Source organism: Diadema antillarum, unplaced genomic scaffold (genome assembly GCF_040938485.1).
Source record: "Diadema antillarum isolate AM-2024a unplaced genomic scaffold, OU_Dant_1.0 scf00000014, whole genome shotgun sequence".
NCBI lineage: Eukaryota > Metazoa > Echinodermata > Echinoidea > Diadematoida > Diadematidae > Diadema > Diadema antillarum.
In genome coordinates, this window is record NW_027270903.1 from 3,526,437 (window position 1) to 3,670,615 (window position 144,179).

The 144,179-nt window shown below is 38.3% G+C and overlaps 6 protein-coding genes across 6 annotated transcripts; 3 read left to right on the forward strand and 3 right to left on the reverse strand.

Annotated features, from left to right (window-relative positions):
• Positions 1 to 24,860: 24,860 nt before the first annotated feature.
• On the reverse strand, positions 24,861 to 47,360 carry LOC139722940 (PDZ domain-containing protein 8-like). Its single transcript, XM_071634226.1, has 17 exons — positions 47,242 to 47,360; positions 45,612 to 45,794; positions 44,488 to 44,679; positions 43,384 to 43,476; positions 42,123 to 42,299; positions 39,557 to 39,637; positions 38,072 to 38,291; positions 37,374 to 37,558; positions 36,817 to 36,899; positions 34,417 to 35,071; positions 33,742 to 33,968; positions 32,554 to 32,796; positions 30,058 to 30,148; positions 28,286 to 28,380; positions 26,896 to 27,199; positions 25,824 to 25,886; positions 24,861 to 25,240 (listed from the first exon to the last, which is right to left on the reverse strand). Exons 2-17 carry the CDS (start codon positions 45,756 to 45,758, stop codon positions 25,040 to 25,042), a joined length of 3,057 nt encoding a protein of 1,018 aa, XP_071490327.1. The 5' UTR covers positions 45,759 to 45,794; positions 47,242 to 47,360; the 3' UTR covers positions 24,861 to 25,039.
• A 694-nt stretch (positions 47,361 to 48,054) lies between these two features.
• LOC139722950 (methionine adenosyltransferase 2 subunit beta-like) lies at positions 48,055 to 57,883 on the forward strand. The gene is made up of 6 exons (XM_071634236.1): positions 48,055 to 48,098; positions 49,917 to 50,108; positions 53,473 to 53,587; positions 54,408 to 54,560; positions 55,192 to 55,385; positions 57,451 to 57,883. Exons 2-6 carry the CDS (start codon positions 49,932 to 49,934, stop codon positions 57,709 to 57,711), a joined length of 900 nt encoding a protein of 299 aa, XP_071490337.1. The 5' UTR covers positions 48,055 to 48,098; positions 49,917 to 49,931; the 3' UTR covers positions 57,712 to 57,883.
• Positions 57,884 to 67,244: 9,361 nt separating this feature from the next.
• LOC139722962 (aminoacyl tRNA synthase complex-interacting multifunctional protein 1-like) lies at positions 67,245 to 77,007 on the forward strand. Its single transcript, XM_071634245.1, has 7 exons — positions 67,245 to 67,390; positions 70,381 to 70,523; positions 71,632 to 71,733; positions 72,216 to 72,383; positions 74,184 to 74,398; positions 75,651 to 75,819; positions 76,838 to 77,007. Coding segments are annotated over exons 1-7 (969 nt in total). The 5' UTR covers positions 67,245 to 67,388.
• Positions 77,008 to 82,314: 5,307 nt separating this feature from the next.
• LOC139722971 (ubiquitin-fold modifier 1-like) lies at positions 82,315 to 90,665 on the reverse strand. Its single transcript, XM_071634254.1, has 5 exons — positions 90,645 to 90,665; positions 90,494 to 90,553; positions 87,214 to 87,271; positions 84,979 to 85,018; positions 82,315 to 82,736 (listed from the first exon to the last, which is right to left on the reverse strand). Exons 1-5 carry the CDS (start codon positions 90,647 to 90,649, stop codon positions 82,633 to 82,635), a joined length of 267 nt encoding a protein of 88 aa, XP_071490355.1. The 5' UTR covers positions 90,650 to 90,665; the 3' UTR covers positions 82,315 to 82,632.
• Positions 90,666 to 93,359: 2,694 nt separating this feature from the next.
• LOC139722982 (nucleoside diphosphate kinase B-like) lies at positions 93,360 to 99,870 on the forward strand. Its single transcript, XM_071634264.1, has 4 exons — positions 93,360 to 93,561; positions 96,636 to 96,737; positions 97,778 to 97,837; positions 99,353 to 99,870. Exons 1-4 carry the CDS (start codon positions 93,382 to 93,384, stop codon positions 99,521 to 99,523), a joined length of 513 nt encoding a protein of 170 aa, XP_071490365.1. The 5' UTR covers positions 93,360 to 93,381; the 3' UTR covers positions 99,524 to 99,870.
• Positions 99,871 to 107,296: 7,426 nt separating this feature from the next.
• On the reverse strand, positions 107,297 to 120,899 carry LOC139721976 (kelch-like protein 12). The gene is made up of 11 exons (XM_071633300.1): positions 120,423 to 120,899; positions 119,559 to 119,909; positions 116,752 to 116,910; positions 115,774 to 115,902; positions 114,939 to 115,134; positions 114,097 to 114,332; positions 113,652 to 113,813; positions 112,567 to 112,773; positions 111,375 to 111,511; positions 110,261 to 110,400; positions 107,297 to 107,522 (listed from the first exon to the last, which is right to left on the reverse strand). Exons 2-11 carry the CDS (start codon positions 119,728 to 119,730, stop codon positions 107,297 to 107,299), a joined length of 1,764 nt encoding a protein of 587 aa, XP_071489401.1. The 5' UTR covers positions 119,731 to 119,909; positions 120,423 to 120,899.
• Between the last annotated feature and the right edge of the window lie 23,280 nt (positions 120,900 to 144,179).

Sequence of the window (144,179 nt, forward strand, 5' to 3'; positions counted from 1 at the left end):
TGTTATTCAGTCCATCCTATAACTTCGAGCCCTTGATCTTTCTCATTCTCTCTGCCTTACCCCCCCCCCTCTCTCTCTCTCTCTCTGTGATCTATCCGTCTATCTTATATCTATCTCTTTTTTTCCCGTGTGTCTGGAAATGGATATACCTTTCTTCACACCTCTGGCGTGCAAGGCGAGATTTGACGATTCGCTTTGGAGGGTAATATTGACATTTGACGTCTAACGCTGTTCTCTTGGTGACGGGACTCATTTCACATCGCACAAGGTCAGCTTAATAATACGCCACCGTTTCCCATTTATATACGCAGTTTCCCAAATACTTCATCTTTATCGCAGTAAGAAAGAACACAAGACCACGGCTGCGTCAGTAGTGTTAACGTTCTATCTTCTTCCCCCACCCCTGTTACCACGGATCCATTTTGTATTTCCTTCTGACACTAATCCTTTATCATCATACAGGAAATGAGAGGGATTTGAAAATTCTCAGAGAGCACGTGAGGTTCAAATCATGTTAATAAATCATTTAAGATGATAGAATGTCAACAATTTAAGAATGCCTTTGTATGTTGGTCAATTTAACTTATCCAAAGTCCGCTATCGATAGCAGTCTTCCGTTTTCACTTTCTTCTATACCCGCTCCTTGTGTGTGTTCATTTCACATTGTAAAATATTATTTGTATCTTTGTTTGTAATTTCTCAGGTGGTGATTTTCTTCCCTGCTTTCGACGGCTCCTTCTTTATTGAAACCTCCTGCTGGCTATGTAGGTCGTTTAACCCTCCCACGCATGTGACATTTATCACTCGTCCATAGGTATGTGTGTGATATTTGTGCACATTTATTTTGACTCCCATTTGACTCATTAGCACAGAAAGGGTTATATGCAAGAGCTATATACGGGAAATTCCAAAATGAAATACTGATGTTTCATTTCATAATCAGACTGCTCTCTATACTGCATGCAGTACATCTGATTTCTTTCCTTTATATGTTTCCTTATGCACCCAAAACCGTGTCTCAAAATGAACGCATGTTGTATTTTTGGCACAGCAATACTATGATTAAAACATATAAACAATTAAAATCTTACATCAATATGGGGCGCGGAGATGAATCCCAGGCTTGGATCAGAACACACATGATATTGGAGGAAGTCATATTTATTTAATTCTTTGCTTGTCAATAGAAGTGGATATCACTTGACACGCGTCATCTTTTACAGAATTCTACTTCAGTCCAAGAGATTTTGGGGTTTCAATTACTTTTTTTTTTTCAATTCCAACTTATAAATATTTTATCACGACACTTGCATCGGCCTCTGGCTATTTTTAAGCGGATCCGTGAGAGCTAAAATATGTAAACGCATATTCATTCTCATAGCCATGACACACAATAAGCGGTAGAAACAAATGCATATCAAAAACGACATAATTTCCTCCCTATAGCATGAGCATATGTATTTACACGTGGATTTTAAATACACGGTGACATCATTAGAACTTACAGTTAAGATCCTATTTACAAAATTTCACAACTCACTCAATCTGTCATCACTTAAATGTACATTCTTCATATTGCACACATTGATTTTCTTCAAATTCATTGAATTGATTTTCTTGTAGTTGAATGGGTACTTGATTCAAAGATCAAAATTCTGTATATGAAATGATTTTTGTAACGTTAAATTCTTATTTCGTCTGTGTATTTCACGGATGATTATCAAATTCCCTCTGGACAAAGTTGATACAATCTGAGAAGGCTTTGAGAATTATAAAACACTTAAAACCATGTGGCCACACTGATGAAATGTTTTTTAATAGTAAAATTTTCAAGGTTTAAGATTTATATTCATATCAATTAGGACAAAATGTTTAACTTTAGAAAAAAATGAGTTGCCTAAAGTATTTGATGCGTATTTTGTAGAAAATAAAATATCAGTTTTCATAATGTATCCGACAAGAAAATCCAATGAATTTCATTTGCCTTTACTCCACACCATCCTCGCCCAGAATACTTTTGTTTATACAGGACCAAGCTTTTGGAACCAACCAAGTGATGATTTAAAAGATGCACCAAGTTTTGCTGCATTCAAAATCAAAGACAGTTTAGTCTCACGTGTATAATTATATATATATATATATATATACATATATATATATATATATATATATATTGTTGTAATACATTGTACTTTTTTGTCTTTGAACTAGTATCAACGAAGTGCTATATATAAGGAAATAAAATTTAATTCGAATTTGAATTTGAATCGTGATCTCTCACAATTTTCAAATACATTTACACAGTTATAAGAAGTAAAACCCCTTTAATACAAGCATTTGAAATTTCAGTCGACTAAAGACGTACAATATTGATTCCACGTCTGAATCCTAACTTTAAGACAAGCCTAAAATGCAATACCAATATGAGTAAAACAGAATATATCATGTCGGTAATAAAGTTCTTCAGTGTTTAATCGAATCTGAGTCCTACATTATGATGCAACTAGGGACTCACAGAAGATTGTATGTAGATTCGGAGCAAGTATCAAATGCACGTGTCATGTTTGGTCTCTTCGTTATTACATTATCCAACGTATCGCCTGCGACCGTGGCATTTACAATTACCGATCGTTGCTCTGTATACAGAGATTTGAATTCACGTATATAAATATGCGGTTGTGCAAATGCCTATATCTACCCGATGTCTGTTAACGAAAGATACACTTCTCCTTCTACACAAGAGGAAATGCCAAATGATTGACGAGTTGGATTTGATAATGAATGGTAATGAACATTATAATTAAAATATCTTGAGCCTAAGCATAGGCCTATTAGTATAAGCAATGACGTGTGTATAGTGATTTTCGTTGTCCCCTTGGCTAACAAACAATAATCTGTTCCTCTAGCGCGTTTACGTGTTATGATTAAAACCTGATATGCATTTTTATCCCAATCTACGTATAGTATATTTACAAGCATCCATATTAATTTTGTTTCAGGAGCAATGGGGCTGGCAGCTCCTAGCTCTTCCCAACTAGTGTGTATCTCTGGCGCCTGTGCTGTCTATAGTCTGGCAGAGATTAATCTGTGTTGTTGTGTCAGTGTCTACGCCGTTGATGATTTTCAATTAAGGGTAAAAACAAACAAACACACACACACACACACACAAACAAATAAAGAAAGACCCCAAACAATACAAAGAAAAAGTAAAAATTTTCACCCCACTATTTCTATTATTTCATTACCAAAAAGACCGTAAAGGTCCTGTTTACCATTGTGAGTAGTGATTTACAAAATATTCAAGATATCACGCATATGCGTATATATAGGTCAGTTGTATCACCAAACATCCTACCACATTAGATTCTGCAATAAAGCCTAAAATATAAGGAGATATCACCATTTTTCTCAATAAACCATAACTGTAGACGGTTTCGTCCGGAAACATTTTTATTACACGTATATCTATTATTCACATTTTGTATATTTAACAATACTTAACATCAATCATAATTTATACTGATTCAAATTTTTACATTGGTTGTTTCTATCCCTATCTTACATTTTAGAACTATTTTGAAGCACCAATGCTGGTTTTTTTCTTCATCTGCAAATGGTAAATTAGACTAAGTACAGACTGTGGACATGAGGATTGCCACAGCTATTACTGTTCTAGGTCAACTGTAGGTTAAGTGAAAAAAAATAATGTTTTTTATCAGTCTTTCGTCCTGTATCTCAAATTATTGGTATCTGCCTACTCGTGGCGTCATAGTGACTGTCTGCGAGCGTAAATGATAGGTTCGGCCCAAGAAATGTCTGCATCACATGTATATGAGGCAACATAAATTTGCACACATGCTCCCTTTTTTCACCCATGACTATGTAATTGTTAATTCGAGAACATGACAGCTCCTTTGAAAATTCTGGCGCGTTAAGGCTAGGAGAGCGGGAGATAACTCTCCCCACCCCCCCCCCCCCGGGCGATGCAGATAAAATGCAAGTGACCTCGTGAGTTCGTGTAGCCTTCTTTAACATTATAGAAAAGACAGTGTACACTTGTGTTTCTTAACCCCGGACTTTCTCTGACCCAGGACTATCGTTAGTCCCGTACCAATTTTTTCAGCTTTTTATACTCGTCAATTAGTCCCGTACTATCTCTTGTCCGGGGCTAAGGAGAAAACTGACCTTTTTACACTCGTATTTCTTAGCCCCGGACTTTCCAAACCACATGAATATTCGTGATTACGCTGTGTACTGTACACGTACACGCACGCACCGGCAGCACTTGATTACCTCGTTTCTGATTGGTCAGTGAGGGTCGGACTTCGTCTCCGTCGCTTAGCCCAGGATTATTTTTTCGTTCTGTTTACACTCACTTGCTTGGCACCGCAATTGTGGTGCTAACCCTGCTATTTTGCAGGGCCAGATAGCATACGGGATTATCGGTGGGGCTAGCCCACTTTGGTAAAAAAGAGTGTAAACAGAAAGTGGGCTAAGGATAGTCCTGTACCAACGGTGGGGCTAAGGCCCTCCCCCCCCCCCCCTTAGCCCCACCGTTGGTACGGGACTAGGCAAAAATTTACAAGTGTAAAAAGCCCTACAGATAACTCGCAATCAAATCTTAGAAGGTTATACTAAGGTCTTGAGGAGTTAGATACCACGTATCGATCAAACGTTTCTGTTAGTCGTGTCCGTGAGCTAATGGCCACATACGCCTTCGTCAATTAATGTCCCCGTGTCCTATAGACATTTTCTGCACCCAGCATAACGAGCTTGTCATTTTTTTAATCATTGTTGTTTTTCTCAGAATTCTGACTGAGTAATCTCTGTCCATGAGTTTCCCCGTTTCCGGACTCCGCCTATGTCCTGTCTCTACCACCCCCCCCCCCCCTTCCCACACACACACGCACACACACACACACACACACACACACACACACACACACACACATATACACGTCTTTGTCTTTTTAGGTTAATGTTTCCCTACTACATCCTCTCTGCGATCCTCTTTCTTTGTAGCATTTCACTCTTTTGATATTATACTGGCGTAGCCCGTTGCCAGCCATAAAACACTTTATAGAATTTATTGCGGGGGAGAACATTGTTGACTTTCCCTCGTTCGACAGTGGTTGCGAGAGACATGAACACAACTAAAATGGGTGTCTGCCTTCTTCTTTGTTTAGCATCTTTTCAGCGGTTGAGGACACTTGCACTGATAAAGATCATAACCCCCACCTTTAACGTTTCCATGAAACGAAGAAATGCGTATCATAAGATGTCTGACAGTATATATCAACTTTCACTTACAAGCATACATCAGTTCAGAACGATAAAGATGTGCCAATATATTGATAACAAAAAAAAAAACAGTGACAAAAACTTCAAATTAATCATAGAAATAGCACACAAATAAATCCCATGCAGGGCACTCACTGGTAGAGAATAAATGGCCCGATGGCCATGATTTATGATGCTCACAAGAACGAAAGGTGAAGGGTAATGTCGTCATTGTGTAATAATATTCATGCATTCAAGAAACATTCAACACTGCGACGTATACAAGATATGCGCCTCAAGATTGAACTGAAGCAAAATGTCGACAGGAATACCTTTGATTCCGTCCACCAGTCCATATGTTACTGCTTGTGTAAGGGTAAGAGATACAGTCCGACCTCTCCTATCCGGACATGTCGGGACTGCCGCTCATCCGGATAAGGCATTTGGCCGAACATGGGAGCTCTCAATGATTAATATTAATACACGTAGCTACAAACGTATAGGCCTATATACATGTAACCTATTGCAGGTAGCGTACACTGAAACTCTTCCTTTACTATTGGCCGTAGTGCATGTCTGAATTCATGCTATTTTAGATGAAAATTTGGTCAGGTGAGTTAATTATGTTGGAAATATTATGTAATTCATGTGAGTTTGTGCAGGAATTTTGTTTGAGTTTGAAATCCCTATTCCCCCGCAATTATTAGATTTAAAAAAATTATCACGGCGAGATTGCGTACGGATAATAGAGAGATCCGGATAAAGGGAGGTCGGATAGGAGAGGTCGGACTATATTTGTATATTTTGCGAATAGGGTCACTGCATACCCCATGGTATACTGGTGTTGATAATGGCATGGATGCACAGGTGCGGATATTTACCTAGAAGATCTTGGTATACAGGTTCGAATCCCAAACGGCGCGTGTATATCCCTGAAGGAGATAACCAGTGTACCCGCTGTATCCTATATAACACAGGTGTTGTTACATAAGTGGGTATAGGCCTATTGATTATGTCAACGCTAATAACAGTGAGGCCCTCAAGGATAACTACGTGCTACTAAAGAGGTTACCTTAGACCGTAATAGATACCATATTCCCTTGTTTTTTTAGGATATTATTTAGAAATGCATGTAATGTTATTCTTCAGTGGTGTTCCGTTCTGTGCATTTTTTTTCCCGATTCAATTCAACCGAGTTACCGTATTTCTATATCCGACAAAAACACAACAAACAATACAAGGCATACATTGACGTTGTTTTCGCAATCTGTATAAAGTACAATTCAAGAAGTATAATCATGATAATCATAATTATGTACTAATGAATGTATAATGAGAGAACAATGCATATTTGCAAGGATAACAAAGAAGTAGATTTTGTTTACGGATGAAAAAGGACGAGATTTAATCGGGCAATTTTCTCTCATCGGAAGTAAAAGTATAATTTGATGTAGGTATCGCTCGTCCTGTAATAATTAGCTTTCTTTTCTCTACCGTGTCACTGAGTAAACAAGGCCAGAAATAATGTACGTGACATCGATGGTTATGTGTTTATCTACTCGTTCGTTCATTATTTCAACTCTGAGCCTAATCCCAATCCTCACATCAAGTTTAACCTAAAACCCTATCACAACCCTAACCCTAACCTTAAGTCCTTGGAGGAAATAAGACCGGAGCAATTGTCGCAGGAGCAAAATTAATGTTGTGTCACCGGAAAGGAGAAGATAAAAAGAAGAAGAACATGGAGAGAAGAGGAAAAGAATAAGATATGGTATAGAGAACAAAATAAAGATAGAGAAAAGAAATCTTTGACAGTATTCCATACGGCATTTCATATCGTTATGTTGATCCATTCTATGACTCATCCGCTTATATTCATAAACGTGAAAAATGCAAATACAATTTTGCAATATGATTTCATACAAACAGCGACTCGAACGAATGAACTTATCATAGTACAAGTGATTATGGTTTACGCCCGCCATTCTATTTCGTGCATCATGTTCGCTTCCGGTTGTTAGGGCGCCCTAATGTCAATCGAAAAGCAGTTTGTATTTGCTCATCCCGATTCGCTTAACACCACCCCATGGAGTTAAAGTTAATTAAGTGTGGTGATGCCCAGAGCAAATTTCATATGATTCGTACTTATCTATCTCTTCTCTCTATATTCCTCCCTTTCTATCCCTCCATCTCTCTCTCTCTCTCTCTCTCCCTCCCTCCCTCTCTCTCTCTCTCTCTCTCTCTCTCTCTCAAGGATCTATCTCTCCCTCTATCTACAGCTCTCTTCTCTCAGTCGCTTTTAGCATGCAGGTTTTAGATCAAGGCGAGGTATAACATCAGCACGCCAACATTGCAAGCGCATGTGTGATTATGTGTGATGACTCTTGCAATCCATCTGCTTTTAAACCAAACTATGTGTTTTTGTCGAGTTTCGTGCAGATGTCCGTACTCTAATAATGATATCATATTCCATTTATGCAAACTATGTAAACATCACAATGAATAAAGCATGACTTCTCGCTCAGAACCAATGCTCATGTTAACACCTCGAAAGGAAACTTTGACGTGACTTATGCCTACAATCATAAAGTATTACGTAATGATATTATAATATGTTTATTTGGTGACACATTTTCACGACAAAATTAATGCTGTGAAGGATTAATGAGCACGTATATTCGATGGCAAACATCAAAAAGCATGTGCATAAAATCACTCACGCAGTTTTAGCAAGTGCGTTGACTGTCAACAAACACAACCACATATAGGCCTACTCAATACTATCACTTGGACTTACACTCATACACACAAGTCATATTATACATTTACTATAGCATGCTATCTTATATCTACCTATATTAGTATTCATCTACATAGATTTATATAATACGATATACGTACAATAGTTTCATATCTAACTAAGATAGAAGTGCCGTTGTTATGCTGGCAATAATGCATATACGTATACTAAAATATAACGCAAAACAAATCGCACGTCAACAGTGAGTTCTAGTTACCATTTCGTAGAAGCAACAAGTGCTTTGCATGATAAGAAAGATACCTTATACTCACCGTTTTCCCCCTTTTTCGATGACGAACTATAGAATTGAGATGACAAATCTTTCAGGACAAAAGTTGCAAGAAATGTTCCGTGTCAAAATTACCAGGAGATGATCCATGTTAACCCATGTGCCAGAGAAGTCTGTAACACCAATCCGACAGCTAGTTCAAGCTCCATGAATTCTGAAGCCCGGGTGTTTTGGCGTATTTTCTCGCAAGTCGGTGACTGAGGTCGCGGTGCTCATGTGCTCGGCTGTTGCTCTCTCTACTAATGATACGCACTTTCGATTGCTCAGGACAATTGGGAGTGAGTTGGAGCTATCGACGGTTGTCAGCTCACGCTAACAGCGTTGTCAATGAAGAAAATGATTTAGTAGAGTGTTCCCTATTGACGGTAACACGTATTGGTGGAAGTAATATACGGCTGAAAACATGAGTGCTTGTAAAATGAAGGCAGTGTGCGGGAAGGTACACAGTCCTAGAGAATAGAAAGTTAATTGAATGTTCTCTCTGAGCGTGAACTATTTCATCCAGTCCAGTCAGTGAGCTGAAGCGTCAGGAAGACTCAGAGTCCTACATCATAATCTAATGGCCAGCTAGCTCGCTGAGATTACGGCTCATTTCATCCTCTTGTTATTGTTGTTGTTTGTTTGTGAGCTAGATCATGCCGCACGCGTGTGTATGTGTGTGTGTGTCATCCGCTTCTAACAGGCTGTTTTCAATAGCCTTTGTTCGTCATGATATTATAATGAAGTGCTTCCCATTATAATGGCTGCACGCGGAGACAGCGAAATTTTCCAAGTACGATATTAGATGCTAAGCCGGTGTAGGTTTGAGTTTAAAGGAATAGGGGCGAAAAATGATTGGCGCAGACGGACGCAGGCTTGCTACACACTTTCTCGTATTTACTTAAGCACGCACGCGTTTTATTCGATTACGGCCAACCACGCATTCATGAGCGTGTTAATGAAGTCAAGGTAGTTAGGCCTATCACTGAAGATTCCAACTTCGTGAGTAGATATGAACATAATTTGACCCTAAGTAGTTTGTACAGCAAAAAGCAAGGAAAATGAACACTATAGTGACCGAGAGCGTTATATTACCTTTCAGCTTATGGCGACTTGATATTAGGCCCTACAGGCATTTTTCATGCGTCATATTATTATCAGCGGTCAATTTCCCAACACACGACCCAGACTATACGCAAACACTACTATCTTTATCTGCCAGAACAATCTGTAGACATCACTTCGAAGTACTGTCATTATATTTTGATGCATTCACCATAATAAAAGACTTGTGCAAATTTGGATCTCCTTTCCTTGACTTTGCACAATGTGAAATGAACACATCACTTGGGTTCGTTTGAGATGAAATAATTCAGAGTGTTAAGGCCTATATTTGCTCTTTGAACTCCATTCAGTTAAAGCCAATTCATATTAGTGATCAGTCATCATAAATCATGATTATTATATGGATTACAAGCCACACATCTCGATGTGTTACCATTTCGATGGACTGTGTCCATAAACGGCAGTTGAAAACAGAACACAAAGTTGAATATGAAAAACACCATTGCCTTCAAAGGGATATAATCCCACATCGTTGTTGATGTTGTTGTTTTTAATTCCATCTTCAGATCAGATATGCGCAATTTGCAAGAAACAAAATATGTATACAGTATGAAGAATCGGTGTATTGCCCGTCGAGCTATATTTGCAAAATATGATTGTTCTTCCACAGGGTTCCATATTTACAATCAAAATATAATACACTGTAGGGGCCTATACACAAAACATGAAAAAGAAAATGCTATGTGTGAAGACGAAAACAGACAGACAGAGAGACAGAAAGATAGATCAAACGCACACATACACGGACAGTCGGATACACACACACACAAATGAAATACTTGTGGTCGAGCAGACCAATGAATAACAGGTATACATCAAGCGTTTTCTTAGATACATATAAGTTACATGCAAAGATGTACAGAATAATCGCATGATAGAATTCTACGTGGGTCAAGACATGAATATTCTAATACTTATAGGTAATCACATCTGTTATCGGCTCCAATAGCTACATACAAACACACTACGCATGGCTCATTGTGGTATTGGACTTCCGGGGAGTCTTAAGAGCTGCCACGCCATCTCAATAAACAGTACATTTGTACTATCCCTGAACTTTAAAAGCGTTATTTACCATCTGTGGATGAAACAAAAACCCAGCATCAACCAATGCTTCAAAATAGTTCTAAAACGTGAGTTAGGCATAAGAAACAACCAATGTGAAAATGTAAATAAGTATAATCAATATTAAGTGTTGTTAAATATTAATGTGCACCATGAACAATAGTTATAATGAAGTTGTTTTGAGAATGAACCGTCTGCAGTTATGGTTTATTGAGAAAGATAGTCATATCTCCTCATATTTTAGGCTTTATGCATTTTTTTTTATATGGTAGGGTGTTTTGTGATACAACTGACCTACACTATGCGTCAAAAGTGAAAACTCGAATATCTATTTTTAGATTACCTCTGCTCCAAATGGTAAAGAGTACCTTTGGTCAAACTCGAGGCCTGGCTTCCAGTATACTATAACCTTGAGTTCTACCATCTTTATTACCATATTATCAATAATTTATATATGATAATAAGTGTTGCCATATTGTTGTTTCGTTATAATAGATATTGTGCAGACATTGATAGCAATAATGACAAATCGATTATTTACGATGACTATTATTTCGATTATCAAGATACATGTAATCAAAACAATCCTACAGACATTAATAAGAATAATGACGATAATTCGATTGATAACTGTCGATACTTCTAATATCCTTTACATCCTTGACGATTATTATACGATATCATTACATCATAATTCAATGACAATAATGACAACAATTCGATGGTTGATAATGATCGTTAATTATCTATTTATTTGCTTCATTTCATGTCGTGACATCTGCTAGAAGTGTTCTCGACTCGGATTTTTACTCAAGAGTGGGACTATTCAGGTACTTAAAGAAGAAATCCACCTCTAAAAATAAACTTCAAAAGAACGAGAAAAATATTCCCTAAAGAATGAATTAAAAAAATGACAAATATCGGATAAGAAATAAGGAAGATATATGACATTTTGAAATTTCAGAAAACATTTTTTGACCAGACCTGAATATTCATACGAGCGAGTTGATAATGTCATATCCTCACAATTTTTCATGTTTGTTATATAAAATGATATTTCGAAATATTGTCATTTATAGCTAAACACGCAGTAAAAGCATGTTGTCATATCAAGATATATTAGAGTTAACATTTTTTCTTTTTATTTTTGGGTAATTGTAAGGGAATTTTTATATTCATACATCTAAAATGTGAGATTTTTGTCATGTCTGTACATGAAATGAATATGAAATTGGGTGAGCGTGACATCGTCAACTTGCTGATTTGAATATTCATGAGGACTGGTCAAGAAATGCTTTTTGAAAAAAAATTTGAAATTTCAAAGTAATGTCATAACTTCCTTATTTCTTATCCGATTTTAGTTGTTTTTGTATCATTCTGCAGGGAATATTTTTGTCTTTCTTTTAAAGTTTATTTATTTCTGGGGTGGATTTCCGCTTTAAGGTGATGCGAACCCATTGCCTAGCGCTACGCCATCGTTTCTCGAGACGAATGGATGCTGCCTCCGCCGCCGACGACGACATCTATCATCACCCATGACGATTACGATGATTATCATAGTGATAATTGTAAAGACGTTAATGAAAAATGGCAATTAGATTGTTAATATCGATTTTTTATTCTTTGTTTTCTTCATTTTGTATTGTGACGATGAATATAATCATTGCTAGGCGATATGATAATCAAGCAAGTAATAACAATGACAACAATTCAAATATTAACAATGGTCATTACTCCACATTTTCTTCATTTCAATATCATAACGATTATCACAATCATCATTCTTGTCCTTTCATGATCAGTATCATTATAATCATGTTCTCATGTTCTGCAAAGTTGGGGTCATTAAAGGTTAGGCAGATATGTTTTATTTGCAGTTTTCATACGAGGTTAACATTCATACACGTAAGATTCACCCATCTGACAGTGTCGACGGTGTTTTATAGCGTCTACAGAGTGATATAATTGTGATATCAGCGTCTATGACAGAGGAGTAATAAGATGGGCGTTAGTTTAATTATATATAAATGACCTGATTAATGTGCCATGGCTTTAGAGATGGTATACTCTTGCTATCTTTGACATTGACCATACATTGTTAGGTCTTGAGTATAGTCGCATTCTTGTTGCTTCTTTAAATTCTTTACCACAAAAACTTCATATCGCATACCAATTAGATTTTGTGCTTGATTATTGTGAACTTCATTATCTTTTTCTTTCCAGGACTGATTGTGTTTGGTTTGTATTGGGTGAAAACAAAGTTTTCTGATCATCTGATGTCTGCAAAACTTGTGCAGTCTGGGTTACAGCGAATACGTCTGCGTTAGATATTAATAACCGCATGCAATTTCACAAGATCCAATAAAATGACAACTTTAGCACCTCAAATGAAATATAGCAGAAACAGCAACGTCAAGGACATTAGTTGTAATCTCGACATACAGATAAAAAAGAAATCATCAAAACGTATTCAACAGGAAACCACTAGTGCTCTCATCGAGGGCTTTACTCGAATCAGCCACATACTGTTAATGGTCATCAGATACTTGGTGGTTTTTGTGTTGTATGCGCTAGCCGCCGAGAAGCAGTAGAAAACGCTCTCGCCAGCTCTTCGGCGAATTCCCTATAGACGTCTCTCCAGGGAGTAATTTGCGTGTGAATTATCCATGTACTGTATAGAGCGTTTCCAATAGCAACTGACCTTTTTTATCGCGGCGATGCGGTTTGTCGAACACGGCCATGGAAGCATTGACTATACGATGATGCGAGCTTCTATCACGGCAAAGCGGAGATAACACGCCATTAGTTCAGTATAGAACTATGATAGACTGTATGCGATGAAACTGATGGCGCAACATGCTTGTGTTTCATGTTGTAATACGACATGCCATAATATTATGTAGTCGTGAAATTTAATCTCTGGTGTACACTCTTCGTGCAATGTGCAAAATGAAATTAAAAATAGGTTTGTGAGACAAGTCTTTGTTTCTATTTTAGGCATTGCATTGTGCGCATGTCTGTCCTTGGTTCAAATCTTCCCTAGAAAAAAAAAATGCGCAAACAAAACAATGACAAGAGATGAATGTAATTTTGCGGGGAAAGAATGTGTATTACAGAGAGAGTATTATAGTTGTGGTTGCGATAGGGATTCAGATATTAACTGTTAGCGAGATAGTTAGAAATCACTTATAGAATATGAAATATCAAAGAGCATACACTTGTACGAGGAATTTAAAGTCTAGTCAATGAAAATTAGTTTTGTTAATGGTTGACGTATCCACAAACAAAATAAACCAAAGTGGTTCTAATAAAAACTGGGTCCCATCTTTCATTAGGACCTCTTTGTTTTGGGATATCTCAGCCACTTCCAAGCCAATTTTCATCAAATAAAGTTTTAATTCCTCTTATAGAAGTGTATGGATTTTAGATTGCATATAAGTAGTTTCTAATAAATCTTGCAAAAAATAAAGTCTGAATCTCATCTCAACCAAAACTATTGTCATCCTTTTAAGGCGATGTTTAATTTAACTGATGACATTCGATCACGAAAGTGACGTAAAATCAACTTTTATGAATTATATTACGCAAAATTGATAGAGGGCAATTCCAATTCGAACCACGCTTGGGTATTAATCTTATTGGCTGCATGCATCTCCCATTTTTCCTCTTTGTGTTTCTCTCTCTATCTCTTTTATTATACATAAGTGCATATACGTGTTTATACATGCACAGGATTATGTTTATACATACACAAAGGCAAATCTAATATATTTCTTTGCGTACACTGGCAATGCCAATTATATGGTGATTATGATAATAGTCGTAACTTCGTTTTATTGACCCAGGATTATAGCGTATTTAGTGCTAGCACAGCTATTTACCATGTACACCGGAATGGCCTTGGTACCTCCGATGGCTGCATGAATCGAAACGTTCTGTTAACCTGCTATGATCAAGCCGGGTCGCTTCCATTTTGTGCGATTCTAGGCCAGCTTGAAAAGATGAAAATGAACGTTGAAGTGATGGTGAATGAGTGAATACACCTGCATTGGCTATAGGCCAATTGTAGATCACAGCTGCAAAATCCTATATAAAGTCTGAAAATTTTCCTCATTGAATATGCACATTTTCGAGTGGGGAAGCGGTGAATATAGGAGAAAATCGTCTTGTCTGTCAAATTGGATGATGCTTGATTTTAGTAAGAATTCTATATGAACTCCACAAAAGACTTAAGAAACATTCCGAATACCACGGCTTTAGGACAGCAAAGAAGGAAAATGCTACAAAATAGGTGATAGGTGATTTTGTTTCTCTTTTTTTTGGGGGGGGGGGGGGAGGGGAGAGGAGGGACACTGTAACAAGTGCCAACGAAAATGAGACGATTGTTTGACAAATCTTGTTAAAACATTGTAACAATCACGCGGCACATTCATCAATGACTGAAATATATCCTATCCAATGACTGAAAGATATCCACTCCCGAAGGAATTACAGATGCCTTATACTAACTTCGTTTATCAAGCATTACTAGTTTCTAACTTGCCTTTCATTGCATTGCACTAGTATTATGTTATAATCTCTTTAGTGTGGCTGGTGAGGAAGCAGTGTTCGTAATTAAGTAAGCAACCACTGGACCGACCGTTTTCCAGTAAGCAAGCAACTACTGGACCGACCGCTTTACGGTAAGCAAGCAACCACTGGAACGACCGCTTTCCGGTAAGCAAGCAATCACTGGACCGACCGCTTTACGGTAAGCAAGCAATCACTGGATCGACCGCTTTACGGTAAGTAAGCAACCACTGGACCGACCGCTTTACGGTAATCTAAGTAAGCAACCACTAGATCGACCGCTTTACGACAAGTATGCAACCACCGGACCGACCACTTTACGGTAAGTAAGCAACCACTGGACCGACCGCTTTCCGGTAAGCAAGCAACCACTAAACCGACCGCTTTCCGGTTAGCAAGCAACCACTGGACCGACCGCTTTCCAGTAAGCAATCAGCCACTGGACGGACCGTTTTCCGGTAAGCAAGCAACCACTGGACCGACCGCTTTACGGTAAGTAAGCAACCACTGGACCGACCGCTGGATTTTTTAAATTTTATTTATCCAGTACATCTTGTACAGTGTGGCCTCCTCATTGCCTAATGATACTCACAACATTCTGCATCTACAACAACAAATTGAGTTGCAGTGATAATACATGAGCGTAAAAAGACATGAAAAAAAAAACCCAACCAACTCACACAGTTTGGCGCATTATGATAATCAAGCAAAGCATATATCGTTACAAGATTAATGTTTAACAATGTTCACGGCAGTCACCTGGCAGTAGACACAGATATGACAAAGCAACATTACAACAATACATTGCCTGCAGTTGAATATGAAATCAATCTACTGAAAGTGTTGCAGTTTCCATTGAATTCTAGTCCCTGTGTCATCTTATGTCATTCGCTTTCAAATTGTCTGAGCTGACACTGTGTGATGATTGTTGATTTTATCAAACCTACACTGTGAAAAAAAAAAAACCCAACACAACTAATGAGCAGCGAGCGACGCACGCGGCGGAGTCAGATGTAGGTACAAATTTCTCTAATAGTCGAAGTGGCCCAAATGCATATGAACTGGGAGATTGTATTTTGAATGACAATTTGACGTTGAAATGTTGCTTGTATGTGGGGGTTTTTTTCCCCGTTAATGTGCGTGATTCTTTGTTTGTTTGTTGTATTGGTTAACAATGACAATATAGCACCTACAACAAAAACAAAACAAGACAAAACAAAGACAAAACACCAACAATGTGTAATACTTATTTTCGGGGTACTTTATGCCCTATCCTCTACCGCCGATACGGTCGACGCCCACGTACCGAAAACACATCTTTCCTTTGAAACACTTCCTTTGAAACGGTCATACAAGATGCATTCAACCCTCATCCTGTACTCCGTTAAGTGGTCGCATTATCCTCGGCTCAATGCTGCGCCTCACACACTATGGATGTCTTTATGCATCCCGAAAGCTCGGACCTATACCTACACTGCGTCTGCGCAGTTGAGACAATTACGTATGCCTGAAAATAATATAAGCACGCATGCTTTAGATGGGAGTGTGTGTCTTGTGAGTTTGAACAAACAAATACATTCAGATTTGGATAAATATAATATAATATAATATAATATAATATAATATGATATAATATAATATAATATAATATAATATAATATAATATAATATAATATGATATAATACAATATAATATATGATATAATATAATATAATACAATATAATATAGTATAATATGATATAATATAATATATGATATAATATGATGTAATACTACTACTACTACTAATAACAATAATAGTGGCTACTTGTATAGCGCGCAATATACTAGTATATCAAAATACATTATATTTGTATGTGTATTTTTATGTATTTGTGTGTGTATGTATACTAGTTGAGAAAGACAGAGAGTCCACTTGTAAAGGGTCTCAATTTAACTTTAAAGAAAAATGACTTATTCGATTTATCCAGCGTCTAGACGCCTGAAATTATTTTCAAAGACAAACATGTCACCGAAGGTGACAATACATTTGCCAAATTTTACGTGCATTCATTGAAACATGTAGAACCAGTTTATGCAATGGACTGACAAACTGAGCAGCCAACCAACCACACGCCGATTCCTGTATACCCTAGAACGCCTTGTTGGTTGCAGAATTACAATGATGTACCTAGTGTATACTGACAGAAGCCAAATTCAAATATTTTACAGAGAAATAACAAAAAGTGAATTGAACTGGGTTAATATCACAACCCAGTTGTCCTTATTCATGTATTATAAATTATCATTTAAAATCTTTGGATAAGCGCATTGAAATTATTTTCAAGTCTGAAATGCGCTAAATAAAAACTTGCCAATTTGTATAATGCTAACAACATATGAGTGGCACAACACAAACACACACACACACACACACGCCCACACACACATGAAACTTGTGTCCACTCAAATTACCCCTTGCAGGGGCGGATCCAGTAATTCTGTAGAGGGGGGGGGGGGGGGCACAACTAATCTTTCTGGTGCCACTTCCGGGTTTCACTTCATTTCAATTTTTTCTTTTCATTTTTGTTTTTAACGGAAAATAAAGGAGGGGGGGGGGGGGGAGGGCGCGCGCCAGTTGCACCACCACTGCCTTGTAACCTTTGAGAGAATGGTATTAACCCCTTCCTCTCTCCCTCAACCCTCCCTCGCCTCGTTTCACTGGCTTACATCTAAACCCATTTGTCATTAAACAAGCATTTTGCTCACGACAGGAAAGTACTACTGTAATTCCGTTCATTTTTGACATTTCTTAAATAACTGTTGTACATAAGTACTAAAGAGACTTTCAGGACGAATAGGACAACAGAATAGGATGAACATAAAATCTCAACACAGACATGATACATGACTGCCATGTTTTTCAAACACTGTTACGCTCACTTTGAAGCACAGCTCTTTATTTGCAAAAAAAAAAGGGAAAAAAAAGTCAGTAATCACTTTGTAACACTTAAAATTCCACAATACACATAGTAGCATATCTTCTCTTCTGAGTTATATTGCACATATTCATGATACATGTATTAGCTTGTAACAGATATGGATAACCACACCAGCAAGATTTCACGACACTGTCTGCAATTGCTACAAATGGACATTACGCACATGCAGCCTAGACTGCTGATTGAATGCACTAACACAATATTCTCACTGGTGGCGTGCATTTTGGAAGGAGGTCTATCTGGGTCATGAGCTCACAGGTACTGCATGAAGTCAACAAGTTTAAATAGGTCTGACCAGAATGACCTCAAGTAGTACATTCCAGATCCACATAACTAGCTGTCAAAAGCCTGGTCAACTTAACGTATTCAAAATTCATGCATACCTTTGACAACAGTTGTTCCTGGCAACTAGAAGGCCTGTCCGAGACCTGCCTGACATGGCAAGAACCAATGTTAGCAAATCTTTATTCAAAGTAACTCCAAAATTATCATAAATCACAAAACTGGAAAGGGAACCCAAGTCGCGCGACGTTTTGCATATAAGGTCATCAAAGGACCATTCTTCCACTGGAAGGACGCCAAAAAACCTGATTATTATCGGCGAAATGTCGCACGACGTAAGTTCTCTTTCCAGTTTTGTGATTTACAATAACTTTGGAGTTACACTTTGACTGGATAAATGATAATCTACATCAGCGTATTCAAAGTATAAAAATGCAATGCATTTTGTGGGTTCTTGGTCAAATTGTCCATGAATTTGAATACACCATGAACAGACCAGTTAATGATGATACCTGATTCATAGCTCATGCGCAATATGAATATTGGTATGTAGGAAGTCAAATGTTCCTTCTCCAAGTGTCATCTGTATCATACACAAATATGAATTAATATTACCGGTACATTGTACAAACCATCTGGACACATCCGTTAACCCACTCCATACAACAATCTGAAATCTCCACACACTTTGTGTACAGGACTCAGCTTGTTTCCTCATGCAACGAGTTAAGAGTTCATCAGTCTGAAATGGCACCTTACAGTCTGTGGCTATTCGGCAGATATAAACTCCTTCAAGAACTTGCCATTCAAGATACTAATACTTGTAAACTTGCTAACAGGAATACTTTGGTGTACTAACTCTTGATTGGAACACAGCATGTCACGATATCAGCTGAAAACAGGATAACTTGTGATGTGTACACAGAGACTCCAACTCTTTTTTTGACAAGAAATCTCCCGCTGAAAGCCCATTTTTGCAAAATCTCCCGTTCTCCCGCTTGAGATTTGATTTCTCCCGCCCTGGCTCTGTGTCTCCCGCTTGAAATGATTTCTTACTTTTGTCTTCGTATGTTGAAAAATAAGCCTTAGATAGCACGAGAGAGCATCAAGAACCCTAATTATCAGAGCTTCCAGGGCCCACTTGGGCCCTGGACCCCGGCCGCAAGGAACTTCGTGCTCGTGATATGCGCTTTGCGCACATCAAGTTGGAGTCTCCCGTTTGCTAGGGGTTTCAGGCAGGATAATCTCCAGATCAGAAGGTGCTTGGGGTTGGAGTCTCTGTGTACATACTTTCATTGATATAGGTGTCAGACTGCTATCTGATAAAAAAACTGAATGCATTCTAGAATGCTACTCGGTACTACCTTGTGCAACACAGCACCAAAGTGTAATGTCATAGTCATTCATCGCCATGGAGACTGATTCTAAACAACCTCACCTGGTCTGAATATGTGTGAACACTTTTGTTGCTAACCATGCTTGCACCTGGTTCCATCCCAAGCTATAACAAAAGACTGTGACATCATCACTTTAGTACTCAATACAGATAATTAGTATACTTAAGACTGTGCTACTGCTCAATTAGAATCTTACACACCATTGAGTCAAATGGATGACATAGTGACTTGAACACATATATATCTTTCAATTCACTTGTTTTGAGTTGATGTTCTATGGGAAGAACTCCATTTGTGAGTTGTATTTTTTTCCTTACATTTTTGTAATCACTTCTTAAATATTATAAACAAATAATAATAATAACAATACATTACATTTGTAATGCGCTTAATACAATTTTTCTAAGCACAAATATACAAGGAGGCTGCAGCCAGGCCATGGCAATATCTCCAAATTTCAATTTGCAAGCCCTAGATAAGTTGAATGAAAGTCATCTTTGTGTAACTGTTGCATGGACAACATACAGTATAATTATTACAAAACATTAAAAAAAACCCACTGTCATGTGCCTTTAGGAGCATCCTTTACAAACATATTACTGGCATTTGATATGAATAATTTAATCCGCAGTACTCAAGATGTCTTCCTCACACACTGTATACAAGCCAGGAAATTCCTGTGCGCCAAGTACATTCTTTTTTTTTAAACACACAGACAGACACACAATCTCCAAAACATGGAATATGTAATCATTAATAAAAGAAATATACACAAATGCATATCACAGACAACTTTGACCAAAAAAAAAGTTCAACTTCAAGAAGGTATTTTCTTTTTCACATAAAGATTCTACTTGTATTCACAATTACAATAAATAAACTTATATACTCCTCATAAATATTTCCTGGACTCTTTACAGTATGTCACACTATGTAGGAAAATGACCAGGTACTGGCTTTGACAGGAATCTTTGTTAAGTTTTGTGAAAAGTAACTTGTATCCTTCAAAGGGAATGTCAAGATAATTTTGAGGGAAAAAATCCACACTGTTGGCTCTTTGACGGAGCAACATCTAATTCTTCAGTAGTAAGCATGACTATTGAAATATCCTCTGAAACATTTTATTCACAGGTCTTCACTTCCATGCTTGCAGTGATTCTAAGCCATGATTTCAAAATCAACATGACAAACACAAATATATATATATATATATATATATATATATATATATATATATATATATATATATGCCTTTGAAGACTGCTTACATTAAATTTGCATATACCACAAAACCACCACTCATGTTTTTTTTTTTCTGTATCATGTTTTGAAAGCTCAAAACCTGCATAGAATTTGGGAAAAGTACAAAGGACAAAAAAAGAAGAAAACATGGCCAGGCTTTCCTAAGAGTATGTAATTTGGTGTGATTTCAGCTTGGACATCTTGATACAACATACATTGTACTACACACTCAATAGAAACATACATTTGTATTACATTTTCACAACATATCGATGTAGGAACTTCGATGTTGCAACTTGAGCTGTTGCATATGAATGTGTAATAAGCCATATTTCTAGATGATTATATCAACAATTCCATGACCCCCATCTATCAAACAAAAAACAATAACTTATGCACCACATCGCAGCAATTGTAGATATCATGCAGCAGTAGAAACTATAGATAAGACTTTGGGACATTTGGAATGCCTTTCATCCACAAATAAAAGAGAACTCTGTAATATATTTAGGTCATTAAACTGTAAACCAAAGCAGACACACAAAGAAGACCTCTTGCATGTACAAATGCCACAGTATATACACTACACCTGTAGTTGTTACACTGAAAACAATAATTGCAGCTATTACAGCATAGCAAATCTCTCTCTCTCTCTCTTTTCACAGAGGTTGCTATAATAGTTACAATAATGATGATCACTAAACATACAATGACATCAATGATGATGACAGCAACATTGATGACGACGATGATGATGATGATGATGATGCTGCTTGGGACTACACTGTGCAGTGTCTTTTTGTGTTTTAGCAACACCTATACAGCTGTCTTAACCACTGTAAAACGAGGAATGTTTGCGTGCATTTTAACTTCGTGAGAGCCAAGATTCGTGAAATTAAAATGCACGCGAAAGTCCTTGTCTACACCATATGTATTGAATGCCAGCAGCTGCTGCAATTTCACGAAAATTTCAGGCCGCGAAAAAGGCCACTGGCTCCTACTTGCGAAAAATTTCATGCCACAAATATATCATGTTTTACAGTATCACTTGCTACAATGGTAAACGAGGCGATCATGGCAAGTTTTCATGCGGTTGGGTTACATGAAAAAAAAAAAATACACATGGAGTATCGAGTTACAATAGATTAACACTGGCCACTACTAAACAGGGAGGGCTCTTCTGGACTAAAAGTCATGTATGCTGATCAAAATTGTTTTACATGTTTGATCTCAAAATATTCCATAACAACTCATCCTGGCAAATCATGTCAGCCAGGTTTTTTGGTAGACCCTTAGATATATTGGAAGCAAATTCGAAATGGTGGAAGATGAATCTTGAGCCCTTCTGAGAATTATGTCCAAAAAAAAAAATACCTTTAAAAATTGAGACAATTTCAAACCATTGGAAAACCTAGAATTTGAATATGACACGATTATGAAACCACTGTTTGGTGATGATATCAGGCATCTATAGGGACAGCTTACATTCCAGCTTCACAGCGTGTGGAAAGCCAAACTGTAATGTCACAATTTACAACTGTCTTGTTGACTTTATAAATCTGTCAGATATACGACCTCGCTTGCAATGACAGTGTTTTATGAGCCTATGCTAACCTGTCTCCTTGGAGATCTGGAAGCCCCATAGACATTATACGAGATGCATGGTGTTAAAGCAGAACTACATATCACGAAAATTCAGTGTGTTATACATAAGTTGGCATGAGCATTGTGTTGTATATGGCACCAATACTAGCAATGCGGGTATATGGGGGAGATGTTCTTTAAATAGCATGAGGGCTCTTGAACTTTATTACGGTTGAGTTGGCAATTTATATTTTTTTTTTTGGTCTCGCCATGAGTTAATAAACTATGCTAATCTTCATTTTGAAGTTACAAGATTAAGCCCATCATAGCTATTAGCTTATTGTCATGGATCTAAAAAGAGAAGCATAAAACACTTATTTGAAAAAAAAAGATTGAAAGCATGGAAATTTCATTGTAATTTGCAGTATCTTGTTACATAAATGTTCGTTTTAGTGAGTTCTTCACGCATTTCTTTGGTCATATTTGTCTTTAGCGTTTGCTTACATGTAGTTTGCAAACAAGAGGAGGAATAAAAGCTATGTGTAAGTATTGTGGGCTTCAAAAAGACAGGTTCTACGTACACAGCACATAGATCCAAATCTTTCTTTGGTCAAAATTTACATTAATAACCAGCAATCTCCCCAAGAGTGGAGCAAAATGCTTACAATGTATGATACTGTGAAAAGAGACAGGAAGTCGTTGATTTTCGTGCAAAACTCCTTACAAGAATGTCAAATGCCACCAACATGCATATCATACCCTCACCAAAAGATAAGTGAGCAACTGCAGGGATAATTCCAGCATGAAGCAAGGAAATAAAAAGGTCAGCTGCGCAGCTGGACTACATTAAACTGTCTGAAACAAATAAAGTATGAAGTTTTCATTCACATGGGATGCCTCATAATGAATTTCATTTCAAGACTTGTGTTAAAACCTCAATAAACATTTTTGATGTCCAACCCACTTGATGGGCATATACAGACTTTAAGAAGTGAGTTCATAATTGCAGTTTGTGGTGGGGATTCCAAACGTCACATTGATTAATCCAATGATGGTATACGTGAAATCCTTTGAGTTTAGAAACGAGTTGAGTAGTACACGGAGTACACCATGATCATCATCTTTTCACAAACTTGGCTTCATCGCCAGGTACATGTGACACTTATGGTACTGTTAGAGAGGAGGTGATAATTAAAAGAAGACTTCTTACTGCAACAAGCAATCATCTTCATGCACTTTACTGCATGAGGCTATTAAAGTGAACTGATCTGCTACTCCAGAAAGTGTATCAGGGCAATCACCCTCAGAGGACAATCCCCCCCCCCCCCACCCATGGCTAAATACTGGTTAGTGATATGGTTAGAGTAAAGATTAGGGTTAGGGTTTGGTTTAGGGTTAGAGTTTGGGTTAGGGTTAGGTTCAGGATTAGGATTAGGATTAGGATTAGGGTTAGGGTTAGGGTTAGGGTTAGGGTCAGGGGAAGAGTCTGGGGTAATTGCCCGGGGGTATTTGCCCTAGACCCTTTGTAAGTGTAAATACTTTAGTGCAATAGGACTTCATCAATCTAGCTTGTGGGAGAAAAAGGAAGGTTTGTATACAACCCTCCCCCCCCCCCCAAAAAAAAAGGATGTCATAGGTGTATCATATAGTTAAAATGAAAAAAAAGAAAGAAAAGAAAACAAATCATGAGCAGCGCCATACTGAGTAACTTGCATCCAAATATTTCATTTCACATATAAAAAGACAGATACGAGCTCACAAACATAGAGTATAAAGCAATCACTGGCTTATCAAGTCTGGTAATGCATGGCCAATTCCAAGTATATGGACTGGTGCAATTGGTCACTGGGCTAGTAGACATTCTGCACACTAGCCCCAGTGGGCAAGTGAAAATGTAAAATCCCACAGAACTCTGGCACTTGGTTCAGTGGAAATATCACATTAAAAAAAATCTCTGTCTTTTGTTCATTTTCTCTCTCGCTAACTCCCTCTCCCTCTCTATTTCTCTCTGTTCTCATGGCGGGGACATCTGGGCAGTCATGTGACCCAGGGTCAAGGAGAGCAGTGGCAGCTAGAGTGAAAACACACACACAATCTGCATACTTTTCAGACCAAATTATGTACTTCTCTTGTGTAATTGGTTTCAATATTATGTGAAACCATCAGACATGGTCCATCTTGACATTTCTGATAGCCACAAGAAATTTTACTGACAAATTATGGAAAAGAATGATAGAACACAGATTCTGAACGCCGACAGTCAAAGTTCCTTAACACCGTACTGTGTCATCTTTATCACCATGTAGATTTGTACACTGCTAGTGTGCACTGCATTCACGCTCAAGCTCCACGCGCATACAGGCGAGCTGCTTGTTTTCACCCCAGCTACCGGAAGTGATGTGCACGCGACCATGAGAATATGCTCCACCCTTGTTTTGCTCACTTCACAGCGTTTCGTTGCAGTGCTGTATTCCGGCACAGTAGTGCAGCATGAGATTAGCCAGTGTCTGCATGCGCTCCTCGCTGTGCGCCAGCGCGTCCTCCAGGGCCTGCTTCTGCTTGCGGCGGCGCGACTGCTGGACTTCCTTGGCCAGCCGGAGCTGGCGGTCAGCCTCGTCGTCGATCTCTGTCTGCAGCTTGCCGATCTGAACGGAGAATGATGAAAGCAAGCAACATTTCATGGTCATGTCCATGCTCATCATCTTACAGGCAACTCAAGCATTATTCCATTCATGAAATTCTTCCATCAAGTTGTTAAAGTTTTTATTGCAACTGATTAACAAATTGCCCTGCAACACTGATCAATTCAATGCTAATTTACGTCGGTGCAGGGCAATTTGTTATTCAGTTGCAACTCATGCATTAGTTGAATCAATCGCAAGTAACAAAAGAAACCTTACAAAACAAAACACTTTAACTTGGCAATATTTGACCAATGTGAAGCACACACGTTTTCAATTTTGATCTGAGAATTTTTTCTCACTTCACCAAAAGGTGACACATCGTCATGGAAGCATAAAAACACATGAATCATTTCACATTTTTTCCTATCAACATCTGCAAGGAGAAAAAAAAAAGGACACGCAAAACCCACAGTAATTTCCTATTGTAGCTTAAACATGCGAGTCTTTATCCATTTGTAATCATCCTGGTTAACCTCAAAGTATGAATTTTATACAATTATACAAATGAGAAATAAGATAATGGAAAGAAAAATCTAGAACTCACCATAGCTTCCAGTTTCTGCTTTCTAACATCAACAGGCATCTCGATAAAAAGCTCACGGCCCATCTAGCAGCCAAGAAAAATCACAAATAGAAGAAACAAACAAGTAAAATTAGACTCTGCACAGGGTAACATGCATCAGCAATGTTTTCTTTGGCTCTTTTTCTTTTGTTCTTGATTTTACTCAGATGAACAATTAGGAGTGGCAATACACTAATCCCATGCAATAAATGAGTTCATTGGGTCATGCTCGTATCTGTCACTGCTTGGCCACCCTTACTCAGTACAGTCAACCTCGCTTACCTCGACATCGGATTAGCCGAATATCACTTATCTCGGGGGCAAAATGAAAGTCCCGATTGTTCCTATGGAGTTTCTGTGTGTTAAAACTCACATAGCACCCGTGCCAATGGAGTGCTTACGATAGCACTACGCTCTGCCCCAGCATCTTCTTTTCTTTAACCACTGTGTTCTGATTTGCGATCATGATAGTCATGCCGTGCATGTAGATTTCTTAACCATCGTGGCGCAGCTGCTGAGGTGTTGACAATTATATCAATGGCATTAAATACGTTCCACTGTCCAAAAATCAATCTCCTGCATAGTGCTTTTCTAACTTTTTTCTTTTCAAGAAATTTGTTTTATTAATTCTCCCCTGAGAACAGAAGCACTGAATACTTTTTTTTTTTCAGCAATGTGATTATGAAAATATTGTGGTATATGATCTGAAAGTAGGCCTAGCATAATAAAGAATAGTGATTAATAGCAGTTTGTTCAGATAAATTTAGATGTTAAGGGAAAAAGGTGCTGTACAATTTTCAGGTAATTATTATTTACTTTACCCCTGTTTTGACTTGAATTCTATTTGAGTTTTCAGTAATTTAAATTTTTCCCCCTTTTCTAGCACAATCGTATTGGCAGCCTAAAACTGTACTAAACTTTGCAAAGCTAAGAATGTGATTTTTGTGTAACTGTCTGCTTGGTAAATTTAGTTTGTGTTTCGATGGGTTTCTCCACATGACGCATACGAGTATTACGCAGTGTGAGTGTGAGTAGACTGGGATGTGGAACGGACCTCTCTAACGGCAGTCATGACCATTGCATCGGTGTCGTCGACTCTGCTGCCCTCAGCGGCGTTCAGCTGCCTCAGTCTCCGCTTCAGCTTGCTCAGCCGCCTCACCATCATCTCCACGTTCTCCTCCTCATTCTCCTTCTCGTCCTCCGACGATGCCTCCGACTCGTGTGGCGACGGCACTGGGGAGGGGTTTGGTGACGGATGCGGGGTGGGCCGACGCCCGGCGACGGATGAAAGGCCTTGGTTGGTAGCAGCTGCGTCCTTGACGGGTGAGGCCTGATCCTGGCGGCGAAAAGCCTTGTTTCTAGAAAATGTTGAGCAACAGAAAGTGATTTCACTTTCACAATTAAAAGAAAAAGCAGATGTGCATTTTTCATCATTGTCACCTGCTGAACCCACTTCTCACAACACCAGGGCATGCTATGTATCAAGGCATTGAGGATTATCATTACACCTCCTTTCTGCATTCCAGCAAGCAATGCACACCGCAGACTTACAACAGGAAATTACATTCACAGTCCCCTACAACCATGCTTTTTGGCAAGCATCAAGCAAGCATAAGTAATTGATAGTCAACAAAGACGTCCATGTGAAGGTCAACATAGCAAATTCTCTTTCTGATCATTTTGCCCCTGATGAAGATTCTGCTAGGATCAAAAGCTCAGGCCCCTTTTGACTACAAATCCTGTTTCTCTGACAGAAAGTATACTTTACTCCAGAGCATCACAAACTGATGACAAAAAACCAAACAGTATAGTACTTAATACCTTGGCTCTTTTGGTTCATTCTTTGGTATTTAATGTGGTATCGTGAATTCATAAAATGACTCATCACAAATTAGCAGGCCACTCTGGCCACTACTCAACAACAACAACAACAACAACAACAACAACAACAACAACAACAACAACAACAACAACAACAACAACAACAACAACAACAACAACAACAACAACAACAACAACAACAACAACAACAACAACAACAACAACAACAACAACAACAACAAAACAAACATAAAACCCATCTTTCCTCTGATTTACAAAATGTGTGAAACAGCTTGACTGGTTGAAGATCATAATGAAAGACCACAAGCCACAGTGGACAGACAGCAGACTGAGTCTTACTGCTCATTCTTCCTGTGCTTACCTACAATCCTGGCTTAAGCATTACAAGGAAATCATTGTCAAAGATTTGAGGTAAATGACATAAGCCTTAAAGAAAACTTCTAAGTCTTAATGACTGCATGAATTGAATTCATGCCCGCAATCTCCTGCTTGGCAACAGTAACTGAACATGATAATGTAAAGTCAAATCTGTTGTACAGAGGGGGAAAAAGTGAGGGGGGTTGGGTAAAGGAGACTGTCCATTGAAGACAGCTTTTGGTTACCTGTCACATGGAATGCTGGCCTGGGTTTTTTCAGAACACTTTTTGTGGCATATCAGTCTGCACAAGTTACATTGAAGGGCATACTTTGTCCACACCTGGAAGAGTGAAACATACAGACAAGGCAAAGGGCATTTGTTTTTTCTTTCATTTTCAAGGGACTGATGATGATTATGATGCATGGAGTGATACAAGACCAAATGTCACCCGCTACAACAAAAAGGTCCTAAAGTCGCGCACGGTCGAAGCCGTGAAAATCGAGTTTGAAGTCAGAGCATTAAAATTGGTCAAAACTTATAATTTTCTGATTTCGATATATTATTGGAGTCTAACATGTCTTCTATCATCTGTCGAAATTTTGAAGCAAAATGATCAAAGGAAAGATTAAAAAATAGCGTTTTTCTGAGCCATGTTTTTTTGGCGTTTCAACGAAGCAGAAACTGGTTCGAAAATTTGGATTGAGCGCCACAGATAGGTTCTGCCCCTAACAACAACCAGAGTGATCTCATTGGTCAGTTTGCTGCTTGCTGCTAACCGAAGTGTGAAGCTCGCACACTGCCCAGTTGACTGGTGCGTGCGGGCGGGGTGCGCTATGCTCAGCTGCTTCTCACATCCTGGTCACTGATTGGTTGGTGAGGAGACCGCCGACGCTGATGTGCTTGAATGAACTCTTCGGGGTTGCTAGGGCTTACCTTCTATTGTCTAGAGGTGAAAACTGACTTGCGTGTCCCTTGATCGCGATTGCGTCCAAAGGAAGACTTTTAGGGCACTTTTCTCGAAACAGTGATTTTCCAGACGTCTTGACATGCTCTCTTTTAAACATCGATATCTCCGCAGCCGATTATTTTTATAAAATGTGTTATATATCAATTTAAAGCAGAAAGATTTGGGGATTATATCATGCAATTTTCAAATAATCGACCTCGCCCGACTTTAGGATCATTTTGTTGTAGCGGGTCACAAATGACTTAATCATGTCTGAAGACATGTCTAAGACATCTTAGGTGAATATTTAGTCAACATTCCCAGAAAAGGTAAAAGTAAACTTGAGGGTAACTGTGCTCAGAGACACAGAAAAAAAATAGAGAAAGGGTAAAAGAGGACCAGAAACTTAGTTTGCTGAATACTGACACAAATCTAGCCATACTCCACATATCATAGTAGCTTGCGAGGGGGGGGGGGGGGGAGGATGGCAGACAGCTGGAGGCATGGTTGCAACAACTAATCTATTACAATCTAGAAAAGAAAAGTATTTTATGCATAAAAAAAAATCATTGAAAGACATGGAATGGTCGAAAAATATGTTTTAATAACCTTTTGCTCTCCACAACATCCTGTTCACAGTTTGTATTTCAATCTTACATGCATATCAATACTGATGATCAAGAAAATATTATTACAGCATCAAAACATGTAGTGTGCATGCTGAGCTAAAAATCAAGAACCAAACTGATGTACAAGTTGGAAAAAGCTTTCAGTGGTTGATATGGGGGTGGGGGAAGAAAATGTGATTGATGAAGTGATTACACAACAGGGCATCACAAACATTATTTCTTCCACTGACCAGGCAGGATACAGTGGGTTTAGAGCACCCCGTACCAATGCCGAATCATTACAAAGTTACCATTACTAGTTCGAAAATTTCTGCTCTTGGTTCACTCATTTCACAAATCAATCTATCAATCACATTGATGATTTTCATATAAAAGACTTTATACCAATGTGATATTTTACTGTTCCGTGTCATTGTTGAGGTTTATGTGCCTCATCCTCACCTTTTTGCCACAGAAGTCGCATCTGGTGGGGGCTGAGAACTGAGTTCCCACCAGCCGGTGGGGCTGGGGACCAGCTGCCGGAACATGAAGACTGGTATGGCAGCAACCCAGTGGGCAAGAAGACATGTCAGGTGGGCAAGCAGAACCCAGGCAGACAAGCACAGGTGCCAAAATTCATGATGATGCCAATGAGGATGGGGGGAAGGATCAAGGTAGGATGGGTGGAAGACAGCGATGGAGAAGAAGGGATGGACAGATTGGAAAAGGAGAGAGAGAGAGAGAGAAGGAGAAGAAAGAGGAGAGGGGGCAAGACAAAATGCAATCAGATTTATGTTCAATGTACTACAGCGAAATACTTAAAATTGTAAAAATCATGCAATAATAAGAAAGCACATGAAGATTAATACGAATGAACCAAAACGGAAGAAAAGAGAATGAAGAGATAGAAAGAGAGAGATGAAAATAGATATAAAAAGAGACGGAGCAGATGGGAGAAATTGAGATAGATTACAAGCCATGGCAAGAGGAAGTGATGATAGAAAACATAGAAAGAATGTGCATGAGCAAATCACACCACAAACAAAATGCAAGGCTAATTCACCCTTCAAAATACAATTTAGGTGAATGGGGCAACAATATCCATAATGACGGAATACTGTATAAGCTGTTATTTTCGTGAGGGCTAATTCGCAAATCACATATGACAACATGCGAAAATGTCTACATTCACTAGGGTGATAGTGAATTATACATGAGTGTTGCCGCCAGTCTGCAAAAACAACATCTTGCGAAAATGTCTATGACCTCCTCATTCGCGAAAATATCTGTACGCAAAAATAACAGTGTATACAGTAGGTGTGAGAGCATTAAAATGCATAGGCATCAATATCATCTTTGAAAACATGGAAAGCATATAAAACTATGACTGCTGTAATGCCAAGTTCACTCCAATTGCAGATGCTGGCTACAATGAATACATGTACAATATTCTGTTGAGCTACATTTAGGGCAATAGCCATGCAATTTTTCTGGTACAATGCATGGGAGCATGCTAGTAGCCAATCTTGGAACTGATTCACTCACAAATGTCACACGGAAAATACCTATGGCCAGAGTTCAAAAGGACCTTTCATCCCACATACCCTGTGAAACTGCTCATTGTCTGATACAGCAAGTCAACCACAAAGAAAAAGAAAAAGAAGAATAGAGACAGACACACAGACAGACAGAAATACAGATGATATGAGAGGGAGAGAAAGAGGGTGAGAGATTTTTAAAAGGGATAAACACAAGGAAGGTATAGATTGTGCAATTTCAGACAAAAAATCATAAGATGGTAAACAAAACATATTTCAAAGTCTTTGAAGTAGAGAATATCCATGCAACAGAGTGACTGAACTGGATATTACAAAACAGTGGATAAGAAACAGAAGTTATTTCAGCGAAATCATTTCCACAATGATTGGTAGGTAAGACTACAGCCTAATATGGGATTCCTGATTCAAAACATTTTGCTGAAATAAGACACGCAAATAAAAAGAATATTTCTTGCCATATGACAGATCGTATTTTTATGTATTTTAGCGATCAAATATCGCAACAATCTGGAATCAACAATAAATAAAGGATGGTAAAATTTGTGCACTAAAGGTTTTTACATGTGATGTTTCATGGCAGCTTATGAAAGTCACTTAGCTGGATGCACCCTAAAATGAATAGAATGTGTGCCATTTTTGGCAAATACTAACTGAAAGATAGCTGTTTTCCTCTCTCCTTTTATTCTCATTTTTTTTTTTGCATGTATCCCTTTTCTAAAATTTATAGCAAAGAGTAATTTAAAAAGGGGTATCCAAGTTTAAGGCATACATGACTTCAGGTAAAAAAGGAAGAGTTGAATCTATTCACAAACTGTACTACATCATACATGTGTTATATAAACATCTTGTGGTTCATGTTCATGGATCACTGGTGTAATATAAACGTGTTAATGGTTCATTTTCACTTGTATGTATTTGTTGTGTTCGTAAATACCTATATTGATGAGGTTTTGCGCACACACACACACACACACACAAATGCAAACAAACGAGAGTGAGAAGATTCACTATTGGTACTAGTGAGGACGCACACAGTACACAGTACGGACAAATGTCACATAAAACATACAGATGATAGGAAAATGACATCAAAGAAAAGTAGTGAAGCTACAATAAAGTTGCACGAGGCAGAACAAAACGTATCAACGAGAGGAGTTGTGCACATGGCTATTCTCATATTCACCTTTGTGAGGGTTTGCAGTGCAAACTTTGTAAAACTTTCTGCAAAACATTACAATCAGGAAACTAAGATATCATTAAGAGCGGTGAAGGTTCAGGTGTGAGACAGAGGGAAATAGAGGGAGACAAATTAAAGAAACTCACACCTGAACATTAGATTCATGTCTGCTCTCCTACATCAACTAATGAGCGGGTAGAGACCCAGCACACCCCTACTAACCCCAAATCATCTGGTCTTGAGGTCTTCTTGGAGGGACCGGCCTTCCCTTTGTCTTCCCCGCCGGGCTTTGGCTTGCTCTGACCATCGTAGGGAGAGAATTCGGGGCGGTCTGCTCCGGCCTCCTTGGCCAGCTTGGTGGGCTCTTCGAAGGGCTGGTGGTGGAAGAAGAGGGAGATGTCTCCATAGCTGAGGTTGCTGTCAAATCCGGGATGGGTGAAGAGGTGCATCTGGGATGGGATCCTCCTGTAAAATGAAAGTCAGACTATCATCAGGAGCCTGTTTCGAAAAGCTTTATATATTGTAGTAACCATGGCAGCAACATGCATGCAAATGAACCAATGTAAAGTATCATCGTTGCTCCTGTAAATACAATCATAGCAACCTATTATTACTGCGAACTTCTTTATTAAATGGTCCAACAAATCCATTTAAGTATTGCATGCATGTACCAACAGTTTACCCACAACTTTCTTCTAATATGAAACAAAGAAAATATGCAGGACTCTACAAGAAAATGATGTGCTTATCTACGTAGACAAAATATTGCTACACACTATAAATACCATTCATTTGATCGAGCAGTGCTTCCATTTTTCTGCAGTTATACAGTCAACAGGGTTAACATATCAACAAGGTGTGTAGTGTTGGCAGGGACTACGATGTTTACTAAACTCTCTGTAGCAGGAGTTGTGGCATGCAATATCATTTATCCTACGAGAGGGTGTTAACCCTTGAGAACACAAACACTTCTAGCAATATCAAACTTTATTGATTGAGGAAAGCTGTAAATATCACACTATCACTGTGAAGTATGCTGACACATGGATGACATGTATTGAGCAAAGATGCTCACATGTTTGACGTATCCACAATCCACATCACCACATACAGATACACACGTCTACAAGAGGTGAAAGGCTGTTGAGTGATTTTCAAAAAGGCAAACTGTAGGTACTTTAGGTGCTCTAGGGGGTTAACACTTTCAATTCAGTGTTTATGCTAGGTTTACATTATATTTCCAGTAGCCGTGGCAAACATGTTTCAGGCCACCATGGACAAAATGGGATGGATGTTAACATGGAGGAAAAAAAAAATGGCCCAAATCCCACAAAGCACTACATTTTGGGCAAACAGGGCCCGAAGGAACCTAACGACAACCTGGTATTCTGGCATCAATCTTCTACTCACGTAGCACCGCCTCTCTGTTCTGGAGGCTGCAGTTTGAAGAGCTCCAGGTGCTCTCCAGACAGTGTACTGACGCATTGGAGAGCTACGTCAACCAGGCACACGCTGGTGTAGCCAATCAGCATGTCCCGCTCCCCGACAGCCATGCCCAGCCGGTTCCACACACATACGTTCAAGAAATTGTCGGATTCGCCGACATTAAATGTGAAGGTCTCGTCCCACTTCGGGTCCTGCAGAGAGTACCCACAGCATTTGGATATTATAAGCAGAAACAGGTACAACAGCAGTACCTCTCCCCTCCCCCCCCCAAAAAAAAAAAAATAAATAAACAAACAAACATACAAACAAGCCACAAATGATGACAGTGTTGCAAGAATAAATCATTACATTTGAAAGAAAGGAGCATAAGAATATAATCTTTCATTACTTCCTTTTAATTTGTTTCAAGTAGAAAAATCAAAGTGAATTCGTAGATAAGCATACCAAGAAATAAGAATAATTGACCCCTTGTATTTTTGCTTTTCTTGGTTTTACTTTCATGACACTATCTTGGGATAGCTTTACCAAATAGATGGTGCACAAGAAGCGCATTGTGATCATTGTGATCATTCAAATTGTCATGATAAGAAAACTTGGAGAAACCATATTGCCTTGACAAGAATCTCAAAGAGAACTCACACGTGCACTTTTCACCAGGCAAGTTTCTTGAATATCATCCACTGCCGTCCCCACCTCAGTAGGAGTGGCACCGGAGGAGGGCGGACCTCCACCTGGTGCATCCGTCTCCTCCATCTGAGAGGTGAAACTGGACACGCTGATGGTGTCCAGGTCCATGTCCGCAATCTTGATGGCATCAGTCTTTTGTGTCAGACACAGACTGGCTCCTTCCTCCTTGGAGGGTGCCTTGAGGCTGGGGTGGATGGTGTCCTTGATGACCCTCTTAAGGTGGCGCAGCCGGTCCTCGTTGTCCTGCTGCGTCGACAGCTGCCTCACTGTCTCGTAGTCCAGGCAGGACGACAGCCGTCTTCCGTCCGACGTCGTCGGCTGCTTGTTCTTGCGCTGGGACAGCGGCGAGTCCAAGCTCGGCACCTGGAGCCTGTGAGCTGCAGTGGCTTGCGGTAGGTCACTCTGGGGCAGGTCGCCCTGGGCGACATCGTCGGCGTCGTCGTCCTTGATGCCGAGTTCATTCATGATTTTCACATTGATGAAGTCCTCGTAGTCGTTGTCCAGGGTCATGTCTGGCACGGAGCGGAGGTCAGGTTGGTCATACGCTGCAGAGGAGGCAGGCAGCGTCTCCATCTGATTGATGGGACGCTGAACTTTTATCACAAACCTTGATGAAGAGATGACAGAATATGCCACCAGAAGAGAAGAAAAAGAAAACAAAATGTGTAAAGTTATCTTCAGAACACTTCACATGCATCAAAATAGAGTTCTTCACAGAGTGGTTGATTATCACATCCCAATGATGAAAACAAGAGACCCGCGGGTCTAGCGCTCACCTGAGTATCGCAAGTTCACCTTTCACACAGTCACTAATCTAAATTATTCACAGCTCTACCAAAATTTGACCAGGCATTCTCAAGTAGAAGATGAAAATGTACAATAAGGGCCCAAATTTTTTAAGATTCCTTAATTTGGGGGGATTGGGGCCCCCTGGGACCCTCTGGGTGGGGCATGGTGCCCATTTTGATAAATTGAGATTCTGACCCCCTAGGGATGCTACCTGCCAAGTTTGACGAAAATCTTTGACGAAAATCCATCATAAGGTTTTCAGGAAGAAGATGAAAATATACAATTCAGGCCCCCATTTGGACCTTCTCAACCAACCTGCCCCCAAGAGGGGCATATACCCCTGGATCTCCTATGAACAAACTTGAAACTACAGTCATTAATGTACTCACTCATAGTATTATCTTAGCTCTATAACTTCTGATTCTAGAGAAGATTTTTAAAGATTCCTTCATTTTGGGGGTTTGGCCCCCCTGGGGGGCCCCCTGGGTGGGGCATGGTGCCCATTTTAACAAATTGAGATCCTAACCCCCTAGGGATGCTACCAGCAAAGTTTGGTGAAAATGGGTCACGGGGTTCTCAAGAAGAAGATAAAAATGTACAATTTAGGCCCCATTAGGACCCCTCCTCACCTCCTCCCCTGGGTCCCAAGGGGGGCACCCCTGATTCTGCCATGAACAAACTTGAAACTACAGTCATCAATGTACTAACTCATAGTATTAACTTAGCTCTATCACTTCTGGTTCTAGAGAAGAAGATTTTTACAGATTCCTTAATTTTGGTGGGTTTGGGCCCCCCTGGGGGCCCCCTGGGTGGGGTATGGTGCCCATTCTAACAAATTGAGTTCTTAACCCCCTAGAGATGCTACCTGCCAAGTTTGATGAAAATCGGTCTTGGGGTTTTCAAGAAGAAGATGAAAATGTAGAAAGTTTACGCACGATGCACGACGGACGCCGGACGAAGGGCGATCGCAATAGCTCACTTGAGCCTTTGGCTCAGGTGAGCTAATAAAAGGGGTCTTACTCTGTATAGGTTGAACTAGAAAATGTCTATATCAAAACATCTGTACATACTCATGTAAAGGCAGCCAAAGTACATTCTATCCTCACATGCATTGACCTTTGACCTTAGGTCACAGCATTTGACCTCTATGTCCTCAACTTTACAATTGCGTATACCATTATACACTTTCCCTCAAACCACTTCACAGGACACTTCCTGGTGTTGCAGCTTGGCTGAAACTACTCAAAGATCACCAACGGCAACAATCAAATCTCAGTCCTCACCTCCCAAGGCATGCCTGTGTGTGCAGCTCCAGCATTATTTCACAAGAAAGAATACAGACAAGTTATTTTACACTTTGTAATTTTCTCTACGCCCTGCAACCTCTGCTAAATGGTCCCTGCTCACCACATTGTGCCTCTCTGGGGACAATAAATCAAAATAATGGTTTCTTTTTTTCGCTGTTTGTTTGTTTTTTTCAAAATGTTGCAGCTACATGTACTTTGGGCTTAATCTACATCTATATTTTATGATGTCAAACTCTTGGCTCAAGGAGTTACTCACTTCTCTTTTGCTTGTTTGACGACTTTAGAGGCTTGTCGGGCTGACGTCACTTTTACACCATCAATATCAAGAACAACATCCCCCTGGGAGAAAGTGAAGACAAACAAGACATAATACAGATAATGAGCTCCCAAGGTATATACTGCTCCATTTTCTCCTGTAGTTTTTTTGTTTTAGAGTTTAGGATACTGTGCCTGTAATTCATACTCCTACATAAGCAAAAACAAAGCAACAACATGCTTTCTGCAAAACAAAGGTTATATAGATAGACAGAGAGAGAGAGAGGACCTGTACATAGAGCCATTCATTCATCAAATTAGACAAGAAATTAAACAGAAAATATACATGATATATCTCAAATTTTGTTTTGCGAAAATGCAATGATAATGACAGCATATTGTTTATATGCACAATGTTGAAGTGCATAAACCTAACATATATGAATGGGGAGGAAAATAAAAACAACACAAAAATGCCCCAAGGAAAAATAAAGAAGTGATGAAGAATTTACACACAGAATACTACTAAACCATGAAATTGCTTCAAGTAACTGCTACCTTTCTTAATTCTGTCTGAGCGACTAACGAGTCTGGACTGATGCTTGCCACTACCACTTCCTTGTTGTATATCCCACGGCTGAACGTCACGCCCACATTCTTCGGATTGGTTTTCAGGACGATTATTTCCAAGGAGTCGCCGTGGAAACGCTGCTCGATGTCACTGTGAGTCCAAGGATGAGTGTCTGCAGGAGAAAAGAAGAGGAACAGAAATCTGAACGGTGACAGAGTTTGTGAAAATCCTGGATGAATATTTCCTTTAAGGATTACATGTGTGCTGATACACAAGTGCTGAAAAGAAGTCAGCATAAAACAAAAACCAGAATGAACACATAAACTTACCACTACTTCATTATCACTACTTCATGCTCCAATTATCACACAAACTTATAATAGAATCCAATTTCACACTTGTTAGATATCTAGAAGAAATGTGGATGAAGTTCTTCCACAAGATTGCAATTACCATATACCATATACTTACAAGCACATTTTGAATAAAATACAAAACATAGCTAATGAGTACTAGTAACAGAAATTTGAACACTAAAAAGTAAGCTGCAATTTGATTTTATAATATGTAAAATGCCGATCAACTTGCATGGTCAAGGTATGATTTAACTAAGTCAGATTGGAATATCACAACATAACACTGATGGCACTGACATTCCAGAATGGCATAATTTCACCATACTTACCCAAGCACAATGTGATGTAAATATCGGAGTTGTGGCCAAGCTCGTGATTGACTGGCAGACGGCTGCACTCGATGACGGTGACCTGCATACGACCCAGGGTGATCTTGGCATCATGGACGTGGAACTCGTTATCCGTTGGGACGGGGGGCTTGGGAAAGAAGGGCTTATTCCGAATCTTGTAGGCAGGTAAGATGTGCTTCTTTCTCAAGGTCTTTCGCAGCTGTGTTGAGGGAAAAAAAACATGGAATATTGATGGCTGTGTTTCAATTTCATTTGGTTTTATTTCTTCACTTATACAAATGAAATTATTATGACAAGTTGACAATGTTCACATTAAATTATGAATATGAATATGAGTACTTTTAAGACATAGATATGAACACATATATCACTGTATCTTATCAGATCTAAATATTGAAGTTTTCGCAACTATCAGATTTCATGCATTATGTTTTCAATATAAATCTTAAAATGCATTATGGATAGAGTTCAAGAGAAGTGTCATATTAGACAAATACAACATTTTATCTCAGTAAAATTTTTATGATTTCTTTGACCTGAACGTCATTGCAGCTCAATTGATTTCACTTCTCACAAAGAAATCACTACTTAGCAGTTAACAGTTCACTTTGCATACGGTCTGTTTGCAGAAACTAGACCCTAACATCAATCTCTTCATGTTTGAGTGCTTTGCAGGAAGGATGACTGAACCCTAATGTGCATGTCACGAACAGTACGTGTAAAAATGCGCAGATCTTCCACAAAGTTTATCTAAATTACATCGCCTTCACTTTCAGCGGCCATGACATGTCGGCATAAAGGTCCTTAGATGATCTATATCAGTTGCTCACTGATTCGCTTATCATGAAGGTCATCATATTAATCTTGTTTCATATCACATGATTTACAACAGTGGCAGTAAAAGTGCTGCTTCTAGGCGGACTGGAATTGTTGCTTTAGGGCAAATAACTACTACCATTAAAATCACATGATGCATAATTGAACTCCAGTCTAATGATACATAAAAAATAATGTTTGCCTTTCACTAGAACATTTGTAACAAACTCAAATATGTCTAGTAGGAATATGGTGAAGGAGAACAGAAAAAGAAATCAGAAATATGATAGGGTAACTTAAGATAGTTCATGTTATGTTGTCAGTTTACCTGGGGCCATCTTCCGAGTCAAGCTCAGCTTATGAAGCTGGTCCCCTGCATTTCCAATACATAATACATTTTCTCTCTCAAAACTTAATTCAAATGTGTTTCCTATCATATAGTGTCGCTTTATATTTTTCCTCTTTATATGTTTTCCTTCATACGATTGTACTCCATAATGTGTATTTATGAATAGGAAAAATTTATAATATTTGTGACATTTTGTTAAATTGTTTTATATTGTATTGAAGAATGGAATGCAGCAATAAACTGAACTGAACTGAACTGTCGATTCCACCGACAAGGTACCCTATCAATTTGCAGCTTACCTGATTTAAAATAAGTGATCCCAGCTGGTGGACTGTGCGGCCTTCAAAATGAGTCTCAATGTCAAATTCTAGTTCTGGTTCCTGAATAAAAACAGGCATGTCACTGTTATCAATACATACATGTAAAGTCTACACATGATGCATATAAAAATCACACATCGATGGTCTGACAAATTCAGCATCCTGAAACACCAACTAATCCATGGTGTAGCAGAACCGAGAAAGAAAAAATAAAATCAGAAGGCAAAACAACATATTCGGTCGAATAAATGGGAATTTGCTCTGGTGCAAGGCATGCCTGATCCTTTTTTTCTTTTCCTTTTCTTTTTTTTTCCGGGGGGGGGGGGGGGGGGGGAAGGAGGCAGAAAACAGGCAGTGTATACTAGCTGCATCAAGGAAAGCATGACTCAAATGTTGTTTGAACTATATCTAGATTTGCTACACCAATCAATTCTCCTTTAACCCTAACTGTACGGGGGGGGGGGGGGGGGGGGGGGGGGGGGGGGGGGGGGGCTGGGAGGTCCCCCTCCATACTTTTGGCGATTGCATCGCGACCGCTGGGAAATTCGGATTCTCGCTTCATGACTTTTCCCCTGAAGTCTTGCGCACATTTTGATACCACATTTGTCCATATCGGACCTACCTAGGGGGTGTTATGGGCCAATTAGTATGCGCATGTCATTAAAACGGCTAATCGCTGCATATATTTGTGTACAGATACATACTGTCAATAGACCATGGCTTGCATTACTTTATAAATTTTGCTCAGGAATTGGTTTTCAACTTGGTTCATGCTTCTATATTGTTCTGAAATAAACTGGGCAAAGTTTAGAAACAATGATATACATAAGGAATATAAAACAATAGAAAACATATAAGAAATAAAAACAATACAAAACATAACATTCTGTAAAGTTAATTTCAAAAATGTTTTATGAGTATGGCAAATAACTTGTTTGATTTTTCTCACATTTCTATACTTTTTGTATTCATTGATTTTTCTCATATTTTGCACGCAAAATCACATATAAGCTAATTTTTATTTAAAAAATCAGAAATTTACATAAATTTGCATAAATCATACTTCAAGTTTATAATATCAGGGACATTAGAATACAGTTATATGGTAGTGCCCATGGGTCCTGTAAAAGGATAATTTTACTTCTAGTTTCATTTTAGTACGTCATACATTTCAAAAGTATGCAAAAATTCATAAGTAGTAAATTTGCATATTAATAGTTTATGCAAATCTGCTGTACTCATAAAAATAGATAAGAATTGATTTACTTCACATTTGGGAAACATTATTCTTCATTTTTACACAGTTTTCATGTAATTTTGTACTTGTTTAGGCTGAAATTATGAAAATATCCCCAAATGCATAAAATATGCATTATGAATAATTAATTAGCTAATTACGCACAAAAATTGCATAATTGATTAAAATAAATTACACCATTAGATTCAGCACGCGAAGATCTATCAGCATGCAAATTTTCAAGTTCATCCGACATTGCGTTTCCGAGATCAATGGGGGGGGGGGGGGGTGGGGAGGCCACCCCCCCCCCCTTCCCCCAGTATTTTCATGGAGCCAAATAGCCCAGTACAGTAAGGGTTAAGGCGAGGCGCGTCGTGCAGCTGGAAGTTCATGACGTAACAAAAGGCTTCTACATTGGAAAATTGGGCGACTTTCAGCACGCATACGTATGGGTGGAAATCACTGATCTCTATGGAAGAACAAGATCAGTGGTGGAAATAAGCTGCATGCTTGGCGGAGGTCTGTGCTCTCAGAGTGCTTCTCTAGTTTGATACTGTGAATGATCAGTTGAAGTTAATGCTAGTCATATGTGGCAATTTGAGCTCCCCGAGTGTCACCAATTAAACAGCCGGTAGCATGGAGATCCATGGGTGGCCCAATTTATTCACTGCCCACCTGGGTAAATCAAAAATCCACGAGAAGCACCAGAGTAGCACCGGTCAGCAAATACGTGCATTGAATCATACGTTCATTGGTAACATACTGATTACTCCAGTTGAGATTCTTCATCTGTGCGTGTACTTACATGGAGATAAATGATAAAGCCATGCACAAGTTATTAAAGGGATTCTCAAATACATTCGAGCTCGGCCAGCCTTCCCACTCCATGGTATCCCCATGCTACCAGATCCTTCAAGGAATGATATATTGTAGGTACAGACAATTCATACAAATTGATTAGTAGACAAATTAACAGAAACTAGAGCACGCACTTTAGCGCGCGCATGCAAACCACAAATACGTGCAGCCTGAACTCCCAAGTTCATTGACCCCCATTTGCCAAAATATCAAAAATCCTTCATGAACAAATTCCCCCAAAATTCCCGGGCCACTACCAAATTTGAATCATCTGTTACTTGTGTCATTCTCAAAATTTCCTGTAAGTTTCATCCAAATCCTTTCCCTACTTTTTGGGGTTATTTTGCACACAGATAAACAAACAAACAAACAAATGCCAATGAAAACATAACCTCCTTCCTTGGCAGAGGTAAAAAGGGCAAACCAGCAGTGCTCTCACAATGAACTCACCTCATAAAAAGAAAATGACCAGTGTGTGTACGGCTCGCGAGAAAACTGGAGTCTGGCTCTCCCCTTCAGCTTGGTCACAATCACTGAAATGTAGGCCGATGTACCAAACACAAGGTCCACATCCACTGAGACTCGGAAGCCCCCTCCATAGTCAAGGTCGACTGCTACATCAACAACCTTAGCATATTCATAAACAACAAAGGTCTTTCATTATACATTGTGAATTGCTAAACAATTAACAATCACTTATCATTTGAAATCATCAAAAATGTTTTTTTAAAGATATGCAGTATTCACATATATACACATAAAGTTGACTACCCTACTGTACGAAATGAGTCCTCTACATAACAACATGTAATAGCCCATACATACATACTTACACAATAGCTGTCTGTAGCAAGAATGGATATCAAATTACAGATTCTGTAATATACTCAAATCCTATATAAGTCTATTCCAGTTTAGACAAAACGAAATGGTTATGGGTATAAACTGCTCTATATCACACACTGCTTACTATCTGTTTGTTTACACCTTTAACATATAAAATGTTCTACAAGATTAAAATTATTGTCACATTCATATCTAATGAAGTATTATCATGAAATCATTGACCAATGGCTCCGCAGAATGCAATAGTAGGCATTGCCAATTAAAACATTGAAAGATGTACTTGAAAATTATAATGCTACAGGTGTAAGTATTTGCCAACTGAGGAATATACAACGTGCAAAATGAAATCAGAGCAAAACTGATAAACACACATTTTTTTTTCCAATATCATGGGTACGAGGATTTAGAGAAAAATCAAGTTCTGCAAGAATCAAACACAAAAAAAAATCTATTACCAAAAAAAAAAAAAAATCTATCATCACACACTCAAACAATCTTTCTCTTTGGCAGTCCAGTAGAAGCTTGTTGTCTTTCCATGGCGCAGTAATATGCAAACTGTAAATTGAAAGGCACAATATTAGCAATGATAGTAACCAAACTTATAGAGTGCCTTTTCTATACAGACTCTAATCGCTTTAACAATTTCAAAAAAATACAAGAAATCAATTCAACGTTTCATGAACAAACAACAGATAGAAAGACCAACTTAGGCTGCACTACATTGCCCATGGTGATTTACTACTAGGTTTGGGCTTTTATTGCGAGACCAATCCAAATGATTCTTCGTAACTATTCTTGGAAATGGAAAGACTACTCATATCACAGGCACAGGACACCTAATGTAAGTGCTTCTCTTTATCATTACCTGCGGCATTTGCGACCCTTCCTCCAAGGTGAATTTCATGAGAGTGACTCCATCAAGAGTAGGAAATGAAGATCCAAGACAATAGTCTCTCACCTTGATATCAGAGAAGACGAAAAGCACATGTACTGTAAAAGTGAAAATTCTTGCAGTGTTGAAATTTTCGCGCATTTCGCGCAACTAGAGACTAGCGCAAAAATAAAAGCGTACAAATATTTTTGCTTGCCATATGTTCAAGTAGTTGATTTCTTGATTCTGCGGAATTACAAACACGCTAAACTCTTCTTACCAGGCCAAGCGTGACAAATTAGTCGCAGGTAAATATCCACTTTTACAGTAAACCACTTATTAAAGGCTGTTGGGAGAGGGGGAAGCATGTCAAATTTTTTGCTACATTTCTACGGAGCAATTTCCCAAAGCTATACAAAGGTTCTTAAGCATACAATTGCACATAGAGATAAAGGGGACTGGTGTGCTTTCAAGGGAATGTGATCCTCGGACAATGTGCCCAGTCAGGAATATAGTATATGGAGATGCATTTCACAAAGGTAAGAATTTGATTCAAGGACAATATTATGACATGCGGATTAGAATAGATCATACCGATCATAATGAAAACTCTTCGTCACAAAAATAACATTTCCCCTAAATCTATACGCCTGATACTGGAATCTCTCTTGGCAGACAGTCAATTTATTCACTTCCTTTTAATCATTTAATAAAAATAAAAACATTCAAAATGTATTGCATGAAAGCAAAATAACAATTGAACTTTGATATCATCATGTGAACAAAATCTCACAACCCCTTGTTCAGCAAATAAGTGTGTAGACCCTACCAACTCAAACAATACAAACAATTTGCACTTTCTTACATATCATTGACACATCTCTCAATAACAACATGTCAATTACTTTATTCAATTTAGCATGAGATGGGACAAAAAAAAATAAGCTTTCCTGTTCGGCAGCTGCGTTCAAAAGAATGATGTATGATACTATATTGGCAAATTGGAGTGACTTTACTTTATAAGTCATCCTAGTCTAGTTTCACAAATACACTTTGAACATCTTCAGTACAAATTTCCTATTAAGTAACCATACTCACAGTGATCTGCTCCAATATCTTCCCAGCAGTCTTGGCATTGAGCAGCTCCTGAAACTCTACATTCATCTTCTTAATGATCCATCGGCGGACGAAGACAGTGTCCTTGAGCTCACAGAAGAGGAAGCTGATGAGAGCATTGGCAGCATGGCAGGTCTCCTTCTTGAAAAGGAGTAAGGATGGATTACGCAGCTCCTGAACATGCAACAAGGAATATAAAAGATGCAACGTTTGATACACAGCCAGAAGCGGATCCTTTTATGACCATATGCAAGATCAAAGTGTACATGAGTATTTTGCCTTCTTGGCTCGTGGGTGTACCTTATCAGAGCATGTCCAATATTACTGGTACATGTATCAACACTTCTAATGGATGACTCTACTCTACTCTACACAAAATAAGCTTTGATATTGGATGCTGAATGGACATCATCAATTCAGCAACCAATATCAAAGCATATTTTGCCTTGCCTTTCTGGTGCCTGCAAGGAACTGATGAACTTGTCAAGATGGCCATTTATATCTCAGCTGCACTCAAATGCAGAATTGGATGACATATCCCAGATTTAACACAACCACACAATGTGCAGACTCACAGTAAAACTTAAATGTTACACTGAAACAAAATCCACTACATAACTTCAAGGGAAGGAAGCAGGGTCCACTATTTTTGCACCTGTACATAGAAATAGATACAGTGAACTCCCGTTCAATGAAATTCCAGTTACAACGACGTAAAAATTCAGGCCAAACCATTATCCACTCTATGTATTTTTGTTCAGTTATAACAAAATTTTGATATTTCAAGAAAGAAAACTGCTGGTCCCAAGGACTTCATTATAATGAACGTCCACTGTATACATAGGGTGTCACCACTTTGGGCCCCCCCCCCCACTTTTTTTACCCCGGAAGTGGCACTAAAAAAAAAGTGAACAGCTCAGGACCATTGTTGTTTGTCTGTTGTTGTTGTTGTTGTTGTTTTTTGCTTGTCAGCTGATAAAATCCAGAAGTACCCCCCCCCCCCCCATACTTTTGAAAATGTGGTGCCAGCCATGGAAAGTGTAAAAGAAAAAGAAAAAAAGGAAGCAAAATGAAATGGATGGGAGGGACACAGAGCAATGGCTTACCCCTGCCTGCTGGACTCTGTCATAGAGGTGTTTCTTGGGGATGGGTTTTTGAGGTTCATGCTTGATGTACCAGTAGAGCCAAGAGGCTTGAAGAACCAGCATCAAGACTCCCCCAAAGAGAACAGACAGGATGATCACAAACAACATGGCTGCTAGATCACTCTGTTCTCCTCCAGAGAAACACTGAATAGAATGAGACAGGTGAAAGACACTGTTATTTGAGGAGTGATATCATATTATCAAGATTACAGCACTTGTTACAGCATGAAGTACATTGAAACATGTGGCATAATGTAACTAGTGGTATGGCTCCGCCATAATGCATGATAGGTCTATAGTCCATGTGGATAATGTATGATTACATTTTCACAAATTGGAAAAATATCAAAATGACATGTTTGTCACAAATGTGTTGAATGTTCACCTTCCTTTTGACCTACACATGTAGGTTTAATCAGATGAATGGAAGAGTACTAATATATTTGGGGATTTTAGGACTTTTACTTGACTTTGACCCTTTCAAAAGTTTATGCACTGAGTAATATTCAAGATATGGAGAAAAAGTGCAATTTCTGTATTGAACAGTAAATTGTTATCATTTTCATCTTGCCTTTGACCCTTGACCTTTGACCCAAAAATTCATACGAGAACCACTGTAAGGCAGAACATGCATAAATATGTACCAGGTACTAAGTTTCAAGATAACTTGAGCCACTTCTGAGATATGGAGGAAGAAGTTAAGTACAGCACTTTCACTTGGTCTTTGACCTTAAGAACTTTGACCTTTTTGGCAAAAACACACCAACTTCCCAGAGAATCTTTATTGGGTTATACATGCATAAACCAAGTTAGAAAAAAACAATCCTGCAGGCATTGCACAAATATGATAGAAATTGTAAAATTTTGAAGCAATGCTCTTGACCTTTGCCCCTGATAATCACTGCCAGATCAGTACATGCATAAAAGACTGCAGAGCGTCCATTAAAACACACATGTTTTAATGGGCGCTCTGCATAGGTTGATTAAAACTCGATTAAAAAAAAAAAAAAACAGATTTTTTTCTTCTTTTCATCATGGATAGTGGACATGTGTGTGTATAACAAAAAATCACCGTGCAAAGTTGCGACAATTTATACGTCAGATGTGAGATGAATAGAAGTGAATAGGGGGGCCTCATGAGGTGTTCCCCCCGGGCCTCATGAGGCATGGGGGCGGTCCTCATGAGGCGTGGGGGCGGTCCTCATGAGGCGGGGCAGTCCTCGTACGCGGGAGCGGTCCTCATGAGCGGGTTTCCTGGACTGATATATGCTCTTCAATATTTCATTAAAACCAGAACATAAGAGGTTTATTATATCTCCATAAACTTTTTATCTCAAAAATTATCATTAAAAAATGTTGGAAACCTGAAGCCCCATCTCAACTGATAATGCATCTTTTTTATTTTGAGCAGACACAATGGCAATCACAATGTCTATGACCATGGCCCATGCACCACCACACCAGACAGACCAGACGGACCAGCTGATCAGACATTATTGTCTCACGGCAAATCTATCGACGCTAATTATTTTCTTAAATCTTCTATTTACTACCGCAGTAAATACCGGTACTACTCCAACGTCATACGTACGTGAAGGCAGCAGCTCCCGGGAGATCATCAGATGTGATTTTTCTTTCCTGTTGACGCCGTATTGTTTATGGGGAGGTGATTAAACAAATGATAGATCTATGAGGCGAAGAGCGCTGTATTCTCGGCATTCATCTGCTCCACTGTAGTTTATATATCCCGTGCGATTATTCCCACAGAACTGTGTGTATACATTGTATGTGTGTAGAGTTCTGCGGCGATTCCACCGAACTATGTTTTAGTTCGGTGGGCGATTCCCGTGAAAGTACAAGGAATTGCCGAGTGTATGTATTTGTTATTTTTGTTTTATTTATCCCTAGATTAAAATAATTTTCCAAATTATGGCAAAAAAAGATTATTTGAAATATTTTTTAAACGTAGTTGATGGATAAAAATGATTTTAATAGGAGAGGAATATACATTGATAACCACATTATTTCTCCTTACAGCTGAGTTTGGAGGAACGAGGCATATTTATATCTGTACACTCACGCGCGCTCCCGCACGCGCGCTCGTCTCCGATATCCCGCAGTTATTTTTCTTCGGTACCTGGGTTTGCTACCCACCACCCACCCACGGTCGAGCCGCCACACTGAACGCTTCGCCTTCGTAGGTGTTTAATACACAGTGAGTGCTAGTAGCCAGTACTAAGGCCTTTCCGGGCATACTAAGCAATCCGGCCAAGAAGGATCAATTGCTAATTGTGTGTGACCATGCTTCAACAGTGCAAGAGAACCAGGATTCAGACCTGATTTCCTCTCGTTATAAAAAGGCAAACATAAACTTTAAGAATTAGATTCCTGAGGACAGGTTCAAGCCAATTAAAGCTTCTGAGTTCTGTCACCGCGTTGTCAAAAAAGGTGAGACAAGTGTAAGTTTACTTCTCTTCCGATTCAGACTTCATAAAATTTTGGAAGTAAAATTTACTAATTTACAGACTGATTTACAAATGAATGGGCATCCCGACCCACCATCATCATGGCAACTGAACTGTCCAGTCTAGTCTACTTTAGTGTAGAGATCTCTACTCTAGATTGTCTAGGGTTCTAGAAATTGTACTTTGTAGAATTGATGACTGATAAACTTGAAAGTTGTAATTTACTAGAGTCTATGAATTTAAGTTGTATTTGCAATTTGTAATTCAGGGTCAGCAGGCAAGTGCAGGGAGAACATGTAAAGGCCACCGCACACTACACGATCAGACTGGTCTTTAAGTCTTAAGCCAAGCTGGGTCTTAAGACCAGTCGTACGACCGGACACCGCACACTATACGACCCGACTGTAAAGCGCGCGCAGTGCGCACATGCGTGCGCTTGCATTTTACTGCATTGTGAATGGCTGAAAGCCCACGACCAGTCGGTAGAAATTCAACATGTCAAATCTCTACGACTGGCGCTAAGACCCAGTCGTACGATTAGAAAATGGCAAGACTGTGACGTCACACTTCTAGTCTTAAGGTCTTGAGACCGGTGAATCGGGGCAAAATCGTGTAGTGTGCGGCGGGCTTTAGAGAAGACATTTGGCTTGCTAGAGCATGAGAGGTCACTGCAAGCTGCCAACAATGCAAACATATTTAATTTGTGGCATGGATGTCATGGACCTCATACTCGTAACTTAACTGGTAGAATTCTACAGTGGTAATTTTATTGTGAATTAAAATTATTGCAATTGTTTAGTTCATCATGCACTTCAGTTGACGTACGTCACATGATGTGGGTGACAATTGATATCACATGATGTGGGCTAAATTTACATGTGTCAATAGGTATGTAGACCTACATTTTTACATAGGCCTACTGTTCTTTCTTTGTTTTTGTTTTTTTTCCTTCTGGTGGGTTTATTGATGTCCATAGTGGACGAGGGAGCCAGATACACACAACACAGCATGCACAGCTACATAGCATGAACCAAAATGCTACCCACAGACTTTCAGAAAGGATTTATAAGCGATGTTCTTTGAGATTATTATTGTGCCCAGTAAGTCAAAGACAAAGTCGAAGTCAAAGAGTAGAGTTTACTAGAGGGCAATTCAAGAGATCTAATCCCTAGCTACCCGCGTGGAAAGGTCTTCAAATCATGTCATGCATGTCATGCACAAATTGTGTACAACTCTGCAAATTACAAACTTCATAAAATCTCTTAATCATTGTTTCCCGTGATGACGTGAAGTGCTGTATAATGTATGTTTAATTAGAAATGCACTGAGCCAAACCCAAAGCAAATCGATTTTGTCAGTTGTGAAGGTGCTTTCAACCTCATCTTTTGTTTTTTTCTCGATTCTTATGTCACGCTCAGTGTATAAGAACTCAGCCTCAGAGGTAGCCATCATTGTCACCTTAATAGAATAATGAATCTTTTATATTAAGTTAATTTTAGTAGGTGCCCTGTACCCATATTATATATAGGCTAAGAATATTAGTGATCACAAGTGATTTTTAAATTGTCTTGATCTTAAATTTGAACTAAAAAGGTCCACTTTTTTCTTTTTATGAACCCTCCCCCCATAAAAATCCTAGTTATGGGTCTGCATACATATGGTAGAAAAGTAAGAACCAGTAAATGAACAGTTTATAGTGACACTATAAAATGTCACCGGGCCAGCCTGTTCCTAAGCAAAACACTTCCAGGCCTTTTTTGTTTCTTTCTCCTTTCTTCTATGTGTATGTGTGTAAATTAAGTTTTCATGTGAAGCCATGAGGATTCTGGTAACAGGTGCATCTGGTCTTCTGGGGCGTGCCCTCATGAAAGAGCTGCAGGCATGTCCAACCACCGAGCCTCTTGGACTGGCCTTCTCTCGGGCCAAGGATGGTCTCCGGAAAGTGGACATTAGAAGCGAAGAGGAGGTTCGTGCCGTCATGCAGGAATTCAAGGTAACGGGACCACCATAAAACAGTGATGATAGGAATACATTTTGAGCTACAGTGATTTGTGTAAACTGCATGTAAATGTACACATGGTATGTGGAAAATTGTTGAAGATGGGGCAGTATTAAAATTAAAGATCATACAGCTATCCATCGCAAATATATGAAGCAAATGCACTACAGGATTCAGTATAAATCGAGTTGTAGCTGTACATTGCATTCTACATGAATACAAGTGTACATCAGGAGCTTCCCTTTAAAGTAATGGTATCTATCATATCCTAGCCTTTTCAGGAAGCTGAGTAGAATAGTAGATCAGTGTTTTGATATCAAGAATTGTTTCTTAATGTCCCCCCCCCCCTCTCTCACACACTTGCACGCACACACTTTGAATCTATGTTTTTGCTTACAACAATGTAGTGAAAAATCAGAAGAAAAACAACATTAAATCCATTTAAAGCTCAGGACTTTCAATGAGTTCCACCCCACACTAGAAGTATAGCCAAACTAATTTCTATAACTTATCAAGTATACATACAGAACTGACCCAAGTGGACTTTGATGAGAATCTTTATGACCAAGAGCCAGAGGGAAGGTCATCATCAAGCTTGTTTGTTTTGAGATAAGGTGCTATCAGATTTGGTGGTCAAATTCCATATTCAGTAATATATCCTACTTTTTACCATGCCTTTTGATCTCAGAGAATGAAAAAAAAGAAAGAAACACCCCGACCTCAAGACTTTGATTGTGCTCCAAATGAAAAGTGGTGTTTTCAACCTTTAGCTAAAAAAAATCAATAAATGTATTTGATGGAAAATGCTGCATTCCAGCTTATAATCCTTATACTCATTCATTGCTGTAGGCTCACTCTGGAATTAATATTTTCTGAGTAAAATAGTTTCTGCTAAAACAAAAACAAAAAATGATGAAACAGACCAACAACAAAAGACCACACAAATATGCTGCATAAATGATGACATTGACATTGATCCCACATATAGAAATTGTTGTACTTTTCCCAATATGCCCTATAAATATGTTACTCAACTTCAAACTTTGTAATCGTCATGATAACTTTCCAAGCCGTCATCAAACAAATATATATATAGCCAGAAAGGTATTTTGTTCTGCCATTGGGCAAGTCCAAGATAACACGCGCATTACGTATGGGACATTCAGAGACTTTTATGACCTGAAAAATAGTGTTAATGGCCTTTGATCATATTGAACTTTATCATGATGATTGATATCTAGGAGAAGTATAATCATGTAAAAAATTGAGAAAAATGACCATGACAATTATATTCTAGAAGAGAAAATATGTGCCGTTACGTATGGGACCAGAAAAATTTTGTTTTTTTGAACATTTTTTTTCAACCTCAAAACTCTCTGAAAGTATTTTATTCTACAACTTGTAACTCACTGTGATGAAAGTCACAACACTCCAGATTATCACAGGTAAGTTTCATGTCATTAGGCAAAAAGCTCTAATTACAGGTTCTCATTAAAGACAGACATGACGTGTTACGTATGGGACAGTTACGTATGGGACACTTTGTCCCCCATTCATTTAGTGTGTGAAGAACCATGTTTATGGGTATTTTGCATAATTATTGAAGTAAAATCAGTTGAAACTACTCAAATACTGATCCAGATTGTCAAGGAAAGAATATTCCCCAAATATTCACCATCATAGTCATATTCAATCATATTTTCATATTTTTATGACCAACCTGAGTATGCATGCCCTTAGTCCCCCATTCGTTTAGTGTGTGGAGAACCATGTTTATGGGTATTTTGCAAAATAATTTTGCAAAATACCCATAAACAAATTTTTGCATAATTATTGAGGTGGAATCAGTTGAATTACTCAAATACTGATCCAGATTGTCAAGGGAACAATATCCCCCAAATATTTACCATCATAATCATATTCAATCATATTCCATATTTTTTATGACCAACCTGAGTCTGTATGCCCTATTTATAATTTTTATCAGGATAGTTACTACTAAAAAATTGAATAGTTTAAAGTGTTTACTTCTATTGATGAAGGGCAGTTTGCCATTTAGTTTCAATAAAAAACAACTTGACACAAGAAATATCAATTTTAATAAATAAGCAATACCTGCTACGTGGAATTCCAGTAATCAAGTAGATGTATGATGTCTGTCTAGCAGTCAGGTCACTGATTTGAGTCACACCTCTGTATGTATCATACCCATGAATTTTGTTGTGGCTACTATTGAAAACTGAATAAGGACAATTTGTGTATCACTTGCATAAAAAAAAAAAATCATTTTACTTTATATATATATATATATATATGATTATATATTTTTTTGATATCACAACCGTTTCAAATTGGATCTCCATCAAATTAACTTGGAATTCCTCTAGTCTTAGAATTGTATGCTCTTAAGTAATTTAATTCATATTATTGGTTTCCAGTCATCTCATAGAATGTTGAAAACTGAGTCCCCATTTCTACAAAAACTATACCATCCCTTTAATGCTGATTTTCATTGTGTATTTTGCCATCTTCCCCTCCCCCTTTCTGAAAATTGTTCAGTCAAGTACATGTATTGTTTCAAGTGTCTATAACTCAAAAAGTAGCTGCAAAGTTGGGATGCTTTCTTCAGGATGATTGACCATTTGTGTACTGAGAGACCTTCCCAGCTACAACTGTAGCTACATGCATTCACCTGTAATATGTATGAGGATGTCCCATACGTAACGCATATGTCCCATACATAACATTATTTCAATGCCTAATGAAAAATATTTCTTTTACTTTTTTTTCTTTGTTCTATGGTATTTAATTTCTCTAAACAATAAATTAGAACTTTCCAAAAGGGCATTCAAATAACCTGAGCAATTTCAGAAAAAGCCTAAAAAAATGACCTCAATTTGTTACGTATGGGACATCTCATGGTAGGACACGAGCTAATTTGCATAATCATTTGCATAATCCCTAAATTTTCATACCAAGTTAAACTATTTGATGAACTTCTTATGTCCACATATTAATCAAATATTATTTGCTTTCCTTTGAATAGATATGAATTTTTATAAATTTCCCATCCGTAACGCTGTGTTTTACATTTATGCAAATGAAGTCCTTGAAATTTGCATAAATTTACATAATATCATTTTTTCCTCCATAGAAATCAAAACCTCAACTCATAAGCTTCAAAATGATACCAAATATGTCAATATTGAGCAAAGATGAAATTTTGCCTTCTGAGGGGACCTTATCTTGGACTTGCCCCATTATGTTCCCATAAACCATCTTCCAAAAGTTACATTTCATTATTAGAATTAATGTCAAATTGTTCTTTTATTCTCTTTCTTTCTTTTTTTTTTTCCAGCCAAATGCTGTCATTCATGCAGCCGTAGAACGTAGACCAGATGTCGTCGAAGTGAATGAAGAGAGAGCTAAGAAAGTGAATTGTGATGCCACTGAAGTCATTGGAAAATTAAGTGGTATGTTGGAAGGTGCATTCTATTCTTTTTTTTATGACTGCATTTGATGTTCACACAGCGGTCAATGGAAACAGATTGTGAATATATATTGCTAATTGTCGCTGTCACCATAAGAATTTCAAGGCTCTATTGGCATTTGTTCCTCTCTCTCTCTCTGCCTGTTAGACTTGATAGCTGTCATTTTTTTTTTTTTTTTTTTTTAAGTCAGCAGGTCCTCTCAGATGTAGCTGGGAACGTCAGTCCACAAGAAGACCGTGATGACACAATGGGAATGGGGGGGGGGGGGGGGTTAGATAATCTATTTTTGAATAAAGCATTCACAGTTAGTTTCCAGAAATCTGAGGAAATCCACAAAGAAAACGTTCCAGTGTGTATGCCAATGGGCAGCCAATGTTTAGTAAGCATTACTCATATTTTTGTGGAGTTATTAGACAGTGTGGAGGAGGTAGGTTATTTGAGACATGCCTGAGTGGGTCACTTGGTATGTGCGATTTTATATTTGTCGTAGATGTTGCATCCACATTTCTCTGAAAAAATTGGCCTTTAGATATGCATCTCTTCCTTTGGATCTGCAAATCATTTTTGCAAAAAGAATATGTTGTTTCATTCCAATTTCAAAAGCATCCATGCTCAGGAATATATAGCCTTATCCAGACAAGTGACTTGATGCTGAAACTGAGTTTGTATAGATCATGTCATGTACCAGTATTTTAGAGTTCTACCATACTATATGTTGGGAAAATGCTACTTGCTTTTAGCTGATTGCATGTTTTGAAGCTCTTGTTTTTATGTCTTTGTGTTTGTTTTTCCCTTTTACCAGCTGAATTTGGCGCCTATGTCATTTTTATCAGCACGGATTATGTATTTGATGGCACATCACCGCCTTACAAACCATCGGATGCCACCAACCCACTCAACAAATATGGCTGTCAGAAACTGGAAGGGGAAAAGATCATCCGGGCCACAAACCAAAGTATGTTGCTTTTCCACGGAACATTGAAATGTACATGGGTATTGTTGTAATCACTGAAGTCATTTCTTATTGTGATTTGTATTTGTGCTTCCCGTTTGCATTTGAGTCCCCCCCCCCCCCTCCCCACCACACCTGCAAATAAAAAGCACAGAAAATCCATTAATATATAGGAAAGAAGCCAAAATTTCTTAGTAGATGAAGAAGTATGTGCTTAGCAGATATTTTCCTGGAATATAATTTCATGACAAGTAAATGCTCCCTTTATCTTGTGGATCAACTCAACAGAGCCTACATGACCCAAAGTTTCGAATGAAGGTTAGCTCAAGCGCTTTTATTTACATGTTTGAAACTCTCTGTAGATGTGTACACATCCTCTGTGCACATTTATGATTGTGTCTATGTATGTCTTTAGCTGTCACTTGACTTGTGAATGATTAGGAAGGATATTTTCCTATGCAAAATGATCAATCTATTTGTTTTCTGCTGTATATGCTACACAATTTTGATTGTCCGTCCAGTCCTTTTTCATGCAAGTGTTAGATATTGATTTCCTTAAAAAAAATGTTTTAGATGAAATGTGCATTAAGTGAAGATTGTCTGGAATATTGTTCATTATTTTCAATATGATTAGATAGTGCCGTTCTTCGAATACCCATCCTTTATGGACCACTGGAGACGATAGAGGAGAGTGCCGTCACGATACTGGTCAAGACGATCAGTAATAAAGACAAGACAGACCTGATCGATGACGTCTGTACTCGCTGCCCCACCCACGTACAGGACATCGCTGTGGTCTGCAGACAGATGTGTGAGCGATGGGAAAAGGTGAGTACTGACGATGACATCCATCGTCTTATGCCATTCTTCTTCTTGGGAAGAAAAGTGATCAAATCAACAATCTAACCATGGTCAAGACAAATTCAGACAGTGTTTATGATTTGGTTAATTTTTGTCTTGCCTGAGTAGCAGAAGTAAGACACAGGCATCAATTTTTGTCTCGCCCACTGGAGGTGAAGGCGAGACTAAGGGATCCAAATGGCGTCCGTCCGTCGTCCGTCCGTCGTCGGTCACAAATGTTAAAGTTTACCTGCAAGACTCTCTTATGATGCATAACTTGGCAACTGTTACACCAATGGCAGCCACACTTGGGTGATAGAAGCACTAGGGGTATCTTCATGTTATGGTGTTGTCGGAGGTCATGTGATGATGTCAAAGGTCATTTGAGGTCATATATTAAAGAGTATGTGCAAGACTCTCTTTTCTATGTTAAAGTTTACCTGCAAGACTCTCTTTTTACAAATAACTTCACATAAGTTGCTTGGATTACAACCTAACTTGGGTCATAGATGCACTGGGGGTACCTTCATGTTATGGTGCCGTTGGAGGTCACAGGATAAGGTCAAAGGTCATTTGAGGTCATACGTTAAAGTTTACTCGCAAGACTCTCTTATCACACGTAACTCAGCACATGTTGCTACAATGGCAATCAAACTTGGGTGATGGTAGATGTCTCTTGGGAAGTTGAAGGTAACCACAAGGTCAAAGGTTACAGACAGGGGTCAACGAACTTTTAGGGCCCAATGTTAAGTTTTTAGGGCGCATTTCGTGTATGGCTCATAAATTTTGATCCCTTTGTCCGTTTGTGACCAAACTTGGATGGAAGATGTCCCTTGGGGAGATGAAGGTCTTCACAAGGTCAAAGGTCACAGACAGGGGTCAACAAACTTTTAGGGCCCAATGTTATGTTTTTAGGGCGCGTTTTGATTGTGGCTCATAACTTTTGATCCCTATGTCCGTTTGTGACTAAACTTGGACGGTAGATGTCCCTTGGGGAGTTAAAGGTCATCAAAAGGTCAAAGGTCACAGAAAGGGGTCAACAAATTTTTAGGACCCAATGTTAAGTTTTTATGGCGCGTTTCGATTATGGCTCGTTACTTTTGATCCCTTTGTCTGTTTGTGACCAAACTTGGATGGTAAATGTCCCTTAGGGTGTTGAAGGTCACCACAAGGTCAAAGGTCATCAGCAGGTCAATTAACTTCTGGGAGTTATAAAAAATAGTAATTCCTTGTACGCGAATGGGCGAGACACAATTTGGCGATTGCCTTGTCTGTTGTCCTAGTTGGCAGCATTGTTGTCGGCATTGTCAACAATTTGGTATGCTCTCTTTGAATTTCCACATCTATGAACTTTGACCACCAAACTTACACCACAGGTACATAACCTTAAAGTGCAGGTCAATTTTGATTATATGGGTGCAGTCCGACAAGGTCAAAGGTCAAAATGTTAATGAAATTTCTCTGATAAGTACTGTACTCACAGTATTTTGGTGTACGCTCAATAATTTTTCAACAGATTTGAGCTATGACCACCAAACTCACAACACAGGTACATAGCCTAGAAATTAAATGCCAGTCAAGTTCTATAATGATTATGGTGAAGTCCAAGAAGTTCAAAGGTCAAAAGGTCAATGAACTTACATTGAAAAACACTATAATCACTTTTGCGATACGCAGGCAGGTGAGACATAGCTTGGCGTTTGCCTTGCTGATCAACCAAATGCCAGCAGCAAACTGCAACAGGCCAACATATTATTTTATAATTATTTGAACATCTGGTAGTGCTGACCTGTTTGACAAGTATTGTAAAACAGAGTATATTCGCAGCATGAAATTTTCACAAATTGGAGCTGACAGCCTTCTTTGCAGCATGAAATTTTGTGCATTGCCACTACCATTCAGTGCATATAGTGTATACAAGAAATTTCACATGCATTTTAATTTCGTGAATCGTGGCGCTCAAGAAATTCACGAAATTAAAATGCACTCAAACATTCCTCGTTTTACAGTACATCTCGTTGATGGTGTGCTTTTTTTAATCATCTTCCCACAGGATCCTGCATCAGTCACCCAGATCTTCCACTGGTGTGGTGGGGAGCTCATGACCAAGTACGCCATGGCGACCACCATTGCCGACCTCTTCCAGCTCCCCCACGAGCACCTCCGGCCGAACCCGGTCCAGCCAACTGGTGGGACCCTCAGACCGAAGGACTGCACGATGGACCGCACAAAGCTGGAAGAGCTGGGCATCGGTCAGACCACCTCCTTCAGGGATGGGATGAAGGAAGCCCTGGCTCCGTTCATGAAGACATAATCCTGATATTGTGATCAGGCCTAAATTTATGATTTCTATGGTTGCTTTGTCCACGGAAATCTGATACTGTATACGCTGAATATTTCACGAGGTTTTTATTTTTGCAAATTTTGTGAGTCAGGTGCTATTCGCGAAATTAAAGGCACGCGAAAATATTGACTCTGATCCCGATGTGAATGTGACGTATGTGTGTACACTTCTCCGTTTATTACAGCACTCCACCATCGCAAATTTAATCTCTTGCGAAATCGTTGGGAAGTCCTGATTTGCGAAAATTTACACTCGTGAAATATATGGCGTATACAGTATATTTCATTATATCGTATCATGTGTATGCACAACAGAGTAGATCAACCAAGGAGGTACTAGGCAAGGGCAATGTGGACCGATGTCTGCATGATACAATCAAACCTGTCTATTGCAGCCACCCCAGGGAGACAAAAAAGAGTGGCCTTTACAGACGCGTGGCCACTATACACAGGTTCTCACACATTTTATGCGTACCACATACATTTACATGTATTATTGTTGCTATACATTTTTAAGTACTTACTATACTGGTACATAGTACATGTATATTAGTATAAAGTAATCATATGTATCTGTATGAATAAGTTAATATCTTGTAGTGCATTGAATAGTGGCACTATTGATTTTATTATTACACTCTAGCTTGCGCAGAGCAAGCTAGCTTTTTACCCATGCATTACTGTGCCTGAATGCCAGACGAATAAGCGATGGGGGTCATTAAACTGTTTGCCATGCGTAAATTGTTCGCTCAGCTGCAGCTCCTAATATGTCTGTGGCTTTTACAGAGAGTTGATAATCTGCAGCAATCACAATTGGTGACCACTGGCCACCTTTAGACAGGTGGTCACTGTGCACATGGTCTTGAACATCACATTTTTTCCCTTCAGGAATTTTATAGTGGCTGCAAACTGCAGAATGGCTGCTATGGACAGGTGGTCCTTAAGGCAGGTTTGACTGTGTCATGCTTCGTTGGAGAAAGACAGAATTTCTGGTAGGAACCCATATTTGCCAACTGTCCGTATTTGATGTGGACATTCCCTATTTTTTGGCAATGGAAAGTGCCATCTTTTGACTTTTTGATTAATTTTTTTTAACATTTTTTTTTTCAAATTCTGTATGTAGTAATGTATAGGAAATGCAAGAATGTCCCTGTTTCTCAAGATAGTACTCCAAATTGTTCCTATTTCTTAGTTTTTAAGGTTGGCAAGTATGGGAACCTAGTAACTTGAATGAATATCATACACCGTCCTATTTTCTCATCATGTCTTCTGTGGAGAACTCACTTCTTCATGTGCCGCTGCTATTCCCACTTTTTTCCTCATTGGGTGATGGACCCATGTCTAGCACATATCTCTTTGAAGCCCTTCCTCTCTTCCCCCTCACATTTTGATCATATGACAACCCATCCTGAGAAAAGACTTTGGGTGCGTTTGAGCGCTCTCCTAAAGCGAACCATACTGTACCGAACCTGCGCCAGAGGAGCGCTCGAACACTGATAAAATGTACCGCACCGTACTGAACCAAGCCAAAAGTGGACCACTTCCCGATGTGCTCCAAAAGCGTACCAAAAGTTTGCATGTGAGAATGCGCATATCATGCACATACGTCACAATGCAAAGACATAATTCTCTTTGTTTTGGACAGCTGTAAGTAGTTCAAGCACCAGGTGAATTACCCTCTTGCTACAAAAATGCATGACCTTTTCTAAAAATAACTTAGGGAGGTATGCTTTCTCAACAGAGCTCTCGAACGCTTCAAATCTGGCACAGTTCGGTACGGTACGCTTTGGTTCAGTTCACTTTGGTTCGCTTTAGAGTGCTCGAACGCACCCTTTGAAGCACACTTCAACTTCCTTTTTAGTCTTTCTTCAACTTGTTACAGCCTATACATGCTTCACTGATCTATCACAAAAATGATAATGTGAATACTTTTTAGAAATATTACTTTATGTTTTAAAGCACTTCCGTCCACAAAATCATGAACAAGTGAAATTGAAATTGGCTCAACAACAATAAAATAATAATGATAAGAGTAATCAATAATTGTGCAGAAGCTTATAAATATTCATATGCCATTGAAGGTTAATCTAATGCAGTGCCAGCTCGCATTCAATGAATGCTTAACGTGTGTGAAATCAAACTACCGTATCAAAAAGTGTTTGGAACAACATTTAGCAATCATAGATGTAAGACTGCATTGATCTTGGTTAAATGGGAAAACAGCAGACACCATGAACATTGCATATTATGGAGACAAAAAAACAACAACATATGAGCATAGTCTTTCTAATTCTAGCAACATATATCTGATACATGCAATGTTTATTTTTCAGTATTAAAGGCAATTTAACGTTTGTACCTATGTGTCATGTCAAATGGATGACAATTGGGTCACATGAATGAATTTAAAGAAAGCCTTTTAGAATTTGATGCCAGTCGGTCGCCGTCACCGTCAATGAATTTGATGTAATACTTATTTGCTTATGACTATATGCTAAGGGGTGGGTGAAACTAAGGAAAGTATAGAGAGTGAGAGAAACAAATATATGAAAGTATTTAATACTTATTTGCTTATAACAAGATGCTAAGAGGTGAAAGACACTAAGAAAAGTATAGAAAGTGAGGGGAACTAATATATGAAAGTATATAATACTTATTTGCTTATGACAAGATGCTTAGAGGTGAAACAAACTAAGAAAAGTATAGAAAATGAGGGAAACTAGTGAATACAGTCAACCTTGCCTGAGTCAAATTTATGTGGACTGAAGAAAAATAGAGAAAATATGACTTAAGAGGGATTAAGCTCAAGAGAGTATAAAGAGAAGAGGACCTGAAAAGACCTTCGACTTTCAGGCGATAATATGACCGGTGCGAGGTCGACTTAAAAGGTTGACTGTACGTGACACAGAGTAATGCTTCTCAGTGAGTCATCATTTCAGAATTTGACTGTGTACATTGTGACTGCCTTTTATACTGCCATTTAATTGTGAATGTGAATTCATCTTACAGTGATTAAGGTCTTAATAGGTAATTACATATCCAAAAAGTGTAGATACTACTAATGCCCTTTTTCCATTTTTTTTCAATATCTGTATGAAATCACTATTGGTAAAGACTCTGATGAGTTATAGATTGCCATGAGCAAGCTGCTAATTTTCCAGCTTTTAAACGGCATTGAACAGATGCACTCCAGTGAACAATAGATTCAGGTTTTCATCTTAATTTTGGATTGATGGTTTCTGTGTGTGTGTGTGTGATTTTATTTTGTTTTGGTGTTTCAGGGGATCTTTAAAAAAAAAAGATGTCCCAAGTTTGGAATACTACAGTTGTTCTGCGAATGATTTAATCTATGCCTTATCTTCTTATCCCCTATGTGGAAGTAAGTAGTCAATGAAAAATATATTTTTTTTAATGTTGCACTGTATTTTGGAGAGAAATGAGACCATAATATGAGGCCACACATTCATCAGTTCAGAGACAGTAGACCAAGCTTCAATAGGCATAGGGCCTACTGTCCATTTGTTTGTTTGTTTAGTTGTTCATTTTTTATCTGATATCGATGTGCACTTAAATATTTTAGTGTACATGTATCATATCTGCAACAGAAGATGGAGTTTTTTTCTTTATTCCTTTATTCCTGCAAATATGGAATTTAATCTGGTGAATCTGATAATTAACTTCAGTTACAGAATTTTTCAGTACTGCTTGTGATACATTTTATTGTTGATATGGGAAAATAAAGTCACCTATTTTACATTAACAATGATAATAGCAGCATGACTGGTGAATTCATTTCAGTATACAATGTATTTCAAACTTTCAGGGCTGCACATCTGTTCTCTTAGAGTGCAATTCGTTGTGTTCTGTTTGGCTGTGATTAGGGGAAATTCATTCATATGTTACTTATTGGTACTACTACTACCAATAGATTGTTGTCATGATTGGGCTTATCTAAATGTACAGAACAACATACAATATTTTCAGATTAACCCTAAAAAGACTGGGCTATTTTGGTAGCTCGAAAGACGGGGGGGGCCTAAAGGGCCCCCCCCTTAAGATCTCGGCCGTGGATCGCGCGATCGCCGCGGAAATTTGCACAATGGTAGTGTGCAATGTAATCTACAAGATTGTATATTTAAATTTTCCAAAATAGTCTTCTTTTATTTTATTTTGATTAATTATGCTAATTTATGCGAGAAATCAGACTCTTTGATCTAAATCAGTAAATAAAGCTCCAAAAGTGCTCATTTTTGGTCTAATTATTCTTTGTGGCATTCTTAGCAAATGTACTTGAAAAAAAATTCGGTATCAAAAATAATTTCTTATTTATTTTATTGTTTTATGAATTTCTTATATTTCCTTGTTTTTTCGACCTTTTATTTTTGTTGTTTTTTTTACAAAATTTGTGACAGACACTTTTTGAAGCATAATACTCCTAAAACAAATGAATTTAGCCATTGAGAGTAAAAATAAGCATATTTATATGAACCATGTGAAAAAACTCAATTTGTATTGACTTTGTGCACAAAATCACATTTTTGAGCCATTTTTGGCCTCACGTGCATGTACAAAAAGTTATGTAACTTCAGAACTGTACACCCGGGCGTCACAAATTTGGTGTCAAAATGTGCGGGAAAAAAAAAAGTCATAGAGCATTACGGCGAGAGCATTGCGTGTTGCAGAGTAATCGCGCGAAATGTCGAGGGGGGCGGCCTTTTTAGCCCCCCCCCCCCTAGTCTTTTTAGGGTTAAAGCAGTAGTTATTTCGCCCTGATGGATTACTGCACAAACAAGTAGATGTGTAACCTTATGTCAGCATTTTCACAATACAGTATACCTCATTATTTTTTACTGATTTCAATCACTATTCATACACAACATTATTCAAATTCCATGTATAGTAACTGTGTCATTAACAAAACTTTCATACTCGCATTCATTATACATAATTTAAATTTAGATATTTATATTTGTATATTTATTTTTCAGTCTTATTAAAAAAGTGAACAGGGTTGTCATGTTCAGGGCCCAAGGGCCTGTTTTTCAAGTGAGCCCTGTTACAAATAGCAAATATTGCAAATAAAAATCACATGATACAACAGCAACAAAAAGAGAAAGTAATTGAACATGTACAAACAAACAAGATGTGATACCTGCATAAGTAAAAACTGATACACAAATAAAGAAAACAGTGGTAGGGAATGATCAAAATGCGAGGTCAAATAAATCATGTAACCAAAATATACAAAAACAAGGAGCAAGAACCAGAGTGAAACGGTAACCAGTAGAAAGTACACTAATTGCAATACATTGTATTGCAAATGCAATGTAGGTTCACACAGTGCTGCAGTGCAATACCAACAACAACAAAACAGACAAAAGTAAATGAAAAAAAAAATACATGTAGAAAGATAAAATATCCATTGCTTGAAGCTATACAGAGATGCCAAGTTTCTCACTCCTTCCCATATGGTTGGGAGTTTTTTCATTTTGGGATTAGAAATTCAGTGGCAGATCCAGGGATGGTGCACTGGGCACTACCCCTTTTATTTTTTGTTAAAACAAAACAAAAAAATTAAAAGAACAATGAAATGAAACCCAGAAGTAGCACCAAAAATTTTTCTTTGCCCCCCCCCCCCCCTTTACGGAATTTCTGGATCAGCCCCAACTGTCCAAGTTGGTGCATACCTATAATACAGTTCTACTCGCATATTTCTCATCTACTTGTTAAGTATGGATAGTGGTCCTGAAAGACATATTTCAACTTTCAACTTTCAACTTTCAACTTTATTTTCACCTCCATCAAAATGAACAAAGAACTTTATGTACATTGCGTATACACGGGATATTTGTGATACAGAACAAAACTTGAAAAGGTACATAAGAAAATTATGAAAGTGAAAAGTAGATGTGATTACATCTTTGTTAAATACATAAAGCGTATAATACAAGTCAACTAAGGATGAGGATGGAAGTGGAGGGTCCCACTAAGAAGCAAAGCTTGTACGATATGGGACCCTCAGAAAAATACACAAAACATCAATATAAAACACAATAAACGAACCGATGTCAACTGACATCAAAATGATTGGTAAGAGGAAAAAGAGAGAAAAGGAAAGGAAAAAGAAGAGGAAAAAAAGAGAGGAAAAAAAGGGAGAAAAAAGAGGGAACTACAGCATGTGCCATCGTGGACGCAAGCAATCTGGATTTCATAATGTAAAATAAGTGATAAAATACAAGCTGGATTGAATGTAATGCAAAACATTTTTTATACGTAGTTATGTTGGTAAGAATGCAGGAGAAAAAAAAACACATCGTTATATTTAGAACACAGAGAGGGACATAGTTTAATAGGAGGACTTATGTAAAAAAAAAAAAAAATGATGACTTGACTGAGATGATAAAGGGAAACTAACTCTGTTGGATGTTGTAAAGTTTCAATAAAAATGGTTTTAATTTATTCTTAAAGGAATTCAGAGATTGAGCAGTAGTAATGTTACTGGGAAGTGAATTCCAGTACTTTGGCCCGTCGTAAATAAATGTGTTTTGAGCCAACAAAGTTCTCAGAAATGGCAAATGGAAATCATTTGATCGCCGTGTTGGATAATTATGAATGGATTGATTTCTTTGAAACATTGTTTCAAATATATTTGGGAGATTATTTTTATTATAATTATACATAAATTGTCCTAGATTAAACAAATACAAATCATTAATTTTCAATATTTTATGCTCATAAAATAGTGGGTCAGTATGGGACAAAAATGCAGTATGACATATAACACGGAGTGATTTCTTTTGCAATAAAAGTAATTTATCTAAGAATGTTTTATATGTATTTCCCCACGCGAGAATACCGTAACTTAAATGTGGCAATATTAAGGATGAATATAATACGAGCAGGGACGACAAAGGAAAACAAAACTTAAGCTTATTAATTATACCAATATTACGTGAAATAATTTTACATATACTGTCAATATGAAATTTCCAGGACAGCTTATTGTCAACTGTTACTCCAAGAAATTTTATATGGGAGACATTTTCGAGTGGAGTACCATCTAAAACAATATCAACAGGTAATGCCTCAGTAGAATTACTAAAGAGCATATATTTTGTTTTTTGAAGGTTAAGAGATAGCTTATTTGCTTTTATCCACTGGGCAACATTTTCTAATTCTAAATTTATTGTATTAACAAGGGTAAAAAGATTATTGTGTGAAAAAAAATAGATTTGAGTCGTCTGCAAAAAGAATAAAAGAAAGAACATCTGATGATCTACAAAAATCATTTATGTAAACAGTAAACAACAGTGGACCTAATAAACTTCCCTGTGGCACCCCACATTTGATATTTAATATTTGTGAATTACAACCATTTAAAGAAACATATTGTTTCCTGTTCATGAGGTAGCTCCTGAACCACTCCAAGGCCTTCCCACGCACTCCATAATGGTGTAATTTGTTAAGTAAGTAAGTAAGTAAGTAAAATATCATGATTGATGGTGTCGAAGGCCTTGGAGAAGTCCAGGAACAAACCTATCAAATGAGAAGATTTATCGATAGCATGTGCCACTTTTTCTATAAAACTCAATAATGCATGTGTGGTGCTATGTTTCTCCCTAAATCCAAATTGAGAATTCGTAAATATATGATTAAATTTAAAGAAATTAATAGTTCTTTTATAAATTATTTTTTCAAGAATTTTTGACAATGCACTTAACAAAGAAATTGGTCGGTAATTATTTACATCTAATTTGTCACCTTTTTTAAACAAGGGGATGACTTTTGCTATTTTCATACTTTCGGGGAAGGTGCCATTAAAAAGGGATAGATTAAATATATGAGCTAAGGGATCCGCAATTGACGATATTACCCCCTTTAAAAGAAAATTGCTGATGTCATCGTGTCCAGCACTTTTTTTGGAACTGAAATCAGAGACAATATTAATTATCTCCTGAGTGTATGTTGGATTAAAAAATATTGAACTAGAATTTGGGGGACCCAAAAATTCGGAAAAATGTTTTGTGGAGGGAGGAATATTACTTGCCAGGCTTTCCCCAATTGAAGAAAAATGGTTATTCAAAACATCACAAATTTGTTGAGAATCTTCAAGAATTTCACCATCAAATCTAATTTTTGTAATATTTGACTTAACATTTGATATATTCATGGCTTGCTTTAAAACTTTCCATGTATTTTGCATATCATGCCTGTAAAATTGTAACTGGTTAGTATAATATTTTTTCTTTTCTATTCGTATAATTTTCGTCAAAGTATTTTTGTAACTAGTGTATTTCAACTTTGATTGCTCAGTACGTTTCATTTTAAATCTGTAATATAAATTATTCTTTCTATTTATTGAACGCAGGAGCGATTTTGAAATCCATGGGAGCCTGGGTATTTTTTTGTAATTAGCTGATTTTTCTCTACGTTTTGGAATACAAATGTCCAAATGTTGGATAAAAATCTTCATAAAATATTCATAAGACAAATTAACATCATCTGTATCAAAGATACAGGACCAGTCTGCGGTGTCTAAGCTAGCACCTAGCCTGGCTATACTTTCATGAGTAATTCTTCGTTTAAATATATTGTTGTTTTTATTATTAACTGCTCCATTTAAAGAAAAACCAGTCGAGATGGGGAAATGATCGGTGATATCTGAGAGTACCACAAAAGAATCAGGAGGAGGAAGAATGTTACAAAAAATGTTATCAATTAAAGAAACAGATTCATTAACTATACGTGTGGGTTTAGATATTAAGGGTAAAAAAGAGGCAGACAAAAATGTTTCCAAAAAAACTTGCGACATATTATTCTGTTTTAACAAATCTATATTAAAATCACCCATTATAAAACATATTTTGAGCCAGCTTCTTAATGCTTTTGATGTGGCGCTATCGTATACAAATTTAATGCTGTAGATCATATCATCATCATCTAAACAAGTTCGGCATTTGTTTGAATATGAACGCTGAATTCCTTGAATTGTTACTTCGGGCAAGTTTATGTATTCTGTCGTTTTAAAAACAACAAGGGGGTGGGGATGTCTTTTGACCCTTGACCCTCTCCCCCCTCCCCCCCCCCAACTCTAACCCTTATCTTCACTCTAACCTTATCACTAACCAGTATTTAGCCAGGGGCAGTGGGTAATTGCCCTGATACAATTAACTGTATACTCCCGACCAACCACCTCCCCCCTCTCCCTAAAAAAAAATAAAAAATAAAAAATAAAAATTCGTTGTCTCTGATTTTATATACGATGTGCATACTCAGTATGCCTTAGCGCGTTGAGTGAAGACTAGCCCCTTTTTCCGCGGAGCTGACGCAATGCGTTGTACAACATACATGTGCCACTCGTCAGCTCGTGGGTGTGCATCTTGCCTGAGCCTCGCCTGTGCCAGCCATGCCATGCCTGCGGATCGGCGGGCGCGGGCGCGGGCGGCGGTGGTATGTACACGTACACGCCTAAACAACGTACTCATCGGCGTGTGTGGATGGAGAGCTGTGCATCAAGTCAAGGTCTCTGTCCTTTTCTTCTTAATCCAGGAAGACTTCTAAATACCAACCGACGTTATTGAACATCCATAAATACCGTGACTGGAAAACGGCCTGTAGCACAAGTCATCCAATTCGAGAAAAAGTCACATGTAAGTGTTTTTTAGACTCTTACATTTTGGCTCTGCTATCTGTTTACTGGGCAAGTCTGGGCCACTGGGGTCTGTGGGATAGCAAAGGTGTCAGGCAGACAAGGAGGCCCTGGCCTGGTATACAATATGGATTGCATAGTCTATAGATAGAGCATTATTTTCACATCACATCACATCACATCAGACATGGAAGTGCCCATGGAAGTATTGTATTCCAGTCTTGATAGAGAACATATGAAACCATTTTGTCAAGTCACTCAATCAAAAATTTATTATATTGGTTCAGGTCCAAACGAGACCTCTCTACTACTAGTCCAGTGGCAGTGGCAGCGGCAGTGCAGTGGCCAGTGCAGTACGTGCCCCTCAGTAGTAGTGGTGGTGTCCTTTAAATTATGGCAAGGCACTTTATCCCACACGGCCACCGAATTCAAAGACACTTTAATTATCTAACACAGCCTTGTTCTACTTATAGTATAAATTTACAGTTCATGCATACAAGTAAGTTCATGTAGAATGACCAGAATTTGGCCTCTAAACTTTTCTGCAATATTTTTCAACTAAAAGGTAAAATGATATACAAAATCATTCATAAATCATATCTGTCAACGAATGTTAAATTGAGATCTAATACAAACTTTTTTCATCGCAAATTGGTTTAATTTGATACATCATGGAATTTCAGAAAATCCAAAGATATGTTGCTGTGGCTATGGGCCTATTGGATGATAATGCACTTGTCAATGTAATGACGCACCCCACTACCCCCGGACATGGGTGCGTCATGGTCATTTTTTGACTGACCACACAGGGTTTTTGACGGACACCACAGTCACTTTTTTGACGGACAAAACGCTGCAAGTGACGAACACCACAGTCACTTTTTTGACGGACAACACGTTGAAAGTGACGCACACCTCGGTAACTTTTTTGACGGACATCCTCGGTACATTTGACGCACCCCCGTAAATACTGAAACGATTTTTGCATACGTTTTATTCAAGCAATTTCATTTTCTTTTGGTTCGTAAACATAATTTGTAAAAGTTTCGGCAAGTTTCCCTTACCATGGCCCTGTAAAAGCACCGTACCGTCATTCACCGTACATCACACTGCTGCTACGATATTCCGTACAGTAGTATGTATTCTGTGCATGCAATCCATACATGACAATCACATGTGTGCAGATGCGCTGTGTGTGCGCGGCCATTGCTAGTGCGGTGGATGCATACTGCTGCAGCGCAGGTACACACCACGCCACGGCATTCCCGCTCGAGTAACTAGTACAGGTACATACAGCCTAGTTGCTATACGTAGAGATTCGCACTAGCGTGGCACGTCTGGTCGGGCTATCCCGCGAGCAGAAAATGGCATGCGGCAGGCAGTTTTTCTGCTGCCGCTTCTTTTACTGTCAAAAATTCGCCTTTGTCAGCACAGAACATTAGACGCACATTGTATTGGAATGTAAACAAACTTTCTTCGATAGCAATGTGTGTTGGTGTTGCATCGCAATATGCAATAGGCACTAAGTGTTCGACAGTAAAGGTTGAACTAACATCGCTGAACAGTCCCTGGTTTGAGATTGAGTATGCATGATTTCATGGGTTTGTTGGAGGGAAAATGTAAGGAGAAAGGGTGGCTTTTAAATTATTTGCTTGCCAGATTCTGGCAAGCATTTTTCCCTCTTATTCCAAAACGCTTCCCGACTTTGATTTTCACTTGCCGCTGGAAAGCGCTCACTGTAATTTCACTCGCGGTACAGTGTACGTGTATCCGGGACTGGTACCGTGCAAAAATGCGTGCAGTTTTCCATAGCCAAGTGACGTACCATGACGCACCCCTCGGTTCGAAATAATGCGTGTTATTTTCCGTAGCCAAGTGACGTACCATGACGCACCCCTCGATCAAAAATTTGACGGACAAAGCTGATAAAATGACGAACACCTGGGTCACAAATTTGACGGACCAAACGAGGAAATGACGCACCCATGTCCGGGGGTAGTGGGGTGAGTCATTACATTGACAAGTGCATAACCGACTAGAATCCGTCTACTCCCCGACCAGCATATTGGCCGGGCGCTATGTGTGTTCAGGGCCGCTGAAAAATGCGCTGCAGCATACCTTGTTGGCGCAAGGTTGCATCGGGGACATTGCGGCGCCCGTCGGTGGATGAATTCTGACAAGATGGCACTTGCATTCAACCCCTCTGCATAAAAATTGCACCAGCATATAAGGAGATTTTGGGAATGTTGTTGCATTTTTGCGGATACCATCATACTCTGAGCTTGCGATATGCAAAAAGCCTTGCAACAGAATGGCACATTTCTCAATTTTTAGTGCTTTATTGGTGACCCTGATTTCTAACACTAGACAGCATTCCCGAACGCTTTCAAAAATTGGACCTGATTTTGCATTTTCGACGGTGAAATGTGGGAGTTTTGGTGGATAGGTGATTAAGGGAGCGTCCTGTTGCGAATGACGATGCCAGGTGTGAAATGTGATATGCCTGTGTTGTGACAATTGAGGATTCGCTGGCTTGTTATCAGTGGAAGGATTCTGGCAGGTAGACGAATACTGGTTGGCTTACTGTAATTTAAGTCTGTTTAAAGCCGCTGCTATGCTAGTTTGTTTTCCCATAGTCAGGCACTTCAGACATTACATATATGTACACTGTATCTTGGTGCATGCTGTTCACTTCTTCATGGCCTCTGCCAGTGCCTTTTTCTTCCAGTTTGATATTCACACTGCCCATGGTTCTACCTTCTGCTAGGTGCTTAGACCTCATGTGCATGCAGTGTGCCAATCCAACAACTCCAATCTGCCCCCTTTACTCAGCATTTGTCTATTAAGTGATCACTAACGAGTTGCAAAATGATAAATGTTTAAGAATATCTCATTATAGTGGAGCTAATGTGATTTCCATTTCACAAATGTTTGGCCCTAATATTTACTTCCTACCCCCACCCCGTCCCCAAACTGGTGATTATCATGCAGGTTTGTAGCTAGATTGTTGGCGACTCCTCGTGTAATGGCAGCATCCAGTGCAGTGATCCAGCGCCTTGAACAGCGGGCACAGCTGGCTGATGAAATCATCCTGAGGCTGCAGCAAGAAGTGCAGGCTCTGCGAAGGACTGTCGGTATGTTATTTAGTGCTGCCAAGCCCCCTGAATTTGTTTTTCCTTATTCCAGTTAATATTGCCCCTTCATGCACTGTATCACATTTCCTTTGCACTTGGTGAGTAATGTATGCATGACTGATTCATGGTCAACTGATCTTAGTCTTCTCTAGAAAGTGTATTTGTTTGCCAGTAAAGAAATCCGATCAACCCAGATTCAAAGGAAGGAGTGTGACAAACAAAATCCAAAACTGGATTGTCAAGTCAGTGAGAATAAAGCAAGAGATTTCATGTAGTGATTGTGTAGTCCTGGCCCACAATGAGAGTGTGCGTTACCATTCTGTCAATTACTTACCCTTCAGACATTGTACATGCTCGAGACGATATATTCTGTACAAAAGCTTCCTTACTTTCTAGTTGCATGATTCAATTGTGCCTCAGTTAGATCAGTATTTGCCTGGGTGCTTGCTTTCCAGTACATTAATGCCAGTCTAATTTTGTTGGCCTCAGCTTCAATGCCTAATAAAGGCAAGTGCATGTACATGTTTAATTCATAAATTGTCAAGCTGTTGTTACGGAAATATTGTTTTTCAACGCATAGAACAGGGTATCTTATGTAAGCATTATCACCCTGTTGCTACATTATATTTTTGTGATTACCCAATCAATATTTGTGCACGAAAATTGACTAAGAGAATGTGAGAGTAGTTTTTTACCCTTTTTTTTTTCTAAAGGGGAGGATGATTACTTGCATTCCTTTTTCTGACTTCAAAAAAAAATGTATCATATTACGCTAGTACATACCATACTGTTTACGCCATATATTTGGCAGGTCTAAATTTTTGCGAATCGGGACTTCCCGACGATTTTGCGAGTGGTGAAACTCGCGATCATGGAGTACTGAATTTTATAGAGAAATGTGCATACCAATATGTCATAATCATATCGAGATCAGAGTTAATTTTTTCGTGTGTCTTTAATTTCGCGAAATAGCAACTGACTCGCGAAAATAAAAACCTCGTGAAATATTCGGTGTATACAGTATATGATTTGTTGAGAGTAATCCATGTTGGTCTTTTCCATCTGTAGAGTGCTAATGTCATGGCGTGTCTTTGTGATTCTGTTTTAGCGAGCCGTGAAGAGCAACGACTTGTTCAAGAGAACGCTCGACTCAAGGAAGATGTTAAACAGCTGAAAGACCAACTCATTTCTGCCGAGATCAGAAACGGATGTGAGTAGACATCATTTAAAGACAGTATTCAAGAGCACTTGCCTAGTGACAGTTTCACAAAAGCATTTCCAGTCATAAATTTGTATTCCTTCCATCACTTGCCCTGTAGAATCTCAGTGATATCGTGAGAACTTGATCATTACATTGAGCTGTATGTCAAAATGTGAATATTTCAGCTGCAGTACTGTTGTGATATTGTTATTGTACATGTCAGAGCCTTGTGTCAGTATAGTCACTGTTCAAAATGATATTCACATAGCAATATATTCTTGTAAAATATCGTATTATGCACCTTCTGTGACCTGTTTGTTAGAGCTGTAGAGTGTGTCTTTTTGAAAGATTGTATTCTGTAGCTTATGAATTTACAACAGTGATACAACGAAAATATCTGTGAAAGGGACACACTTAACTCTGCGGCAGCATGTGTAAAATTGGTGGTTAATTCATATTATCATGCTGTTTCATTTTCTTGCGGTTTGCAGTGACGCAGGTGCCCCTGCCAAGCTCGGCACAGAAGCCTGCTGCGACTGTTCTGGCTTCACCCGCTCAACCTCCTGCTCAGCCTTCTGCTCCTGTGGTTGAGAGCAAATCAGAACCTACACCAGCAGCAGAGGGAAAGGGCAAAAAAGAAGGCAAAAAGCAGAAGAAAGGTAATGCATGCTGCCTAGGTCGTCCGTATGCATTAATTTTCTCTGTCCAAAATGCCATCAGTGAGTGGCATAATTTCTGAATTGTAGATTGTAAGTAAAATTGTAGATTTTAAATGTAATATCCTCATACTGTATTGTAGTGTGTTGGCTGTCTGGCTTTCTCTGAAGGCAACTAAGATGAGAACAGAACTAAATTCTAAAGTAGTGCATGTAGCAAGCTGATACACCTTTGAATGTTTACATAAATATATTTACAACTATGTCAGCACAGAATGATCATATTCATCTTTGTTAGAGTCAGAAAGTAGATTTCTTAAAAAGAAAATTAAGTGACTGACTGTTAGAAAGCATTAGAATATCATGTGGACTTGAGGTTGTACTGATCTTTTGCTGTTGTTTTACTGCTGCAAACTATTGTATTGTTTTGATAAAAGACCATCCCTTTAAGTAAATGTACAATTTGGAACTGTGATGTCATGGAATTAATGGGGATGGCTAGTAACTGATCAGTGGGAATCAGTGGGAATACTGGGGGATGATTGTTCCAATTCTTGTGGGATTCATTTAAGAGTACATTATATATCTATTGTTGTGTGAAAATTATTTGCTTCAGAACGGTCTCATATTCAAGTAATGTGCACTTTAACCCTATTCTAACTGGGGGGGGGGGGGTCAATTTGACCCCCCCTCGACATTTCGCGCCGCGATTCCGCAACGCGCAAAGATTTTGCCGCGTCATTTCATGACTTTTTTTTTTTAAGTCTCCCGCATATTTTGAGACCAAATTTGCGATGTCCAGGTACACCGTTCTGAAGTTACGTAATGTTTTGCTTATGCATGTCAACCTGAAAATGGCTCAAATTCATGATATCGTGTGCAAATCCAATGCAAATTGTGTTTTTTGGTTAAATTGATATAAATTAGATTATTTCAACTTTTAACCATTGAAATTAATCAATTCTAATGTAGATAAGCTTGAAAAAGTGCCTGCAACAAATTTTGGCCAAAAAACAATAGAAAACAAAAGGTCAAAAAACAATGAAATACATAAGAAATTAAAACAATAGGAATCAAAAGAAACTAATTTTGATTGTGCTATTTTTTTACAAGAAAATTGTTCAATGTGTCTTGAGGAACTCTTACACAAAAATTAAGCAATCATTCAGTCTTTTTAATGGAGTTATAGGTGAAAATATGATTTCATGCATAAATTTGCATAATTAATTTACTAAAAATAGAAAATCAAAATTTTTCTTTTGTATGACCAGGTAATCTTGTAGTTGACATCCGGCTCTATGTTCAGGCAAAATTTTGCGGCGATCGCGTGATCGGCGGCCGAGATCTGAAGGGGGGGTCAAATTGACCCCCCCCCCCCCCCCCCCCCCCCCCCAGTAAAAACTTGGTCTCAAATAGCCCATTTAGAATAGGGTTAATGCCCCGTCACTGTACAGGCATGCTAGCCTGGAAACATTAAACTACACATTACTTGAATATGAGACCATTCTGAAGCAAATAATTTTTACGCAACAATAGATATATAATGTACTCTTAAATGAATCCCACAAGAATTGGAACAATCATCCCCCAGCATTCCCACTGATTCCCACTGATCAGTTGATAGCCATCCCCTTTAAATCCAAGTCACGATTTTATGCTCATCTTAGACAGTGCAATTGCTCATCACCCAGTGTCAGTGACATGTTCTGTGTTTTTGAAGGAAGCTACAGATGTACATTTTGACAAGTATGAAAAGTAGGGACCATCAGTAAAGTTCCTCTCGTGCTTATGTATGTCCTCCAGAAAAACCAGCTAAGGAGCCCAAGAAGGATGGTAAGCAAGAAGCAGCTGCCAGCGACGATGTTGACTTCCGCAACCTTGACCTCCGCATTGGGAAGATCGTCAACGTGAAGAAGCACCCCGATGCAGATTCTTTGTATGTGGAAGAGGTCGAACTTGGGGAGGCACAACCGAGAACAGTGGTCTCAGGGCTGGTCAAGCACATTCCTATTGAACAGGTAGGACTATGATGTATAGACAGGACAACTTATGAAAATATGCTCTCTAGACATGCGGAACTAATCAGATCCCATTTGTATGTCTAAAATTATGGTTAATTTCTGATGTGCAATCCAGAGTGCATTTGTGCTAGTACTTGATATGACACAAGGTTTGTTTATCATGGCATGCTGCTTATTTTGTGCCACAGGAGGCCAGTTGTTGCTCAGCCAGTGCTCGATGACTTTTGAAGTTATTACCTATTTCATATTGCTCAGGGCTCAATATTGTTCCTCAATGAGCTTGGCTACAAGCACAGTGCACCATTGAGTTTCTTCATGGAACACTTCATAGGATTGAGAGCCAGTCATGCTGGAGAACCCCCCCAACCCCCCCCCCCCCCCCCCAAAAAAAAAAGAAGAAAAAAAAAGAAAGAAAATAAGCATTAATGTGTTTTGAAAATGTGATGGCGCTAATTACAGGGTGTGTACAGTTTTGGTCGAGGTGAGGATTAAGCTTTTAACGTTTTGTGAGTATTAAAAAATCACTCTATGAGATGCCAAAGAGTATGCAATTCTAAGGGGTATCAAAAGTTTATTTGATGAAAATCTTTTTTTAGATGTCCGAGATATCCAAAAACAAGGTGAAACAAAGAGATCCTAATAAAAAGCGTGGCCTGTCGCCTTTTATTATTATCACTTTTTTGGATATCTCAGCCATTTGAAAACCAATTTTCATCATATAAACGTTGAATCCTTCATAAAATTACATGCTCTTTCATACTTCATAAGAGGTTTCTCATTATCTCACGTAGGAATGTTTAAAACGAATCCCCACCTCAACCACTCAGAAATAACCCTTTCTTTGAGGGTAAACACTCACATAAGTCAAGATTACGTTTACACTACACGCAATGCACATTCTGTACAGTCCACTGCAAAAATATCAAAATGTGTTTGTTTGACCTGACACTATGAAGTCACTATATGTTACTTTTGCCTTTTTGGTGAGAAGATGGATATGACAGTCACAATTAATCTGTCATGCTTAGCCAAACTTAAGAAGAGGTTTGGTGTATCTTACGTGACTTTCCCTCTGTAACAAGTTCTGTATAGGTGTTCAATATACATGGGCATTGCGAGACAAAGGAAATACATTTATAATTTATTGGGTGTGATGACAACATATGTTTTGATGTTGTTGCTTGTTTATGCATGCTTTACTCCATCTCCATAATTACTTACACTGTCTTGCTTCACCTGTAAATCACAGATGCAAGACCGGATGGTTGTTCTATGCTGTAACCTGAAGCCAGCCAAAATGCGTGGAATCCTCAGCCAGGCAATGGTCATGTGTGCCTCCTCTCCGGACAAGGTGGAGATTCTACAGCCACCCACAGGGGCTGTGCCAGGAGACAGAGTCGGCTGCGAGGGATTCGAATGTGAGTTTTCTCTTTTGGGAGCATTAAACCTGTATAGGTAGATGAATGTCGTGGTGATGAAGAGATGACAAACCCACATGGCCAACTGCTTTATAGAATAAGTGTGAGCAGTGCATTTTATTGTGATGAAAAACAGGACAGTTTCTGCACATGGCAAAAGTGACGTTTGGACCCCATTTGAAGTTGTTACTGTAATCAGTGGTAAAAGACAACTTTTCACTATGTGGACGCAAGAAAGGCAAATGGTACTGATACTTTGATTGCAATTCAACTCTCACTTGACGTAAGATCATCTGCTCAACACCAAAGTGTTCTGGAGGCGATATGTTTCAGGTTGTCCATCCCTTTATCTGTCCAGACATTCAACATTTTCTTTCGAATATTCATTCGTGGTAATTCACTTGTGAGCCTTCAAATATGAACAAACAGTTGTTGGAACAATATTTTAAGCTCATATGCATCAAAACTGCGTACACATGAAGGCAAATCACATATGCTCACTTGCAGAGGACTAGAAGCAGGAGATAAGTACTCATGCCCCAGTGACCATGCACTCTTGTGAAAGCCTGAGAGCTTACCAGCATATCAGGGCAATTACCCCCTAAATACTGGTTAGTGATAGGGTAAGAGTAAAGATGAGGGTTAGGTTGAGGGTGAGGTTTAGGGTTAGAGTTTGGGTTGGGGTTAGGATTAGGATAAGGGTTATGGTCAGGGTAAGGTCCAGGGCAATTGCCTAGGGTGTAATTGCCCTAGACCCCTTACTAGTACTTTTTTAGAAGTGATTATATCCATGTGTGGACAGTGGTTTAAAGTCTTTTTTTTTTGGGGGGGGGGTGGGGGATACTGCAGGAGGGGATGAAATTTGTTATGTTTTGTTTTCTGTTGTGTTGTGTTTTGAACACAGAATTTTGAAACTTTAATGTTCAGGCTACCATCCAGATCTTACTCTCCGACATGTGTGTGAATGTACATAGCATCTATAAGACAAAATTTTCATTGCTCTTGTTTTTCTTCACAGTGGGCGACTTCCCTTCTCAGATGAATCCCAAGAAGAAGATATTCGAACGAATCCAGCCGCATCTGTTGACCAATGATGACCTGCAGGCCACGTACAAAGGGGCACGCTGGCATGTAGAGGGCAAAGGTCACATCCTAGCTGCTACCATGAGCAAATCTGGCATTAAATAAGTGTTTGCGAAAGTCAGCAATGTTAGTGAACATGCTGACTTTTGAGTGAGACATGAAAACTTCCAAATTTATACCTGTAGTGAATGAACCTTCTCCCCCATTTCATGAAATCTTTACTTTCACCGTGAGTTACTTGTCATGTGAGGAGATCAGTAAACCTTTGTGAAATTTCAAGAAAAATTTTTTTTTCTTTCTTTCAAGGAATAATGGGAAGAGTCTTCAGCAAAAGATTAAGGTATCACTAAACTTTACCTTTGCCGAAGCATCACCCTTGCTTTCATATTGTGTAAATGATATCACAATGTGTAAGTAATACTGACTGACACTTTCCTACTTAGCTTAATTGAAAGGAGCCAATTTTGCAAATTGTGTAAGATTATGACTGCAAAGGTTATGTCCATCACGGCGTAAATATCACCATAGAGATTTTGACAGGGAATTTTATTTCATTGCGTTTCAACTTCTGCTAATACACAGGCATATCAACAGACTCCTAGCACTATTGAAATGTAATACCGGTACACATTTTTCCACAGAATTGTGTGTGATGCCAGGCAATGGCACAAAGAGAATGCTCTGATGACACTGAGTATGTGACACAGAATTGTGGAAAAGAGCTGCTTTGCCAATTCATTGCATATATTTGGAGGAGTGTTGTAAAATGAACTCTCTGAAACTGATTCAATACACACAAAATTGTTATATTATTCAGATGTGGGTTCATTACTCAATGTGGTTGTCATTTCAAGTCTGGAAAAGTTCAGCATGAGCCTCAATTTGGGCTTGAAAGAAAAAGTTACCCTGAGGCAGTGGCACTGTACATGTAATAATGCAAATGTTGAATGTAGTATGTAGTTTGGTGAAACTTCTGAGTAATGTTGGGCAAAGTTTGAGAAAATCGATTGCAGTCTCAGTGAGTTATCAACTGTGGCATTTGTGTGCATGTTTTAAAATATCCTTGTCATGTGGCAAACTGATTTCACCCTCATACATATACTATAAGTCATTTGCTATGGCAAACATTTGTATATCGAGATGAGGTTGGAAATGGTCTTTTGTGTATGACTCCAAAAATAAGATGATTTGGATGGAAACAGAGATTATTGATTGTCTGAAGGAAAATGAAGGATAGACAGTATACATGTACCGGTATCTGTGAAGAACATTGTTGATCTCAGTCAGAATTTCCCATCATTTTTCCTGTCTTTTTGGCAAAATTCATACAAGCAGTTTTGCTTTTAGTTTAATACAGTGCACTCCCGTTACAATGAACACGTTATAACGAAGTAAAACTTCTGGTCCCCAAATTATCGCCATTAAAGTCCATGTTACAAAATTTGCTTATAACGAACACGGTTATAACGAAATTTTCGTTATAACGAAGTCTTTTCCAAACACCACTGACAAAGAAAAACAAAAGAAATGTGCTCCGTTATAACGAACCGAGGATCGCTTTCGAAAATACGTAGCGGAACAAGCATTTATAGCTGCGTCACTGCATGGGCGTCACAATGCGTCACATCACTGTGTGTTCGCTTGGTGTGTCACGCGCAGTTTCGAGGGGAACTTGCGTTATTGTAATACAATAATCTGAAATTGAATAACTATTTGTTTTATTTTCAGTGTATGACGAGTATTCAACAAACAAAATATCATATATGCTTGGCTTCCTTGTTTTCGTTGTATATTGTATTTGTTTGGTTATAACGAAATTTCGTTATAACGAAAGAAAACTGCAGGTCCCGAGCATTTCGTTCTAACGGGAGTGCACTGTATGACTTTGAGGGAAATGAAAACGAGCATCTTTGTTGAATAAACATCACATTTGACGTAGAGGTCCGGTAAGTCTAGTTTGTTTTTAAACCCAATCGAAACCAGACACCCATCAAAATTCAGTCAGCAGCCACTGTATTGTATGGTCTCACGAAAATATTTTTGGGGTATTTTTCTTTGTGATAGATTTTTTTTTTTTGGTCATGTAACATGAAAAAAGAGATAGTTATGTGTATTGTACTTACAATAAACAATTTTCTGATTCAATGTCATTGTCTCAGTGCTGCTGTGATTGATTATCTAAGAATGCCAAGTTTAGTGTCTTAAGACTTGAATGTTATCAAAATTAATGTCTTTTACTTAAACTGCATGCCAGCAACTACATTTGTGAAACACATTCTGTGAAATTCAAACATAAAATACAATTGTAGTTGCACATTTATTTTATAATATCACATTTATTTTATAATATCATTTACACCTGCAACCCCCCCCCCCCCCCACACACACACACACACACTCACACGGTAACCCAAAAGCACATATGCTAACTCTAGAGTGCAAAATCCAAAGGCCCAAGTGATAAATGAATGCACAGGAGAACCGGTATTAAATTTTAAGAATGTGAATGTTTGGGTGTATTTTATATCATTTTGATCTTGCATTTTCTGCTAAGAAGGGAAACCATTTTTTTTTTTTCACTGAACTAGAATATATTTACTTGCATGATTCACTGCACATGAAATAAGAATCCAAGAAATTGTTACATGGTGTTCTGCTTCTGGCATAAAATCATTTGTGCAGTGGCAAGACAATGGATTTGAATGATAAGAAATCTTTTGAGTGCCTCGAAAGCCCTATGACATAAATCCTAGATAGCATTCTTAATACACAATATGGTACCATAAGAACAGAAGATTTGCGCAATTTTGAATGCCCTGTATAGTCAACCTTGCTAAAGTAGACCTTGAACAAGTCAAATGTTCGTTTAAGTGGAAGATCTTTTCAAGTCCTTTATATATTCTTCTGGTTTTAATCCCTCATAAGTAGAATATTCTCTAAGTCGAAGCTCTTTCTTCAGTCCAAATAGATTCGGACTTTAAATAGGCAAGGTTGACTGTACATGTATTTGTTTCTGATGGCTACTGTCCCTTGAGGGGCAGTTGAAAGAGATAGGAGTTGACCTGACACAGAAAGTCGGCACGAGTGAACAGAAAGGTTGTGTGGTATAGATAATATTCTACCCAATTTTCTGTCTATGATATGCCTACAATATACACATAATGTAGCCTGACAGGCCTAGTGGGCAGCATGACTAAAGCTGAAATTTATTCTTCCGTCCCAATTGACTTGACTTGTGCGAGAGTTGATTGTATGTATTTACATGTATGTCAGTGTGGATAAGGCTGCGTTCACATAAAAGTATACGGTATTCGGTACACGGTATTCGCTATTCTTTATTCGCTATTCGCCGTCATCCGCACCATCAACTTCCCATCCCATGCAGTGACGATTTCTTCCTCCTACACAATCATCCCAGCAATCTTATCAACAATTTCTAAACTGCATCAGAATGTCAGTCTACATGCTTATTTTTGCTAAAGGGCAAATCCAGACCAAAACTGTCATTATTTCATAAACAAAAGATGGTATACGCTGTTCGAAGATCGAACAAGCGCGATTCCCACTATGCTATACTATTCTATGCTATTTGCCATTTTCGAACAGAGCCCTCTTATGTGACCCGGTGTTAGGAAATCCTATCGTTCGATTCAAGCTATTCGCGTGCCCTCGAAAACGCGCACTGTATACCCAAATAGTATACTTCTATGTGAACGCAGCCTAAGGGTCGTCGGATATCTAAAGTTACTTGCAGATGATACGCATACCCTGGCCTGACGTCTTTTACTACATACTGGCAGTAGCACATTGCTTTCTTCACTTTGCACCGTACAAGTTTACAATACATGTTGTACATGTAAAGTGTACCCCAATTTTGGGGGGAGAAAAATGAAGGGGGTTGTAAACCCCTACGGCACTTTTTTTTTCTTTTCTAAGATTGCATCAGGACAGTAAACCAAATACAATGTACACATGTAAGTGATGTACACAAGACAACTTTCAATGAATGGACAGTTACATTTTGTACACCAGAAACACCAACAACAATTTTTACAAAACCAGTTCAATTAGGGTTGTATGATAACAGAAATGCCTCTTTATGAAATTGCTGAAAATCTTGAATGGAATTAGCTACACATGGTCAACATCTGTCAACTACTAAGTGATCTCTGATTCTATATGCCTAGATTAAATACCATTTGTGTACCTTTAGCGCATTTTGGCTGCTTTCATCCTCGGCAATCAGAAGATATGTACATTGTATCAAATGAAAAAGGACAAAGAAATGTCATCAGCTACTGTACCTGGGTATTAACTATGTATCTTTCACAGACAACTGCTCACCCTTGAGTAAGTTTCATTAGATTTGGCAGATCTTTTCTTGAGCACACACTTCCTGCAGTTCACAGAGCATGTACAGTGCACTCCCGTTATTACGAACACAGTTATAACAAAATTCCGGTTACAACAAGGTAAAAATTAAGTCCGCAACATCCTCCTCTCCACGTTTTTTAAACAAAATTTTGATATAACAGACAAATTTTGATATAAGAAAAACAGCAAGCCCCAAGGACTTTGTTACAACAGGTTCGACTGTATAACAAAATCCTCTTAGACCAAGGTGATTTTACAGGCCCCAACTCCTTGCATTTCTTTGTGTTAACCATTGTATTGCAGTGAGAAAATACGATACAGGTAGTTGTCATGGTTTTTAGGTCTCGTAATATCAAGGTTCCCTGCTACCACTGTTAATATCCTGTTAATTGATTCCATTGTGCTTCGCTTACAACTGACAAAGCACTTTCATTAAAGATTGCATAAACATTAACAATTCTCTTAACTGATTTAATATTCATGTTTATGAATAATAAACAATGAATCACTCCAAGATCTGTACCAGGAGTGTTGTAAAATTCTTAGAATAATTCCTTTTCTTTTGAGTTGAGAGGACACCTTGAGGGTTAATATACTCTATTTAAAATCGGATCTTCATTCAATTAAAAGGTACGACAACATGACATGTGTGAAGTAATGATTACAAGAATAGCACAACTGGCATTCTAGCAGTCTAACTCCTCAAGGGCAGACACAATACGTACATGTATGGATGCGTGCATGTTCATCATCCATGGGCAGTCAAGCATACCATGTTCTTTTCTTTTTGCAAGTGTATATACACGCTTGTACTTGGGCTGGCCTCCAGACAAAAAAAAAAAGTCCAAGTACATAGTATAGCATGAATAATTTCTCTTTTCATTACCTTCTATTCCTTCAAAGTCTAAAAAATAAACATTAAAAAAAAATTAAATTATTTGAACCACAATAAAATGAATATTGGAAGTGCAGATTCAGCATTCTCCATAGAAAAAAAAAGAACAAGAAAAAACAAACAAACAAACACAGTGACTTCATTTAGCATGTGAGTATCTTGTATCACTGTATGCAACATGTGCCACTTCAATACTTGGAATGATGGCATCATTTGACACAACTGTTACTCCATTCACACTAATTACTCTCACACTCATATACATGTATTACGGACACTGAGGGCATGCAATAACTGATAAACAGGTTGTAACCATGACTATGTTTATTTTTGTTTTGTTTTTACAATGTATATATATCTATATGCATAATATGATAAAAATAAGAATAATATGACCTATTGTCAAGAGTCCTTGTCAGTTCAAAGTTAAACCGGCATGCTAGAATATTGCAGAACATCCATCATAGCTTTGTTCCAACTCTGTCCCTTGGTATAAGTCTCAGCTCTGATCCATGCTTGAGAAACACATTGCCTGCACTCTGCGCTGGATTGATTCCAATGCCATCTGAAACCATCAACGAAACACAATTTTAGAATGCGCACATTATCAGTTGAGAGTTGCTGAAATGTTTACTGAAATGGGATGGTACACTACATTGAGTAACCAGTAATTCAATTACGCTAGAAAGATTGATGTTTACAAACTGATGCACTTGCCAGAATATTCCAATTTCCTCCTTTGTTTTCTTTTCAAAGATTCAAAAAAGAAAGAAAGATGTGATTGAAAACATACAGGTCATTGACTATAGCTTATTGTAAATTGTGGTTGGACAAAATTAGCTCTGACACTTCATTGCTACTGAAAGACATGAAGCAAACAGGCTACCGGTAGTGTGTGTGTGTGTATGTGTGAATTTGTTGTTGTTGTTTTTTCTTGCTTAAAGGAGACCTCCGGATGATTGTAAGATTTTTACATTTGAACAACTATAAATTAGTTATACGGAGGACAAAGTTTCAGAATTTGTGATAATTGGGATGAAGAATAAGAATTTTTTCAAAATTTAGAACAAATTGCAATGAACAAGGATGATGACATGGCAGAGTCACCATAGGAATGTATGAGTTGGGGCTCAAGGAAGCAGAACAAAAGAAGAAGGCATGCATAGATTATACACAGGTGAACTCGCAAGCAAGCGGTATTGCAATGGAATTATACTGAGCACATTTCTGAAATATGTGAACCTCTTATGTCATCATCCTTGTTCAGTGTGATTTGTTTAAGGTTTTTCAAAGTATTGTTGTTCTGCTCAAGAACTACAATAAATTCCACAAATCTATACGTGGAGTTGTCGATTTATGTACTACATGATGTGAAATTATGAAAATCATCTGGAATGTCCCTTTAACCTATAATATCAGCTTCCTCCATGTTCTCCATAAACAACACTCATGAATGAGATATACTGTATACTATTCAAACAATTCTCCATCTCAACCAATACTACACCATCCCTTCAAGCACCGTATTACAAACCTAAATGCTTGAATAGTTAAGGCTTGAGAGTGCTAAGGGTGGGATTTCACGGAGCACGCAAACGATTTGCGAAGGACGCGAATGGCAAAATCAAGCATTCGTATTTTAGTCTGCAAAAGATCGCCAAACGAACGTGAGGGTTCGGAAGCGTTGTCAATTGTTGGCGAATGTCGTTTTTTACTTCGGCGATGATTTCAAAAAAGTTTGAAATTTTTTGCGAACCTTTTCCGCACATTTGGTCGTGATTTGCTCGTGAATTGTTCTCGAAAGTGTCTTCAAAGCCTCGTCATATGCGCAAGACCTTCGCAAGACACGCACGATGTTCGCAAAATGTTCGTGAAACCCCAAACAGACTCCGAAACTTTTGGAGAATGTCTCGCGTATGTTACGCGAAATCTGCGAAGCTTTTCCGATCATTTTACGACGTAATCGCAAACTGTTCGCGTACCTTTTGAGACATTCTCGCGAACGTTTGGCGCACGTTTGGGGATGTATGACCTATACGTTTTCTACAAATAAAAATCGTACCATACATCCAAACATCAAACAATAACAGTAACAAAAGATATTAAAGACTACCAAAGAAAAAGACATGTTTGATATACACAAAAAAAATCGCAGAATACACTTAATATTAATCTAAAGTATGCAAAATTTCATTTGAACTGTATATAGAGATTATGTTTTTGGAGGAACTGCAAAAAAAGAATCGAATGCTTTACTAGTGGAGATAGGACCTAGGGGGAAAAAATGTAGGCAACCAGTCGATAGAAAAATGAGAGAAAAAGAAAGGAGAAATAGAGGAAAGGAAAAAAAATCAACTCAAGTCAGCTTCCACCTCTCCTTGGGTACATTTTATCCCATGATTATTGAAAATTTTACGTTGTTCACATTTGCGTCGCGTGTTCTTCGTGTAGGTAACATACTGTACTTGAACAATGATACACACGACATTCGCACATACGTCGTGGAAACTTCGCACAAATTGCGCAAGAATAGTTTTCGGCTTCTTTGTCGGAACGCATTCGGAGAAAAACTTTTCCGAATGTTGGATTTTGTCATTCGCGTCCTTCGCAAATCGTTCGCGTGCTCAGTGAAATCCCGCCCTTAGAGTCACATAACAGGATGTGAGCAGTAAAGATCTGCATGGAATTATGACTTGATGCCCTTAATCAAGCTGACATTCAGAAAAAAAAAAAACATAATCCCCTTCCCCCACAAAAATAGCACCCCCTTAGTACATGGCAAAGATGATTGGTTCTTAAAATCTTACCATTTGTGATGATCGCACTAGTGGCCGGAGGAACTCTGAACTGTTGAAAAGAAAGGAGAAATATGAAAAGTAGAAATATGCGGTAGTTCCATTCTTTTTTAAATGTAAAAGAGATGAGGGATACAAATGTACATGTTATTGTATATGCAGTTCATACTGCTGGCAACTGCAATACTTTTTTTTCCTGCCAAATAAACTCTGTGACACTCACTTTAGGAACTTGGACATTCTGTGTGCACACATTACATTGTAAGGTTTTGAATAATTCAGAATAGAGTCTTGCACATACACTAATCATCCTGATGAAGTGATTTATTTCATTTATTTCTGATTTATTTTATTCATTCCTGATGTGATTTATTTTATCTATTCCTAATGAAGTGATTTATTTTTAGAGGTGGGCTATAGAGGGTGACATTTTCAGAACATGCTCATCACACCTTAGTTTGATGACTTTTTTGCCTACTGACACCATTTTTGAAAAAAGAACGAAAAAAAATGCAAAATCCGGGGTGCCCCGGCCGAAATCGTAAAAAATCCAAGATGGCCGCCGTTTCGGCTTTAAAAAGACATTTTTGGCCGTAACTTGGCTATTTGTTGGTCTATTGTGATGATTTTGGTGTTTAACCCTATGTTTTAGGGGTCAAAGAAATGGATTATCATGATAATTTTAGTGGAAAACCTAAGCTTCTACATGAAACTAACCTTTTACCCATATTTAGGGTTAAATTTCCTTCTCCTTTACCCCTACCCCAACCGCCATTTTTTGCCTTTTTTTTCCGCATTTTTTTCAAGTCATGTTAACTACCATACTTTTAATAACAAGTTCTAGCAATCCATTTTTTTTTCTACTGACAATACAGCAAGAAATATACAAATAACTTATGGTATACATGTACATGTATGTGTCATGCCAATACTGGTATGTGGCTGGTGCATTCAGAATGCATGGTAACTGTGGAACCAGTATGAAATACTGTATCTGCTTTATAGTGACCATTAACATTTTGGTCCTAAGACTTTTAACAATATAGATAAATAGATATAGAATAAATGTTCCTTCTCCTTTACCCCTACCCCAACCGCCATTTTTTGCACTTTTTTCCGTATTTTTTTCAAGTCATGTTAACTACTTCCATACTCTTAATAATAGTTCTAGCTATCAATATGGTGTTTTCTTGCAATACAGAAAGAAATACGAATAATTTACATTATACATGGTTTACATGTGTCATGCACTACAGGTGTGAATACCAAATGTTTATCAGCACTACAAAGCAGATACAGTATAAGCACTGGCTTCTGTTACAATGTACCATGCATCCTGAATGCACAAGCCACACTATATACCGACATGTGCATAACACATACATGTATGTAAACCATGTGTAAGCTATTTGTTATTCTTTATTATTCTATTTATTTATATTGTTAAAGGTCTTAGGACCAAAATTTAATGGACACTATAAAGCAGATACAGTATCTAATACTGGTTCCACAGTTACCATGCATTCTGAATGCACCAGCCACATACCAGTATTGGCATGACACATACATGTATACCGTAAGTTGTTTGTATATTTCTTGCTGTATTGTCAGTAGAAAAAAAAAATGGATTGCTAGAACTTGTTGTTAAAAGTATGGTAGTTAACATGACTTGAAAAAAATGCGGGAAAAAAAGGCAAAAAATGGCGGTTGGGTAAGGGATAAAGGAGAAGGAAATTTAACCCTAAATATGGGAAAAAGGTTAGTTTCATGTAGAAGCTTAGGTTTTCCACTAAAATTATCGTGATAATCCATTTCCTTGACCCCTAAAACATGGGGTTAGACACCAAAACCATCACAATAGACCGAAAAATCGCAGAGTTATAGCCAAAAATGTATGTTTAAAGCCAAAACGGCGGCCATCTTGGATTTTTTACGATTTAGGCCGGGGCACCCCGGATTTTGCATTTTTTTCGTTCTTTTTTTCAAAAATGGTGTCAGCAGGCAAAAAGTCATCAAACTAAGGTGTGATGAGCATGTTCTGAAAATATGACCTAAAATTGACCCTCTATAGCCCACCTCTATTATTTTGTTTATTTTTTTTCTCCTTTGTAATCTAAATTTTCTTTAAAGGAAAACAAGATATTAGTATAAATCATAGTAGGTATTAGGCGTAAATATTCACAACTGAATGACACATAACTCAAAATCAAAATAACAACAACACAATGATGTAATTTCTCCACTCACCTCTTCTGCTGCAAATTTGAGAACAGCAGTAAAAGGAGTAGCCTCCGGTACACTCAGTCTATCACAGCAAAGAGAGGAAAATAATGGTAGATTTATATTTAAACACACATACTACAAAAGCAGCACAAAAATTACACAAAACTCTGTTTAGTGAAGTAACAAATAACTTGATAACTACAAGCAACTACAATACATGCACTTTCAAAAGCCAAAGAAGAGGGAAGTACAGAGCACAAAATTTTTATCACAAAGACCCTGACCCTACAGACTAGAGCTAGTGATAGTGTGCACAGTGGACTCCTGTTATACAAAGTTCTCTGGACCTGGTTGTTGTTTTTTTTTTGTTATATCAAAATTTCACAACCAAACAAATAAACAATAAAAAACCCAAACGCGTGGCAGAGCAGGTATTACTATTAAATAATGTTATGGCCTGAATTTTTACTTCATTGTAACCGGGATGTTGTTAAAATCCTGTTCATTATAATGGAAGTGCTTTGTAACCACAAAATAAATGTACTAAAGAAGAGGTTTAGAAAAATAATGTAATTGTAAATCTTTATTTTGTTCCACCTTAATACTTTTTAATATTAAAATAATCGGCATCAGCACCGTGCACCCGTACCAAGGTATGAACGTGCGCAAAAATACATTGGTTTCTACACAAAGCAGGCCATCAAATTTTGGATAGCGTTGTTGTCGAATCATGGGCTGGTGGCTTGTGTGTACAGACTCTCTTAATAAGAATTTGAATTATCATTCATGAACAATCATTTTAATGACTTTTTATAATGTGCTTTTTCATGCTTTCTTTAATACTCCAGGCATAAATTCTGCAAACAACCCATGCCCACTCAAATTATGCAGCTTTTGTGGTGATCATGCACATTAACTATTGTATGACAATGTTTTCATTATCGTGAAATAGGTCCACACTTCATTCACCGCCATTCATTTCGTCATATGATATAGCTGGGGCATGCCTAGACAGAAAGATCCGTCTGTCCGGAGGACTCTTTTTATATTTTGCCATTAACGCTGTCCTCCGTATACAGACTGAAGGTTGCAGTACCCATTGCTGTGTGGATGTTCTTAACCACTGTCTCTATGGAAAATTGGGTGAGGTACCTCACCCTTCTCGATTGCGTCTAATTCACGGCCCTAGGTCGGCAAATTTAAGCTTGTATAGTGAAATTTGCTTTTTAAGAATACATTACACTCACCAGATTAATGAATAATCCAACATTTTAGTAGAATTTTCAACGTAAAACACAGCCTGTCGCGTCGTCACGTTCAAACTGCAGAAACATACACTATGAATCTATTAGCCAATCACATGCGAGGTAGTTTCTACGTGTTTGTTTTACTAAAACACGTACCTCGCATGTGATTGGTTTACAGATTCAAAATGGCGACTTACAGCTTGCGAACGGCGATGTTGCGATATCGATAAAATTTCTGCGTTATAACCGAGTTTATGTGAGTATTTCGATTGCACAATGTGAGAAATTTATCCCAAATATTGCTGCATAATGTGTCATGTCATGTCAAACTTGTTTGAATGTAAAAAAGCAGTCTGAAATTTGGTTTATCGTAACGTTTGATCTGTGCGCGACTGCTCCACACAGGAGCCGCAATCATTGACTTCGGTCTGTATATGGAGGGGATCCGTGAAGCCAGACGCAATCTCCGCGGAACATTCCCCGACGGACAGATACAGACCGATCTTTCGGTCAAGGGCATGCCATGGGCCCATATCAGTCCGGGAAACCCGCTCATGAGGACCGCCCCCGCGTACGAGGATGGTCCCTCCTCACGAGGACCTCCCCCCGCCTCATGAGGCCCCCCGGGGAACGCCTCATGAGGCCCCCCATTCACTTCTTATTCATCTCACATCTGACGTATAAATTGTCGCAACTTTGCACGGTGATTTTTTGTTACACACACATGTCCACTATCCATGATGAAAAGAAGAAAAAATCCTGTCTGTTTTTTTTTTCAAAAATCGAGTTTTAATCAACCGATGCAGAGCGCCCATCAAAACACGGGCGCCAGCGCGTTCGCACAATGCAAGACTGCCGCACCTAGCGGCCTGATCCGACTAAATATTTTCGATGCTTTTTTCTGCGGCTCTCACCTCTCCGCGCACGAATCAGCCTCGTGAAGCTGAAGTCTGACATCTTTTTACACAAATAATCACTTTGTAGGTATGACGAGTTCACTTTCTTTGTCAATTCCGCCCACGATTCCGCCGCCCGCTTACCGTTTGGGCGCTTTCTCTGGAATCATCCCGCGACGCGACGTACGTCGCATCACATCACGCATCCAACACATACCATTCTGGTATGTGCTGGATGCGTGATGTGATGCGACGTACGTCGCGTCGCGGGATGATTCCAGAAAAAGCGCCCAAACGGCGGAATCGTGGGCGGAATTGACGAAGAAAGTGAACTCGTCATACCTACAAAGTGATTATTTTGCTAACAAACTGGAGTATGTCATGTACCCACCTACTCTATCAGTGTGGAATAGTAATTTGGAATATATGGACAAGATCAGGTTAGTACTGATTTAATTTTTCTCGTTACGAATTTGTGTAAAAAGATGTCAGACTTCAGCTTCACGAGGCTGATTCGTGCGCGGAGAGGTGAGAGCCGCAGAAAAAAGCATCGAAAATATTTAGTCGGATCAGGCCGCTAGGTGCGGCAGTCTTGCATTGTGCGAACGCGCTGGCGCCCGTGTTTTGATGGGCGCTCTGCATCGGTTGATTAAAACTCGATTTTTGAAAAAAAAACCAGACAGGATTTTTTCTTCTTTTCATCATGGATAGTGGACATGTGTGTGTAACAAAAAATCACCGTGCAAAGTTGCGGCAATTTATACGTCAGATGTGAGATGAATAAGAAGTGAATGGGGGGCCTCATGAGGCATTCCCCGGGGGGCCTCATGAGGCGGGGGGAGGTCCTCATGAGGAGGGACCATCCTCGTACGTACGCGGGGGAGGTCCTCATGAGCGGGTTTCCCGGACTGATATTGATAGATATGGGGACAAGCTTCTTTCAACCTCCATTCTGCCATCCCATTTTTTGCACAGTCGGTGTTACACGTCCATTAACATTATTTATTTGAATCCTGATTCCTGGCCTGGCCACTGCACTACACATCATCCAGCCATGCACGCATCCACATGCCACAGCACAGGGTCAAGAAACCAAATCAGCAACATAATAATCAATGTGTGGGACCACATTGTGTAGAGAACATATGTTTATCTACTCACACTTTGAACGGTAATTTCGGATCCGACGTTAAGGTGATCTTGAATGTTACTTTGTTAGACCTGGATAAAAGAATAGAAAAGAATAACGTTGTACAAACATGCAAATATCCGAGGTAAAGTGTATATTCAGGATAATACGACAACAACTCACGCCATGTTGCAGTTCTCCACTTCGCCGTTGGCACTACTTTATGCAGGGAATGCATAGCGCATGAAGATGCAAGAGAATACATGTACCATGGAGCTACAGCTCCATGCATGTACTGCAGTATTGCCCTGCCTGTGTGTAAGTGATAGGCGGGCGGTGCGGTGAGGTGTACGTCAGCACACGTGTGCGTTTATCTCTGGCAATTCACCTGCCCCACCCCCACTACCACCGCACCCCACCTGCACCCCCATCATCACAACCCACCTCCACCACCCCCGGCCTACCCACCCCGTATACGGTATGTACCCCTCGACCGTCTTCGACGCCCTCGCCTCCAGCTCAGCATCCACATCTTTAAAGAAAAAAGAAAAAAAAAAGAAAAGAAATGGGATCTCCTTACCATGATGAGGAGGGGCTATGACGGCGCGCCGGCCCCACTTTAAAAAAAGAAGAAGGGGGGGGGGGGGGGCGAGGGGGCACTTCCAGGTTTCATGATCTAACAAGCAAGCAGCAAAAATAAATAAATAAATAAATGAAAGGTCTTCAGCACTAAAACAAAGCCTTACCACGCTCACACTTTTATATCTGATGACATAAATGGTACCCTGTGGTACCAAATGAAAATGAGCCATTTTGTTGAATTATTATTGGTTGCACCCTGGGTTGCCAAAAAAGTGGGAAATTATTTTGGTGCTGGAGTTCTTTCTAGTTCCGCTTATGCACTTTTGCACTAAAAAAAAAAAAAAAAAAAAAAAAAAAAAAAAAAAGAGAGAGAGGGGCCAAACTGATGATACCCTAGGCTAGCTAAGTAAATGTGCAAAAAAAAAAAAAAAAAAAAAGTGTGGGGGGGGGGGGGAGATTTGGCCCCCCGATTCCGCCGGCCATGTATGATTACTGCAGGCCCTAACAAGCGGGTGCGTCGGGTTCGTATAGGCACCCCAAAAATGTGCACAGTTCCAGTTTTTTGCAACGTGCTAAAGAATGTATAGGCCTAATGATAGCCCAATCACCCCACCCACTAGTCCATTGGGTAACTTTACTTTATTATTATTATTGTTTAGTTAGGCCTATTCATTGTGTTCTGTATTCTACACCTCACACAATTTTACATTCCATTTGATTTCATTGAAATAGAACTTCCACACAAAACAGGACAGTCAATTTGTGATAAAAATAAACAAATAAAAGCAAATAAATGTTATAATTTGAAGAAACTATAGGAGCCTACTAAAAAGCACAAGCAGAATGTATTGTCTGCATTTATTATTCAAGAGTTTAGAACAATGTATCACTGATAAAAAATGTGTAACTTGAGAGATGAATGAAACGCCTTTGTAAGTACATAGGTCCCTATACTCCGTACTGTATAAATATAAATGCACGCATATTTTATCTATCGCGACCCGACCACAAAAGCACATGACATCAATACCCAATATCCTTCTGTCAGGATTTTTTTTTTAATGACATACAAATGCATGTCAAGTTGTGTTGATTTATGATACCCTCAACACCAATTTTGCAGTGAAACAAATATCTAGAAACACTTAATCCATATATTTTTGAATAATTTTTCTTATATTTTTCTTAAGATTACTTGCATACGCCCCCCCCCAAAAAAAAAAACAAAAACAAACAACAACACACACACACACACGCACACCTTGCAAACCAAGATTCTGGTCGTGACATCATTTGTCAATCATTGCTGAAGTACTGCTGCTGTTGTACTGACAAAAGACATTGTCCTGAATGCACCTTCCCCTCAGCATAACTTGCATGTTTCTGTGATATTTAGTGTGACTAACAAAAGACATGGCGAGGAAACATGCACTATGCTCGTTCTCTGGGAGGGTGTATTCATAATCATAGTACTAAGTAGTAGGCCTACTTTAGCAATGATTGACAGATGAGACCACAACCAGAATTTAATCTAACATCACATCGCATCCTGGTCGCTGCTGAAGAATGCGATGACTAACCTGTTTGGTGTCTTGCTTCTAAAACATGCGCTTAATTTCCTCGCCAGTTAGGTTTTAATCTCATATATATACATACATATATATATATATATATATATATATATATATATATATATATATATACATATATTGTAGGCATATCCAAGTGATCGGAAGAAAAATATTTAAAGATATATGGACTGCTTCTAGTATTCGTTTCATCGCAAAAGTGATGTTGAAGGTATTATGAATCAATACAAATTAACATTCTTTCATTTTTTTTTTAATACTTTTAATGCTCTCGATCCTCCTGACATTGTTTTCCCTTACTTTTGGGACCACATCGCTGAATTTCAATTCTAGATTGTAAAAAGCTTCCTCATGTGACCCCGTGAGTAGCTCCCCCTTTGTTACCCCCACCCCACACCCCCACCCCACGGTGAGATGTATAGAGGTGTCTGGCTGCCAGTGTACACGTGGTACGAAAATTAGTGTGTGTTTGCTCCGCGTGGGTGAACGTGATTGTGCGCTCGTCATTGTGCGACTTTTCCGTAGCTAGCTCGTCCGCTCCGCGTATGCGCATCAATATGCACATGGCACACACCTTTACTGCACAGATAATGCACGAAAATTTCAACTCACAGTGCTTTGCTTTGTACTTGGTGTGTGTGCCGCGCCGGTAAATGAATAGGCTTATGTGAACAGTTACACACTGTCCGTAGAGCTAAATAGAGGTCAGCGTAAAGTCTCTCTTGCAACTAACGCTTCGTGTATCCCACATGGTCTGCACTCTGCTCTCTGTATTTTCTGCATTTTCTGCATTGATAAACGACACAATGGCGGCAGAGCGTACTTTCATCATGGTAAAGCCTGATGGAGTCCAGAGGGGACTCATCGCAGATATCGTCAAGCGTTTTGAACAGCGCGGATATAAGATGGTTGCTGCAAAATTCATGAAGGTAAATAAATTAGCAATCCTAATTTGGTACATCCGTATCCGTTCACCATGATGTTCATCACATGCAATGTTCACATGTTAGAAATAATGGTCTTGAATACTAACGCGATAACGTTAGAGTCTGGCTAGTTAGCTTGTAGAAGTAAATTAAATTTAATCCCTTTTACAGCTCATTCAATTCCGAGTAAAGAGTGTCTATACCAGTATTTGAATTTACTAAGTAAAAGATCTAGATCTATATAGATCTAGGCCTACCTATTTATGCGATGATGACGCACGCCCACCCAGTAAAGTTGAAGATTGTCATTGACATTTAACAGTTACAGTGTATGCCCATTTTTCTTCTTCTTTTTTTGACTTCCTCCAGTCCTTGAGAACTGCGTTAGATTCGCAGAAATTTAGTAAAACACTGATTGTCTACTAATGTGGTCATCAGATCATGACATAGACACTAGGTCAAGCCGGAGACAAGAGACAAGAATCAACACAATAATTAAATAGAGCAGGAGAAATGAGGAAGACGAGATGAAGCAACAGATCAAGCAGCAGGTATGAAGAGGTTATAATGTCATGATAGTCATGAGCAATGAGCGGATCACATGCAATACAGCCAGGAAGCAAAGGAACTTGATGTGGAGAATTGAAGATTCTTCCCGGGAAATATTGGGGTCACTTGTTCCGGTGAGTATGACTCAGGCTGGCAGCTGTGAGTGTGGCTTGCTTATCTTGGGGTGTCCGGGAGAGCAATTTCCGTAATCTTTCTGGTAGGTGTGCGAGTTATATCTCCCTCTCCCGTGTACAACACGCATTCCCCAAGGAGATGTGTGATGGTCTCATCTTTGGGCATCTGACAGGGGCATCTAACGTTAGTAATCTGTAGCTTCCCAACCAAAGTTAGATGGATGTTACTTACTACTTAGTGGGATAGACTCCACAAAGCAGCTGACACTTAACTGGTACTGCCTGTTGAAGCGAATGCAAGTCGAGTCTGGCGGGGAGGAGGGTACCTGGTAGTAAGTTCTAGTAACCTGAGAGGGGTCCAAGGAACTGAGAAGGTAAAGTGTGGACTAAGTGGCCATTGCCTCTTTGGATTTGTCTTCTCTGTGACCCATGACTGCTGCACTAGTGATCCTCTTCCACTGCTGGAAAGTGGTGGGCATGTTCATGACATCTTCTAAGGGTGGAAGATTGTACTGCTGAAGAAGGGTCTTGAAGGCTTTGGTTGTTTTGGAGCCCGGGTGATGGCACAGTATACACGTGCTGAAACAAACGGTACTCGACCCTGTTGGGTGTTAGTGTAATCAACTTCCCGAGCAGCCTGAGCCGGAGTATGGCTATCTTGTCTGAAACATTGGGAAGCCTGGTCAATATGTGCACAGATTCGTTGGCTGTGGATCGAGGAAGTCCTAGCAGGGTTTTGAACAAGGTCTCCTGGGCCTTGTCTAGGTGATTCATAGATTGCCTTTGCGAGGTACGTTACCTCAGTTCCGTAGGTCATACGCGGTAGGCAGAAGCACTCCCACAGGGATGGTATGACTGTTGGTGTGAGTCCCATGCGGAAGGTGCCTAGTCCTGTAAGTGCGTACAGAGCCTTGTTGGCAGTAGAGATCATCTTCGGACTTTGGTCATGGTTACCAAGTAGAACGGATAATACCAATACCTGTGGTATGCTATCTGATCCAAACTGCCACAGGTGTGTTATCTGAGGACCTGGACCAGTGACGGTGACGGCACTCTTGGCAGCATTGATAGTGTATCTCCACTTAGTGGAGTATTCATACACTATCTGGAGCATGCTGTTCAGCTCATTTGCTGACGTTGCAACAAGAGCAACATCATCTGCCAGAACATTCATTGTGAAAGATCAGCTGTGGGGTGGGGTATGTGTGCAGGGCAGGTAGGCCCGGCCTCTCTGCTCTAACACATAACGTTAGAGCCTACTAACGACTGGATTGTGATACTGATCAATTCTACCAGCCGAGATATACGAGAGTTACGTTTGGGTAACAATATGTTAATAATATATAATAGAATAATATTAAAAAGTGTGTGAAACTCAGAGGTGCAAGTAAAAGTAATTTAAGGCTGGTCAGTTCAAGTGAGTTTACACTACAGCCTGGTACAGGATACATTTACATCATACAAATTCATACACCAGGAACCAAATTCCGGCAGGCAGCTAGTACGAGCTACTTCTTAAAGCTGGGAAGGCAGTTGAATGAAACTTATGAAAGATCGGTCTGTAGGACTCAAGAGTAAAATAGTTTCTACCCAATATGTGGCAGGGTGCCTACATGTAAATTTAAATTTATTTCTGGCAGGGACACTTTTATTAATAATAAAACAGCTATTAAATGAACATCATGTGTGCTTAGTCCCACTTTAAAACACAAGCAGGAGTTTTCGGTCTACTCGCAAGTGTTATGGGCAGTGACACCTGATTGGGCCTCTTCATCAAAAAATAAAATGGCCCTTTCCGCAAATAAGCGCTCTGTACGAAGCCTGCTGCAAACAAGCTATTTTACTCTTCCCGGTCGTTGAGATTTGTTGCGCAGAGATTACGCCGACTTACAGAATCCCCTCCTACCTGTGGCTTCAAGGGCCAGAAAAGTTTTAAAAAAAGAAATGATGAAAGACTCCTCTGGATAGACAGGTTTTTTTGTCTAATGACCGGTGACCCCCTTGCTACAAAATGTGTGACCCCCTGTAACTAATAGCTCATGACTGCCGATGTATGCTTTCTCAACAGAGTCTCTGAATATACATTGTAACACAGTATGGTACGGTTCGATTTGGTTCAGTTCACTTTGGTTCACCTTTGAGCGCTTGAACGCACACTTTTTCATAGATCTGTAGATGTAGACCATTTATGCAAATCTGCTGAGATAATGTCATTTAACGCCTACTCAAGTTCTCTGATTAAAAAACAAAACAAAACAAAGATCTGTGGTAATCCTTGGTAAATGATAAAGCAACAACTTTCTAGCCTTCCCTAACCACCCACCCTCCCCACCCCCCCCAAAAAAAAAAGAGACAAAAAAAAAATGAAAATTTTCCATGTTCCACTCATAACAGGCAGAGGAGGCTCTCTTGAACCAACACTATGGAGATCTGAAGGAAAAGCCATTCTTCCCTGGTCTTATCAAGTTCATCTCCAGTGGACCAGTCTTTGCCATGGTAAGCCAAACTCAATCACCAGAAAGAAAGTAGTCATATTGTCTTGCTTTCATTTTTTTTTCTTTTATTATCTTCGTCTATTGTATTCCCCAGGATTTTGAAGGAAACAAAACCCAAAGAGAAATTTGGATCAAGTGAAAGCAGCAACATTAGTACTTTAATGAACACATCAGGGAAAGTTTGAGAAAAATTTGACAATCGATGCAAAACTTATGAATTTTAAAAGTTTTGGTGTTGGAACCACTGGATAAGAAGACTACATGAGTTTATTACATGTGTGGACAACAATATAAAGAAAAAATATAGAGAAAATTCAACATGATTTCACTTTCTTAGCGTAATGAAAGACCACTTCACTACTACTCAACTTCACTTCACTAGTACTACCCTTAACAAATGTCAGTACAAAGAATCAAATTGATGGAGTGTAATTTTCATGAAAAAATGAATTTGTGTGGAATTCTCTTGAACTCTTAATAGTCTCCTTATGAGTCATGCTATTCCGTCATTACAATACCAAAACCGTAAAGATTAATATATTTTGCATTGATAGTCCGATTTTCGAAACACTCACTGATGTGTCTACTAATACTGCTGCTTACACTCAATTCACATTGCTCTTTGGGTTTTGATTTCCTTTAATAAAACCTGTTCAGTATTTCATTACTTAATTTGTTATTTTTTTTTTTTTTTTAGTTTGAAGGACTATTAATTAACTCGTAGGGCCCAATGTTAAGTTTTTATGGCGCATTTCGATTATGGTTCATAACTTTTAATCCCTTTGTCCGTTTGCTTGGATGGTAAATGTCCCTTAGGGAGTTGGAGGTCACCACAAGGTTGAAGGTCATAGGCGGGTCAATGAAAATCTGGGAGTTAGAAAAACATTAATTTCTTCTACGCAAGTGGGCAAGACACAATTTGGCACTTGCCTTGTCAGGGTTAAATCAGTTACTTAGCAGATTTTCGGCACAATGACGTGTGTGTTTCATTGAACGTAAACAAGTAACATGTTGTTATTGACATTCTTTTGTACCTTCTAGGTGTGGGAAGGAAAGGATGTCGTGAAGCAGGGACGTGCAATGCTTGGCGAGACTGATCCGGTGAGTGTTTTGGCAGGCACCTGCTTGCTGCCTTTTAGTTTGGAGTTTATATTGCCCTGCTGGATACACCTCTGATTTTATCCCTTGACAGGACATGTTCCCTGGTGGTGTGTAAACAGCTCATTTTTACTACCGATTATACTAGCATCAAGCCATCCACTATTTTAGCTATGCTTGGAGTCCAGTCTTGTGTCTCCCTTATGTCCTGTGTTAATCTTATTAAGAGTTCAAGGTAAAAGTGTAAGGGGTATAATATGACAAACATTTGTACCTATAAAGTCTCCCCCAACCCCCACCCCATGGCCCGCTTCATGCATGCTTACCCGTCCAGCAATCATTTTCTCATACCTCCCAGGAAACAACAACAACAACTATGAATTAATAATAAACAGTTAATAGGAGCCTGTAAATGCTGAACTAATGGTGCAAGTAACATTTATGGTCAACCTTGTCCCCACTCTTTTTTTTTTCTATTTGTTGGCAGAGGATACCTACATGTACATGGCTGTATTTTACTATACATCTGGAATATCTCGTATTGCATTGTATACATAACATGTATAATCTGAAGAGGTGTCTAAAAATTGTGCCATCAACTATTAAGTCATGTCAACCATACATCTCATTCTAGACTCATTCACTTTAACCCACATTTGGGCAAAAAATGCTCAAAATGATGTCTTTCATGCCTATCTTCCTTCAAGAATAGATAGGAAAGTACAATTGTATTTTATACAGTAATGTTATATATTTTGTGAGGTTGTTATTTTTGCAAATTTTGCAAGTCGGGTGCTATAATTAGTAAATTTTACAAGATGCAAAATTTTCAACTCTGGAGTCTGGACATGAATGGGATGTGCATGCGTACAGTACATTTCACCATTTTGAAGAAAAATTCGAAAAAAAACTTGCTAAAATCCCCAACAACTTGGATGCAAGTCCCGGTTAATCCCAGGTACCCAGGGGTCAGGACTGTAGTTGACAAATCATGTGTATTGTATAGCATACAATCTATCAATTTATCTGCATAGGTCATATGTGTGTAGGAGAAGGTGACTTATTCTTTGGCTATGGTGAGCAGATGCTTCCCCTCCATTGTGGAATACATAGAAAGGCACTTAGTGACTACAAATACACTGAATATTCAATGACAAAAAGATTAAAGTTGGTGTAAATGTGAGTTTACAAAATAATACACATGCAAAATTTCTACAACCATATTAAACACTGTCTGAATTCTTACATATGATGGAGGCATGCTAAAAAGACAAGTTTCACACCCACATGTGGGGCTTAGTGTGGTAGAAACGTCTGTGGTCTTACATGTGTGTACACTGTATTCATGAAGTAACCTATGGATCTGTTTTAATGCGATATTATTTTTATACAAAAAATGTGGCTCACCTGTACTTGAAATGAATTCTGAATTATGGGAAGCAAATTTGAGTTGGTACTTACAGTTTTCTTGAGCATCTCTTGTTACATTTGGTGATCACTTTTTTGTTATTTGCACAGCTCAAGTCTAAACCAGGCTCCATCCGTGGGGATTATTCCATCGATCTGGGCCGTAACATCTGCCACGGCTCAGACAGTGTCGAAACAGCCAAGAAGGAGATCGCTCTGTGGTTCAAGCCGGAGGAGGTCTTGGACTGGACGCTCCCTACTTACGGCAGTATATATGAATAGAGCTGGCCTCTCTAGAGAGCCTCAATCTCAGAACGATTCCATATCAACATTGCCCTACACTGGAACCCGTTAACACTCAGTGAAAAACAGAGGAATTGGGTATTTTGTTTGTAATCCTTTATACACCGCACAAAACCCAAGACTTGACACAATCTCAAAACGTGGGACATAAAACTTGGTGTGCCATTGTGATTCTGTTCATCCATGTGTACAATGTATCACTGCATATGACAAATATAAGACACACACACACACATGGACATTTATATGTATTTTTGTGGTAAATTTATGGCAGTAGATACTTGGAAGAGTTGTGAATATTTCATGCTCTAGGTGTACAGTGGCAGACTGAAGTCACTTTGCACAAAGGCATTGATGATGTGTGCCCATCTGCTTTAACACATCTCATGGCACAGTGATGCGCATGAAGCAAAATCTCTCAGTTTCTCAGTGCATGGATGATGGTTCACCGATCATATGCTCGTTTGCAAAATTAAGTGTGCCATATAAAGTGGTCTACAAATGGGTAGAAAGCAAATATACATGCAACAACGTCTGTAATGGCAAAGTATCTTATGATCCCAAAGTATGTTATCTAGGAAAAAAAGTTCAGATTGCAGATTGTCCATACATCTTGGAATGTTAGGTGTCTCTAGTCTATTTACAAAACATTTCTCTTTTCTTGTGTTTGTCAGTGCCGTGCACATCTTAGATGTGAATACGCTGAAGTTGGTAAACCTCTTCGTGTCCACCAATCATGTCTCGTTGATTTATTTGTATGTTTCAGGGAGAGATTTATGTCTTACTATTGATATGCACTGTATCGTGCCTAAACTGTCAAACAGAAATTAATTTCAAAGGAATTGTTTTATTTCCAAAAGTGCTCGTAGGTAGCCTGTTGGCAAAGGTTTCGACCCGTTTGGTCTACTTAAATGCTTGTACAATCTTAAGTCAGTTGCTGTAAGTGAAAAACGAAAAGGAAAAAAAGGTAAAACCTGCTAATTAATATGTAGTTGAATGTGTAACCTGTATGAATTTGAATCAAGTTTAACATTAAAATACCACAATCAATCTGTATGCCTGCTGGAACAGTAGATTGTGTTTTGTTTAGCTCTGTGGTATGTGTGCACTGAATCTGCAGAGAGAGAGAGAGAGGGGAGACATTAAACTGACTACCATGTGAAACATACATTCAGTGTACAAAACAGTATACAGTCGACCTTGTTTAAGTCAACCTCACATAAGTCAATCGCCGAAGTTGAAGGCCTTGTCAAGTCCTCTTCGCTTTAAATTCTATTGATTTCAATCCCTCACAAGTCAAAATTTTCTCTTAAGTTGAAGATCCATTTCTTTAGTCGAAATAGATTTGACATAGGCAAGGTTGACTGCATTTTGAGGAAGAGAGGTTTGCAGTAATGCTACATATGGTCCTTAAAGGGAAAAGATACCAAGTGGTAAGTACATCAGGTCGTCTCAAATCATCTCGAAAACCATGCCCATGACTGTAATTATGTTAGAGGTATTGTAAGATAACTCTCCTGAAAATTTTGAAAGGACTGGCGAAAGAAGACCCTAGAAAAAGGAGAGTGGAGGAGGGAAGTGACCAGGAAGAGTTTAAGGAAGACATCTTGGCAACAATTTTCCAACTTTTTCATCTCCTTTCCGTATATCTTTCTCCTCCCAATGGCCACTGAACCCTTTCAAACACAATTCTCACTTTGTTCTTCCATACTACATGTACTTAACTCTCCATGTTTCCTATTCTCCCGTCTCCACTAGACTGCCCCTAAACTGTCACTAAGATCTCTTCCTTGGTCGCTTCCCTCCTCCACTCTCCTCTTTCTGCGGTTTTCTTCCGCCAGTCCTGTCAAGGACCACATACATGTAGCATTACTGCAAACCTCTCTTCCTCAAAATGCACAGTCAACCTTGCCTATGTCAAATCTATTTGAACTAGAAAAAAGAAATAGCTTCAACTTAAGAATATTCCTTATTTCTTTTTTATTCGATTTTGTCAATTTATTAAGGAGCATTCTGTAGGAAATACATGTATAATACATGTACAAAGCTGACCGTTCTGCACTAATGATCAACAGATAAAAACAGCAAACTGTACTGTGGGTAACAAAGAAGCTTTATTGAGCTGGGCAGTTCCTCCTCAGGTAGTGACATCTATTCTTGTATGACTTCTCACAATAATATCAAACATGCAGTGTATGGCTTTTGAATACAGAAGCCCCATGATAAAGAATAGGCCTATGACCCACACAAACATGTCGTTTACTATGTGTACATGTACATGCTTCATACATGTTGTACCATGAATTTCATCAAGGTAGTGAAAAGACACAACACAGTACACTCATTTATCCTTAGATGACTGGGAAATGCAAATACCGGAAAGTTCAAGATGTTCTTTCATTTCTTACTGTAGCATCTAAATGTGATTTGTGGGGGTATTGACACACACTACTCTACAGCCAAACGTCTTGGCTCAAACTTGGTTGAAATTCCAATATACAACTAACAGTAAGAGAGAGACAATATATAGATGATGACTGGCGGGGAAGGGAACATACCGAATATTCCACCCGAAGGGTTTGAAATGCTATTGAGGGAGGTTACAAGTCCCGAGACGAAGTCGAGGGACTTATAGCCTCCCGAAATAGCATTTCAAACCCCGAGGGTGGAACGTTTGGTACATGTTCCCGACAACAAAAGTCATCATCTGTTATATTATATGGGTTAGTCAAATACGTCAACGTCAACCACCAACGATCGTAGAGATTCAGTGTACGAACTTTGCAGCCATGGCCGCCATGTACCAGCATTGCATGCATGTGCAGCTAGCACTACGCACTACATAGCTCGCTCGCGCAGAGCCAAATTCACTGTGAGCGCGCGGTCCTAGGCCTTCTGTCATTTGTTACGTGGAAATGTTTTCCCATGGGAGAACATTACCAAGAATGTTCGCCCATGGAAGAACATAACGAATGTACCTCCATCACTCGACTCTGTTTAGCCAGTCACTAACCGGTATTTGACTGTCCCATTTAATATTACACTTTGTATTTGTAAAATGCAGTGTTTTGTGTTTTGTATGTTTCTGCTCTACAAGAGAGAATTCTTTTATGTTGATACTATACTTTTACAAGCTGAGCTGTAGCAGAGAGGGAGAGACAAGATGGTGGCAATATGAAGTTAAAACATGTTTCATACAATACATGGGGCTACAGTCTAGAGGATACATGTACAAGCAAATGTATTATAAACTGACATGAAAGTATGGTAAAGAACAGAACATTTCTATTATTTATATATGTGGATCACTCTCACTACCAGGCCCCAACACACGATCAATTCGGAATGTTTGTTCATGTTCTAGAAAATGATCACACCTGAATGATTATTTAACTTTGTACAGTGTGACATGTTCATAATTGTGTTTGTTGCTAAATTAGAAAAGAACAACGATGGGATCACGATTCCATAAACAGTGAGTATGAGGGGAAAGGAAATGAACTAACTTTAGAAGCCATACACCCAAAACTCCACAATCACATCAAGAATAGCACATTTGGTGTGTGCAGGTATCAAAAAACCCAATGGATGGATGAATTGTAACAGTTGCCAATGGGAACTGACCTTTAAGTCATGCTGCCATGAAAAACACTATTCAATCTTATATAAAGTATCACATTTGTCAGGAGGAACTAAGTAAAAAAACAAAGAACATTAACTCTTAGAAAAATGTCACTTCAGTTCAGCCTATTGCAAAAACTGATTAGTCTAGAATGCTGTAATTTAGCATGTTATCCCATTCTAAAATCTTATGGTCATATGGTAATTTGCACACACACAGCAAGGTAGCATTACAGGTGATGGCTTATACCTGACCAGTGGTTCCCACTGATCAGGTACTAGCCATCCCCTTTAACACTTGTAATCAACATTTAGACAAATGCCTTAAAGGTACAAATTACTTAATGCTGTATGATCAAGCACATCCATGCTTGGTTACGAAGGAAAAATATGAACATGGAAAATATGAAAGACCCATGATTTACTAAATGGTATGTCAAGCTTGGAGTGTATGCATGCTCATGAAAATCAATACTTGTGGCATGAGCAAAATCTCTCGTACATTGTCATTGAGTTTACCAAAATGTATAGCTGTTGAAATCCAAGGAGGTAACAGGTTTTGTTCATACATTTCTACTTAATGCGACTATATCAATTGTTGTGGTTGTACTAGGAGCTATGTCTGTTTTCACTATGTCAAGACTTACATGTACCTACACAATGAGCATCCACGGCTCCTGCATTTGTACACGTGTATTGTAGCGAAAGATATTTCCAAACAGAAAGCACAATAGATATCTATAGCACATCATTTTTTGACCACATTACAATGGATTACAATGCCAGTGATTGCTGAGCAAATATGATAAGACAACACTCCCTCATCTCAACGTTTGAACATGGGAGTACACTTTAAAGGGATACTTCACAGGGGAAACTTCCCATATATTTTGCACTCTGTGATACCAACACAAAAAATATGCACATCATGCAAATACTTATCAGTAGCTAAGTGTTGACACTCAGTGAAATCAAATCAATGTTAATATTGTCCTACTAGACAGAGCCTTAAGATTTTTTGATAGCAAATTTCACCTTCACTCACAATACTCATTAGTAGCAGCAAAGACAGAGACTTCAAGCACTGCTATTTAGCACCAGTGGTGGCATGTGGTACACTGTAAATCCAGAAATATTTGCGGCATGAAATTTTCGCGAATTGGAGCGGATGATCTTTTTCGTGGCGTGCATTTTTTGCGTATTGCCACTGGCATTCAATGCATATAGTGTAGACAAGAACTTTCGCATGCATTTTCATTTCACAAATCCTGGCTCATGCAAAAATTTCAGGTTTTACAGTAATCTGTCATGTATACGCAATAACAAACATTTGCCCCTCTTCTCTCCCATAATGTCTGAATTTATCAATCAAGAAAAATATAAATACATTCAATTAAGGAAGCACATTCACATTTCTGATTTAAACCAAATAACATTAAGATTCAAGAGAAATTCAAGTACTGTAAAATATGTCATCCATATGTGATACAAAAATATATAGAGTACGTTTTTGCAGTTCCTCACGAGGACTGCTGAAAGAAATAGAGATCATCCTCACACAAACACCCTTAGACATTATGATAACATAAACAGTCATATATGTTGCAAAAATTATGAATTACGTTGCATTAATAAGCAATGTACACCAAATTTTCTTGAACACATTAAGTATAAATCAAATTATTCATGAGTTCACAGAGCAAAAATAAAAAAACATGGAGATGTCCACGAGGAGATGTGTAATTTTGAACAATTTTTTATTTTTCTTTCTTAAAATGTGACACTTATTTCATTTTCAGATCTCTGGAATAGAATGCAAATAATGCCACAAATCATATTACAAAGAGAGAATATTAGTGTTGGTTTGAAGGGGATATCATCTTTTCATGATTAACATGCAGAAAGTAAAACTTCATCATCTGTCACATCTCTTCAAATTTTCACCAACATTTGTTTCAACATCTTCAACTCAAATTTTTCACTTGTGTGTGACAAACCTTTTATGAAAGCAACATAAATGATATCAAATTTGTTCACAAGCTAGGGTCTAAAATCCTCAGAATGACCCAGCCAAAGGTTTCAAAGTCCCAAGAACACATTAAGGAGCCACTAGCCTCCCTGGAAAAAAAAAAAGAACAACAAATTAAACTCTCAGGTTAGAACATTCTGTTTACTCCAAACTGCAAAACTCATCTAGTAGCTTGGTTTATCTAGTCAAAAGTACGTTGAGAGTCAATAATACAGTCAATCTGAATATTCTGTCGTAGCTACACTTGTATCTTTGCAACAACACCAACATGGCCAGTAGCACACAAATGCAACTTCAGTGTCTTTCCACCTCATGCAGGGAGTGCTTACTAAATCTGTATTTCCTCATCTTATCATGCGCTACTGCCATAAATCACTTTTCCGTGGGTGTCAAATAGTTTTTGACACGAAGATTTGACCGCTGTATTGAATACACAATTAAGTTTATTGACTACGATTTGTTTGCCATAGGCTTGTACAAAATGTTGTCCCATGGGGGAACATCCCTAGTATGTTCTACTTATTGAAGAACATTAAAGGGGCATTCCAGACGATTTTCATAATTTCACATCATGTAGTGCATAAATCGCTACACCCATGCATAGAATTATGGAATTTATTGTGGTCCTTGAGCAGAGAAACCAATACTCTGAAAAATCTTAACCCGTTGAGGACGGACTGATTTCGCTACAATACGCAATTCCCATAGACACCAGCCCAAGTATATTCAGGTCTCATCCTCAACAGGTTAAACAAATTACACTGAACAGTGTTGACGACATAGGAGCCTCACATATTTCAGAAATGTAGCAGTGTACGTAATTCCATTACGATACCGCTTGCTCAACAAGTTCATCTGTGCAGAATCTATGCATGCCTTCTTCTTTTGTTCTTCCTTGAGCCCCAACTCATGCATTCTTATGGTGAAGCTGCCGTGTCATCATCCTTGTTCATTGCAATTTGTTATAAATTTTGAAAAATTCTTATTCCTCATCCCAATCACTATAAATTCTGAAACTCTGTATTTATAGTTGTTCAAATGTAAAAGTCTGAAAATCATCTGCAGGTCTCCTTTAAGAATGGTCTGCTATCACATGACCCTATTTACACAATCGCTGACTGGTATTTGACTAACTTTAACTATTGTTAAATAGTACTTGCAAAAAAAAAACAATGCATAGTAACTTTGGTATGCTGATTGAATACACAATACTGACCTGATCTTGATGAATGCCTGGTGTCATTTTAACCAATACACTCTCCTTCAGTTTAATAACTCGGTTAAGTCTCAACTTATCCCAGTTGCATACAATGTTTCATTTTCTCATCCCTATGTAACTCTTTACGTGCCATGGGGTAAATCTTCTGTGTGCCACATTATATGGAGACAGCAACGTAGTCATGCTTTGGAAAACATTCTGTTTTTCAAATCTATGTAACTTTTATTAATTTGTATTGCCCTGGACATGTAATGAGCAAAGTTATTAGAGAAAAATGTAAAGCTTTGCTTCGATGTAAATTGTGTGATAAATCTATGAGCTGTTTTTTTCTTTCTTTCAAATGACCAGTAGCTACATTATAGTAGAGGTATGACTTTTGCACACAAAGCAGTGACAGGAACTTGGAATTTACTCGCAATTCCAGGAGGGAACACCGCTTTATAGTCAACCACCACATAAATGCAAGCTACATGTGATAGGAATAGAAATGCGAGAAACGCTTTCATTGCACTGTGGCATTTGGAGATTTATCTATCGGTTTGGGCGGGTCTGTGCGTTTGAGCAGAACATATAAACTTGGCATGCTGTCGACTGAGTTGGGTGTGCGAACGTGGCACATAAAGAGTTAAGGCTGTGAAGGGAGAGAGAGATGAGACAGATGTTCAACAATATTTCAGAAATAATTTTCCATATTTCCTTTTCAGGAAGGGCAGCACACAATAAGTACCCCAAAGGATAATGCCCTCATTTTTCTTCCTTGGGACACACAGGCACAATAAAAACAAAGTCACTAGAATCAATTCACACCCCAGCAGATGACACACATTCTCAGGACATAACCAAAACTCCTCACACACAGAGGATGAAGGGCTGACACGAATTCTCACAGAGTGGAGCAGGGGACGTTGTTGAGGATTGCTATTCCTGCCACGGCCCGGCTGGTTCCCATGGGTCCCAGACTGTGCCACTCCCCCGAGTGGGACTCAAAGGACTCAACGGTGTTCAGGTAGTGCACCCCATCGTGTCCCCCCAGGGCGTACATGGTGGACCCCATGACTGCAACTCCGTGGCCACTCCGACATTCCGACATGGGGGCCAGGAATGCCCATCTGGGAGGAGGTATAGAGCAGAAATGATCAATTTACTTCATCATTAGGGTGTCAGCCTCTGGTCAATCAAATGGGTTACATTAATTTGATTGTGAATTGTGAGTCTTGCTTGTACTGCAAATCATTTCTTTCATAATTTGGGATGTTCAGTGCACCCTTTCAAGTGACTAATACCTAGTACCATCACATTGGTATTTAAATATGCGATATTACAGAAAACAAGAGACCCGGGGGTCTCGCGCTCACCTGAGTATCGCAAGTTCACCTTCCATGCATTCTAGTAGACTCTTACCTGAGAACATTGGAAACTTGTCATGGGGATAGCTTTGAGAACTACCCCCATGGGGAATGGGGGATGAGTTGGGCCCCCCTGTGGGACCCCCAGATGGGGCATGGTGCCCATTTGATGGAATTGAGATTCTATCCCCCTAGGAATGCTACCTGCCAAGTTTGGTGGAAATTCATCATGGGGTTCTCAAGAAAAAGATGAAAATTTACAATTTGGCCCCAATCTAGGCCCCCCTGGGGCCCTCTAGGTGGGGCATGGTGCCCATATGATGGGAATGAGATTCTTTCCCCCTAGGAATGATTCATCATGGCATTTTTAAGAAAAAGATGAAAGTGTACAATTTGGGCCCCATTAGGACCCTTCTCCACCCCCCACCCCCTTCCCCTGGGTCCCAAGGGGGGCACCCCTGATTCTGCCATGAACAAACTTGAAACTACAATCATCAATGTACCAACTCAAAGTATTAACTTAGCTCTATCACTTCTGGTTCTAGAGAAGAAGATTTTTAAAGAATCCTTAATTTTTATTTTATTTTATTATTATTATTACTTTTTTTTTTTTTGGGGGGGGGGGGTTGGGCCCCTCTGGGGGGCCCCCAGGTGGCGCATGGTGCCCATTTGAACAAATTGAGATCCTATTCCCCCTAGGGAAGCTACCTGCCAAGTTTGGTAAAAATCGATCTTGGGGTTCTCAAGAAAAAGATGAAAATATAAAAAGTTTACGCACGCCGGACGCCGGACGAAGAGCGATCGCAATAGCTTACTTAAGGCTCAGGTGAGCTAAAAAAAAAAACAGCAGTAGCAGGCATGGTTCACTCTTATCACAATGGAAATGACATCTCATAAAACCTTTATGGGCACTTTACCTATAAAGGATAGAACATTTTACCAACGTTTCTTAAATAAATTAAAACACAATGCCCCTAAATGCAGTGTGGATATGAAGGTGGTATATAATCACAATTGTCTTTAAAGATAATAAAAAGTTTTGGTACCTCAAAAGTTTCTCTGAATTTCCTTGTCTTGGTTTGTGTTTCACGTTAAAGTATGTTGTCTGTGAGAATTACTCGCCCAAAAGTGCTCTCATGTCTTAGTAATCATGCAATAATGGTTTCGTACCAGAGCCGTCACCGTACGGCGTCGATAAATATTGTACAAAACCACTGACTGCGACCAGCAGCGTGCAGCCCATTGTACGCATAGCTAACTGCGACCAGCAGCCCCATACGCATAGCGTAATGGGGCTTCGCATTGTAGCATTCAGGATCATGACAGAATTAGTATCGCGGGTAAATGTCAACTTAAAATCCAAAAATTTCTTCGATTTGAAGACTTACCAATTAATTTGAAGTATTGAAAACAGGCTTCGAACAACGTTTGGTTCTGCCAATAGTCCCTTTCTTTTCGAATTGATGACTGAATGTGACTCGGTCGGGAGGACCTTGGGAGAGCTACATACACTGACTACTACGGCCAGCGCATGCGCACACAAACATGTTATCCGTTGATGGATTTGAAATTTGTGCGCATGTGATGTGTTCGCATGCACTGGCTGTAGTATTCAGTGTATGTAGCTCTCCCAAGGTCCTCTCGACCGAGTCACATTCAGTCATCAATTCGAACAGAAAGGGACTATAGGCAGAACCAAACGTTGCCCGAAGCCTGTTTTCAATACTTCACCTTAATTGGTAAGTCTTCAAATTGAAGAATTTTTGGAATTTTAAGTTGACATTTATCCTGCGATACTAAATCTGTCATGATCCTGAATGCTACAATGCGAAGCCCGATTACACTATGCGTATGGGACTGCTGGTCGCTATGCGTATGGGGCTGCTGGTCGCAGTTAATTGCATGATTACTAAGACATGAGAGCACTTTGGGGCGAGTAAGTCTCACAGTGTTAGTTATATGAAAGGTACTTTAACCTGAAACACAAACTAAGACAAGGAAATTCAAGGAAAATTTTGAGGTACCAAAACTTTTTATTATCTTTAATACCCTCATAAAATTTAGGTTTATATGAATATCTATCTTATTCTTTACTTGATGTTCTTAGCTGCAGCTTAGGTGCTTATTACTTTGGATTGATTGAAAGGGTCAGTGTCTGTGTGCAGGTCAATACTTGCTACTAAATTCTACCTTGAGCACAAGAAAAATGGATATTGAAAATATAGATTTCAACTATCTACTATCATTCATGCAAGCAGAAAGAAAAATCTAAGAAGACACATGTTTCATAAACTACAATGTAAGACAGAGACATTATCAAATCTTTTGCAAAGTGAGAAGTCTTGCTGTATTATTTTTATCCTTTTTATTCTTGTAATGCAAAGTGTTTATACTCTTTGTGGCTGTTAATGTTTACTGCATACTGAATGCTGTAATACGCAATACAATTTATTTTACAGAGCTCACAGCTGACTTCGAATAACACCTGATGTAATCTTTACCTGTCTGCATCTGGGTAGTACCTCTCTACAGTGTTCAGATTTGATTGGCCGTTGTAGCCTCCAGAGGCGTAAAGCCTGCCCCCTACTGATCCTACACCGACACCACCCCTCTTGGAGTTCATGCTGGCAGCTGGAAGCCACTGTAATCACAAATCATTAGAGAGAGAACAAATGATATTTAGCAATAGAAATATTGAAAGTAATATGGAAGAAGACTCTTCACTAAGTTTAGTTCTATTACTACCATAGGCAACCCAAAAGTGTACAGCATCTGCTGCTTTTTGAGATAGTGGGCCTGAGAGCCACCTACACAGTCGTGTACTGCCAACAGGTGCTGTTTTAGTAGCTTCAGGGGATGATATAGTACTCACAAGATTATGAGTAGCAACTACCTGGTTGGTTCTTCAGCAATCCATTGACACATGTTCTAATGGTACAGCAATGGAATGGTTAATTCTTCATCAGATATTTGAATTGCAGCAGCACATTGATAACTGATGAAAATTGTTGCATTGATGTCAACTGATACGAATCTTAGCATTGATATTAATGCATCAAAAGTAACTAAATCCTACGCTAAATTCTCTGCCTCATTGTTAAAAAGATAGGGGAAAGCTATGGTAAACCAAATTTATTTGGTTGTGTAGAAATCAAATGGAAAAACATTAATCCCCTAGACTATCTTACATGCAGCAGTCTTCAGTTTGGATTGACCATCTATCATAAGCAAGCCAAAACATGCATTTCTATAAAGTTAATGATAGACAAAAACAAAACTTACAGAATCTTTATAATCTATGGAGGAGAGGTATATACCAACAAATGGTAAATGCAGATTCGACATTAGCAGTGGTTTCATGGCATGGAGCCACTAAAAATTGATGTTTGGTCCACAAACTTCCCAAACATTTATCTTTTGATGGCCTGAATGGGCAACCGACATTCAAAGTGGAATGTTACGTTTCCTTTTATCTTGGGTCATTACATTTCTTTATTTTTTTTTTGTGCTTCCCAAATTTCAGATTTTAAAGTGGCCTGAATGGGCCACCAAAGAAAGAGGTTAATGTCGAGCCCTTATACATTTATACTTTATAACACCTTCTCGTTCCCTTACCCTGTTCATCCTCTGGTCATACTTCTCGCAGCTCTTGAGATAGATGGAACCGTCACTTCCCCCGACTGCATACAAGCAATCATGGACCGCAGCGACCCCAGCGTGGCGACGGTTGCCGTCCATACTGGCTATCCTTCCTGAAAATACACAGTTGTTGTAGCAAACATGAAAAGATGAATGCAGCTGTCTTTTGTTTGTTTTTTGTTTGTTTGTTTTTTCTTTTCCATCTGAGAAGATGGCTGGATAGCCCACATTCAGCTGCAATAGCTGATCTTCCATGGGGTCCAGGTGGATGTAAGGCGGGACCACTTCACCGGGTTAAACACCCTGCTCTTTGCAATGAATAAATGAAGCGGGATCTTTCATGTGCATGAGTTGTGACTCTCTCACACACAGGACCTCCATGTTATGTCCTATCCGAGGGACAGAGTGTCTTGCCTCTTACTAGAGGGGATGGTATGATTATGCACAACATTGATCAGAGGGACTCGGGAATTGAACTGGGGTCCTTATGATCATTGGGCAAACGTGCTACACCGTGTACCGACTGAGCTAACTCACCGCCCGTCTCGTCCACAATTGAGGGATAAATTTGAGCTGCACTCTGCCAAGAGACAGGAAAGGGCAGTGTTTTATGCTACGCGTCTTAGTCAAATCACTGACTGACTGTGCACCATGACATATGGCCGAGACAATGTTAAACAATCAATGAAGATACATTCCCCAGAACTAATGGTGTATGTAGCAACCCTCCTCTTCATTCAAGTACCATGGCTGATTTAAAGTGAATGTAAGATTGGTAAAAATGGGGCAAGTCTGTTCTGTCCTTCTATGGTAGGCAAGTTATATGGTGTGTAATTATCGTGTGACTAATAACTTCTGCTACAGCATACGGATGATAAAAGCTACCTGACTGCAAGAGAGAGCATACATTATCATTCTATAAATTTAACATAATGGAGCACAATGTAATTTCAACAGCAGAAAATTACAAAGACAGTGTCAGTTTCCTCCCTGTTTGGTTCCAGATGGAACACTGAGGAGTATTTTGAAGAAGAAGGTGTATAAACACCTTGTCATTTCATCTGTGTTTAAACAGTGATCACTTCATCCTTAAGATTCATGAATACATCCCTCTGTAAATGCAGACAAGAATCATTTTGCTGAATAAGAGAATGTATAGACTACTTACTCCAGCGGTTTGTGCGGGGGTCATAGGCCTCTACTGTGTCGAGTACTGATACACCATCATAGCCGCCGATTGCAAACAGCTGTCTATCGAGGATAGCCACGGAGTGGTAACGGCGGACCTGCTGCATGGAGCCAACTCTGTGCCACATTCGGGTCGAGGGGTCAAACATCTCAACAGTACTCAAGTATGTGCCGCCATCATAGCCACCTAATTACACACACACACACACACACACACACACACAAATATAAAGTATTTTTAATCAAAGAGTGAACATTTTGTTGACTATACATAAGTAAAGATGATGTTAAAGCATGCAGCACACGAATTACACATTACATCCTCAAGTTAGTCTAAACAAAGTAATTCACAATTTCTGTGACATCAGACAAAAATCCCTTTTATCAACACTGTCTTTTTCATGCATTGGATAAAAGGTGGAGGTATAAACATCAAAATCTCTTGAGTAGTGGGTAAGAAAACTTGTGCACAGTAAAAATGAAATACATGACATGATGAAAACACTGTACATAGAAAATATGCTTTATTACACAGGCATAAATTTTCTATTTTAAAAATTTTCTGACTCTCCATGTCGATAGTACATTCTGGTGGTCTTCACTTCTTTGAGAATCAAACCATGTGAATCAAACAGCACCTTCAGAGCCTGTAAATAGTCTCTTGGCTCCTTTAACGATGACTTCGTTGATCTCAAATATGACAGAATTCAGTTGAAACTAACTGATAACAAACCACTCACACACACACACACAATACAGAAACACTCTGTGTGTGGCAGTGATCAAATGGAAAGTTTGCCTCATCACACATTCTCAACATCTTTCCATGTGACAGGCTCTAGCTCTGCTGATTTGTGATTTAAGTCTTTTTGGTGTTGGTATCAATCCTACAAAGAACTGTCTCATTCAACATTTTGATAGTTGTGTTCAGTGTCATCCTGACAAGGGTAAAGAACATCGGATAGGGTCATTCGTAGGACCAACAGTCATCTATGAATTCAGATAGAAGTGGACCAGACATCACAGGGGCTTTGCCTTATCATCTTGTCACCCCCTACCTCCTACCTATTGCATAGAGTTTCCCATCCAGGGCAGCAACTCCCACTCCGCTGCGGGGGGTGTTCATGCTGGCTTCAATGGTCACCCTCCCATTGCCCAGATTGAGTCTTTCCACATGGCTGAGGGAGTGGCCTGTGCAGTCCATCCCTCCAACACAGTAAATGGAACCTGCCAAAACGAGGATGAACATACCATTACATCAGTTAGCACTGCCTGCCTAAGATGCAAGACATCACATGCTTTATGATAAAATCCTCACACAATACCTGGACATACTTTTCCGTTAGAAATAAAAACTTTAATTCTATGAAATTCTGAGATCAGGCCCCACATTCATTTCATGCAATCTGCAAAACACTACTCTTTTACAATAATCTGAACAAACTCTCACACACTCAGGATATACACAGTTGACCCGCCACAAGCAATGCTGAGACAGTCAGCAACTCACCGACTGTAGACTTCCTCGGTGTGATCTGTGTCGGCCTCATGCCGGTCCGCCTCTCTGGGAGCATGTGGTAGTTCTTGGCCTCATCCAGGAGGTCTCGGCATTTCATGTCCTGCTTGATGAGTTCCTCGGCCTCCACGATGTCGACCAGGAAGCGGGGAGACAGCAGCGGCATCCGCGTTTCCTGCAGGAGCTCGGCGATGTCTGCCCTGCGATTGGCTTTGTCATGATACACCCATCTAGGTGTTCATCACACCGGGACATAAGAAAAAGGGGAGAAAAAAAAGAGAAAAACAAAACATCATTTTTTATACTGGTACCATAAATTTCAGTCTGGAAGTAAAAGTGTGTCAACTTTGGAAACCTCAAGAATACTTTTTTTTTAAAATTTACAGTAGGGACCGATCCGACCTGGTGGCAAAATCCGCCATTATTTTGGTGTCCCATGTGCACATGCGTACATGTAAATGCATGATACATATTACACCACCATATCATACATTCAGCAAAATCCACCATTACTGCTGTGTTCCATGTGTGCGCATGTATATGAATGCACGATATATATTCCACTGCGATATATACCATGCACTCAACAAACATGTGCCCAAGTGGGCACATCACATTTATGGCAGATTTCCTGACAGGTCAGTTCAGTTCATGCAAACAGTATTTCAGAGTAATTGTTAGTCTATATCTTCCCTCTCCTACTTTCACTGTACATCTCTCAGGTTTAAACAGGACAGAAATATCCATGATGTGCCCCACCATCTCGTAAATCTCTTGCAAGAGTTTGGGGACAAATTAACTGAAATTACGTCTACAAATGTTTCCAATTTTCTTACCTGATTATTGCATTGTAGACTTCCTCTTCGCTTTGGACATTAAGGTCCTCACATCGCAGTAGGTCTGCTAACTGGGACTTTGTTAACTGGAGAAACTCTTCTTCGTGTGCCACCTCATCAAAATGTGTCTCGGCATACCGTCCAGACACCAACTTCAGGTCAGTGCATGTGTGTGCATCAGCAAAATTTCGGATACCTGTGCAACAACACAATCGTTGATATTCACTCTCTATTTCCTCAATTTCCTCAATACATTTATGATGACCTGCCGGTATCCTGAACACAACTACTGATCTGATTAGTAATCCGAACATCATCAATATTATTCCAGCAGTACTTGTAAATGAATGCCGCATTTATGGTTGAAGAATGAAAGACACACTTGTGGTATAATACATTTTCAGGAAATCACACAAATTATAATCACCAGAACTATAATTACCACAACTATTTGGACTTCTGATAATATATCATATGTAAATTGATTGTGCTTGGATTGTCAACCAGTTTCTTTCATGAAAAGCTAATATCAAATCAAATTAATCAACCCTTGAATCTACTCATCTACCAGCCATGAAAGTGTCACTCCAGTATGATCTTATCCAAATCATTCAGTTCCACTTCACATATTTCACAGTGCACGACATAAAACCATGTAACTTGTACAAATGTATCACAAAGAATCAATGCAGTATGTGGTCTCTATGAGCTCCTTGATACGTGCTGTCTCTAAGTCAAACAGCTGAAGGTTAATTACAGTAATATGAGAAATTCAGAGATAAAATGAATAAGAACTCAACATACAACAATCACTCAGCTGGCATAAATACAGTACCTAGGCAGTTTGCTGGATGGAGTTGCTTCTTCAAGAACTCCGAACACGACGCCTGGACATCTGAGAGTTGCAACATGGATGCCGTGTTCAGTAAGGCCTGTACTGTGTCTATGTGGATCATCAGCTCTCCTGCAAAAAAACACCATACAAACAATAATCACATCATCACTCAAGTGTGACATGAAGTTGGCGTTCACTTCATCTGACAATTCAATGCTGGCAAACGTGATATGTAATGTTTCTTTGCCTACTTAACTGCAACAGACTGGTTTCTCAGTTTGTACTGTTTTTCTTTATTGTTTCATTTGCTTTATGGTTGTCTGTTTGCTTTTTTTAAAGGCATGCAAGACAAAGGAGCCCTAAGATTATGATGTGCCATTTGTCCTGACTTGTTGGTAGTAATGCATTTAAAGCTTACCTTATTCCCCTACAAATGGCACCACTTCTATACAACAGTAGTACTTGCTTACATCTGAATCTTGCAAAGTTAAATATCCATTCATGTTCATACTGACTTTAACAACAAAAGTAGCCTAACAGTACATGACAATGGCTGATTTTACAATTTACAGGCAGAACAGTCTGGAATACAACAGGACTCTTGTCTTTCAAACAAAGTATGAGCATGACATACACATACTTTGCACTTTCAGCTCCCTTGACCTAATGAATACAACTAATGTATAGACCACACCAAACCATGGATATGTTCAAAAATGAGTCGACAGAATTAAATTTCATCAAGATGCTGGCTTGAATATAATTACTTTGTACAGTGGACTCCCATCATAACGAAGTCCTCAGGTGCGGCAGTTTTCTTTCGTTATATTGAAATTTTGTTATAACTGAACAAATAAACAATAAAAATGCATACAGCAGATAATGTTGCAGCTTGAATTTTTACTTCATTGTAACAGGAATTTTGTTTTTAACCATGTTCGTTATAATGGGAGTGCACTGTATAAAGGAAAACCTTACCTGAATATGCATAGTCTATGAGTTGCTCCATGGCCCTTGGGTTGACCTCTTTCATGGTGACCACAGGAAGGGTGGCCTCCTTCATCTCTCCAGTGAACATGGCATAAAAGTAGCGGCAGAAGGACGCCAGGACAATTCGATGGGCGGGAATCTTGGTCCCTGCAGAGGTGAAGGGGTGGAGTTTTAAAAGAGTGTTTATTCTAGAAAGGGATAGCTTTCACTACCGGACAGCAGTGGTGGGGTGGGGGGGGGGGTACCTCTGAGAGATCTGGGCATACTGTACCTTACAGAGACAACCCATGTGGTACCGGTACTCATTTCCAAAGAATAAAGTACTTTTCTTTTGTTGTTGTCGTCATTGTTCTGTCACAGTGTCCAAAATTTAAAGGGAAAATTGACAATTCCACAGTCTACTGATTCCATACAAAAGCATTTTCTATTATGGTTTTGACACAGAGAGATGAGGCAGAAAATTCAAAGACTACCATTTAAAGTCTCATTTACACACTACAGTGTCTTTAAATGTGCATTAGAATAAAAGAAATTAGTACAAAATGCACCTTCTACGCTGGGAAGACAAAATTCAGAGTACAAATTAGGTTCCATCATTAGGCCAGTATACACCCCATTCTTTACAGCCAGTCTGGCACTATGATACACTTTAGACTTATAATAGACTTACATTGTATTAGATTGTTGAATTACTCACTGCTTAAAATTTCTATAAAATGTGCAGGGAGCATATTATTATTATTATTATTATTTTTTTTTTTTGGGGGGGGGTGTTTCACTTAACTTTCATTTTCATATTTCATGACAGAAACCATTGAGGAACTTTTAATAAAGAGGAAATATTAAGTCTCTGCCAGTGTTCATGTTTGATGGATTTATGAGGGCAAAGACGGAAAGTGTGCATTTCTTAATGTGTATGGCATTGTTCATGGGCACACTGCCCTTACAGCTAGCACTAACTCATTGGTAAGCAGAATCTATATCACCACAATGTCAGAACACTTGTGATACTGACTTTAACTGATTGGGTTTGGTGTAGTTCGCAAATTTTGTTCATGTATGAATGGCAGCAATAAAGAAAGTCACGCTCAAATCTTCCCAGCCACGGCAAAATGCAAATCTCTCTCTTTATATTTTTTTTTTGTTTTTTGTTTTAATTCTGAAGGAGTTTCGAGGTTTCTGGTACACGTTACATATGAGCTACAATGTATGTGTACCTTACAAGACTTACTATTAACTTCTACCAAACCATAACGTAGTTGGGTCATTCTTCGCTAAGTGTATATTTTCGGCATTACAAATTATTGAAAGAAAAAGTGTCTCGGGAATGGAAAATCTTTCATAAAGTGGGAAAATCACGATGAATGTTGACTTCATTTAATACGGGCGCAATCTTTATGTGGTGTTTCCTCATTTAGAATAACTTCAATTTTTAGTGCTGCAGTAATACATTGTAAATATATATGAAAAATGTCACGTGACAGAGAATATGTGATGGAGATGATATTTGGTAATCTAATATGGCATAAACAAATTTAAGGATAGATATAATGCAACTGAGCAAAAGAAAATAGCAGTGGTTGAAAGACTTCCAATATGATTGACATCATGCATTTTCAATATCACTTTATTGCTATTTTGTACTAAAAAGCAAATTCCATCAACATCATCTCCGTCACTTTTTGTGACGGAGATGACGGGTTTAACAATTAATGGCCTCATACCATCTTCCTAATCCATTCACCTGCCTTCTAGAACCGTGTGTACTGGAAGAGGGTATGATCTTCTCTCCCGTCATGCCACCAAAATTATGAATTATTTTGATTTGATATGTAATCTCCAGCGTTCGGAGATGACACTGAATAAAGGTACGAACTGGCTTTTGTCACAAATTTCAAAAAAATTATAACTTTCTTGATTAAAATGGGGGAAAACCAGGTGAGTTCATCAACTTCAGCATGTAACTGTCATGTAGCACTAAAATCGATACTTAGGGTACCCGACATTTTTTGTTAATGGCGCCCTAAATGTTTGTGACGGAGATGACGCAAAATGGTGGGACACACAATTTTGAATTATTTATTTCATTTTTTTTCTTAAATCATTTGATATTGGTATAATGCTGATTATTTAACAGTACGTTCTAAATGGAAATGAAAAGGCATTTAAAATGTTTGAACATGCTTCCATCTTGAAATGCAATATAAGGATATTTACCGGTATTTGTAGTATCAGCGGGACATGGGGTTTTCAGTGGTAGGGATACGGGATAATTAAAATAATAGGTCAGGATAAACAATTCATCCCTCTTTTTGGTATGCTATCTTCATTACATGAATGTAAGTCATCGTAAACAGAACAGAAAGTAATGAAATGACCTTTCATTTTTGTACATAATACCTTTAAATTGATGGGACACAGAAATATACACTTAGCGAAGAATGACCCAGTTACGTTGGGACACAACTTGACTTACTGGTACATGTTTGCGACATATGATGCCATCCCCCTTTAAAAAAAAAAAAAATTACCAGTATGTTGAGAATGATTTACAGTGAGTGTTGGAAAACAAGGTCTACTAATTTAACCAACGCTGCACACACGCTGGTCCGACTGTCCAGGACAAGTAAAAATCACTGTTGGACCAGGAACTTCTTGAGGAATGGACCAATAAAAAGTGCATAAAATGGGTTCCTACTGGTCCGACAGACAGGTTGGACCAGTAGAAAAAAAAAATGAGTTAGTGTGCAGCCCTGCTATAACAGTCTATCAATATGCAGGAGACAAATGCTTACCTTCAACATCTAACACAACGTCACACAGTTTTCCAACTTGTCTGAGATCATCCATGGTGCGAAGTGCATGGTTGCCATAGAAACTGTCCGCTCGGTGAATCATGACATCATTGTTTGCGCCACCACCACCACCACCTCCACCATCGGCCTCGAGTTCGTCAAAGTCCAACATGATTACACTCAAATTGTGATGACCATCTGGTTAGAAGGAGCTACCTTTCCACACAGGAGCAGACTTTACCACCTCACCTCACATATTTCCTTTTCACGCACGATGGAAATATGAAATCAATGCCACTACAAGCTGCCGACTACGATGACTTATATGCAAGGTGAATCCTCATTCATAATCTGAGAAGATAAACCAAAATGCATACAAACAGACAAAGGAAATATAAGTTAGCTTAATTTCTTACTCCCAACAAATGGAAAATACAACTAGGTATTAAACACTCTTGGCACTTGATCTGCTTGCAGCCATCCAGGGCATGCCATGTGCGTGTGTGAGTGCGCAAATTTCCTGATTTCTTTAGAAGTTCCTGATTAAGCCATGCTTGTCATTCATTCATATTTCAGGCAATAGAACTTCATTTTTAAGCACATATGACAGACACAAAGTTTGACTTTATACAGTAAGTGTGAATTCTTCTAGTTACACCCGTGGCCATATGCAAATGCTTCCTAGCTTGGCCTAACACACATTTGGATTGTACTCGATCAGTTGATGTGTGAAGTGTGTTATGGTTTTATTGATATGCTCTACCACAATCATACAGTCATTATTATTCAGCAGTTCAGTCATTATACATTTCAGATTCGGTTAGATGAGAATGGAAATAATGAAAGGCATAATGAAAACCTTACCATCACTCACAAAATTCTTCTTGCACGTCAGTCAAAATTTACTGTAAACTGTAGTGTAGGAGAGGCCAGCCTTGCCTGTCCAATAACCCCACGAACAATCTTCTGCAGTTTAACTAGCAGAAGTGATGACGAGTTGAACGTATGAAGCCAAGGCGTCAGCAAAGAGTCTAACGAACGTTACACAGCTCAGCTAACTAGGAAAATTATTTTTGGTCGAAGATCTAACGTTAGACATCATCGTAATCACGATGATAAGATTGACAGCTAGAAACTGGATCCGACGGGTGCTCTGTAGATCACAGACTTGGAAAACCGTGCATGAGAGAAACTACAACAGTGGCACTATTGTTATAAGGCTGAATAAAAGAAGGGCAACTACCATACATTCACGATGAATCACAACACAAACAATAGTTGTCGCCCTAGACCCTATCCCACGTACGATGTAAAAACTCACCGTAATGTCAGCTGCAGCTACGTTAGTAGAGCATCTAACGTTACATGACAGAATGACGGCGGAAGCAAATACAGTGCAAGGAAATGTCCTGAAAGTCCTTGGCGATGCGAAGAGAAAGATATTACTCTGTGGTGGAATAACGGGATTTTACATTTCTCTGTAGCGTAGGGGAGTAACTGCGCAGTTTTTGAGACCCACCCACAGAAGTAGCTGTGCCTGATATACAGTAATCGCCTTTGCCATAACGCCAGTGTATAAAACGTCCGTCTCTAGCTCGATCTCGTATAGTGGGGTGGCTTAGTGAAATTATCGTGACACGGCGGACAAAAGCATGATTTTTTCACCAAAGGTACTTCATGATGTACCTTCTCAAAAAATAGGGTGCTCCAAGAAAATTGATGCTGGGAAGGAGGTCAGAGGTCAAAGGTCAATGACCTTTATTTGTGAAACAGGTTTTTTGGCTATTTCTCAGGTCAGGAATATCAAATCTGGATAAAACTTGGCAGGAAGAATATTGAGAACAAGTAAAATATTTTGATTGAATTTGGAGTGAATTTTCCAAAGGTCAAAGGTCAAAGGTCAATGAACTTTTTCTAAAAATCATGTTTTTGTTTATTTCTCCAGGTAGGAAGATTCAATTTTCACAAAATTTGATATGAATGTTGTATAGAAGGTACTAAGAGTATAAACCAGGGGTCAAATATAATTGTTGATTTGTGCGTTGCCATGGCAACCCAAAACTAGGGTTTTTAATTGAAGTTAGTTACAGGAGGCTATTTTCCAGTTTGGAAGAGATTCCATTTGAATAGGTACAACTGATCGACGGGATGTATACAGGTTTGAAATACTTTTCATTAGTGTTAAGTGGTATGTTGCCATGGCAACTACATATATAGATTTTGGTTAAACTTAAAGGAGACTTCAGAACTTATGAATTTGAAGAGATTTCCATCAGGGTTGGTATAATTGATCAACAAAAAAGTCGCCAGACAAAGATTTGTCACCTTTATAGCATGTGGGTTGAGTGAATGCAGCAACAATAGTAGAACACATCAGTGAGAGTTTGAGGAAAATTGGACAATCCGTTCTAAAGTTATGAATTTTTGAAGTTTCTGCTCATGCAGTCGAGGCTGGATGAGAAGACTACTATACCTTGTAATGTCACATGTGTACAATGATATAAAGAATGAATAAAGACAATTCAACATAAATTATTTTCGCTTACAAAAGGATACTCAACTTCTCTTTCAGAAGGCAGGGGGAATAATATTACCCTTGACATACGTCAGTAGCAAGTCAAAGAAACTATGTGAACTTTATTCAAAAAGTATGGTTTTGTGAAATTCTCATTTTATTTTCCTTAGAATGTGCGCATGTGACATCATGCACTGTGGTAGTCTTTTCATCCCGCCGCGACTGTGCAGATACCTTAAAAATCATAACTTTTGAACGGATTGTACGATTTTTCCAAGCTTTCTGTGATGTGTCCTACTAATATTGTTGTATTCACTGAATCCATGTGTGCATGAAGGTGGACTTGTCCTCAAAAGAGCAGACTGTAAGCTTTAAAATGATGTATCACACAATTCAAAGGGATTCCCCTAACCTATCTAAATAATAATACCGGTACTGGAAAGAAAGCACACACTCTGGATAAGTATGAACTGAGAAAAGAGGCTGCATTGTCTATTTTAGCGTTTAATCTTTACCAAGCTGTCTCATGTCAATATGTTCGTCTTTTCTTCCCCCCTCCAATTTTCATTTGAGTTTGTCATTATCAATTTTTGATGATAAGAACGATGCCACAAGGCATTGTTTCTTAAAAATGCTTCACCTGCTCCTTCAGGTCCAAAATCTAATTCAATATATATAATTTTCCTGATCTCCTCAACATTTTCCCAAAATAAAGCATACACCTTTTATGCATTGAGTCCTCCTTTTTGTGGATAATTAAAGGCAAAACCCCAAAATTAGTGCTTGAAAATTATTCTTAAGTGTGAGTTACGGATAGAAAGAACCTCTGTAAAAATGAATCTGTATAATCAATGTTAAGTATTGTCAATAACACAAAATGTGAACAATATTTCTATGATAACATGTTTCCAGACTAAACCGTCCGCATTTATGCTTTAATGAGAAAAATACTGATATCTCTTTATATGTTTGCTTTGATTGCAAAAACTGTATATGGTAGGATGTCTTGTGATACAACAGGGGGGGGGGGGCATTTCATGAAGCAGTTTGGTCAAATATTTTTCTGACAAACTGTTACAAACTACAGGAATCCTTGCATCTGATTGGCAGAGAGCAAATTTGTCCGACAACTTGTCAGACAAAATGCTTCATGAAATGCCCCAGACCTACACATATTATGCATAAAATGTGATATCCTGAACATTTTTTTCAAGTCACTCTCCCAAAAGTGTATATATAGGACCTTTAAGTTTTTCTTGTGTTTGTTCCTGGCAGATTACTAGTACACAAATGCTCCAATCCATGATGACCTAACGGAAATTAAGGAAATTAAAATGAATATACAGCTGTACTGAAAACCAAAACTACAGATACTAATAACTTACTTCATTCTTCTCTCCCCACCCCACCCCTTCTTTTTGGTTTCTTGATATACTAGTAGATCTAGCTAACTTTGATAATTGTCATTATGTAACATCATCTTCAATTGACAAGGCGATAAAACTTAACAATCATTTCATTATGCTGCTGGACTAATGGGGTCAGTTGAACTATATTGTTTTTAATGTACTATACTTTTTCCTCCTGTCAATCACATGTATTTTGGGTGGAATGTATTTTGACATAAAGCATCATAGAATCAACCGCCTTTGGGGTCGGGAAATTTGTCATATTGTATTGTGATTTAGATTCTGCTCTATGCCGATTTTGTTTTATTTCTATCAACTTTTTAAACTCCCCCATAGACTTTGTTCACCAGCCAACTACATCCCACCCTCTTTGGATAATGTGAACCAATCAAACATTGCTTTTACTATTTAATAACATGTCTATACATAGCTATCAGACCAAAAATATTCAAACCGCTTTAAGTCTTTATGAGTGAAATTACAAATATCAATATATTTTTAAGAATATTCAAATTGTCTAAATTCAACTTCATCTATGAAAACAAACTTTTAACCTTTTTAAACATTTGAATAACCCCCATAAGAAATAAGAAACATATAGAGAGGGGAAGTGCGGACTATAAAAATTGCTTACGGGAACCAGGTAATCCCTGCGCTAAACCTATGGAATTCACACAATCTTGGAGGAAACAGGTTAAGTTTGTTAGGAAATATGTAGGGTAATACCCAAAACCTTAAGTTCTCAATGGAATATGCAGCTCTTCTACTGGTAAACTAGTAGTTCTGGGAGAAAAAAATGAGCTGTGACATAGTCCTACACCTGGCTAAGTCATTGCCCAAGATTTAAAGTATCTGAGCCAGAGTCACATGTCACTCTTTGCCATTTCTCTACAGGAGGTAGACAGTACTAAAAAAAAATCCTTTACCAGAAATTATATCAAATTATTTAATGAAAAGGTGCTTAAGAAAACTGGACTATTCCAACACACCTCCCTCAGGTCTGCAACACAGACTAACCACCTGCTACCATAGGAACACCAGTAAAAATGGTGTATTATTGGTAACATGCACATAATATGTCGAATTATGGGTCTGAATTTTAAGACTAGCAACCATGTACATTGCATTGCATTGTACAGAAACCTGGCGAATGCCCTGTGTATAGTCTTTGAATTCAGACATTATTGTTATGTACAAATTAAGGGCATTTTCTCATTTTTTCTGTTAGCGGATTTCTTGGAGCACCCCCTAATTTTGATCCTCATATATATACAAATGTCTGAGGAAAAAATGACACTTTTGTCCGGCGTGTCACGATTATCAGTATATTTGTCACTAAGCCACCCCACTAGTATGTGTATCGAAACGTACAGCTTGCTGGCGGCTACGGGCAGGTACTCGGCGGGTACTAGTATATCGTGGCGACGGGTGTGCGGATAAGAACTACGCCAGCTGTGCGCGTCCACTACTGCACTGGTGGGAATGGAAACACAACTTATCTATGGTGTCCGTAAAACATCTGGCGATTAATTACCACTATTCGTGTTCAACTTTCTCAAGTACTGAGTAGTAGATATGGGTTGTACAAATACTATGTGACTATAACAGTACTGTATCGTACTATAAAGCAAAAAAGTAGGCCTACTTAATGCTAGTAGTAGGCTCCTCCTAGCATTGTATATAATTCCATTCTAAGTGCGACGACAGAGGGAAGCTGAAAAAAGATTACTAAGTAGGCCTATACAGAGTACTGTATAATAAGACATCAGTGATCAGTGGTGATTGCCGACGGCCAGTGATGTTCACAACAGAAAAAGAAAACTACCGGTATATATTTCTATCTGGCATATATTCCATACCCAATAATACATGTGTTATTTTCGTTTGTTGTTTCTCTTACGAAACAAAAAATAAATATCCTTTTGATCCACAAAACTTTCACTGATGAGGCGTAGGCCTAATGGAAACTAACAGGTTGCAGCCCCTTTAAAAAGGGAGTCTGGATTTTGAGACCACTGATCATGACCATGTGACTTCTTCGTACAATAAAAGTCAGAGACGTTCCGATCTGACCGAGGTCAAGGCGCAACAATTTGACCTAAGGTCTTGATCATGGTCGATGTGTTGAGATCATCATCCATTCTGTATAGGCCTATTCATATGAGCCTGTGTATATACTTAGGACAAAAAAAAAAAAAGAAGAAGAAAGAATAATGGATTCAACAAGGTACCACTGGTAATATTTAGTGAATGGATGTTGGTTCAATATCACTCTATAAAACAACGGATGAAGTTACCGACATTTGCTCCAATGAAATCTCTGTACGCTAAGCCAAGCATACCCACAAACATAACCCAAGCCCTAATCCTAATCCCCACATCAAACTAAACGGTAAACCTAAAGCTCTATCACAACCATAACCCTATTGCCGTATAAGTCCTTGGAGAAAATAGGAGCAAATATGTCACCACCATCATTTGATAATAACTTATACCTGTTGGTGTGAAAAAGATAGCTCCTCGAGTCACACATGCATCCTTACTTAGTGTCATTTTTAGATCTCATTTTGTAAAATTCAGCAAGCTTTCTCAAAAAGACTATAGGTCGCATATATACTATTGTTAATAAACAAGCATAATTTCCCGGGGGACGTCTAACATCCCGTACACTGCTACCAAGAGAAAGTACTAAATATTATATGTTTCCTATTATTTTACCCGAGTCTTTTTGTGTTTAAATCATGTTTGTTTTATCTTATTATACACTTTTCAGACAAAGTCATGAATGACATTAGGCCTACATAGAATAACATGCACTGGATACATAACCGAGTATATATAGACCTAGACAATATCTTTTTTTTTTCGTTTCAATTTTGTTTGTTCATTTTTTTTTTTATGTAGTGAAAGGGCATAAGAGAAATATTGTATCTTGATATGACATGTGTCTACGCGGAGGCGGCGTTTGTGGTGCAATGATTGGGTCAAGGGTCAACGCTCCCCCCCCCCCCCCCCCACCCATCCCGTGCTTGATGAGGAAAATATTGGGGTGTATAATCTTCCTTTTTCAACAACTACTAGTAATTAGTTTCGGTACATGCAGTTATGAAAGTCACTGCAGCCTGCACTGTATTGCCATTCAAAATATTTCTTCAGTATACAGTGCTAATTGATTTTGTATATCATAGGTCGTATCTCATATCCATTTTTAGTAAAAATTATTTGTAGCCTAGTAAATGTTTTATTTGTATTTGTATTCGGATTTAATCCGAAACACACAGAATCCCTATACTTCGATGTTCGTGAAACACGAATTCTCAATCCCTGAACATTGATATTGTTTTCATTTTGTAGCGTTATTCCGAAGGTTCGTTAATCCGAAAATGAAAAGAATAGGGCCCTGTTATAATTATGGAGCGTACAGAACCTTCAAAATGACACTATCAGAATAAGTCACGAAATCTAACCAGCCGGTAACATTATTCGGCCATAGGCTCTAAAATCTTTTGATACCACCTTCGGCCCCTACGAAAATCACCCTATACCGGCTATATGATAGAAAACATGAGGGAATTCATCACCGTGACCTTCCGCTGACTGATCAGTGCAAATCACCACGCGAAATAACAAGCCCGACACCCACGAGTCCACGATCCCACAAGCTATATAAAGTACCAACTAAAATAGGCCCACGAGCTCAACATTACATCGCTATACGGGGACTTACTGTACGCATATAGCGTCGAGTTCTTATAGACCTCTTTTTCTTATGAATATAGTGTCGAATAACATTTTATTTGCCTGTTAGTGTCGAGCTCATTGGCGTATAGCTGGTTTGCTTTATTTAGTGACCAGCTATAATTATGTAGGAAAAAAAATGTGTGTCTGTTTGACTTGGGCCGTATGATTCGTGGGTGTCGAGCTCGTGGGAAGATGACCCCGCGAAAGAGGACTGGTAAGATGGGGACATCCACATATTAATCAGGCAAAACGAATTTCTGATTTGCTTTGATTTGATCTCGGTATGTTTCCATACTCCAATGATAGCTGTATGCATGTGTGCAAAACAGAAAGAGTATGAAGATGCCTATAATGTATCAAAATATGAATTTCAACTCTTTAATACCAGTCACCACTGGCAACACTGTCCCTCATAATGTCCAAGCAATTACTGTACTATCAAAAGTATAATACGAGAGGGATAAAAAAACAAACCAACAACAACAGACGATCACCCTTATAAGTAATGCTTGCCATTCCAGGTGCATGGAGCCCAAACAGACTGATGATCAACAACAGACAGTGCTTACTTTTAACACACCGTATAATAAACGTACTAGTAGGCCTACAGTCAAAAAGGAAAGGAGGAAATGGTGCGATGGTATTTTCTTTTTCATGCTTATGTCAACCTTGTACCAAGTGTTTGGTAGCTGTAGATGGAATCGTTGTAATCATTGACTACGTGTGAAATTATGTTAGTACATTATGTAACACTTCCAGAAAGGCATGCATATTGCAAAGTATAGAGAATCTCTTTGGCCTGTTGATGCGGTGTATTCTATGTAACATCGCGCCCGGTGTACGAGTTAGCGCGTGGATGTGTGGCTGTTATATTACACGACAGCTATCTTGTCATCTTAACAAGGAAGAATAGGACGTTGATGTCATAAAAGCAGTCTATATGTATATTATTATTTCCAATAAAGTTGAGGGATGACCAAAACTCGTCACTCGAAGTGAGTGAGTGACAAGTTAGTATCAACGCAATGTTGTGTTCAATGAGAAATTCAATAGCGCCATCTACATCCAATATAAAGTAACTTCGGTGTCGGTCCCATCAGGGAGACCTCCCTGGTCCCATAAACACACATTATCCACTCGTATATTATACATCACATTTCTGTTTGATCTCTAAATCAATATATGAAATACGTATTCAGAGTCTTTCATGTTTCATATAATAAGTACATGTAGAACAATCTTGTTCACTTCCGTGCTGAAAATTTCAAGGCCTTCGTCTCCTCCCCTCCACCTTTCCGGCTCAAAGTATATGTTATGCGGTCCTTCAAGATGGATTACGATATCACCACTCCAAAATTTATGAATCTACGCTTAAAAATGATATAGTGTATGCTATGTATCATACAACAGGCGTTCAGCATACGACCTTAACGCCTGTAAGTTGAGGTTCGTTAATCAGAGAATAAATAAAAGGTGCATCTTGATAACGAACCTTCGGGATTACGAATTTTATTTCGTTTTCGAATTATTCTGTAACCAACCTTTGGAATAACGAACCTTTGTTTTTCCACATTCGGAACGACAAACTTTTTTAATTATGAATATTTGGATTAAGGAATCGTCGAAATGACGAACCTTCGGAAAACACTAATCTTCGGAATAACGAACTTAAATAATAATTCACCATAACTCTTTTATCATTTCAGCTATTTGACTCCGATGTTATAATCTGTTCTTTTGATTTTGTTTCAAAATATAAAATTACCACAGCTGTTTGCGCATGAATCGATTAACATCATGATTATAATCACCTCATAATTCGTTCTAAATCACTCTGATGAACGATAAAAGCAAACATGATGTTGATAAATGTTTCATTGTCCTATAGCATGAAAATACAGCCAAGAAGATGATCAAGGAAGACGAGGGGTAAAGTGCAAGCCTTGCATTGTACAATATTCTGCGATGAATGCAGCCTTGAAAAAAAAATAATTGCCTTGAAATGAACAGTAGCATTGTATTTCTTGACGAGTTGTAGAAGAGTTGGAAACAAAACTCTAAGAAATAAGGTTAGGACACAAATTTCAAACTTTCTTTTTATGTTCACTAGAGGTACTGTTTGCCATTGAGAGCAGTGATTTAAAAGTGTTCAAGATATCACATTGTGTAAATATGTGTAGGTGAGTTGTATCACAAAATAAAAAAATGGTAATAAAGCCTAAAATACAAGGAGATACAATTTTCCTACTAAACCATAACTCACATTTTAGAACTACTTTGAAACACTCAATCTGGGGGGGGGGGGGGTTCATCTGCAAAAGGCAAATAACGCCTTTAACATCATCATGACATCATCACCTCATATTCTAATTCTCATTTTCATTCAATAAAAGCAAACAATAAGAAAACGCACAAAATACCATATAACATAATGTACTGACAAGTGTCTCCTTGCGCTAACATAGAATTACAAACAAGAAACATTCAAGGAAGGCGATAGGTAAAGTGCAAGCCTTCCATTGTTATTCTGTAATCAAGCAGTCAAAAAAGAATAAATCCTTGAAATGAACAATATAGCGTTGTCTTTCTTGACGAGTTAGAAACAAAACTCTAAGAAATAAGGTAAGGATGTAAATTTCAAACTTTCATTATAATAATATGTTCATTAACTTTTGCCCCCGTCAAACTGCTCGAGTTTAGCCTGACCCCGAACGGATAAGTTCTGAGACTGTGATTCTGGCGAACCCTTTTGGTTATTATTTCGCATTTTCGTTGTTAACCATCGCATATCTTGTTATTACAGCATTATTCCACACATTTCTTAGGCATACGTGCACATTTGGAAGTGGAAATTGACCACCAAAATGCGAATGATGATTTTCACTTAAATATTCAAAAATTTTGATCAGTTGAATTTACTCTTAAATAACATAAACAAAAAAAAAATATGTTGTCGGACTTACTGAGACATGGACCTCTCACAATTTTATTGCAACGGCATGTTTGCTCTTCCTGGCTATCATAGTCCAATTACAAATTAAGTAGCCTGAATACACATGGAATAGGGCAGGGCCCTGTTGCATAAAACCCTTACTGCTGGACTTAATATACCGCTCCTTTCTAGCGGTAAGTCTTCAAATTAGCGGTAAATTTTATCATCCTTGATGCTGATTGGCTGTGACACCTAATTTTGACGGTAGTTACCATTGAATTTCAATGGTAAGTTTTATGCAACGGGCACCAGGTGGCTACTTGTATAGCGCACGGGTCCACTTCTCAGTGCTCATGGGGCTTTAAAAATGAATATGTGTATCTTCTCTAATTTTGAATACAAGCTTAAATCAGAACTTACTGTTATGAGTTAAGCTTTGGAGACTCTATACGCTGAATTGGTTATTCCCGGCCACAAAAATATTGTAATTGGAATTATACATAGACCGCCACAGAGTTGTTCTGAAGTCTGTCTTAATGAATTACAGGATATTCTCTCGAGCCCTTAATTGAATAACAAAACATTGTTTCTAATGGGGATTTTAACGTAAACCTCCTACAATTTTGGAGAAAATATTTGTGTAAATATTTTCTTGAATACTCTTTATCTCATTTGCTTTGTTTGTATGATGTCATTTATGTGAACACTTTCTTGAAAACTCTAATCTCATTTTCTTTGTTCCCACTCATTGATAAGCCAACCAGAATCACTGATACCACCTCATTCTATATATACATATTCTTTACAAATCTACAGCCGATTCCAACAGGGATCCTAGTAAGTGACATTTCAGATCACTTTCCTATATTTTTTAGTTTATCTCTAAAGATTGAACGGTATGAATTTTGCAAAGAATATATATAAAGTTGCAGCCCTGAGAATGAACAGAAATTTTAGGACGACTTACTGCTGAAGAATGGACCTCTGTTTTGAGTGAAACTGATGTGAACCAATCTTTTGATAATTTAAGGCAGATAATAACTTTGTTATTCAATGAAAATTTCCCTGTGCTAGAAAAGATATCCCGTAAGTCTAAGAAAACTCCTCGCATGCCTTGAATTGCATGTTCTTTAGTGAATTTTATAAATACGAAAAAATAGGCTTTTTTACAAATATAAGTATAAAAAACACCAGAATCAAAGCAAAAGTATACTTGATATAAGAATATTCTTACTACCACTATGCGTAGTGCTTTGTAACCAATTCAAAGCTACATCTAATGACATGAAAGGAACTTGGAAAGTTATAAGACAATTATTGAATTACATGAAACAAAATCAAAACTCACAGAAGCCACAAAACTTATGATTAATGGTCACCAAACTGGAGACAAATAGCGAATCATTTAATGAATACTTTGTGAATGTATTCAAAAGGTTGTCAGAAAATGTTCCAAACAGCGCAAAGAAATCCTTTGACTTTTTAGAAAGTCCAAATTCTGAAACGTTTTTTTTATCATTATTTCCAGTCATGTGGAAGAGGAGGTAATTGATATTGTCAGTAACCTCAAGATAAACACATCCCAAGGATCATTTTTTGTGAAACCTTTCACTCATGTATTCAATATGTATTTTAAACGGTTACGTACGACAAAATATGAAAATTGCAAAAGTAGTACCTATCTCCAAGAAAGGAGAATTTCAAGAAGTACGTAATTATAAACCGCACTACTTCTTTACTCACAACCTTTTCCAGAATCCTCGAAAAGCTCTTTTATAATTTTCATTTCATTTGAAAATCAGTTGAAAAGCATATTTATGTTCGTTTGAGCAAATTTTTTAAGTCATGTGAAATATTAACTAATTTACAATTTGGCTTTCATAAAATATCACATGCGATGCTATATTCTATAGATAATGTTGCCTCGGCAATTGAGAAGAAGTTACATACTGTAGGTATATTTTTATACTATTTTATTGTACAAACTATCCAATTATGGAATCAGAAGAAAGGCCCTGGAATAGTTTAAAAGTTACCTAACTAATAGGAAACAATTTGTTTCTTTAAATGATGCGGAGTCTATATATATTGCGATCCATTTCTTGTGATGTTCCACATGGGTTGCTGCTTGGTCCCCTACTTTTTATTATGTACATGAACAATTTTCCCGAATTTCCTCCCATACTTCTTTCTTTCATATCATTTGCCGACGATTCTAGTATTTTCTTCTCTCGCAAAAATCCACACCAACTACCAAATATTATAAATTCGGAACTGAAATCGGCATGGATCCATGCAAACAGGCAGTGGCATATAATGGGGGGGGGGGGCAAGGGGGACACGTACCCCAGGCGCCACTACTTGAGGGCGCCGAAAATGAAAAAAACGAAGGAAAAAAAAAAGAAGAAGAAGAAAAAAAAGAAGCTTTACCGGACCGGGGGGGGGGGGGGGGCAGGGAGAATGGGGGAGGGAGAAAACCAAATCAACCACAAAAACAAACAATGACAATGTGTTCACACAAGAATTCCATGTTTTGTAAGCTGAAATTTCGGCTCGCTCGCCAAAATTTATATACACATGTATATAAAAAAGAAGATAAGATCAAAACATTATGATGACGCGGACAAAATGACAATGTATACTAGCAATTTGTTCACACATGCCATCGTTAGAAGGCAACATGTTACACGGAGCACCGGCTGCAAATTAATTCCTTCATTCTGAAGCGATTGCCCATTGGATCAAACGAGAGCGCCAAAGGTGTCGAACATATGGGGAGGGGGGAGGGGGCGAAAAAAAATCAAACAAGATAAGAACAAAACATAATGATGACGCGGCATTATACAAATTTCGGCTCACTAGCACATATCTTTTTCTTTTTTTGTTCAAGTACTCAGTTTGTTGGTATAAATCGTTATCTACAAGGTCGTCACTTTATCTTGATTGGAATTTTCAGATTTAATAAGTAAAATATGACAAGAATTCCATGATTTGTAAGCTGAAATATAAAAATGTTTTGCTCGCTCGCTGCGCTCACTGCCAAACTTTATATAAAAAAAAATATTAACAAAACTTTATGGCGCGGAAATATGCAAATTTCGGCTCAATCGTGCTTACTAATTTGGAGTATTTTTTTAAATTCCTCAGTTTGTTGGTATAAATCGTTATCTTAATAGGGCCATCAATATATATGTTGATTAGAAATGTAAGAGTTAATAAGCCAAAAAATGATAAGAATTTCCTGTTTTGTAAGCTGAAATACTCAAATTTTCGGCTCGCTCGCAGCGCTCTCTCGCTAGAATTTATCCAAAAAAAGGAGAAAAAGAGGAGATTAAAACATGATGATGATGCCAAAAAATATTTTTAAAAATTTATCTGAATTTATTACATTTAAAGGACAAGTTCACCTTCATAAACATAAGGATTGAGAAAATGCAACAATATTAGTAGAACACATCAGTGAAAGTTTGAGGAAAATTGCACAATCGATGCAAAAGTTATGAATTTTTGTGTTGGAACCGCTGGATGAGGAGACTACTACAGCTTGTGAGTCATATGCGTACAACAGTATAAAGAAAACGTAAAAGAAAATTCAACATATTTTCACTTTTTTTGGCATAATAAAAGTGCACTTGACTTGCCTCTTTCTAAAGGCAGGGGGAATAATATTACCCATAACATTTGTCGGTAACGAGTCAGGGGAATGTGTACTTTTTTCAAAAGATGGAATTTTGTGAAATTCTCTTTATATTTTCCTTATATTGTTGTACGCATGTGACATCTAAGTTATTCATACACTGCAGTAGTCTTCTCATCCATCGGGTACTGCACAAAAACTTCAAAAATTCATAACTTTTGAACGGATTGTCTGATTTTCCTCAAACTTTCAATGATGTGTTCTACTAATATTGCTACATTCTCTCAATCCTTATGTTTATGAAGGTGAACTTGTCCTTTAAACTACCCTCAAAAGACCCCTTTTAAGTGCTTGAGAAAGCATATCATGTGAACTTTTCTGAAGTCCCTACCGGGATGGGGTTGGAGTTGAACTCTAACTTTTTCAGAAATTATAGTGGCGCGATTTTCGCGCTTGCCCCAGGCGCAGTTTTCCGTAGATACGCCAGTGCAAACAGGTTATTTTTAAATTTCTTGAAAACCAACTACTGTATGTGCTATTTAACCGTCCATTATCATCCTCGCCAGGCCATTATTATACTCTTTGATAATGTGCAAATAGACAAAGTCACGAATACAAAAATTTTAGGCCTACACATAGATGACAAATTGAATTTGAGAATTCATATATTATATGCTACTTTGGTAAATTTTTTTCCAGAAATGTTGGCGTTGTCAATAATATAAAATCTATATTTCCAAAGAATATAGTGCGTATACTACTGTATACTCAACCCTTGTACTACACTATCTCAATTATGGTGTTCTTGCCAGGAGAAACTCAGTAAAACTTTACTTGGATGAATTATTATTATTCCAAAAACGCGCAGTGAGAATTATTTTTCTGGTGCAACATCACGTTCTAACGCTATTGAGCTTTTCTATGAAAATAAATTTCTAAAAGTACATGATATACATTCTATAAATCTAAGGTCCATTATGTACAGAACGAAGGATTCTGAATTTCCACAGGTTATTTCGTCACTTTTTGTTATAAATGAAAAAGTGCACAATAACTACACTCGGCAGTCTTCTTCTTACAACTGCCATCCATTAGAACCAACTTTAAACGCAATACATTTGCTTTTGAAAGAGGTTGAATTTCAGGGGTTATCAGGATAGTAGGACTACTGATGTGCGGTTTATAACATAATGGAAAAAGATTTCCACCCCAAAAATTGATCTAACCTACAATATCAACGACTTTCATGTACAAGCGATAGCGGCCATTTTGGAAAATGGCCACCATTTTTGTCACAGGTCGAATTTGAGATCATGTTGTGTGGACAGTAAAACTACTGAAGGGTGATTCTTCATGTATGAAAAAAGATTTTCATCCCTAGAATTGATCTCACTTACACCGAAATGTCAACAATTTCTAACGAGAAATGGCGGCCATCTTGATATATGGCCGCCATTTTGAAACAAGTCAAATTTGAGATGTTACCTTAACAGTAGAACTACTGATGTGTGGTTTATAACATAATGGAAAAAAATCCATCCCAAGAATTGATCAAACCTACAATATCAATGACTTTCATATAAGAGATGGCGGCCATTTTGGAAAATGGCTGCCATTTTTGTCACAGGTCGAATCTGAAATATTGTGTGGACAGTAGAACTACTAAAGGTGATTTTCAATGCATGAGAAAAGATTTTCACCCCTAGAATTGATCTCACCTACAATGTCAATGATTTCTAATGAGCAATGGCGGCCATCTTGAAAAAATGGCCGCCATTTTGAAAAAGGTTGAATTTCAGGGGTTATCAGGATAGTAGGACTACTGGTGTGTGGTTTGTAACATAATGGAAAAAGATTTCCACCCAAAGAATTAATCTAACTTACAATATCAACCACTTTCATATAAGCCATGGCGGCCATTTTGGAAAATGGCCGACATTTTTCGTCACAGGTCGAATCTGAGATGTTTTGTGGAACGTAAAACTACCGAAGGGTGATTCTTAATGCATGAAAAAAGATTTTTACCCCTAGAATTGATCTCACTTACACTGAAATGTCAACAATTTCTAACGAGAAATGGCGGCCATTTTGAAAAATGGCCACCATTTTCAAACAGATCGAATTTGAGATGTTATCTGAACAGTAAAACTACTGATGTGTGGTTTATAACATAATGGAAAAAGATTTTTTTCATCCCAAGAATTGATCTAACCTCCAATATCAATGACTTTAATATATACGATGGCGGCCATTTTGGAAAATGGTCGCCATTTTTGTCACAGGCCGAATCTGCGATGGCCCTATATCTAAAAATCACCACTGGGGCATAGTCTACACGCATGCCAAATTTCATGCTTGTTTCACCAAACCCACAATTCTTTCACCTATCTGCCGTACTATAAAGGATAGGCCGCTGTCCGTCTGTTATGTGTCATTGTCCTGCTGTTGTTGTTTTTACCTGGCCATATTTCTGATGCCAGTCCTGTTATACAATGTTGCGTAAAGATGTACATGACAACTTTTGGTAACTTCCATAGGTTTTTTTTTCAGTTTCAATTGCATTTCCAGTAAGTATAAGCCTACATGGTTATGCTTTTTGCTCTTTATCCATTACTTTTTAAATGATAATTTCCCATTTCTTATAATGAACCCTCTAATATGTCTTCATATTTCTCACCTGAAAAATAATACTGCATTCCGAACTGTCACACACAGGTTAAACACAATCTGAAATTGTATCCGTTTTTCAAGTTCTTATCATTTGTCATTTGTCATTAACCATGATCTCCCATAAAAATACTATATGATATGGCATGTAAAATATTTTACATGATCGAACTATTAGAACAAAATCATAATAATAATAATGATAACTAACAGTGCTTATAAGCTCATAACACATTATAGTGCATTATGTCCCTATATGCGCTCAAAAATTGAAAGATTATACAAAAACATACAATTCCGATTACAATGATTCCAGTAAATCAGAATGATTTCGATACTTTTATATTGATTATTTCATTGTATTTCATGTTTTGCTTTCTAAGAGAAACGCGCGACAGTAAACCAGAAACCAGTAAATGGATGAATGAGAAAAGATAGGTAGGGCAATTACTCGATATAATAGATTTGAATTAATGATTTGTTGTTTGTGTGTGTGCTTGTCTTTAATATCTGAAGAGCTCAAGGCTGCTCTTGTTATAAAGCAACAAAGTTGGAAAACAGATCTAAAATTTGCAGGAACAATATTGGTTATTTTTCTTATTAACAATAAAATGTTGGAAATTTTATTGACTATTATTATACTACATGCGTTACACTTTAGATTTTCGTATATAGACACTACTATAGTACACGGATAATGTTATGGATGATTAAATATTTAACTATGAAAGTATACATTTTGCCGTAACAAGGTAAAAAAAAAATCTCAAACCGGTTTTTTTTTTTTATGTATGTATGTTGGAGAAATTTATAGGCCACCAAACTCTAATTTTACTGAATTCGGTGAATTAATCCACGGTATTTTGTCGAATAACTATTTCAAGAATAAATTATGTTTTCTTATGGGTGATTTTAATTTAAATCTTTTAAATTATGATAATCATAATTGCCAAGAGTTTCTTAATCAACTGTTGTCTAAGTCTTTTATTCCTCTCATAAGAAGACCTACAAGAATCACCGACCTCTCTTCTACTTTAATAGATAATATATTTGTTAACAAGTCATTTTCTGATATTTCATCTGGTATTGTTGTTACGGATATCTCTGATCATTTTCCTGTGTATGCACTTATTGGTAGTATCCACCCTCTTGCTGACAGTGTGCAAAAAAAATCCGGTTTTCGTGTTATGTCAGACTCGAACCTGAATAGTTTTAGAGAAAGGTTGAAACTCGTTGATTGGTCGATTGTATATAATCAAAATGACGTAAATCTATCTTTTGATATTTTTATAGATATTTTGATAACTCAGCTTAATATTGCTATCCCTTGTCGTAAATTCTCTAACTCAAATCATAAAAAAGTACCCCGGCAGCCATGGGTTACAAAATCACTTTTAAAATCAATCAATAAGAAAAATAAACTTTATCATAAATATCGCAAAGTACCCACAGTTACAAACAAGTCCAGATATACTCAGTATCGTAATATCCTCACTTCTGCATTACGGTCAGCCAAACGGATGTATTTTATGAATCAATTCGACAAATGTAAATTTGATGTGAAGGGTACGTGGAGGGTGATAAACCGAGCGTTGAAACGTAATACTGATAATAACGTGCCTAGTTATATTCAAGAGGATGATGTTCGTATTGATGACCCCATAGATATAGCTGAAGTTTTTAATGATTTTTTTGTAAACATTGGGCCAAATCTGGCTGATAGAATTCCTGAAGCACAGCGAGAATTTCACTCTTTCCTGGGTAGTAGGAATATGGAATCTTTATTTTTTGTCCCAATTGTCGAAGATGAAATAATAAAGATTGTAGATAAGTTAAATAATAAAAAAAGTTCGGGATATGATGGAATCACAAACTTCTTGGTAAAAAATGTGATTCATGAAATAATCTCGCCTCTTACTTATATTTTCAATCAATCTTTGTCTACTGGTAAAGTTCCTCAAAAAATGAAAGTAGCCAGAGTTGTTCCCATTTTTAAAAAAGGGCGAAAAGACCGTGTCAATAATTATCGCCCCATTTCTCTTTTAACTTCTTTTTCAAAGATACTCGAAAGACTTGTGTATAAACGCACCCTTAATTTTTTTCTTCAGGCAAAAATATTTACTGAATCTCAATTTGGATTTCGGAAAAAACATAGTACAACTCACGCATTACTCAAGTTTATTGATAAGATAGCTCATGCTATAGATGATGTTTCTCACACTGTCGGTGTTTTCCTTGACTTCTCCAAGGCATTTGATACAATAGACCATGACATTTTACTTTATAAGTTAAATCATTACGGAATTCGGGGAAGGGCGCTAGAATGGTTCACTGATTATTTAACGAATAGAAAACAATTTGTAAGTATTCACGGTCACGATTCCCAACCAAAACTGATTTCTTGTGGTGTTCCACAGGGTTCCTTGTTAGGCCCACTTCTTTTTATTTTATATATTAATGATATCCAGAACTCCTCTAAGATTCTCTCCTTCGTTTGCTTTGCAGATGATACAAATTTGTTCTTCTCTCATCAAAATCCTGATGCGCTTATAAACATAATAAATAAAGAACTTGTTTCTGTCCAATCTTGGATTTTTGCGAACAAATTATCCTTAAACATTGATAAAACTCAGTATATGTTATTCAGTAATTCGCTACCTGTGTTACCTCTCTCTGTCAAGATAAACAACATTGATCTGTCACAGGTCAACAATACAAAATTTTTGGGTCTTCATATCGATAGTGATTTGTCTTGGAGAACCCATGTTAATTATGTAAGCAGAATTATTGCTAGAAATACCGGGGTTCTTAACAAACTTAGCTATTATTTTCCAAGTAATATTCTACAGAGCATATATTCAACTTTGATATCTCCCTATCTCAACTATGGGATTCTGGCGTGGGGAAATGCTTCTAAAAACCTTATCGATTCGTTATTTCTTGTACAAAAACGAGCTGTTAGAATTGTTAACCACACTGGATATTTATCTCACACGAACGAACTTTTTGTAAGTAATAAAATTTTGAAAATTCCCGAGTTATTTTATTACAACGTCGGCCTGTTTATGTTTCAATTTTCAACTGGCCAATTACCAGACGTATTTTCCCAAATGTTTACAAGAAATTATACAGTTCATGATTATCCAACTCGTCAACGTTACGCATATCACCTTCCACGTACCCGAACAATTTTCGCGAAAAAAACCATTATGTTCGCTGGGCCCAAATATTGGAACGAACTCCCTATGGAACTTGTAAGTTGTACCACTGTAACCTCATTCAAACGAAAACTGAAGCAATATCTTCTTAGCAGCTACATTGTACGGCATGCATAGTGTATAGTTCTTGTTACTCTTTACATGTTACCCCTTGTCTATCCCACCTTAGTCCGGCGGGATCCTAACCATGAACACTATTTTTGAACAGTCTGCCTATTGCGCAGTTCATGCACCTATTGTTCCACTCGGTTATCGAAACTCTCGCGCGTGACAGCTGTCGGTTACTATGGTCACACGGAATGCTTGGTTTTAGGACCCATGCTGGAATGTTACTCCTGAGCTTTCGGTATTGTTTACATTCACGACAAATCTCATTATCCCACCTTCTACTTATGTATTTATGACATACAGTTACGCCATTTTCTATACTCTGCAACACACCCCTTGAATCTCTGCAGTTGTTGCTCACTGCTGCAACATGTGACCTTTCAGCTTTCTGTTTTTCTGTATTTTTATTTAGTGATATATATTTAATTGGATTTTTTGTTTTGTTTGTTTTAATCGGTTTCCCCAGATATAGTTGGTCTTAAAAAACATCCGTACTTTAAACTTCCCCTAATCTGATTACTCACGGGACCTGCGGCTGTACAAGCTAATGCTTTTACGCAGGCCCCATCATATTTCTTTTCGCATTATGACCACAGTGTAATTCGCATGCATACAGACCTCATGTTTATACCAAATCAAACTTCTGTACATTCTGATGAAGTCTCATCTGAATTATGTTTTGTATAATTTTCTTATTTATATACTTTATTGTGATATATGTGAGAAATATGAAAATAAATTGAAATGAAAAAAAATGAAAAAAAAAATCTGTTTAGACATAACTAACGTACACCCTGTAAGAGATACGAAACAAGATGTTATTCACAATCGGGATAACAGGTGGGAGAGAATAGAACTTGAAAGGAACTGTGTCTTCATGTTAAGAAATGAAGGGGAATCGAAAAAAAAAAGTTACGGCCTTTGATGCTTCCCTTACACAGAAGGTGAGTCGCACCAAGTGCAACAGTCCGGCTCGATTTGTGGCGGTAAAATCATGCATGCTATTTTGGTGTCCGAGTACGCTGTCACTGGAGTTTCACTCGGCTTCGCCTCGTGCATGTTTCACAATTGTAAATACCCTCGAGTGCACTACGCCTACACTAACGCACTCTATCCTGTGCATCATTTGTATATCAACGCACGGTCTTCTCGCATGCTTCTCGCTCTAGTGCACTCAGGTGGCGTATGTTACATCAGAAGCTGCACGCAACGCAGTTATCGCACAAACACACATAAACACACACATTCACACCGCTATAGTACATTGTACTTAGCGAATTGAAAGCTGTCTGCGCACTCAACGGGACCGCCAGCTGGTTGTGAAAAGGGGATAATTACCTGTACATGGTATACTGTTCAAACCATTGACACATTGCATCCGTGAATTTTGACAACGTGATCAAAGGGGGTAAGCGCTTGGTGTAACCCGGGAACCCCTGACTCTCTAGATACGCCCTTGCGGTCACACAGTTTCTGGCACTGGACTGATCTCGTACATTACTTGCGATAAAACGGCGCCACAGAATCTTCCAGAAGATGCATGGTGGTAAGTGGTTACAATATCTTACTTTTCAGTAAATCAGTGTTAGATACACCCGATGAAGTTTATTATTTATGCCATAATAGCCTGATGTGACTGAATAAATGAATGAACATTATGATGTAACTGGCATCTCACGATCTGGGCCCCGTTTTATCATAAGGTATACTAAAATCGATTGTAAATTTCCTTACCACACAGGCTGCCATTGACTTATGATAGAAATCAACCATTATAACCAATTATAACTCTTCATAAAACAGGGCCCGGATGTCCTGGGCAGGTTTATACTATTAAAAAACAACAAAAAAAAACACAAAAAAACAAAAAACAAAAAACAAACAAACAAAGAAACAAAAAAAAAAAACCATCAGTATCCGGAGATTGCGATCACTGTATCCAGGATTCGAAATTCATTTCATACAATTGCATAAATATCATAAGATTACAGAATGGTAAGAGTTCAAAGTGTTCCAGTACATGAACACTGATATTCTTAAACAAACAAAAAAGAAAACACGCTAACCATTACATTTCTGCATGGCTGTCTAAGTGGTATACACAAGTACTGCATAAAGTGCAATAGCAAAACATCACAGTGTCAATGTATCATAATTTAATGGCTGAGGGAGCCTATATATTGTAATAAGTACAGGTACACGCAAGCTATAATGCAGCATGTTAATTGGGTTTTTAACATTGCTTTTATAAAGCCGAAAATTGTAGCCAAGATCAACCCTTGGTATTCGAAACGACGGGAAATGGTTGGTGATAAATTAGTGAAGACCATGTGTGACGTTCATTCATCTCTATGTTGAGGGCACCAATCACGTGGGACCTGATATATGCCTGTGCGGGTCCATTAAATCCCTTTCTTTCTGCTGGTATACCTGGCTGGTTGAACGTCGTGGATGGTATACAGCTAGTACTGACGAGTGCCATGATGGCGGGATGTAATAAAAACACACACAACCAAACTGCGACATGTGTACGTATAGCCAGAAAAAATGGAAAATGTATGTGCGATACAAAATATATTTTCTTAATATGTTACACACACACTAAAAAAAAAGGCTATGGAATCTATACATAGTTAAATCATCTTCTATAAGTTTTACCTCCATCCGCTTTGGGCGAGGGTGCGGTGAAAAACCCGCATTTTATTTTCTATGATCATTTTAATACTGTCTCAAGTGCAATGATGATCATAATCATCACTTGCCTTTCTTCAAGAAGACATATACAGTGTAGTGATATGCTCGCATACATACAATATCGAATATGCATAAATCAATGTTTGTGTGTGTGTGTGTTTATGTTTGCGATCACACTTGCATGCCTATCAAAATAAAAGGAGGAAAAAGGCATTCGACTTTCTACACATTCTGCCGTTTTAGATCATACCGATCCTTATTCAAACATGTCAAATTACAAGCCCTGACACCCGATCCGCACACATAGCAATCCGCTATTTTTAATTTCAAATAACATCAACACAATACTAATTTTCTTTCACGATGCATTCATCCCAAATTGCAATGTCTTGTAGCTCACAGGTCATCGCAATAACTTTCATTTAAAGAGGAAATGCACTCAAAACAAATAAACGTCAAAAGAAAGAGAAAAAAATATTCCCTGCAGAACAAAACAACAATGAAAAAAAGATAATGAAAGATAAGAACTAAGAAAGATATGACATTTTGAAATTTCACATTTTTTCCGGAAAACATTTCTTGACCAGTCCTTATGAATATTCAAATGAGCGAGTTAAAGATGCCATCCCCCACAATTTGATATGATGAAATTCAGATATATTCAAGGTATATCAGAGTTTGTTCTTTTTTATTTTGGGTGATTTTAAGACAATTCAATATACTTGTAGTTGAGATATGACATTTTTGTCATTTCTGTATGTGAAATGAATAAGAAATTGTGAGAGCATACAAGGTCATGTAACATCGTCAACTTGCTCATTTGAATATTCATAAGGACTGGTCAAGAAAACATTAATGTTTTCCGAAAAGAAAAATTGAAATTACAAAATGTCATATCTTCATTATTTCCTATCCGATTTTTCTCATTTTTGTTCCTTTCTGTGGGGATGTTTTTCTTTTCTTTTGAAGTTTATTTATTTTGGGGTGGATTTTTTCTAAAATAACTCTAAGCTACTCTTCGCCCATAGCTCTATCCGTCACCGCCGTTTCCCATACCGAACAGATTGCATACAACTATTTTCTTTCAAAGCCACCATGAAAACACATATCATATCAAATTATGGGGATAAGTCATTTTCTTCTGATTATTCAAACCACAAAATGCCCTTATAGCACTTGATGTTTTTGCTCACTCCCCATGAATTTATGCAACATATAGTAGTTTAACAAACTCATTCAGTCTTAGCTAAGAAGGCATATACATATCCTATTATGCCGCGCGTATGCTGCGCACACTCACTTGCTGTAACTTATTTACTATTGCACAAGCACTCTCTGCACTCACCTCATGATAACCATGTTAATACCTAATAAACAATCTATTTTTGTAGTTTTTATGCAACGTCAGAATATTCAGACGACCTGGCGTCGTTTTCGATTTGTTTACAGTCAATAATCGCTTGAATACGTTTAGTTTTACCTTTTCTTCAGTCTTTCGTCTCTTCAAGCTATTTGCTTGTTTAACGACAGCCCCTCATGGCATACCAACCCCACAATATATTCTACCATAATCCAGTGAGATCACTGTTTACTCCTTTATGCGACATTTTTTTAAAATGATTTTGTTTTCGGTCTATTTTACACGTAAAATTTAGCTAAATATACATTTGAATATACCGATATGTAAATTCTATTTTTTT

Excerpts from the sequence above, each read along its gene's own strand:
- LOC139722971 (XM_071634254.1), bottom strand. Across the intron at positions 87,272-90,493 it reads CCGAAATTACCGTTCAAAGT|ACTGAGTGTACCGGAGGCTA; the intron begins GTGAGTAGATAA and ends TTGCTGTGATAG. Across the intron at positions 82,737-84,978 it reads TAGTGCGATCATCACAAATG|ATGGCATTGGAATCAATCCA; the intron begins GTAAGATTTTAA and ends TGATGGTTTCAG.
- LOC139722950 (XM_071634236.1), top strand. The coding sequence starts at position 49,932 with ATGAGGATTCTGGTAACAGGTGCATCTGGTCTTCTGGGGCGTGCCCTC. Across the intron at positions 53,588-54,407 it reads AGTCATTGGAAAATTAAGTG|CTGAATTTGGCGCCTATGTC; the intron begins GTATGTTGGAAG and ends CCCTTTTACCAG. Across the intron at positions 55,386-57,450 it reads TGTGTGAGCGATGGGAAAAG|GATCCTGCATCAGTCACCCA; the intron begins GTGAGTACTGAC and ends ATCTTCCCACAG.
- LOC139722940 (XM_071634226.1), bottom strand. The coding sequence starts at position 45,758 with ATGTTGTTTGTGATCATCCTGTCTGTTCTCTTTGGGGGAGTCTTGATG. Across the intron at positions 43,477-44,487 it reads AGATATTGGAGCAGATCACT|GTGAGAGACTATTGTCTTGG; the intron begins GTGAGTATGGTT and ends TCTGATATCAAG. Across the intron at positions 39,638-42,122 it reads GGTCATTTTCTTTTTATGAG|GAACCAGAACTAGAATTTGA; the intron begins GTGAGTTCATTG and ends GTTTTTATTCAG.
- LOC139722982 (XM_071634264.1), top strand. The coding sequence starts at position 93,382 with ATGGTCTGCACTCTGCTCTCTGTATTTTCTGCATTTTCTGCATTGATA. Across the intron at positions 93,562-96,635 it reads TTGCTGCAAAATTCATGAAG|GCAGAGGAGGCTCTCTTGAA; the intron begins GTAAATAAATTA and ends CACTCATAACAG. Across the intron at positions 97,838-99,352 it reads TGCTTGGCGAGACTGATCCG|CTCAAGTCTAAACCAGGCTC; the intron begins GTGAGTGTTTTG and ends TTATTTGCACAG.
- LOC139722962 (XM_071634245.1), top strand. Across the intron at positions 70,524-71,631 it reads GGCTCTGCGAAGGACTGTCG|CGAGCCGTGAAGAGCAACGA; the intron begins GTATGTTATTTA and ends ATTCTGTTTTAG. Across the intron at positions 74,399-75,650 it reads AGCACATTCCTATTGAACAG|ATGCAAGACCGGATGGTTGT; the intron begins GTAGGACTATGA and ends TGTAAATCACAG.
- LOC139721976 (XM_071633300.1), bottom strand. The coding sequence starts at position 119,730 with ATGTTGGACTTTGACGAACTCGAGGCCGATGGTGGAGGTGGTGGTGGT. Across the intron at positions 115,903-116,751 it reads CATAGACTATGCATATTCAG|GAGAGCTGATGATCCACATA; the intron begins GTAAGGTTTTCC and ends GTTTTTTTGCAG. Across the intron at positions 113,814-114,096 it reads ACCGAGGAAGTCTACAGTCG|GTTCCATTTACTGTGTTGGA; the intron begins GTGAGTTGCTGA and ends TCGTTTTGGCAG.